Below are 142,975 nucleotides of genomic sequence, written 5' to 3' on the forward strand. Positions count from 1 at the left end.
GTCAGTCTGGACTACACAGGGAGATGTTGTCTTCCGGGGGACCCGTTTTCCACAGAAGCTGCAGTAAACCTTGGTAAAGTGGACTCATCATATACTCATGAAAGACATTTTGCGGGGACAGGGGACAGATTATTGAACTAATTGATTCTTGTTTCATTGATGAAAAAAAAAAAAAAATCCAAGAACCAGGGGTCAGAGAACCAGGGCCTGGCCTCCCATTCTGAGGACAGTGGTACCTGTGGAGGCCAAGTGTCCTGGCCCACCCTTTGGACATATAGAATGAGTGAGGGTGGCGAGAGGGAAACTTGTAGCTATCAGAAACATAACAGAAAAGTCCATGATACTTGTGAATCTGTCACTCAGTGCCTGGGCATCTAAACACATGAAATTTCATGTGTTTAGATGAGTGAGCAAAAATCTCGGGGCTGGGGAGAAGGCTCAACAGTTAAAGGCACTTGCTTGTGAAGTCTATTGGAATCTACTGGCCCAGGTTCAATTCCCCAGCCACCCATGTTGGACAGCAAAACTCTGTTGCATACACACACACACACACACACACACACACACACACACACAAATAAATATTTATTTTTAAAGGAGAGAGAAAGTCAACAACATGAACAATCAGTCTTCCAGAAGCTTCCTTTCCAGAGGGACACCGATTTGTTCTGTGCAAAACAAGAAATTAAGCTGGACGTGGTGGCACACGCTCTTAATCCCAACACTCCTAAGGCAGAGGTAGGAAGATTGCTATGAGTCTGAGGCCACCCTGAGATAACATAGTGAATTCCAGGTCAGCCTGGGCTAGAGCAAAACCTTACCTTCAAAAAAAAATAAATAAATAAATAAGATACACAATGAAAACCCAGCTCCATCTCATGTAATTGCCCAGATCCTTTACCCATGCGTCCCTCATAGTTTGCCTTCTGTGGTCTTCCTTCTCTTTTCTCTCTCTCTTTCTCCTGGTCCGAGGTCTATCCTTCCCTTCCTCCTCCAAGCATATGTCCTCTGGATGAGAAAGAAGAAGCCACCCTTGACAGGTCCACGCAGGCCACAGGTTAACAGTGAGAGAGACGGTCATGGGGTGGCGAGGCAGGACTGGAGAAACCAGAAGGGCCACTGTGTCAGCTCACAGCAGTTGACCCTTAGGAAAGTACTAGAGCCCATTACTCAAGTTCTCTACCACCTGAGGAGCTAAGAGGAGGGTGCTCCGCAGAGCCTGTCCATCCCTGATCTCAGCGCACACGGCTCCGCCTGCCACAGAGCACCGGGAGACTGAGGAGAGAAGGCCGGGGCAGGAGGCGGTGCCGGGCGTTCAGGGCCACCCAGGTCGCGTCGTTATCAAGAAGCCCTGGGTTAGACCTGCTTAAACTCCGGCAGACTTGGAGCTGTGGTCCGTGGTGAAGCTGCACTCCAGCTAGGAAAAGTGGACTCATCACATTCTCAAGGAATACAAGATACGGAGTGCCTGGGGTTTACATGTGTCTCATTCTGTCTGAGGAGACGCGGCCTGTCCTCAGGGAGCCCCAGTCTGAGAAGACACGGCCTGTCCTCAGGGAGCCCCAGTCTGAGGAGACGCGGCCTGTCCTCAGGGAGCCCCAGTCTGGGGAGACATGGCCTGTCCTCAGGGAGCCCCGGTCTGAGGAGACGCGGCCTGTCCTCAGGGAGCCCCAGTCTGGGGAGACGCGGCCTGTCCTCAGGGAGCCCCAGTCTGGGGAGACACGGCCTGTCCTCAGGGAGCCCCAGTCTGGGGAGACGCGGCCTGTCCTCAGGGAGCCCCAGTCTGGGGAGACGCGGCCTGTCCTCAGGGAGCCCCGGTCTGAGGAGACGCGGCCTGTCCTCAGGGAGCCCCAGTCTGAGGAGACGCGGCCTGTCCTCAGGGAGCCCCAGTCTGAGGAGACGCGGCCTGTCCTCAGGGAGCCCCGGTCTGAGGAGACGCGGCCTGTCCTCAGGGAGCCCCGGTCTGGGGAGACACGGCCTGTCCTCAGGGAGCCCCATTCTGAGGAGACACGGCCTGTCCTCAGGGAGCCCCATTCTGAGGAGACACGGCCTGTCCTCAGGGAGCCCCGGTCTGGGGAGACGCAGCCTGTCCTCAGGGAGCCCCGGTCTGGGGAGACACGGCCTGTCCTCAGGGAGCCCCATTCTGAGGAGACACGGCCTGTCCTCAGGGAGCCCCATTCTGAGGAGACACGGCCTGTCCTCAGGGAGCCCCGGTCTGGGGAGACGCGGCCTGTCCTCAGGGAGCCCCGGTCTGGGGAGACGCGGCCTGTCCTCAGGGAGCCCCAGTCTGGGGGAGACGCGGCCTGTCCTCAGGGAGCCCCGGTCTGGGGGAGACACGGCCTGTCCTCAGGGAGCCCCGGTCTGGGGAGACGCGGCCTGTCCTCAGGGAGCCCCAGTCTGAGGGATGCATGGTTTGTCCTCGGGGTCTCACTGGAGGAGGACACAGTGTGAGGTGGGGAGATGCCCCGCCTCTGCGTTTCTCTGTAGGAAGTCGCGCTGTGTTCTGCCGCTGATCTTTCACCTCTCTGTCCCCATCTGACTGCCCGTCTCTCACGCTTGTGCACGTGGAGAAACACGGCAACATCTACATACCGTATGCAGAGGGTATTGAACCTAGGGCCCCACGCCCTTAGTCATGTCCCCAGCCACTTTTTTGTTTTTTAACTTTCTGCTTTGGGACAACATCTTGCTAAATTGCTCAAGCTAGCCTTGAACTTCCCATCCTCTTGCCTTAGCCTCCGCAATGGTGGGATTGCAGTTGTGTGCACTACACCTATCTAGAAGGAACTCTTTTTATTTTCCTTCAGAAATGTTTTCCTTTTAAAGAATATTTTTATATATTTGCAAGCAGAGAGAGAGATAGAGAGAGAGAAGACAGTGAGGGAGAGAATGGTCATGCCTGGGCCTCCAGCTGCTGCAAGCAAACTCCAGATACGTGTGCCACTTTGTATACCTGGCTTTACATGGGTACTAGGGAAATGAACCAGGTATTAGGTTTTGCAAGCTAGTATCCTAACTACTACTGAGCCATCTGTTGATCCCTAGATGGAAATTTTCTTTTTTTTTTCTTTTTCTTTTTTTTTGGTTTTTCGAGGTAGGATCTCACTCGAGCCCAGGCTGACCTGGAATTCACTATGGAGTCTCAGGGTGGCCTTGAACTCATGGCAATCCTCCTACCTCTGCCTCCCAAGTGCTGAGTAGATGGAACTTTTCAATGCACACAAGACAAATCTCAATTAGTGCCAAAGGACACACCTAGTTTGAGCTCCAAGATCTTTGGATAGCCTTGAGCCTGTGTCAGGGCAGATCTTGAGTTCACTGTCAAGGGTGAGGCTGATTCACAGAATGCCTGAACTCAGCGGCTTTGAACCCCTTTGAGACCTCTGAGGCTCTGAGAACAAGAGCCCTTGGCACTGTTGGCTCATCCTCAGCTCCGTGGTATTGGGGATGGCATGAGAGGACGGCCCCTTCGAGCTGTTTCCTCTCAGATGCACGAGCTCCGATACCTGGCTGCCAACGAGGCATACCCAGAGGAAGGCGCACGTGAGAGACTTTTTTCTTTTTTTTTTTTTTTGAGGTAGGGTCTCACTCTGGCCCAGGCTGACCTGGAATTCACTATGGAGTCTCAGGGTGGCCTCGAACTCACGGCGATCCTCCTACCTCTGCCTCCTGAGTGCTGGGATTAAAGGCGCGCGCCGCCACGCCTGGCTGGGTGACTGGATACTTTAGAGAGATGGGTGTCATGGTAGCAGTTCACCTAACCACCCAGATGTCTAAACTACCCTGGGAAGGCCAGGCCGAGGAGCAGGAGGCCCAGGAAGAACAGAGGCCTGGGCATCCTAAGGAATATGCCCATTGCCCTTCTTCGGGTCTCTTGTTCACAGGTGGGGAAAAAGAGGATATAAACAGGAAGGGGCCTTACATGGGGTTCTAGCGCACTAACGTTCTGTCTTAAGGAAGGGGACATCCACTTTATTTATAACCATGGATTTAAAAAAAATTATTGTTTTGGCCATTTCAAGGTAAGGTCTCCCTCTAGCCCAGGCTCACCTTGAACTCACTCTGGAGTCCCAGGCTGGTCTCAAACTCACGGCCATCCTCCTACCTCTGCTACTAAAGGTGTGCACCACCACACCCGGTCTTATAACAATGGAAATCAAAGCCAGCGTTCTAGAACTAACAGCGTCCAGTGGAGGAAGGACAGAACCCCTCAGTGGCCTGGGGTGTACCGGACACTCAGTTGTTCTAGGACCTTTCCAGCCAGGACTAATTCTCTTCCCTGCAGTCCAGTGTATCTAACGCAAACTACAGAAGCTCAGTGGGGGCAGGCCAGCTACGAAGTCCTCCTGGGCCACCATGTGTGTGCATGGCTTTCCCTTAGCTCCGAAACAGCCCCGCTCTGCTCCCAGCAACACCAGGGAGGTGCCGGGCATGGGGGTCATGTGGCAAGGAAGCCGAGTTCTAGCTGCCCTGTGATGAATGTCCCCCGCCCAGCCCTGCCCGTGCACAGGTTGGGGTGGGGGGAGGCAGGCATCCAGGCCTGACGCAGAGCCTCTTGCCTCGGATTTTCCCCTGCTTGGACTGTGGCTCTGCCAGACTTCCTGTAAAGGCTCTGGCCAGTCTTGAGCAGTGGGGTGGGGGGAGGGGAAGGAGGTGCATGTGTACCCTAGGGTACCCTGCCTGTCTGGTGGGCAGGCAGGATGGTTAGTCAGAAATGGTAGAAGGGGGAGGAATAAGGATAAAGTTCAACTGCCTCCACCCTTTTCTCTTTTTTTTTTTTCCTTTTTATTTCTTTTTATTTTAGATATAGTGCTGTGCATGTGCGGGCAAGAGAGAATTGGCACACCAAGGCCTCAGCCAGTGGACTTGAACTCCAGTCGCTTGCACCACCCAGTGGGCATGGGCGACCTTGTACTTGCCTCACCTTTGTGCGTCTGGCCTGCGTGAGATCTGGAGGGTCAAACACGGGTCCTTAGCTTTCACAGGCGAGCGCCTTAACTGCCAAGCTATCTCTCCAAGCCCCCTTGTCTTTCTTTCTTGTATGTTGGTGTTTGTGGATGTGTGTGTGCATGGGCATATGTGTGTGTGGGTGCATGCAGCTGGAGGTTGATGTGGATGGTCCTGATCAGTCATTCTCACCGTATTCTTTTTTTTTAATATTTTTTGTTCATTTTTTATTTATTTATTTGAGAGCGACAGACACAGAGAGAAAGACAGGTAGAGGGAGAGAGAGAGAATGGGCGCGCCAGGGCTTCCAGCCTCTGCAAACGAACTCCAGACGCGTGCGCCCCCTTGTGCAACTGGCTAACGTGGGACCTGGGGAACCGAGCCTCGAACCGGGGTCCTTAGGCTTCACAGGCAAGCGCTTAACCGCTAAGCCATCTCTCCAGCCCTCTCACCGTATTCTTTGAGACAGGGTCTCTCGCTAACATAGAGCTCATCCAATGCCTCTAGACCAGCCAGTCAACAAGTCCCAGGAACTTCCTGTCTCCCCTCTGCCCTGGGCTCAGATTGCTGGTGCTGTGTCAGCACATCCAGCATTTCATGTGCATATTCCAGGGATTGAACTCAGATCCTCATACCTGCATGCCAAGCAGGAGGATCACCATGAGTTTGAGGCCACCCTGAGACTGTGCAGTGAATTCCAGGTCAGCCTGGGCTAGAGTGAGACCCTATCTCGAAAGTGAAAAGCAAGGAGCTAAGAACCAGCATTCACCCCCCTCTCTCTCTGCTTCCTGACTGTAGATGGAATGTGACCAGCTGCCCATGCTTCTGCCATCAGGCCTTCCTCCATCATGATGAAGATATAACCCCTTAAACCATGAGCCAAAATAAACCTTTTCTTCCTTGGGTACCTTTTATCAGATATTTCATCACAGCACTGAAAAGAGGAATACACAGGGGAACTTACAGGAAGATACCATCTGGCTTCATTCTCATGCAGGTCTGAGTAATTGGTTCCCAGTAAGGGGCCCATGGTTGTTGGAATGGATGGCCCACAATAGATCCAGGAGTTTTATTCAAGCTTGCAACTTGATGTCCCTGTGGGTGGATCCTCGGGTCCAGCCCAAAGGTGTGTTTGGGGGCCCGATCTGAATTCCAGCCAAAGATATGCAGAGTGCTCGAGTTCTGTCTGGTGCTGGTGGGAAGGGGGCCAGCTTCTCCTGCCATTATGGGACTTCCCCTGGATCTGTAAGCTTCAAATTAATCCCTTCCTCCCAGAACTGTGCCTGGTTTGGAGGTTCATCCCAGCAACGTGAAGCTGGCTGTGACTTTAAAAAAAAAAAGTTTATTTTTATTTATTTGAGAGTGACACAGAGAGAAAGAGGCAAATAGACAGAGAGAGTGGGCACACCAGGGCCTCCAGCCACTGCAAATGAACTCCGGATGTATGTGCTACCTTGTGCATCTGGCTTACATGGGTGCTGGGGAATCAAGCCTTGAACCAGGGTCCTTAGGCTTCATAGGCAAGTTTAACTGCTAAACCTCCAGCCCCTTGCTGCGACTTCTAACAGATACCTCTCATTTCCATATGGTTCAAGATGGTTGCTCTCACATTTCTACCCTTTTCCTTTGAGAGACATGATCCAGATATCATCCATGCCTTTTGCTCCTATCTCATTGGTCAAAACAGAGTCATATGATCCTACCTAGCTGCAAGAGAGTCTGAGATGCAGCTGAAAACTGAATTACTCTATCATAAGAAGAGTAGCTTGGGGGGAAAAAAATGTAGTTTGAGAGACTGGAGATGTAACTTAGCTGGCAGAGTGTTTACCTAGCACATACAAGGGCCTGGGTTCCATTCCCAGTACTGTTAAAAAAAAAACAATGTGGGAGCTTGGATAATGGGGTAAAACAGATAAGCTTTGCCTTACCACATGAGGTGCCTGAAGGTTTGAAGGTAAGAGTTGGAGCCAGGTCTCTCCATGCTTCCTCTCTTCGCTCTGAGCTTCCCTGGCTTTCTTTTCACTAAATTCCTGAGGTCCAGGCTCCACCCTGCTCCGGTCCTCCCCCAGTCCTGCTGACCTCAGGAAGAGGACCCAGCCCTTGGCCGCTTTGGTAGGATAAGGTTGCAGCAGCAGAAGGTGAGGTGAGCCAGGCGCTTGCCTCATCCCTCCTCACACTGCCTGCTGGGTTCCTGGAAGCTTCCTGGCAGGCTGGGTGAGAAGGCAGGTTCCCGCTCACCCCGCAGGAGCCCACCGGGCGGGTGGTGCCTGCTCCCACTCACGGCGAGGCCGGTGGGCGGTGAGCGGTGGGTGGCCAGGCCGTATAACTCATTCTCTGCTTCTGCACCGAGGCCAGGGTGGTCCCCCTTCCCCGCCAGGTAAACAGCTGGCAGAAGCAGCTAGAACAGCTTCGGAAATCTTTCCCACTAGATTGTCTGACCCCAGGATGGCCAAAAGCAACAGCAACAGATCCCGGGAGGTCGCGTCCCACCCATGGTCATCGGCGGCTCGGTCCCAGCCTGCTGTTGGCGGCAGCGCCTGCCCCGGGCCCCCACTCCTTACTCCTGCTTTCTCTAGAGGGATTCCGGGGTGTGGGTGAGGCAGAGGTTGCAGGAGAAGAGTGTTTCTCAACGTCCTCACTGACACAGCCTGGAATTCTGCTCGTGCGCCTGTGTGTGTGCATGATCGTGAGTGCATACATGTGCACATGTATGTCTGCATGTGGAGGGCAGAGATTGACACTGCGTGTCTTCCTCAATTGATCTCCACCATGTTTTTTTTTTAATATATATTTTTAAGGTAGGGGTTCACTCTAGTCTAGGCTGACCTGGAACTCAGTCTTCAGTCCCAGGCTGGACTCGAACTCACAGCTATCTTCCTACCTCAGCCTCCTGAGTGATGGGATTAAAGGCATGTGCCACCACTCCTGGCAATATATACATATACATATACATATACATATACATATACATATACATATACATATACATATACATATACATACACACACACACACACACACACATATATATATACTTTGTATGGTTTTTGAGGTAGGGTCTCACTCTGACTCAGGCTGGCCTGGAATTAACTATGTAGCCTCAGGGTAGCCTAGAACTAACGATGATCCTCCTACTTCAGCCTCCCGAGTGCTGGGACTATAGGAGTGTGCCACCATGCCCGGCTGCTTTATATTTTTTTATTGCAAGCAGAGATGAGAAGAGAGAGAAGAAAGAATAGAGTGCCTTGGTATTGTATATATGAAGGTACAATGATTGAGATGGGGAGGTAATATGATGGAGAATGGAATTTAAAAGGGAAAGTGCGGGGGCGGGGAGATATTACCATGGGATTTTTTTATAATTATGGAAAATGTTAATAAAATTTGTGAAAATAAAACAATAAATAAATAAAAAGGAAATAAAAAAGAATGGAGTGCCAGGGCCTCTTGCAACTGCAAATGAATTCCAGATACATGTGCCACTTTGTACATCTGGCTTGTTGTGGGTACTGGGGAATTGTACCCAGGCCATCATGCTTTGCAAACAAACACGCCTTTAATTGCTAATTCATCTCTCCAGCCCCCTCCACCTTGGTTTTTTTTAATGAGAGACATCAAGAGAGAGAGGGAGGGAGAGACTTAGCATGCCAGGGCCTCTAGCCACTGCAATAGGACTCCAGACACGTGCACCACTTAGTGCTCACGTGCAACCTTGTGCTTGCATCTCTTTGTGCGTCTGGTTTGCACAGGATCAGGAGAGTCAAACATGGGTCCTTAGGCTCTGCAGGCAAGTGCCTTAACTGCTAAGCCATCTCTCTAGCCCCACATTACTTTTTAAATTTTTTTAAAAAATTTGTTTGTAAGCAGAGAGAGAAAGTAAAGAGAGAGAAAGAGAAAGAAAATGGGCACATCAGGGCCTCTAGCCACTGCAAATGAACTCCAGTTGCATGTGCCACCTTGTGCATCTGGTTTTATGTGGGTCCTGGGGAATAGAACCTAGGTCATCAGGTCTTGTAGGCAAGCGCCGTAAGTGCTAAGCCATCTCTGCAGCCCTCCACCTTGTTCTGTGAGACAAGGTCTCTCGCTGGACCCGGAGCTCACCTATTGGGTTAGATTAGCTAGCCAGCAAGCCCCAGAGATCCTCCTGTCTCTGCATCTCTCTCACTGGGATTGCACGTATATGTCACCATGCCTGACTTTTTATGATACACCTGATGATGGTCTTCTTGCTGGCAGGGTCCCTAGATGGTGAGGGTATCACATGACGAGAAACAGGAAGCACGCATGTACGTATGTTTACAAGAGACCCAGCAAGGTGAGCTTCAGTTGCTAACCCTGTTGTCAAGACAACCTGCGAACCCGTTCACCGCACGAGCGGATTAGTCTGTGCATGAGAGAAGATGCTCATCATCTCTTGAAGGTCCCACCTGGTCCCACCTGTTTACTCTCCTTATTGGGAGATTAGATGCCAAGCTGAATTTAGAGGGGGCGGACCATAGCTTGAGGTGATCCACGAGATTCTGGGAGCTTACAAGAGGTTCACTTACTGCCCAGGTTGGGGATGGAGGGCGGTGATGAGAAGAAGGCCTCTCGCAGCTGTGGGGGCCTTCAATGGAGCGGCACTTGGAAATGCCAAACGCTTTTGAACAGGGCAAGGTGGTGCTGGAAAGGACTGGTTGGAAGTGGACAAGAAGGCAGCAATAGCTCAGATCTGAGTGTCCTTCCTTGTAGAGATGGACACTTTCCAACCACACCAGAAGAGCTGACTCTGGGAGACAGAGAAGAACACGGGTCCTCATGCCAAGCCCTGCATTTCCCATGACCTCCCCAACTCAGCGGCAAAGGTTTAGATCCTGCAGCAAAGTTGGGCATCTTCTTGGAAAGTTGGTTTAAGAGAAAAGGACTACTGACATGGGCGTTTAGGGGGGTCTTAAGGAAGAGTACACCTGCTACCAAGTCTTCTGGGCTCAGCCCTGCTCACGTGATCAGAACTTTTCTTGAAGATACCAGACAACTCAGGATCATTAGGTTTCGGAAGAGAGCTAGCTCTAGGAAAAGAGAACCCCAACTAAGCAAACTTGAAGAAATGTTGTTTGACAGACTTAGAGCCGAGGCCTGGTGGTGTACCCCAACACACAGGAGGCTGAGGTGAGAAGATTGCATGTTCCAGATTGGCTATGTTTATCAATTTGACAAGATTTAGAATCACCGTGGAAACAAATCTTCGGTCTGGTCTATGAGGAATTTTCCAAATTGTATTAGAGCAGGTGGGAGGACCCAGCCTAACCAGGGGTGAAACTATGCCATGGGCTACAGAAAAAGGAGAAAGGAAGCCCGGTGTGGTGGCGCATGCCTTTGACTGTCTTTGAGGTAGTCTCAGAAAAGTACTGGGATCTTTGAGATAAGAGTAAAAATCCTAGCCAGGCGTGGTATTGCACTCCTTTCTGTTTCTTTTTTTTTTTTTTAAATAATTTTTTTGGTTTTATTTTCATTTATTTATTTGCGAGCAACAGACAGAGAAAGAGGCAGATAGAGAGAGAGAATGGGCGTGCCAGGACCTCCAGCCACTGCAAACGAACTCCAGACGCGCGCACCCCCTTGTGCATCTGGCTAATGTGGGTCCCGGGGAATCAAGCCTCAAACCAGGGATTCACAGGCAAGTGCTTAACTGCTAAGCCATCTCTCCAGCCCCTAGTGCACTCCTTTAATCCCAGGAGACAGAGGTACGAGGATCGCTATGAGTTCAAGGCCATCCTGAGATTACATAGTGAATTCCAGGTCAGCCTGGACTAGAGTGAAACCCTATGTTGGAAAACCAATAGTAATAATAACAATAATAAATAAAAATAACAAAGAATAAAAGTCCTAGGCTAGGGAAATGGCTTATCAGTTAAGGCATTTGCCTGTGAAGCCTAAGGACCTCGGTTCGATTCCCCAGGACCTACTTAAGCCAGATGTTCGAGGGGGTGCATGTATCTGGAGTTTGTTTGCAGTGGATGAAGGCCCTGGTGTGCCCAGTCTTTCCCTCTCTCTATCTGCCTCTTTCTCTCTCTCTCTGAAATAAATAAATAATATTTTAAAAAGAATAAAAATCCTACATAGAAAAAAAACCAACCTTCACAGAATAAGAAAATTGGAAATTAAAAATATAGCAGCAGGGGCTGGGGAGATGGCTTAGTGGTTAAGGTGCTTGCCTGTGAAGCCTAAGGACACAGGTTCAACTCCCCAGTACCCATGTAAACATAAGGAAGCACATACAACTGGAGTTTGTTTGCAGTGGCTAGAAGCCCTGGCATATCCATTCTCTCCCTCTCCCCCCCTTTTTCTCTGCCCCCTTTCTCCCTCTCAAATAAAGAAATATATTAAAATATATTCTTATTTATTTATATGAGACAGAGAAAGATAGCAAGAAAGAGAGAGAGAGAGAGAGAGAGAGAATGAGAGAATGGGTATGCCAGGTGTCTCTAGCCACTGCAAAAGAACTCCAGATGCATATGCCCCCTTGTGCATCTGGCTTACATGTGTTCTGGGGAATCTAGGGTTAGGCTTTGCAAGCCAGTACCTTTTACCGCTGAGCCATCTATCTAGCCAAGTGGGAATTTATTTTTTAAGAACTCGATACTGCATTGAAAAGTGAAGTAAAAATAGGAAGAAAAAAACCTTAAAGAGTCCAAAGGATAAAGCCTCTGGAGACTGGTGTTCGGGAAAGGTGAGGCAGGCAGCTGTTGCCTTCCGGTAATAATATGAGTAGCATAATTTGACTTTCTGAATTTATGTCTCTATCACCTTGCCAAAAATAAAATTTGACTTTAAAAAAAAAAGAAGATAAAAAGAAAGTCCAGGTCATCCAGGGTAAGACAAAGTGACCACTCCAGAACCAGTGGTCATTCCAATGGCCACTGCCTGTCAGCTGCCTGCTTCAGCTCTGCCTCTCCGGATGGACGTGGCGGGGGGAGCCTTTTTGCCTTACCTCATGACTCATAGGCTCCCATTGTTCACACCGTCTACTCTCCCACCGCGGGGTGTTGTGTGTGTGTGTGGGGGGGGGTGTGCGCGTGTGCCCGCTGAGCTGGCGACGGGGCAGCGGGAACTTTCTTATTCTCTTTGTTGGCTAGCTACCCCACTCCCATCCCCTGGGGTACAGGCTTCCGTGCCAGGGACCGAGTGTCAGGCATGGGGCACTGAGTGCCAGGAAGGTGCAAAAACAATCTATCTTAAAATACCCCTTCCCAAGCCACTGTGGCAATTCAAGATCACGCGGTTGAGTGGTGCCTCTGAGACCAGCCTGTCAGTGTCTGTAAGATGTAAACATCCACACAGTGCAGTTTCAATGACGGGACTCAGGATGTCGGAGAACTGTAGGCAAGACACAAACTAAAGCGCACCTCGGGGCCCTTTGCGTATTCCTTGGGAGGGGCCAAGGACCCTTTGAATATGCTAGGCGCTAAGAACCCGCTTCACCCAGGGTCTCAGACCCAAGACCTACCAGGCCCCTGCTTGGTACCTATCTCACCATGTGCTATGATGTGATTCATACTGTCCTCTCCAAAATTCATGTTGAACCATACTCCCCAGGACGAAGGTATTAAGAGACGTGGCCTGTGAGAGATGATTAAGAAAGGGCTCATGCCGGGCATGGTGGCACATGCCTTTAATCCCAGCACTCAGGAGGCAGAGGTAGGAGGATCACTGTGAGTCTGAGGCCAGCCTGAGATTATATATGAATCCCAGGTCAGCCTGGACTAGACCCTACCTCCAGAAAACCAAATATATATACTTGAGAGAGACAAAGAGAAAGAACGGGACCACCAGAGCCTCCTTGCCATTGCAGACAAACTCACCACATGCACCGCCTTGTGTGTCTGGCTTTAGGTGGGTACTGAGGAATCAAACCCTGGGCCATCAGACTTTTCAAGCAAGCCTCTTTAACCACTGAGCATCTCAACAGCTCTCATACCTAGACTCTTCCCTCCACCCCCTTCCTGCCAAAGAGAATCTGATTTCATTGATGGGAGTCAGATCTGGATGGCACACTTAAAAGAAAAAATTTTAGCCGGGCATGGTGGCTCACACCTTTAATCCCAGCACTTGGGAGACAGAGGTAGGAGGATTGCAGTGAGTTCAAGGCAACCTTGAGACTACATAGTGAATTCCAGGTCAGCCTGGGCTAGAGTGAGACTCTACCTTGAAAAAAAAAAAAAGAATTTATTTATTTGAAAGAAGGGTGGGGGGAGAGAGAATGGGTACACCAGGGCCTCCAGCCACTGCAAATGAACTCCAGACCCATGAGCCATCTGTGCATCTGACTTATGTGGGTATTGGGGAATCAAACCTGGGTCTTTTGGCTTAACTGGCAATTGCCTTAGCTACTAAGCCATCTCTCCAGCCTTTGAGGGCACACTTTTAAATTTTACCCCCTCACCAGTGATTCTAATATGCAACCTGAGTTGAAGACTATTTAGTGAGAATATCGTCATTAGATCATCACAAATATTCATTCACTAAAATGAGGACCAGGACTGGAGGTATAGTTCAGTTAGTGAAGACACAAAGCCTCAGGCTCTATCTTCAGCACCATATAAACCTGGTGGGGTGGCATATGTCTATCATCCCTGCACTCAGGAAGTACAAGCAGAAGGACCAGAAGTTCAAGACTAACCCCAGCTATCTAGTGAATTTGATGTCAGCCAGGACTACAGGAGACCCTGTCTTAAGTAGGGAGGGTAGCTTGCTCAGTATAATCAAGGGACTCAGAATAAGATTCTATTTTGGGGCTGCAGTGAAGGCTTAATGGTTAAGGTACCTGCCTGCCAAGCTGAAGGATCCGGGTTCAATTCCCCAGTAACCCATGTGAGCCAGATGCACAAGGTGGTGCGTGTGTCTGGAGTTCATTTGCAGTGGCTGGAGGTCCCAGCATGCCCATTCTCTTTCTCACCTCTGCATGGTCTCCCATGCCTTTAATCCCAGTAATTGGGAGGCAGAGGTAGGATCACTGTGAGTTTGAGGCCGGCCTGAGGCCTGAATCCCAGGTCAGCCTGGGCTAGAGTGAGACCCTACCTAAAAAAAAAGAGAAGATTCTGATCTTTTTCTCCCTGTTTTCACCTTCTACGTCAGTGCAGACACAAACATGCATACATGCATGCACTCAGAAGAGAAGAATGGAGGAAAAAATCCAGTCAGAGACCTTTGCCCTGGGTCTGCTTGTCAAGTGTCTGGCCTAGAACCACATCCCATGACACCACCTAGGCTTGTGTGAGGAAGTAGATAACTTTCATACAAGAAAACTCCCTGGGGCTGGAGAGATGGCTAAGCAGTTAAGGTGCTTGTCTGTGAAGCCTAAGAACCCAGGTTTGATTCCCCAGGTCCCACGTAAGCCAGATATACAAGGTGGTGCATGCAAATGCACTTCCTTTGCAGTGGCTGGAGGCCCTGGTGCTCCAATTCTCTCTCTCTCATAGAAAAAGTTACCAAAAAAGGGGGGGGGGAATAGGGAATTTCTGGAAGGACCTAGCTTCCCTCTGCTGGTTTGCACCAGGAGCAATGGCCTTGGTGTCCGCTGAGTGTTTTGCTCAGCATTGGGATTGTTGTAAGACAATGGATGGCCTGAATCCAACCCCCATCAAGTCCTCATTTTGCTGTCAGGACTGGGGCTTTGCCGAGAGCTTCTCCCCTTCAACTATGCAATGAGATAGAAGGTGACACACTTCAGCCCAGAGCTCCAGCCAAGGGTGGGGATGTCCTCCCTTACCTGCTTCTACTTCATTACTTTCATTTATTTATTTGAGAGTAACAGACAGAGAGAGAAAGAAGCAGGTAGAGAGAGAAAATGGGCTTCCAGCCACTGCAAATGAACTCCAGTCTTGTGCGCCCCCTTGTGCATCTGGCTAGTGTGGGTCCTGGGGAATCGAGCCTCGAACCGGGGTCCTCAGGCTTCACAGGCAGGTGCTTAACCGCTAAGCCATCTCTCCAGCCCAACTTTAGACAAGGACCCAAGAGTGGCTGTGCATACACTTGGGGCAAGTAAATACATGTCGCCCAGTCACCCACTCACCACCTCACAGTCATCATTCACGGGCTTGGATCTCCCATCATGAATCAGCAATCGTCCGGACAGCCCTAGGGGATCCGAGTGACACCCGATGAGTTAGGTCCCCCCAGGACCCAGAGATGGCTCCCTTTTTTGTAGAGTGTGTGTGTGTGGGGGGGGGGAACCTTCCTGTGAGCCACCCACACAGCCCACACGGCCAGTCCAGAAGTCCAACGTCTGTGACACACCCTGCAAGTGTTTTGCAGCTGTGGGAAAGAGACGGCATTTGGTACCAGTGCTTGTCCATTTCCATGGTGTAAATACCCCTGCTGTGGCTGGTTTTAAGACTACCAAGAGGTCACAAAACATCAGTCAAGAAGAGAAAGATGGGGCTGGAGAGATGGCTCAGCAGTTAAGGCGCTTGCCTGCAAAGCCTAAGGACCCAGGTTCGATTCCCCAGGACCCCTGTAAGCCAGATGCACAAGGGGGCGCATGCATCTGGAGTTCATTTGCAATGGTTAGAAACCATGACACACCCACTGTCTCATTCACTTTCTTTCTCTCTCTCTCTCTTAAATAAATAAAATATTTAAAATATATATATATATTTTTTTTTTTAAAAGGCTGGGGGCATGGTGGTGTGTGCCTTTAATCTCAGCACCCGGGAGGCTGAGGTAGGAGGATTGCTGTGAATTCAAGGCCAGCCTGAGAATAATTCCAGGTCAGTCTGGGCTAGAGCAAGACCCTACCTCAAAAAAACAAGAAAAACAGCTGGGTGTGGCGGCGCACGCCTTTAATCCCTGCATTCGGGAGGCAGAGGCAGGAGGATCACTGTGAGTTCGAGGCCACCCTGAGAATGCAGAGTGAATTCTAGGTCAGCCTGAGCTAGAGTGAGACCCTAACTCGAAAACCCCCCAAAATAAAATAAAAATAAATTTAAAAAGAGAGAGAGAGAGAGAGAGGCAGTAGGTATCAGTTAAGTGTCTATGCCAAGGCAAATCTCCTTGAACACAAAGACAGAAAAAACATGGGGATAAAATAGAGCTGGGGGACCCCACCCTCCATCCACACCATCTCAGTGTGAGAATGCCTGAAGTTCTCGGGGGTCAGCATTATCCACACTTGAAAACTGAGGCCCAGAGGCATCATATAAGTTGCTCAAAGTCACACAGAATCAGAGTCTGGGTTCTGACCCGAGAACCTGGGCGACCTACCCTGTTTATTCATTCCTCTAGAAGCCAGCCGGGGCGAGACCCCAAAACCCGCCTGTTCGAGGACAAGGGCACCCAGAAACGGTGCCTTGGCCGCGGCTCCTCGCCCTTCCTCACACAGTCTGTAAAAGCAGTCAGGTGGATCCAGATACACAGCCCTGCCCAGCGGCGACTCCCCAGGAATCACCAGGGGATTTCTGGGCTCTCGGTGGGGAGACTGGTTCTAAAGCTCTGGGGAAAGGACCAGAGATACCCGGGTTCTGGGAACACGTTGCTGGGGAGCTCCAAGGTCAGGTCTGATCTGTTTCCAGAATCCCCAGCCAATTCATCCTGCCTGTGTTTCCATTGTTCGTTGAAATCCGTGTTTGCCTCCCTTTCAGGGAGACTTCCTCCTCATTCTCGGATTCCTTCACCTGCGGCTCTGGCCAGCTGAGTTGCTGGGTCTGAGCTGTTATCACCACACTCCAGTCATTCAGTTGACCTGTGTTTATTGAGTCTCTCAAAGGTTGCCTAGAACACCTGATGTTGGTGATTGAGGAAGAGGGAAAATGAGCAGTAATTACCACTCATGCTGTCTCTATTTCTCTGACCACTCAGACCTTCAACACTTTACTCCAGGGAAAAGATTCTGGCTCAGGGGCTACTTTTGTCAACTAACTCATGGGAGTAAATGGTTCACGTTTTAGAAATTTTACAAGCTCAAGTCACAGCTACTTAAAAAAGAAAAAAAAGTAAACTGTGGTAGAGGCAGAGCTGGCAGGATCGCTGTGAGTCTGAGGCCAGTCTGGGACTACAGAGTGAGTTCCAGGCCAGCCTGGGCTAGAGAGAGACCCTACCTTTAAAAAAGAAGGGGGGAACTGGAGAAATGACTTAGTGCTTAAGGCATTTGCCTGCAAAGCCTAAGGACCCCAGTTCAATTCCCCATGACCCACGTAAGCCAGATACACAAGGGGGCACATGCATCTGGAGTTTGTTTGCAGTGGCTAGAGGCCCTGGTATGCATCTTCTCTTTCTGTCTGCTTCTTCCTCTTTCTCTCTCTCTCAAATAAATCATTTTCTTTAACCAATAAAAAGAAAAAAAAAAATCTAGGCATGGTGGCGCACACCTTTAATCCTAGCACTCAGGAGGCAGAGGTAGGAGGATCGCCATGAGTTCAAGGCCACCCTGTGACTACATAGGGAATTGCAGGTTAGTTTGGACAAAAATAAAAACAAAAAAAAAAACAAAAAAAAACAGTCCATGTCTGGAAGCACCCTTACAAATGTTATTATGTGGCTAGATTGTCACAGACTGCCAACCTTATAGTGCTATTTACGTATAACAAAGAGGACAGGTCTCAAAGGAGATATATCTTCAATATCTTTACAAAAATAAACTTATCCGGGCTGGAGAGATGGCTTAGCGGTTAAGCACTTGCCTGTGAAGCCTAAGGACCCCGGTTCAAGGCTTGATTCCCCAGGACCCATGTTAGCCAGATGCATAAGGGGGCGACACATCTGAAGTTCGATTGCAGTGGCTGGAGGCCCGGGTGTGCCCATTTTCTCTCTCTCTGTCTCCCCCCCCTCCGTCAGTCGCTTTCAAATAAATAAACAAAAATTAAAAAAAAAAAAAGAATAAACTTATCCTTGATAGGAGAGAGAGAGGTCAGTGAGTCAAGCGCTTACTTTATACACATGAGGACCGGTGTCGAATCCCCAGTAACCAGGTAGAAATGCAGGGTGTGCTGGCATGCACCTATCTTCCCAGCTCTCGGGAGGCCGAGAAAGGTGGCTCCCTGTTGCATGTTGTCCAGCTAGCTTCACCTAATTTGCTGTGCTCTAGGCCAATGCCAGACTCTGCCTGAAAGGATGATGATTTCTGAGATGGTTCTCTGACCTCTGTTACCCATACACAGCTACCTGAACACACATGTACACCCACACGCATGAACATGCATAAATACATGCACATACACAAAAAAAATCCTAATGAAAAACTGAGGGACTAAGGTACGCTTGCCTGCAAAGCCTAATACCCAGGGTTCGAGTCCCCAGAACCCATGTAAAGTCAGATGCACAAGGTGGCACATGCATCTGGAGTTCATTTGTAGTGGCTAGAGGCCCTGGTGAACCCTTTCTCTCTCTCTCTCTCTCTGCTTGCAAATAAATGAAAATAAAAATATTTACAAAAAATGGGCTGGAGAGATGGCTTAGCGGTTAAGGTGCTTGCCTGTAAAGCCAAAGGACCTAGGTTTGATTCCCTAGAACCCACATAAGCCAGGTGTATAAGGTGGCACATGCCTCTAGAGTTCCTTTGCAGTGGCTGAAGGCCTTGGAGTGCCCATTCTCTATTTGCCACTCTCTCTCTCTCTCTCTCAAAAAAAAAAAAGAGGCCTAGAGGCAGATAGAGAATGGGCACACTAGGGCTTTCAGCTATTGTAAACACACTCCAGATGCATGCACCACCTTGTGCATCTGGCTTACATGGGTCCTGGGGAATTGAACCTGGGTCCTTTGGCTTCGAAGGCTAACATCTTAACCACTAAGCCACCTCTCCAGCACCTCGCCAATATGTTTTTTTTTTTTTAAATGAACAGCTGATCTTGCATAAGGAAAATCGCCTTGGTGAGCAGTTAAGAGCCTGGTGACGGCTAGCCTCAGCTGTCACTTACTGTGTCTGAGGACAGTTTTCTGTTACTGTCAGGGCAGTTGATATTCTTTGGGCCAAGAGATCCCACCCATGTCCCATTTCCATTTGATTACAGCTGTGTGATGGTGCCCAAGTGCCTCTTTACTTGCCCACTTCAGAACTTTCTCCAAAGCCCAGCAGTCATGTAGCTCAAAGCAAGCCCAGCCAAGTGCTTCTCTTAACTGTTGCTACGTAACAAACCATCCTTTTCAGTTTCCGTAGCATTCTGGTTATCAAGGTTGCCAAAGAAACCATCATTGAGTCTGTAGGTTACTGTGGCTTGGATGTAATATATATATATATACACACACATATATATATGTAGAGAGAGAGAGATAGTTTTTTTTTTAAATTTATTTATTTATTTTTATTTATTTACTTGAGAGTGACAGACAGAGAGAGAAAGAGGCAGAGAGAGAGAGAGAGAGAATGGATGCGCCAGGGCCTCCAGCCACTGCAAACGAACTCCAGATGCATGCATCACCTTATGCATCTGGCTTACGTGGGACCTGGGGAACTGAGCCTCGAACCGGGGTCCTTAGGCTTCACAGGCAAGCGCTTAACCGCTAAGCCATCTCTCCAGCCCCATAGTTTTGTTTTTTGAGGTAGGGTTTCACTCTAGCCCAGGCTGGCCTGGAATTCACTAGGTAGTCTCAGGATGGCTCACAGCAATCCTCCTACCTCTGCCTCCCAAGTGCTGTGATTAGACTATGTGTCACTATGCCCAGCAAAGAGAGAGAGAGAGAGAGAGAGAGAGAGAGAGAGAGAGAGAGAGAGAGAGAGAGAGAATGTGTGTGTGTGAGAGAGAGAGAGAGAGAGAATGGGTGGACCAGGGCCTTTAGCCACTGTGAACAAACTTCAGATGCATGTGCCACCTTGTGCATCTGGCTTTATGTAAATAGTGGGGAATCAAACCTTTGGTTTTGCAGGCAAGTGCCTTAACTGCCAAGCCATCTCTCCAGCTCTATAATTCGTTTTTATTTCTATTTTTTAGGGAGAGAGAGAGAGACAGACAGACAGACAGAGAGAGAGAATTGGCCTTAGCCACTGCCATTGAGCTCCAGTCGCTTGCGCCACCTAGTGGGCATGTGCTCTTGCCTCACCTTTGTGCGTCTGGCTTACGTGGGATCTGGAGAGTAGCACCTGGGTCCTTAGGCTCACGGGCCCTTTAACTGCTAAGCCATCTCTCCAGCCCTATTATGCATTTTTTATTATATGGATTTCTTATACTGTGACAGCATTTTCCCTAGAGCACCATGGTTTCCAGCCTTCCTAACACATGGGCTTAGAAGTGTCAGAAGCCACCTCCACCCTCTCTCTTTTGGTCAAAAGCAGCCCAGGAGGACTAGGATTGGATCTCAGTTCTAAAATACATACTTAGCTTGTGCAAGGCTCTGATTTCTATTCTTAGCGCTACAAAAACAAACAAAAAACATCCCGGGAGGCTAGAGGGATGGCTTAGTGGTTAAAGTGTTTGCCTGCAAAGCCAAAGGACCTAGGTTTGATTCCCCAGGACCCATGTAAGCCAGATGCACATGGTGGCGCATGCATCTGGAGGTCATTTGCAGCAGCTGAAGGTCCTAGTGCGCCCATTCTCTCTCTCTCTCTCCCTCTTTCTGTCTGTCAAATAAAACGTTCCAAGGCCAGGCCACATTCAAGGGGTTCCTCCTGCTTTGGCGGGGGATGGCCTGTTCACTTTGCAGACAAGACCCTCTTCTTTTATGGACATCTTCCTGTGAGAGGAAGTGGGGGGGGGGGCAATTCCCCTGAGGGACATTTTCAACCACCCACAGTGGGAACTCAGAGAGAAGTGCCTGAGGAATGTCCTATAGGGTCTTCTTGGGTGTTGTGGCAGATAGAGCCCCAGTTCCCCCTAAAGAACCTAGCTTAAAAGTATATCTTGGTAGGGTGTGGTGGCACATGCCGTTAATCCTAGCACTTGGGAGGCAGATTTAGGAGAATCGCTGTGCGTTCAGGGCCAGCCTGAAGCTACATAGTGATCGCTAGGTCAGCTTGGGCTAGAGCAAGACCCTATCTCAAAGGGGTGGGGGTGTGCTGGAGAGATGGCTTAGCGATTAAGGCACATGTCTGCGAAGCCTAAGGACCCAGGTTCAATTCTCCAGATCCCATGTAAGCTAGGTGCACATGGTGGCACCTGCATCTGGAGTTCATTTGCAGTGGCTAGAGACCCTGGCATGCCCATTTTCTCCCTCTCTCTGTCTCTAATAAATAAATTTTTTAAAAATCTAAAAAAAAAAAAAAAGGCTGGGAAAATTGCTTAGTGGTTAAGGCATTTGCATGCAAAGCCTAAGGACCCTGATTCGATTCCCCAGGACCCATGTAAACCAGATGCACAAGGGAGTGCATACATCTGGAGTTCGTTTGCAGTGGCTAGCAGCCCTAGTGCGCCAATTCTCTGTACCTGCCTCTTTCTCTCTCTCAAATAAATAAATGAATAGATAAAATATTTTTTTTAAAAGTACATCTTGAGCTGGAGGGATGGCTTAGTGGTTAAGGCATTTGCCTATAAAGCCAAAAGACCCACGTTTGATTCCCCAGTACCCATGTTAGCCAGATGCACAAGGGGGAACATGCATCTGGAGTTTGCAGTGGCTGGAGCCCCTGGTGCGCCCATTTTCTCTCTCTCCTTCTTTCTCTAATAAATAAATATTTTAAAAGTTTTTTTTTTTAAAGTATATCTCTAGGGCTGGAGAGGTGGCTTAGCGGTTAAACTCTTGCCTGTGAAGCCTAAGGACCCCGGTTAGAGGCTCGGTTCCCCAGGTCCCACGTTAGCCAGATGCACAAGGGGGCGCACGCGTCTGGAGTTCGTTTGCAGAGGCTGGAAGCCCTGGTGCGCCCATTCTCTCTCTCTCCCTCTATCTGTCTTTCTCTCTGTGTCTGTCACTCTCAAAATAAATAAATAAATAAAATTAAAAAAAAACAAGTATATCTCTATGACCTCTTCTCATCTCCATCTCCACCTCCCTTTCTACCACTTCTTTTTCTTTTTAAGATTTTATTTATTTATTTATGAGAGAAAAAGAGAGAATGAGCACTCCAGAGCCTCTAGCCAGTGCAAATGAACTCCAGATGCATGTGCCACCATGTGCAACTGGCTTACGTGGGACCTGGAAAATCGAACCCGAGTCCTTAAGCTTAATCGCTAAAGCCATCTCCCCAGCCCCTTTCCTGCCACTTCCGATGCCACCCGAGGTAAAACCAAGAGACCTGGCTTCATTTGCAACAGTCATTTCAGTTGGACTGTAAAATATTACACCTGGCTCCTGGGGCTGTTGGGCAACCCTACACAGGAAGGGTGTGAAAGGGCTCTCCAAAAGGGGGTGCTGGGCTGTGTGTGTAAAGGGGAGTGTATGTAGAGGTGTCCCAAGGAAGCCCTGGGATTCGCGAGCTGCAGGGACCCTGCTCCCTATCCTATGGGAATGGTGGGGTATGGAGACAAGGAAGGCTCTCCCTGAGGTGGGAAGAAATAATGCGCGCTGTGTCCCCATCCTGCCCTCCAGGCTCAGGTGACTTGGCATAAACTGAGGTGACTCACCAGGCCACCTCAACCTGCAACAAGGTTCCTCAAGATCATCCGCCTGGCTTTGCTGTGACTCGCCCTTGTGGAACAAGCTCCGGCCCCCTGATTTGTTCTTTGCCCCAGGAACAGAGGGACAGAACTGCCGATGGGAGGGGCGACACTCCAGGTCATTCACCCTGTGTTTGGCAAACATGGGGAAATCAGAGCCCTTCTCCAGACCTGGGGAGAGAACGTGCAGTCGCTCCGGGCCAGGGGCAGAGGCACCAGGGCCGGAGACAAGGAACTTGAGCAGGTCACTGTGGCTGGCCGAGGCGACACTCCACCGCGGAGGAAGGCTCTCTGCCTGGACTGGAGGAGGGCTGGCTTGTGGTCGTGGGAGGTTTCCCAGAGGAGCTATGTCCATAGACATAGGTCTGAGGAAAGAGAGAGGGAGAGGCGTGGGAGGAGAGGGCATCTGGGGGCACAGGAAATAGCCTATATGGAATGGCCAAGCCTAGAGAGGTGGGCAAAGGGATGGATAACACCCAAGAGAAAAAGCCCCTGAGATGTTTAAGACAGGAGAGAAAAGGGGATCAGGTTTGAGCAAAACTGACAAATCGTGCAGGTTGCTGCACAGACGCACACGGTGGCGCATGTGTCTGGAGTTCGTTTGCAATGGCTACAGACCCTGGTGTGCCCATTCTCTCTCTCTCTCTCTCTCTTTCTAATAAGTAAATGCATAAAAATATTTAGAGAGGACAAACTCCGGACAGGGCTCACATCTCACAGACACCTGGTTCCTGGGCCAATCATGCATGGATTTCAAAACTGGGAACATATTATCTCAAACAAGGAGTTGAGACCAAACCACAGGGAGCCTTTCTCCCCAAGGCAATCATTTCTGGAGCCCTCTTTCAGGGCAATGCCACCAAGCTTGCCTCCTGCTTCCTTGCCACTCCATCCCAAGCTTTCTCTCTCTCTTATTTATTTATTTATTTATTTATTTATTTATTTATTTTTGCTTTTTCGAGGTAGGTTCTCACTCTGGCCTAGGCTGATCTGGAATTCACTATGTAGTATCAGGGTAGCCTTGAACTCACAGTGATCCTCCTACATCTGCCTCCCCAGTGCTGGGATTAAAGGTGTGCGCCACCACATCTGGCTTTGTTTTTCTTTTTCTTTTTTTAAAAAAACATTTTATTTATCTATTTCATTTACTTACTTGAGACAGAAAGAGAGATAGAGAGTGAAAGTAGGTGCACCAGGGCCCCCAGGCACTGCAAATGAACTCCAGACGCATGAGCCACCATGTGCATCTGGCTTACGGGGGACCTGGAGAATCGAACCTAGGTACTTAGGATTCACAGGCATATGCCTTAACCACTAAGCCATCTCTCCAGCCCTCTTTCTTTCTTTTTGAGGTAGGGTTTTGCTCTAGCCCCAACTGATCTGAAATTCACTATGTAGTCTCAAACTGGCCTCAAACTCATAGCGATCCTCCTACCTCTGCCTCCAGAGTGCTGAGATTAAAACCATGTGCTACCGTATCCAGAGGAGAGAGAGAAAAAGAGAGAGGGTGGGGGGAGGCACACTAGGACATCTAGTCACTGCAAACAGACTCCAAACACCTGTGCCACCTTGTGCATCTGGCTTTATGTGGGTCCTGGGGAATCGAACTCCAGTTGTTAGGCTTTATAGGCAAGTGCCTTAACCACTAAGCCATCTCTCCAGCCCATTTTTTTTTAAATTTTTTTTTTAATTTATTTGAGAGCGACAGACACAGAGAGAAAGACAGATAGAGGGATAGAGAGAGAATGGACACGCCAGGGCTTCCAGCCTCTGCAAACGAACTCCAGACGCGTGCGCCCCCTTGTGCATCTGGCTAACGTGGGACCTGGGGAACCGAGCCTCGAACCGGGGTCCTTAGGCTTCACAGGCAAGCGCTTAACCGCTAAGCCATCTCTCCAGCCCTCCAGCCCATTTTTTAAAAAATTTTATTTGCCAGAAAAGAGAGTATGGGCAGGCCCTCTTGCTGCTGTAAATGAACTCCAGGTACTAATTCCACTTTGTGCATCTGACTTAAGTGGGTACTAGGGAATCAAACCTAATCTGGAAGACTTTGCAAGCAAGTACCTTTAACCAATAAGCTATCTCTCTAGCCCACAATTTATTTCTTTACTTATATATTTATTTACTTACTTCATGCTTGTACCATTTGCGCATCCAGCTTTACGTAGGTACAGGGGAACTGAACCCAGATCATTAGGCTTTGCAGGCAAGCGCCTTAACCGCAGAGCCATTTCTCCAACGCCATTGTTCTGTGGCCTCCTGCCTTCCCCTCGTACCATCTTGCGCTCAGGTCTGGTCTTCTAGATTTCTCTGGTCCACCCACCAGCCAGCCATCTTCCTCATTCCATCCTAATGGCTGGGCCACAGCTCCAAGACCTGGGCTGCCCGAATTTGAAGCCAGGGTTTCCACTTTTAAAACCTACCGACTTCATATGTGCGTACGTGTGGTGGTTTGATTCAGGGGTCCCCCATAAACTTAGGTGTTCTGGATGCTAGTTTCCCCAGCTGATGACAACTGGAAATTAATGCCTCCTGGAGGAGTGTATTGTTGGGGGCGGGCTTATGGGTGTCATTGCCAGTTTTTCCATGCCAATGTTTGGCACACTCTCCTGTTGCTATGGTCCACCTTATGTGGGCCAGGGGGTGATGTCCACCCACCCTCTGCTCATGCCATCGTTTTCCCTGCCATCGTGGAGCTTCCCCTCGAGCCTGTAAGCCAAAAAAAATCACCTTTTTCCTTCAAGCTGACCTTAGTTGGGTGATTTCTACAAGCAATGTGAACCTGACTGCGGCAGTGTGTAACGTATTTTGATCATCTTCACCCACATTCTTTCCCCTCCCCACTCCCACTAAACCCTGAACCCCAACTATCTCCATGCCGAGTCTGTGTGTCACACTCGGCTAAGAATTGCTTGCAAAGTACAGGTGGGGATTATTTATGTCCAACTTATCGGTGGCTACACCACGACTACCATCCCAGCAACTATCGTCAATAGCTACTCCAGGAGGGGTGGGTGTCTCAAGCAGCAACCCCCCCCCAACCTGTATCTTTTGTTGTTTTGAGAGGAGAGAAAGACTAAGAGAATGAGTGCACCAGAGCCTTCAGCCACTGGTAACGAACTGCAGACGTGTGCGCCCCCACCCTGGTGCGTACGTGCGACATTGCACGCCTGTGTCACTGTGCATCTGGCTTATCTGGTACCAGGAGATTCAAACATGGGTTCTTAGGCTTTGCAGGCAAGTACCTTAACTGCTAAGCCATCTCTCCAGCCCTGGTTTTTTTTTTAATATTAATTTTTATTTTATAACAGATTACTTTATCCCCTTGCCCCAGCGCTCATTACCCTGGAGACCCTCCGCAGTGGGTTATGGGATTCACTGTGCAGTCATGAAGGCCTCAGTCAGTCTCTGCGGGGCACCGGGGGACCGTACCTCAGGAGATTCCTACCCCCTCTTCCAGCAGGCCCCGTTTTTCCTCAGATTTGGTACAGCCTTTCTGTACCTCAGGCAAGCTGCCTGCTTCCTGCTCCAGACGCTGCCCAAAGGGTCAAGGGTGTTCCTTTGTGCTTTATTGAGTGCAAAGTCTTCAGAAAAGGAAACTGGTAAGGGATAGGCTTGTCACTGTCAGCCACCCCCCCCACACACACACACACACTTACTATTCTTCCACAATGATCTACCCAGCATCTCCTTTTACCCGCCTTTCTATTCCTCTCCCTTCCTGTCCACTCTATCCTCTTAACCTCTTTTATTTAGTTTTTTTCAAGGTAGGGTCTCACTTTAGCGGAGGCTGACCTGAAATTCCCTATGTAGTCTCAGGTGGCCTCAAACTCACAGCGATCCACCCCTCTACTTTTTATTTTATTTTCAGCCAGGAATGGTGGCGCGCGCTTTTATTCCCAGCACTCGGGAAGCAAAGGTAGGAGGATCTCTTGAGTTCAAGGCCAGCCTGAGACTACACTGTGAATTCCAGGTCAGCCCGGGATAGGGTGAGACCTTACCTCAAACCAACAAAAATTTATTTGTAAGCAGCGAGGGCACACCAGGGCTTCTTGCCATTGCCAAGAAATTCCAGATACATGTGCCACTTTGGGGCATCTGGCTTTACGTGGGCACTTGGGAATCCAACCTGGCCTTTCAGGCAAGCGAGCATCTTAACAGCTAAGCCATCTCTCCAGCATTCCTCTAGAGGTCAGCCTGTCCTGAGTCCTCCTTGCTCTGTCCTGTCCCCCAGATTCCCATAACCCCCCAGACCAACCCTGTGTTCCACGCTACCCTTCCTCCAGCCCCCCCCCCCCCCGACAGCACACACCAAGCTTGCCAGTTCATGTTTTATTGATAAAAAAAAAATGTTAAAATAAATTACATTTGCCATCCTTACCAGTATACGTGCACACAGTGGAATCACAGCGGCGGGAGACACTTTTCCCAGGACCCGGGCTGCTCCTCTCCCCCTCCCCCACCCAGGCCAGCTCTGGTTTTTCCGTAACTTCAGCAATCTGGCGGGGGGGGGGGGGAGGGCATGTAGGCGCACACCCTCGCTGGTGCCACACGAGTGGGGTTCTGGCTCTGTGTGCTCCACAGCCAAGCGTACACGGGTGGGGAAGGGGCCGAGGCAACAGGTTATCAGGTAGGTGGGGACCTTGTGCCTCCAGCCCCCCAACCCAGCATCCGGCCACCTGTGGGGGCGCCCCTCCCCACCTTCAGCCACCTGTCACCACTGGCCCCTCGCCAAGTCTGCATGGGGCCTTGGCTCATGACGTCATGCCATCCCCAAAGGCCCGGTGGCGCCGGATGCCCCGGGGAGGCATGAGAGCGCATGGCAGACAGCCCGCTCCCTGGGATCCTGCTCTGTGAACCACCGGCTCTCAGGCCAACGACAGACCCCACGTACAGAAACAGCAGTTCGTTGAACAAAATGACACAGACATCTCGAGGCAGAGTGGGCTGGTCGGAGGGTGAGCGACCCTGGAAGCCCAAGGGCTCTGACAGCGGCTGGTTGTCCCCCAACCCTCGGAAAACAAATATATCCACAGCCTGGGCACAACTTCACATTCCTTATTCTCCCCCAGCCCAAAGGCTTTTCTTTCTCGCACACATTCACGCACTCGCCGGCACACGCACCCACACCCACCGTACAGTAGCTGGAGAGAGTTCAATTCACAGTTTGGGCCTCACTCGGGGGCCAGCCCCCCTAGCGGAGGAGCAGGGGGCACAGCTGGGAGGGGTTACGAGGGAGTCCCGGGGCAGTGAGACGACATGGCAGGGTGGCACTGTGGGCACCCAGGCCAGGGCTGGGGCATGCACTTGTACCAGGAAGGGACCCGAGGGGTAGCCGTAGCCCATGCCCGGCCACCCCTCTCTTCTCCTCACACTCCCGGGACACAGGGAGCCCCGTGCCTGCCGTTGCTCCCACCGAGTCTGCGATGAGACGCGGCTCTGGGGTAAGGACAGGGCCGGTCACCATCTTCAGTTCCCCTGTTCCATTTCTTCATTCCCCTTCCCTCTTAGGCCTCCCGCCCTTACTGAGGTTGGCAGTCAAGACCTGACAGGCACAGCCATGCTGTGTGGATGGGCAGATGGGGTGCTGGGGCAGGGAGAGAGCCTGGCCCCCCCACCGTAGCTGTGCCTGCCGGGGACACTTCAGAACTCCGACAGGACGACCCTGGATCTTACGACGATCCTCCTTCCTGCTCCCGAAAGTGTCTAGCTCAGTGCCAGCCAGGCACAAAGCTCAATGCCAGCCAGGCACCCAGGAGTTGCGCTCAAATACTGGCGTTGTCAAATAGCGAGGCTCCCAGCCTCAGCTAACCGTGTGACATTCAATCAAAAAACAAACAAACAAAAAAGACAGGGGGCAGACCTATGAGATAGGCCTGGGCCCCCAGGGTCAGTGATAGATAGAGCCCACACGACTCTGAACATCAAATACACCTGCCAGGCAGGTGGGGGGGGGGCTCGTGGCCAAGGGTATCACTACGCTGCGGAGTGGAGGCCTGTCCCGAGCCTGTGCCAACCGACTGGAGGGGACAGAAAAAGAGAGGCTGGCCCCTGGCCCCCCACTCCCGGTTCCGGCGATGGCTCTCCCCAGGGTCTGGCCGTCACGGGACGCCCTGGGTTGGGGGGCGGCTGGGGGAAAGTCATCGGCGGTGGTGGGGTGGGGAGCCAGCCCGGCTCACGTGCCCCGGGGGCTGTCTGCCTTGCTGAAATCGTTGAGCAGTTGCTCGTAAGGCACGGACAGCTCCGACTCGGTGCTGGTGAAGGTGGACTCGTCCGACGACGGGAACTCGCCCATGTGCAGGGGCGCCTCGGCCGCGGGCCCCGCCTGGGGCTGCTCCTCGCCGGCCAGGTTGTCCTCCAGCGAGGACTTGGACGTGTCCTCGTCCGAGAGGCCGGTCTCCTCGTTCTCGAAGGTGATGTTGGCGTCCTGGAAGATGAGGGGGTGGTAGTCCAGGGCTTCCCACGGCTCACCCTCCTCGCTGATGCGATCCAGCTGGTTAATGAACACCTCCGAGGTCGGGGAGCTGTCGGCGAGGGGCGCCTGCACCCCAGCCTCCTCGCCGGGGGGTCTCGACACATGGCCTTTGCTCCTGAGAGTCTGGGAGACCTCTTCCAAGCTGGGCACTCGGTTCTTTGAGTAGACCACCAACGGGGCGAGGGATGTGGGGATGGCGGTCAGTCCACCCCCTTGAGGTGTCCCCAGCCCGGGTCCGGGTCCCGGGACCCTGTCCCCACCCCCGCTCGTCTTCATCGCCTTCTTTCCGATCTGCTTGATGAGGTCATTATAGGTCTCCTCCTTCTTAGACAGGAAGCCGAAGATGTTGACGTCCTTGGAGGCGGCGCTGCCGGCCACCTGCAGGGCCTTCCGAGAGTGTGGGGAGCCCTCGAAGGACTCCTTCCGCCGCCGCCGCCTCTTCTTGATGGCTTTGTGCACCTCCACAAACATGCTCACCTTCCAGTTCACGAAGAGGGACAGCCAGGCCAGCCCCAGGTAGATCCAGAGCTCCACAAAGTAGCGGTACAGGGCGTGGTAATTGGCGCTGGGGTTCACACCTGCGAGGGTCAGCAAGAAGCGCGTCAACAGCAATGGCCAAGCGACAGACACCGCACGTCGCACGCAGCGGTCGGCGGTGGCGTTCAGGGAAGGGGCTGTCTGAGGCCCTGCGTAAACCTCACCCAGCATCTTCCCGAGGGACTGGGGCCCCTGCCCTGTCCATCTCTGAGCCCCGTTGTCCTCAACTTCTGAAAAGTGGCCACTGGTGGGGTCAGGGGAGCCAAGGGGCTCCCAGAGGACTGTGAGGTAAATGACACACAGGCCAAGAAACAGCCCAGGGGCTGGAGGGATGGCTCAGAGGTTAAGGCACTGGCCTGCGAAGGCTAACGACCCGGGGTTCGATTCCCCAGTCCCCACGTAAATCCAGACGCGCAAAATGACGTGTGCATCTGGAGTTCGTTTACAGTGGCTGGAGGCCCTGGTGTGCCCAGTTTTTTTCCTTTCTCTCCCTCTCTCTGCTTGAAAATAAATAAATAAATGTTTAAATTTTAAAAAAAAAAAAAGAGAGAGAAACAGCTCATAGGTGCTTTTTCATCACACTTCTCTGCTCTGTCCAGCTGGTGGGTATCATAGTTCAGTAAAAATGGAGCAGACCGCTCCTCCCAAAGCAGCTCTTGGCAGTTAATGGTTGCTGGGGGAGGCGAGGGAGGCATGTTCTTCAGTGGTATAATCAGTGGGCCCATGCTTCATTCAGTAAATAATACCCTCACCCAGGCTTATGCAAGCAGCCCCAATTTAACTCTCTCTCTCTCTCTCACACACACACACACAAAGACATGAAAGTAAGAAGGGATTAGCCAGGAAGAAGAAGTGGGAAGGGGAGAAGCGAGGGTGTTGGAGGGTGAATATGATCAAATTACATTATATGTAAGTATAAGCAAAATACATGGACAAGTGAGACTGTCAAAAATATATAATCAAAAACCATGGGATGGAAACTCCGTGTCAGGGGTGCTGGCAGCCTCGGTGCTGGGGATAAACTCACTGGTTTACTATAAACGATGCTGGCGGTTGGGTCGTGATGACCCACGGAGCACTGACCTGCCTGGAAATATTCTGAGCTGTCTCTCCTCCTCCAAAGTGCGGCCCACCCTCGCCTCTGGGTAGCTTTTCCATTGGCCTGGATGGTTCTACCCAGTCTCCCGAGGCCTGCCCTTACCTGGTGTCACCCCATATCTCACACAGTTCTCCTACCTTTCAGGGTTACTTAAGACATCTTTCATGACGTCTTGTGTTGGAGAAATGGCTTAGTGGTTAAGGTGCCTGCCTGCAAAGCCAAAGGACCCAGGTTTGATTCCCCAGGACCCACGTAAACCAGATGCACAAGGTGGTGCATGCTTCTGGAATTTGCTATGACTGGAAGCCCTGGCGCACCCATTTCTCTCTCTCTCTCTCACTCCCTCCCTTCCCTTCCTCCCTCTACTCCCTGTCTCTCAAATAAATAAAAACATGTTTTAAAAATACAGACTTCTTTCATGACTTAAACTTAAAGCCATGTTGATCTATCTATACCTACCTTGCCCCACAACGGGAAGAACCTTGGAGAAGGGACTAAAAGAGGGTTCTGATTAGGGTCCCTCTGGACGGGGGGCAGAGGCTGTGACTTAAGAGGTCCTCTATCTGAAAGATGCTGTCACCCTTGCTTGAATCTCCTGACCATCAAAGCCTGAGCACTGCCCTTAGCCCTCCGCCCTCGGGAATTTGCATTGAGTGCTGTGTAGCGACTTATTATTATGACTACTTTTATCAGTTCTACAGATGGAAGACTGTCTCACTGGAGCTAAGAGGTATGGCTAAAAAGGGTTCCCTAACACCACAGGCTTCTCCTTCACTGGCCCTGGGCCTCAGGGACTGGACAATGGCAGGGTTATGCCTCTAAATTTATGTCCAGAGAGCAGGCAGGCCCCAGTGAGCCGGGGTCAGGGGTGTTCACACTGCTCCTTCCTGTGCCCTCCACTCACTCAGCTGCCCTCTCGCAGCATTCCTCACACAACGGGGCAGTGGTCTGCCCTCCCGCTGCCCTCCAGAGAAGCAGCTGGGATGAAGACCAGAGGGCCCTGGGGCAGAGGTGGAGGTTAACAGAGAGCGCGCTGGCCCGCAGGGAACAGGCCGTGGGTCGGCCGGGGTGTCAGGAGGATTAAGAACCAAGAGGTTGTGCAGGCCCCGGGCTCCTTGCCTGGGTGGGTGATGGGGGTGGATGGCAAAGGGGAGACAAAGAACCTCATTGCCTCTGGGGATTAAGCTGAGGAGGAGGAGGAGGAGGAGGAGTGCAGTTCCGAGGGGGCAGAGCAGCGTGGAAAAGGACTCCCTTGTCTGGGAGCTGCGTGCTGCAAGGACAAGGCCTGTGAGCCAACAGGCCAGGCCCCGCCAGCCCCCCGCTCTGTGAGGGATGCCAGGCTACTTTGCGGTGGGAGGGAGGTACCCCCGGCCCAGTTTGGAGGGGAGCCTCTCTAGAAATAGACCCAAATTGTTCAGGCAGGAAGGTGAACCCAAACAAATTGGGGGATCTGGGAAAGACAACAGGAGAGATCAGAGACTTAAAAAATCAAGAGAGGTGGGCTGGAGAGATGGCTTAGCGGTTAAGGCATTTGCCTGCGAAGCCAAAGGACCCACGTTCAATTCCCACATAAGCCAGATGCACAAGGGGCACATGAGTCTGGAGTTCACTCGCAGTGGCTGGAGGCCCTGGCGTGCCCATTCTCTCTCTTATCTGTCTCTCTTCGCTCTCTCTCTCTCTGCGTGCAAATAAATAAAACTAAATAATAAAAATATTTTTTTTAAAAATCAAGAGGGGAAAGCCGGGTGTGGTGGCACATGCCTTTAATCCCAGCACTCGGGGAGGCAGAGGTAGGAGGATCGCCGTGAGTTTGAGGCCAGCCTGAGACTACACAGTGAATTCCAGGTCAGCCTGGGCTAGAGCGAGACCCTACCTCCAAAACCAAAAGATAAAAAAACAAGAGAGGAGAGGAGGACGCCTCCCGGCAAAAGGTGGCCGTAATGGAACTGGACAACCAGGGACTCACCAGCCACGAAGTCCCCGAAGCCGATGGTGGAGATGGTGATGAAGGAGTAATAAAGGCCTTCGATGTAGTCCCACTCTTCCGTCACCATGAACACGAACGGCGGGATCACCAGGTGGACCAGGACGCCCCACACGATGAAGATGGCCGTACATGTGATCTGCGCCTTCCGCTGGTGAGGTGGAGGGAGAGCAAGTCAAGACAGGGACATCCATAAGACTGGACTGGCAGTAAGAGGGGCCAGCTGGGCACGGAGCCCAGAAGGTTCAATGCCCAGGAAAGAGGGGGGAGGAACACGCCTAATAAAACCAGAGCTGCCTGTCCCAACACTTCTTTTAAAGAGATATTTCATATGTGCCTACATGTTATATGACATTTCTTGGTAGCTATTTTAAAATTTCTTAGTGTTATTTATTTATTTTTTAATATTTTATTTTGCCTTTTTTTAAAAAAAAATTTATTTATTTATTTGAGAGCGACAGACACAGAGAGAAAGACAGATAGAGGGAGAGAGAGAGAGAGAATGGGCGCGCCAGAGCTTCCAGCCTCTGCAAATGAACTCCAGATGCGTGCGCCCCCTTGTGCATCTGGCTAACGTGGGACCTGGGGAACCGAGCCTTGAACCGGGGTCCTTAGGCTTCACAGGCAAGCGCTTAACCGCTAAGCCATCTCTCCAGCCCTATTTTACTTATTTATTTGATAGAGAAGGAGGGAGGGAGAGAGAGACAGTGGGCGCGCCAGGGCCTCCAGCCACTGCAAATGAACTCCAGACACATGCGCCCCCTTGTGTATCTGGCCAACGTGGGTCCTGGGGAATTGAACCTGGGTCCTTTGGCTTTGTAGGCAAGCACTTTAACCACTAAGCCATTCCCCTAGCCCTAATTTTTAATCTTTACATTTTACTTATTTATTTATTTGAGAGAAAGAGAGAGATACGCCAGAGCCTGTAGCCACTGCAGGTGATCTCTAGATGTGTATGCAACCTTGCACATCTGGCTTATGTGGGTACTTGGGAATTAAACCTGGGTCTCTGGGCTTCACAGGCAAGCACCTTCACTGCTAAGTCATCTCTTCAGCCCTAGTGTTATTTTACTATTATTATTATTATTTTACTTATTTGCAAGCAGAGAGAGAGGTAGAGAGAGAAAGTGTACGAGGGCCTCTAGCCCAGATGTATGCATCACTTTGTGCATCTGGCTACATGGGTACTGGGGAATCAAGTCTGGGTCCTTAGGTTTTTCAAACAAGTACCTTAACCACTAAATCATCTCTCCAGCCCTTCTGTTTTTAAATATTAGTTTGAGAGAGAGAGAATGAGCATAATGATTATGCCAGGGCTTCTTGCTGCTGTGAATGAACTCCAGATGCAGGCGCTACTTTGTGCATCCGGCTTTGCATGGATCCTGGGGAATCGAACCTGGACTGGCCGGTTTTGCAAGCAAGAGCCTTTAACTGCTCAGCCACCTCCCCCAAGACCCTGTGCATGTTGGGCGTGCGCCCTGCCACTGAGCTACAAACTTCCCCGGCATCGCCACCCTCCTGACCTTCCGTGGCCCGTCAGGCTCCATCTCCTGCCCCGACTCTGCTTCTAGACTTGGGGACTTACCAAGCTCACGCCTCTCCTGGTGAGGAACTGGCCCAGCCTCTTGGCACGTCCCCCGAAAAACTTGCCCAGGGCACTGATCCACGTCAGACACAATGGCACCCCGAAAAGGCCATAGAAGACACAGAAGAGGCGCCCAGCTGGGGTCTTGGGAGCCACGTTACCATAACCTGAGGAGGAAGGAAGACAGAGAGTTAAGGGTCAACGATAGGAGGAGTGGCAAATCCACACCACAGCCGGGCTCTGACCTACACCACCCCCCCCCACAGAGAGAGAGAGAGAGAGAGAGAGAGAGAGAGAGCGCAAGAGAGCACTTGTGGGAGGTCTACTCTCTAAGATCAACTGATCCTAGGCTATCTCTCTTAAGCACTCTCCAGCCACGATCCTTTACAAGCTAATCATGATGGAAAGGACTTTGATTCCCCCTTTGTGCTGGCACTGGGAGCCCTCCGCCGGCAAAGACCAAGCCCCCACCGTCGGCAGGTGCCCCACCGGTGCATACGGCTTGACAAATGCAACAAAGACAGCCACTCAGGGTCGACACCCCGAAGCGCTGTGGGGAACTGTCTCCGGGGATGGCCACTCTCGATCCCTGCTGTCCTGAGGCGATGGTGACTGCAAGGTGAAGTCTCTGGATCTAGGTTTCTGTACCTTGCTGGTCGCGGAACAGGGGAAGCGATGCAGGAAAAGCTGAATTGTAAGGAGCCTGCTGCCTTTCCCGCTGATCCTCTGGAAATGCTCATGTTGGGGCGTCTCCCTCCCAGAGCCTGGCTGCCATGCTCATGAAAGGGCCATGTGCGGAGGCCCCATGTTTTCATTCCCAGCCAAGATGGCAGGAGGCATCCTGAGAGTCAGGACCAGGTCACCATCTGACCGCTGCATGGTAGAGATGACACACCAGAACCACCAGCTAAGATGGCTTAGCGGTTAAGCGCTTGCCTGTGAAGCCTAAGGACCCCGGTTCAAGGCTTGATTCCCCAGGACCCACGTTAGCCAGATGCACAACGGGGCGCAAGCATCTGAGTTCGTTTGCAGTGGCTGGAAGCCCTGGCACATCCATTCTCCCTCTCCCTCTCCCTCTCTCTCTCTCTCTCTCTCTCTCTCTGTCTATAGCTTTCAAATAAATAAATAAAATAAACAAAAAAATTCAAAAAATAATAATTAAAAAAAGAGTGACTGGCATTTGAAGCCACTGATTTCTGGTGCAGTCAACAAGATTATAAAAATACATTTTAAAAAGGCATGTAGGGCTGGAGGGATGGCTTGGCAGTTAAGGTGCATGCCTGCGAAGCCTAAGGAGCCAGGTTCGATTCTCCAGGTCCCATGTAAGCCATATGCACATGTTGCTGCATGCGACTGGAGTTCGTGTGCAGTGGCTGGAAGCCCTGGTGCCCCCATTCTCTCTCTCTCTGTCCCTAGAAAATAAATAAATAAATAAAATAGATCTTTGAAAAAAAATAAGGCATGTACAGCAAGCAACCTGCCCAACTTCCTACACAGCTTTGGACATCAGGGAATTGTCACTGTGTCTGCCCAAAGAGTGTAAGAAACCATCCCATGGGCATGACCAGGGCCTACTATAGTCCTCCCTAATCAAAAGGACAGGTATCACTGATGGGTTTTTAAGATCCCCAACAAGACCGGATCCCGACAGCTGAACTCCTGCACAGCTCTGAGGGATGGAGGTAAGAAAGTGGATCTCCTGGGCTGGGGAGATGGCTTAGCAGTTAAGGTGCTTGCCTGCCATATGTAAGAACCCGGGCTTGATCGTCTAGGTCCCACGTAAGCCAGATGCACAAGGGGGCGCACGTGTCTGGAGTTTGTTTGCAGTGGCTGGAGTCCCTGGCGCGCCCATTCTCTCTCTCTCTCTCTCTCTCTCTCTCTGTCTCAAATGAATAAATAAGAGAGATAAATAAAATACAAAAAAAGAAAAAGAAAAGAAAGGAAAGGAAAAGAGAAAAAGAATAGAAGAGAAAAGGAAAGAACAGAAGAGAAGGCGGACCTCCCGAAGGGCTGAGGGACTCACCGATGGTGGTGATGACCGTGGCTGCGAAGATCATCGCGTTCGGCCAGTTCCAGTTGTTGAAGGTCTGGTTGCCTGTGATGGCCACGCCCTGGTCAGCGGCATCAGACACCACCTGAGGGGAGAGCAATAATGAAGACCAGAACCTGGGCTGTCCTTAGATGCTTTCTGAGAGAAGGTGAGAGGGAGCCAAGGTAGCTTTGTTAGGGAGTTGAGGGTGACTGAGCCCCAAAAGTAAAGGCAGGAATGTCTGCTCTTGCAGCCTCCACTTGGCCAGAGATCAGAGAAGCTGGCTTCTCCTTGCCTCTTACCTAACGGACTTCCCTAGATCTGCTTTTCCACAAATAACCTGAGCCCCTCCTGGGAGGGAGGTCACCTTTCTTAAATTTGGAATCAAATCCTGGGGCTGGAGGAATGGCTTAGCGGTTAAGGCGCTTGCCTGCAAAGCCAAAGGACCCAGGTTCGATTCCCTAGGACCCACGTAAGCCAGACGCACAAGGTGCGCATGCATCTGGAGTTCCTGTGCAGTAGCTGGAGGTCCTGGTGCACCCATTCTCTCTCTCTCTCCCCCCTCTGTCAACTAAATATAAATAAATAAATAAATATTTAAATCTAATCCTGGCATGGGGGGCTGGCCTATTCCTGGGCTGGCTCCTAGCCCAGACCAATCAGCCCTCACCCTGGCTCTCCAGAGGTGAAGTCTCCCCTTATAACAAGGTTATAAAAACCCTTACTGGGGACAAGCTCTTCCTTGGCGGCCCATTTATCACTCCTGAACCTGCAGGTTCTGGTAAAGTCTCTCTTCCTGACCTAGGTGGGCTGAGGGGAGGGGAGAGCCCCCTCGACCCCTCTTGACCCCCTCCTGCCCCTCCTTCTTTTCAAGTTTCTTCCAGGCCCACCACATGGGCTCTGAGACCACATGGGTGTATCAATTGTCCTTCCCTTTGTACTTCCCTAAATAAATAGAATAATTTAATCATTATCCTTCTCAGTTTGATTTGTCCAATCCTTTGGTTTAAACACAAACATGAACTCAGGGTTTGGGGTTCAAGGACTTTTCTAGACTCCCCATAGACCCCTGGATCAAACTCCTTAGAAGCGCTTTCATCCAGAGTGCTTGACCAGAATGGACAAAGCCCTCAGCTCAGTTCTTAGCGCCGTATAGAACCAAGTGTGGCGGCGCATGCCCGTAAACCGGGCACTCAGCCCTTGGGAGGCGGAGACAGGAAGCTCATTAGTTCAAGGTCAGCTTTGGCTACATAGTGAGCTGGAAACCAGTCTGGGTTACATGAGACCCTGATCCACAGTGTCCCCATCTAACCATCCCAATTCCGAGGCGGCCAAGGACTCTCACATGCCTTTTCCTTCACCAGGCTTTCCTTCCCTGTACCCTTTTTCTTTTTAATTATATATTTTATTTTAGAGAGAACGAGCATGAGAGAGAGAGAGGAAGAATTGGCACACCAGGGCCTCAGCCACTACTGTCGAACTCCAGATGCTTGCGCCACCTAGTGGGCATGTGTGACCTTGCGCTTGCCCACTTTTGTACGTCTGGCTTACCGGAGGAGGTGTGTTACTGGGGGTGGGTGTAGGGGTGTGGTAGCCAGCGCCCCCTTGCTAGAGTTAGGTTCACTCTCCTGGTGTTTTCCACCTGCTGTGGCAGAGGTGACGTCCAGCCTCTGCTCATGCCATGCCTTCCCCTGCCATCATGGAGCTTCCCCTTGACATTTTAAGCCAAAATACAAATTTTCCTCCCATCAGCTTTTGGTTGGGTGCTCTGTACCAGCAACGAGAAGGTAATATTTTGGGGTGGTTCAAAATTGTGCCCACAGAGCTTCCGGCAACTAAGGACAGTGGGCAGGGGAACTGTGGCATCGGCTCCAGGAATCCTGAGGTGTCAAACTTAGTTCCACCTTCCTTCCAGCCTTACCCCACTGCTGCAGTCAGGTTCACATTGCTGGTAGAAGTCACCCGACCAAGAGCAGCTTTTGGAAAAAAAGGATTTACTTTGGCTTAGAGCCTCGAGGGGAAGCTCCACGATGGCAGGGGAAAACAACTACATGAGCAGAGGGTGGACATCAGCCCCTGGACAACATCAGGTGGACCACAGCACCAAGAGAGTGTGCCAAACACTGGCAAGGGGACACTGCCTATAACACTCATAATCCTGTCCCCAACAATACACGGCCTCCAGGAGGTGTTAATTCCCAAATCTCCATCAGCTGGCAACCCAGCATTCACAACACCTGAGTTTATGGGGGACACCTGAATCAAACCACCACACCCACCCTTCAGTTTTTAGCTTTTACTCAGTTCCACCTACCATAAGAGGTTCTAAATCTGGGGTTCAAGTCCTGCCACTCGAGGATAGCCCCGGGATGACCTAGCCAGACAAGAGACCAGGCACTCAGCCAAACTGCCCATAAAACCCAAGCCAAGGCCAGCGGGAAAGAGAAGAGGGAGGGAGGCATGGAAACAGGGCGGAGGTGGGAAAACTGTATTTCTAAGCCACCCGGAGCATGACTGAGGTTTGGTGGGAAGAAGGGAACGGGTGGACGGTGCTGAAGGAATGCACGGTTTGCAGAGGCGGTGGAGCCCCGTGTAAATGGATCTACACACTCTGGGAAGAATTTTCCATGATGGCATGTTTGCCTGACACGCCATCAAACCACATGCTGTTTGCTGCCCTGTCTCCTCCGGCATTTCCCAAGCACGGGTGGGGGGGGTATGGAAAACAGGGGCATTTAGCCAGGGGGGCCCCTGTCCTCAGAAAGCTCATTCTTCCAGACAACTCACTTTATCACTGAGATAACCAGAAGACATTTAGATGCCAGCAGGCCACGAAACTCACAAGAACCATCCCACAGGCTGTTTCTTCAGTGCTGGGAATCAAACCCAGGATCTCACACATGCTGGGTGACCACTCGGGTCACTGAGTCACGTCCCAGCCCCTAAAGGCTTTGAAAAACCTCTCTGTCGGAAGCAGGAAAATGAGGAAATAGTAGGGTCCTGTGTGTCGACGAAAACCAGATGGCAGAGGGGACAGGACCATGCGGCTCCCCTCTGCCCCCATGTGCTGTCTCAGAGAGAGATCGCCAAGCAGACAGCCGAAAACAAAACAGATCCAACATATAAGATGGGCTGGGGATGGTACTTGAGTTGGTAGGGTGCTCACCTACCACTCATGGATTCTTGGGTTCGATCCCCACCCCGCTACCGCATAAATCATAAACTGGGTGTGTGGTGCCCGCCTGTGAATCCCAGCACTCACGAGATGAAGGCAGGAAGATGCCGAGTTTAAGGCCAGCCTGAGCTAGAGATCCTGTCTCACAACCAAAACACAGGGCTGGAGAGATGGCTTAGCGGTTAAGGCATTTGCCTGCAAAGTCAAAGGACCCTAGTTCGATTCCCCAGGACCCACATAAGCCAGATGCATAAGCCAGGTGGCACATGTGTCTAGACTTTGTTTGCAGTGGCTAGAGGCCCTGGTGTGCCCATTCTCTTTCTCTCTCTCTCTCAAATAAATGAATAACTAAATAAATAAAATGTGTAAAACAAAACACAATAAGCAAAAAAAAAAAAAAAAAACCCAGAAAAGAACACTACGAGCAAAATAAAAAATATACATATAGGAAAATCTTTAAGAGGAAACTGAATCACTGATCAAGGATGGCAGTGGGTCACACCACCTCTGTTTATCTCCATGGAATTATGGGCAATGAGAAGGATGTCCAGACAACATATCCTTATTTTTACAAAACCAACACAAACTAGCAAAACACTTGGGGAGCAAACATAAACTCTTTGCAATCTTGGTTTTTTTGTTTGTTTGTTTTGAGACAACATCTTGATATGCAGCCCAAGCTGGCTTTTTGTTTTGTTTTATTTTGTTTTTTAATTTTTTGGTTTTTTTCAAGGTAGGGTCTCACTCTGGCCCAGGCTGACCTGGAATTCTCTATGTTAGTCTCAGGGTGGTCTCGAACTCACAGTGATCCTCATACCTCTGCCTCCCGAGTGCTGGGATTAAAGGCATGCACCACCACACCCCGCTCCCAAGGGTGGGATTACAGGTGTACACTACCGTACTCAGCTTCTGAAGACTTCAGAATGGGGAGAAGTGAACGTCTGGAATCTTCATCAGAGAAGTAGACATGCTCAGTAAGGTGCATCGCCTGCTTCTATTTATTTTGTGCTCAAGGCAGTCTGCAGGGCAGACAGAGGGGCCTCAACTCAACGTGCACTTGAGGACAGGACAGAAAGGGAAGAGCCAGGGCCAGCAACAGCTAGGACCATGCAAAGGTAGCCAAACACCCTGGAACCATACTGGTCATTACCAAGCTGGACCAGGTCCTTCAAGGTCACGCCAATGGTCTTGTGTCTTCGGAGTTTGACTCAGAGGGCACAATCAGAACATCATCTTACCAATTCCCAAGGGCAGAGGACGCAGAATTAAAGATGAGCGTGATTAGCTGGGCTGTGGTGGCGCACGCCTTTAATCCCAGCACTTGGGAGGCAGAGGCAGGAGAACGTCTGTGAGTTCGAGACCAGCCTGAGACTGAATAGTGAATTCCAGGTCAGTCTCTCTTAGAGCGAGACCCTACCTCGAAAAACAAACAAACAAAAAAACAAAAACATGAGTGTGAAATGGGAGGATGGCATCCTATCGTAACAACAGGATTAGACTCGATCACCCAGATAGGAAACATGGGCCAAAATTAATAAGAAATTAGTGTCTTTTAAATTTTCAGGTCTTCACATTTGAATGGACCAGAGGAGAGAGTCCTGGGCCAGCTGACGAGAGTTCAACAAACACTGGCTGAAGATAAAAAGGAGATACAGTCTCAGGGCTCGATTCTGACCAGGGTGGGAAACAGTGAGTCCACTGTTCTCCAGGGACAGGCCGCATGTGACACATGACAGGCTGATCCACTCTGGATACCGAATTCCATGGGCTGTGTTAACCAATGTGACAAGGGCCAAAGTACAGGATGGCTTCTGTGGATAATTAGCTATTCTAGAACAGGCTGTCCCCGTGCAGTTACCAACTCTGGAAATGAGAAACAGTTAGGCCCGTGGTGAGTGCCCACCACGGAGCAGAGGAGACTGTGTACTGTGAATGGGGCAGGGGAGCATCTTATCGGGGAGCGGTGGTAGCTTCTGGAAAGGTCGAGAAACACTATCTGATGGAGGACATGATCATGGCAAGAGGGGCTGTGAGAGATGGCTTATCAGTTAAGGCGCTTGCCTGGAAAGCGTAAGGACCCAGGTTGGATTCCCCGGGACCCACCTAAAGCCAAATGCACACGGTGGTACATGCATCTGGAGTTCGTTTGCAGTGGCTAGAGACCCCGTGCCCATCTTTAGTTGCTCTCTCTCTCTCTGTCTCAAATAAATAAGTTGGTTTAAAAAACACAAACAGGGCTGGAAAGACGTGTTAGTGGCTAAAGTGTTTGCCAGCAAAGCCAAAGGACTCAGGTTCAATCCCCCAGTTCCCACATAAAGCCGGATGCACAAGGTACTGCATGCACTCGGAGTTCGTGGCAGTGGCTAGAGGCCCCGGCACACCCATTCTGTCTCTCTCTCTCACACACACATCTGCCTCCCTCGGTCAAGACATGGCTGTCTTCCTACAGGTTTCCATTCATGAATGATGAGGAGGAGGAGGACGCTGGCATGAATCGAGCAAGGGGCCAGAGATGTCAAACGTCCTGCAGGTCACAGGACAGCCCTATCTATGACGCCGTGCACCTCCCTGAGACACTAACTAGCTCACCAAAGGCCACCTGTGACTGAGAATCACTGGGACTCAACAGTCACCAGACACGGAACACTACAGAACAGGGTCCCCGGAGAGGGCGCTAAAGGCTGGGCTTCCTGCCCTTCGACCCACCTGCCATTGGTGTGCCCTCTGAGTGACAGCTCAGCATCTCCCCGAGTTGTCAGGGAGCCACAGACCATGTGTGCTTTACACTCATGACTTCCACTGTCTCTTCTGGGTCACCCCCAACAGGGGCATATACAGGAGTTGTCCTGGGGCTCCTCCACTGACTGGCCCCCGCCCCATGCTGCCTCCATCGGTCCCGAGCAGCTGGCCTGGGGGTCCACATGGCCCTGCCCTGAGAGGAAGATGACCCAAGTGCCACTTTTCACACACCTACCACCTTGCTGGCTCCTCCTGAGATTCTGCCAGGCACGTCTTGGCTCAGGCAGCCGAGATTCTGGCGAGACCACATGGCTGGAAGATCATAGCTGGGATTCCACAGGGTGAGGGGGGTTAGAGGCCTTTATCAGTCTCCCAGAACACCAGAACTGACCCAGGACTCAGGCCATCCCTGGGTCAAAGGAGGGTCACGGAGGAGGGATTGGGGGGGCTGCAGGCAAACACCCTGTTAGACAAGGCGTCTCGTTCTCGGGGTTAGGGAAACAGCTTTCATGGGAGGAGGTGGCCCGTTCACTCGCAGAATTCTTTAACTTGGCTCCTCAATTCATACGAGACAATATTTTCATTTTCCTTCCAGGCCTGAAGGGTGATGGAGAGAAAGCTGAGCTGGCAGAGGGTGCAGGCCAGGCTCCTGTTTGGGGATGGAGTGGAGTTCCCTTGCCTGTCACCTTCTTCATGAAGCCAACGTGATTTATTGAGGGCTTACTGTGTGCCAAGGACTGCTCAGCATTTATGGGCCTTTAGCTCATTTAATGAGGACAGAACCCTGCTGGGAAGACACTAATGTTTTCTTCTTCTTTTTTTTCCACTTTGCAAGTGGGGATCTGAAATATCCTGAGGTTACAAAGCTAAATGCAATCTGGGTCCTGGTCACCCTGATGCTGTCCCCTTTCCTGCAGAGGCCACAAGAGAGAGAGAGAGAGGCCTGTGCACACTTCCACCCTTTTCCCAGCTGAGAAAACACTGCTCTAAAAACCAGTCCGACGACTCCAACCCAGCCCTCCAGCAAGACCTCATCCAGGCTCCTACCAGGAGCTCCAGACACCAGCCGCTTGGACCGAACTTTCCAGGCAACCACTGTCCATCCACACGTGCTGGGTTCCTCGATAGACCCTCATCCCCTGGGGGAACCAAAGGCTTCCCAAGCAACGTCCCCTTCCTGAAGGAAAGTCCCCCTGACAGGTGAACAGAGCTGGGTCCTTGGGTCATGCCACCTGCGTTCATACACAATCAGGTAGCCAGGAGAAACTGAGACCAAGGTGTGAGCCTATTTGGGGGATCTCAGCTATCTGGTACCTATGCAGCAGCTCATCCTGGCCCTGCCTTGCACGGTGTGCAGAAACTCTCTCCTCTGGGTGGGGAGAAACCTCCATCCTGCCTTGTTGGAGCTGTGGACTGATGGTGAGTTCACACTTCTGTACTCAGCTGCCGGCCTCTGCCTCGATACTTCCTTCACTCTGCCTGTGCTCATGTGGTCCCTCGGGCCCGGAAATTGAAGCGGGCCTGATGCTTCTGTGCCAGAGGCTCTTTTTGCCTGGAGAAGAAACCACGGCCGTTGCTCTCGCCCAGCCTTTCCGGATTCCTGGCCTCCACGGCATAGGGGCTCGGTGGATATTTGACAAGAGCTGATCGCAGCGCTTCCAAACACAGCACAGCTCAACTGGGCGTGGTGGCGCCTGCCTTGACGACTTAGGAGGCAGAGATAGGAGGATCCCTGTGGGTTCAAGGCCAGCCTGGGAACTAGAGTGAGCTCCAGGTCAAGCTGAGCTAGAGTGAGACCCCACCTCAAACAAAACAAAACCCCACTTCGTTGCTGGGCGTGGTGGCGCACGCCTTTAATCTCAGCGCTTAGAAGGCAGAGGTAGGAGGATGGCGGTGAGTCCGAGGCCACCCTGAGACTCCATAGTGAATTCCAGGTCAGCCTGGGCAAGAGCGAGACCCTACCTCGAAAACAAAACAAAACAAACAAAAAAAGCCCCAGTTAGCTCACGGACTCACTAGGCACTTAAAGGAGGGGCAACTTTTTCGGACTCTCGCTCTAGTTGGGATGTTGGGATTGAACCCAGGCAGTCCGTGCAGAGAGGAACACAGGCAGGCCTGTCATTACACGTGAAGCACGGGGCTGGGGAGACGGCTCACTTGGTAAAAGCGCATGCCTCGCAGGCTTGGGTTGATTTCCGGAACTTCAGGGAAAACGCCAGGCATGGTGACGCGTACCTGTAACCCCAACAAAAGCGCTGGGACAAGTGGATCCTACAACTTCCTGGCCAGCCAGTCCAGCCTAACTGGTGAGCTCCATGGCAATGAACAACACTATCTCAAAAAACATAGACAGGACTGGAGAGATGCATGGCTTAGTGGTTAAGGCACTTGTCTGTGAAGCCTAAGGACCCATGTTCTACTCTCCAGATCCCACGTAAGCCAGAGGCACAAAGGTGAGGCAAGTGCAAGGTCGCACGTGCCCTCTAGGTGGCGCAAGCATCTGGCGTTCGATTACAGTGAAGTGAGGCCCTGGTGCGCCAATTCTCTCTCTAAAAATTAAAATAAAATAAAAGGTAGGTAGGTGCTGGTTGTGGTGGCACAAGCCTTTAATCCCAGACAAGGTAGGAGGATCCCTGTGAGTTTGAGGCCAGCTGGAGACTACAAAGTGAATTCTAGGTCATCCTGGGCTACAGCGAGAGCCTACCTCGAAAATTCAAAAAAGCAAGCATAGAATCCAAGGAACGACAACTGAGGTTGTCCTCTGATTTCCACACACACGTACACACAAGTGCTTGTGCATCTCTGCACACATAAACATGAAGGGAGGGAGGGAAGAGAGGAAAGGAGAAAAGGAAGGCACCGGGCTTGCACAAGAAAAAAAAAAGGCAGCCAGTCTTGGTGGTGCATGTCTTTGATCCCAGCACTTAGGAGGCTGAGGTAGGAGGATTGACATGAGTTCGAGGCCAGCCTGAGGTTAGAGTGAGTTCCAGGTCAGCCAGAGCTGGAGTGAATCCCGCCTGGAAAAAGAGTGTGGAGGGTGGGGGGAGAAGAGGCGAAGCCAGGTCTAGAACCCATGTTCCCAGGCAGAGCAAGGGACACGTGACGTGTCAGCAGGAACGACGAGGTGAGGGTGCAACGGCTACACGAAGGCAGGGAGGCCACCGCCTGGCGCTCAGTAGTGGTTCAGTACTTGCCAAATCAGAAACCGATCTTGAGGAGGGGGAGGGGGAGGGTGCACCCTGGCCTCAGCTCAACCCTGCAGGCCCTCAAGACCTCCCAGCATCGCTCCGTAGCTGTTTTTAAATAAACTCACTGGTGACACGGTGGGGGCCTTGTCTAGCAGAGGGCATGGTCGGGGGTCCACAGCTCAGGCGGTCCAGGGTCCACTTTCCCTTTGGGGGAGTGAGCACGGGGCCAGAAGGAATTCCAGGCATTTTCCTCCCGCCCTCTCCCTGGCCCAGGTGACTGGGGTGTGTGTGGGAGGGCAGCTGCAGTTCAGAACAAGGAACTGGCCGGGGCCCAATGGTGCCATCTCGCTCCCTGCACCAGGTAGGAGCCCAGCTCACCCAGGCCCTGCCTCACCCACGTCTTGGAGCAGATGCTGGATGGCGGCATGAAGGGCCACCCATGCCAAGTCACCCTGCAACCACGCTTGTTTCTGACTTTGTTCCTCTGCTTTTCAGACTTGCTCTAATACCTATGCGGACTCTTTCACCGCACTTTTAGAAGACAGAGGGACAAGGAAGTGCTACACACCTTTGGTGCCCTAGGATGCCAACACTGCATCCTCTCTTCTCTACCCCGTCCCCTGAGAGCCCCCAAGAGCCTTTCATCTCTCTGCCTAGTACTCTACAATACGAGGTCTAACTACAAACCCCATGCCGGAGCAGGCGACACCTCCCTAAAATTCCAATTTTCCGGGCTGGAGGGATGGCTTCGTGGTTAAGGCACTTTCCTGCAAAGCCTAAGGATCCAGGTTTGATTCTCTAGATCCCATGTAAGCCAGGCGCACATGATGGCATATGCATGTGGAGTTTGTTTGCAGTGGCTGGAGGCCCTAGTGTGCCCATTCTCTCTCTCTCCAATAAATAAATATATATATTTTTTAATTCCTATTTTCTCTCTCTCTCTCTCTCTCTCTCTCTCTCTCTCTCTGTGTATGTGTTTGGTTTTTCAAGGTAGGGTGTTGCTCTAGCCCAGGCTGACCTGGAATTCACCATGGAGACTCAGGGGTGGCTTTGAACTCACAGCGATCTGAACTCACAGCGATCCCCCTACCTCTGCCTCCCGAGCTCTGAGATTGAAGGCGTGCAGCGCCATGACAAGCAAACTGCTACTTTCCATTGCTATGAGCCACGATTTCAGGCTGCAGAGGAGGCCCTCCCTGTCTAACGCATGTTTGGTCCTTGAAGCGGTACGCCCGGTGCCCAGCCTCCGATGGTCACTCTGCCTAGGGAGGATGTAGTTAGCCAGAGCCCATCTCATGACGTCACAGGGAGGGCAGGTACAAAAACAGACCTCTCTCCCCCGCCGACACTCCCCATGGTGACCTTGCAACTAATGCTCACACCAAGCTAAACCTCCAGGCCCCAGAAACCACATAGCCCGTAAGACAGGGTGGGATGTGGGGGGGGGCAGCCACCTGCACCTTGTGTACACTTTCAAGATCTCTAGAGCACGGGCCCTGTGTCTGGGGAGGGAGACAGGTATTCTCAAAGACCGCCTGCTGCACGACAGAGAACTTGAAAAGCGGTGGACTCTACATATTTCTCGGAGCGAGAGCTGCCACGCTACGGCAGTGGTAACAGAGACGGCCGCTCAGTGAGTAACAGGCTGGCAGCGGACACCGTGGGGAGATGCCAGGCACTAGAGGGAGAGAAGATTCACGTGCCGGGCGGGATGAAGCAGACGGCATGAAATGCCACCGTGCTGCTCAAAACAGCGCTGCTACTTAAAATTCATGAATTACTTCTGGAATTTTCCCATTTCATACTTTCAGACTGCAGCTGACTTGTAGGTAATTGAAACAATGGAAAACGAAGCAGCAAATAAGGGGAAGATCACTATAGTGTGGCTTCTTTTTATTTTTTTGGGTTTTTGAGATAAGGTCTTGCTCGAGCTCAGGCTGACCTGGAATTTACTATGTAGTCTCAGGGTGGCCTCAAACTCACGGCGATCCTCCTCCTACCTCTGCCTCCTGAATGCTGGGATTAAAGGTGTGTACCACCATGTACGGCTCTAATGGTGGCTTTTTTTTAATAGCTTATATATTTATTTATTTGACAGAGAAAGAGGGAGAGAGAGAATGGGCGCGCCAGGGCCTCCAGCCACTGCAAACAAACTCCATATGCATGCGCCCCCTTGTGCATCTGGCTAACGTGAGTTCTGGGGACTCAAACCTGGGTCCTTTGGTTTTGCAGGCAAACGCCTTCACTGCTAAGCCATCCCTCCAGCCCAGTGGCTTCTTGATTAGGACGGCACATAGGTATCTGAGGGACAGGGCTCTAGCGGGATCCTACCTTCAGAGAAACAGTCTCTGGACCTGGACTGGGAACTTGGTGCTCAAAAACTGCCCTAGACAGCCAGCTGTGGTGGCCAACACCTTTAATCCCAGCACTTGGGAGGCAGAAATAGGAGGATCATTGTGAGTTCAAGGTGACCCTGAGCTAGAGCAAGACCCTACCACAGAAAAAAAAAGTCCCTGCTTATTTGTGTTTGTGTGTGTGCGCGTGCGTGCGTGCATATGTGTGTTGTGTGCGTGCGTGTGCGTGTGTAGGCCAGGGATAAACATAAAAAACCTCCCTTAATCATTTTTCACCCTATTCTTTGAGACACAGTCCTCTTTCTCTCTCACTGAAACTCATTGATTCACTAGACTAGTGAGCCAACGGGCCAGGGATTCCATGCCTCCACCACCGGTGTGCTGGCATTACTGTCTTGCAGCATTCTGTGGATAGCGAGGGTCCAAGCTCAGATCCTCCTACCTGCAGGACAGGTTCCTTTCTGAAGAATCCATCTCTCCAGACCTCTCCAGACCTAATATGTATATATCTAGATATCTCTGTGTGTGTGTATGATATAATAAATATCCTCAGCCAGTTTTCAAAGCTACTGCCCTTGACCGAGCAGATTTAAGGCCCCACCCATAAGTCAGCACCCCGTGTGTGTGGCTGCCCCTGCCCTTCCATCCACCTTTGGGATTCCCCCGCCTACTCTCCTGGGCCATCTCTCAGCAGACCGTGTGGAGCCCGGAGATACTGCTGGATCTCACGCTCACGGGGGGGGGGGGGGGGGGGGGGGGGGGTGAGTTGCAGCAGGCTTGTATCAAAAGGGAGCAAACTCGCGGCAGAAAGGTCTTGAGTTTCCGACGTTCACAGGCCTGCTGCGAACTCTGTCCTCACTTGGAAGGGACAAAGAAAACAAGGCAGGTGACCCCGTCTCCATTGTTCTCAGCCCGGGGTGGTCACCACCCGCACCTGGCAGCCAGCGCCACTCCCTTGACAGCCCAGCCCAGGGCAGGCTCTGCAGGGACTTGGCTGACCCCGGGGAAGGGCTCCGGAGAGGGGCTGGCGGGGTCTGAGCTCAGGATGATGAATGCCTCGGGAAGCCCCCGTGTCTGTGTGCGGACACAGGGGTGCTACAGGCCTCATCCTGGTCCTGCAGCGAAGGCTGCCTGCCCCGGAAATAGGAAAGCACCTCCTCCATCAAAAACACACGAACACATCATAGGGGACCCCCTGGAGTTCCACACCCCAAGTTCACCTTGCCTTGTCCTCTAAAGGACTCAGTGCAGGGGGGGGGTGGCTAGTGAGACTTAAGATAAGACATCCTTCATTCATTTGACCGCAGTCACCACCACGGCCCTCACCACAGAGGGCTGTGGCCCAAAACTCCTACTCTGCGCAGCCCTGTCTGGGGTGCTGGATCCCAGGGTTATCTAGCATTTCTCTGCCCTGACCAATGCCAACAGGCGTCTCCCCTGACTCATGGGGGTCAACAGTGAGCGTGAGGGTTTCTGCAAGGACCTCTCAGGCCTGCTGATGAGCTAGGTCACTGGATCAAGAGGCTTCCTTCCAAGGGCTGTTTAAGGGATCCAAGAGGGATTTGGCCCGTGGCCTGTCTTTTCCAGGCAACTCCCTCTGGCCCTAAGTACGCCTTCCTCCCTGCCAATAGCATGCTAGCCGTGGGGTCTTCTTCCTCTCCCCCAGGCAGGCGCCGGCCTCTCTCAGGCCAGTAACTCTTCCCCTACCATAGCCTCCCTCTGATACTCAAGACCCTGAAGGAAAACCGGGGTATCGCTACACCCCCCTCTTCCCATTTGTCGAGGAGGAGTCTCCAAAGAGGGCTGGTGGCTGAGGCTGCACAGTAAGCAAAAAAAATGGTAGAACTCAAGCCGGGCATGGTGGCGCACGCCTTTAATCCCAGCACTCGGGAGAAGAGGTAGGAGGATCGCTGTGAGTTCGAGGCCACCCTGAGACTCCATAGAGAATTCCAGGTCAGCCTGGGCTAAAGTGAGACCCTACCTCGAAAAAACCCCAAAAAAGAAAAAAATGGTAGAACTCACGGGAGACACCCCCTTTCCCGTAAACTCTCAGCGGAGGATCCTTTTCCACAGAATGACCCCGACCATCCAGTCCCTGCCCTGGGACCAGGCTGAGAAATGCCAATGAGAAGCAAGCGGGAGCACAGGCCCGGAGCACTCTAAGAGCTGTGTGGCCATACCCGCCACCCTAGTCTTTAGGGCAAGCGTATGCCAGGGCTTCCAACCCTCTTCTGCTCAGTCTGACCTAGTGGAGACACAGGCAGAGAGAGGGATCATGGGACGTCACCAGGCGCCCCCCATGTTTCTAAAAACAGCGCTCTGAGCGGGCCACAAAGGAGGTCACCACGCTGAAGTGCTGACTTACCGTGTCTCCATCCAGGGCAGACAACGGGCGGGAGAACGAGGCCATGGTCCCCCCCCCAAACAGCCCAGCATGCTCCTGTCACCCGAGGCCCACATCTGCACTTAGGGGTGCCCAAGCCCGGCTGGCCCAGGCCACTTCAGAACCAAGGCGTCCAGTTTGAAGCCCTCCCCTGTGGGCAACGCAAGGACAGAGGAAGCAAAGCTCCCAGGTTTGGTGGGAGGAAGATGCGCAGGGGCTCAGACCCCACATGCGGGTCCACCTGGATCACGTCGCCTTGTCACCGTGCCTACGGTCTCGCTGGGCTAGAATGTGGATTATGAGCAACGAATGCCCCGGACACTGGGCGTGCCGGAGCGGAGAGTGGTGCTTAGCCACGTGAATGAGGCTGCTTCATGTGCAGAACAGAGGTTCTGGGAGGGCACCTCCATTCTAAGAGTGCTCTGTATGACGTGGCCTCCTGCCACCTCTCCCTACCCTGAAGATCAGGGGCTGGGAGAGTCCTTCTGACTCAGTAGGTCTCCACTCCCTCTTTCCCCACGGCTCACACTGTCACATCGGTTAGGATGCATCTCGTCTGTCTCGTCCGGGAGGCCACCCTGCTCCAAGCAGTGCGTGTCTGCCTCCAACCAGCCCTCACTGCATTGCATCCACGGCTACCTGACATGCTGCTCAGCTAGGCATCTCCCCTAGGTAGGCCAGAGCTCTCTCTCTGAAGGCCAACTCACTCACCCTTTTTTTTTTAATTGTTTTTATTTATCCATTTTGGGAGATAAAGTGAGAGAGTGACTGCAAACGAACTCCAGATGCATGTGCAACCCTTATGCATCTGGCTTCCATGGGCACTGGGGAATGAAACCTGGCTCTTCAGGCTTGGCAGGCAAGCGTCTTAACCTCTAAGCCATCTCTGCAGCCCATCCGTCACCCTTTAACCCCACCACAGAACCTAGCACCAGCTACAGCTCCGTACTGGCCAATGAATGGGGGTCTCCAGTGATACCTGCCGGCCGGGTTGTGACACGTGAGTTCTTGTGCCACCCTGCCAGGCGCGGGCACAGTTCAGGGATGAGGAGCATTCCCAAGGCCCCTTCCCAGAAAACTCTTTAGAGTCAGCTTCCAGTAGAAGTTAGAGCCAGATACCAGAGGAAGGAGACTAGGCGGGAAGAGGCGAGTCTGGCCCGAGTGAGGGATGCCCAAAGTGGTTGAAGTCCAACGGCTGAGGATCTTGGGTCTTCCAGAGCATCACCCTGCCCCTGGGCTCCCCCAGCACGAGGAAGAAAGAACACCAAAGCCTCCAATACCAGTAGCTGCCTGTTGCGCTGGGCACAACCCCCCCCCCTCCCGCCGCCTTGGGTCACCTCCTCCCTCCCGGGTAGATGGTCTACTTCTAATCTTTGCCACACTCCTCTCCCTCCAGGTTACACCCGCCCTTAGAGGGGTTACGGCTGACCCTGTTCCTCTGTGTCCTTCAGAATGTCCCACAGAGCCTAGCAAACTCTCTTATCGGGAGCCTCCTCTCTTAGCTTGTGGCTGGTGGCTTGGGTAAATGAGTAACTAGCTTAACTACCCACTCTCAAGGGCTAGGGGTTATGATGATAAGGGATGATGCAGCCTTCCTATTTGTTAAGATTTATTTAAGATGACCAAGTGGTTAAACTATAAACTTCTTCACTAATTAAAATGGGAAAGCTAGCCGCGCGTGGTGGCGCACGCCTTTAATCCCAGCACTCGGGAGGCAGAGGGTGGAGGATCGCCATGAGTTCGAGGCCACCCTGAGATGACATAGTGAATTCCAGATCAGCCTGGGATAGAGTGAGACCTATTTAAAAAAAAAAAAAAAAAAAAAAAAAAAAAAAACAACAAAGAACAGAAAAGCCAAGATAGTTATGAGGTTGAGGTATTAATCCCATGGAATTGCCTCTCTGCCAGATGATTACAAACTTCCCCCACCTATCCAAACCAGCTCCTGCAGGAGCTGTTGGAGGGGCTGTTCTCATGCACTTGGGCCCCAAGCATGATCTTTTCCCCATCCTTCACAGGGACCCCTGCAGCCCCCTTCCAAGCCCCGAAACACCTGTCATGAAATCCCTCCTTATTTTCTGTCTTGAACCTAAATCCCAGCCCCTCCCACCACCACCCAGCAAGGCTGCTGCGGTCCAAGCCCATTTCCTCCGCTCTAGTCTCCGGCTGGAGACAAACAGCAGCTGGCCTCCATCCTCTCTGGAATAAATTGTACAAGAAACTACCGGTAACCCAGCACGGGCATCTCGCCATGGACAGCGTTGGCATGATTGGTACTGTGCCCGATGGGGGAGCTTATTGCTCAGGTTTCCAAACCCCCACGCTCAACCCAGAAAAAGACAGGCACAATCAGTATCAACACTATGATACCCTAGCCGGGCGTGGGGGCGCATGCCTTTCAGCCCAGCACTTGGGGGAGCAGAGGTAGGAGGACTGCTATGAGTTCAAGGCCAGCCTGAGACTATTCTATAGTGAATTCCAGGTCAGCCTGGGCTGGAGTGAGATCCTACTTCAAGGAAAAAAAGAAAAGAAAAAACAAAAACAAACAAACAAAAAACTATGACACCCAAAGACTCTGGGCAAAATGCAAGGGACGTTTAGTCGGCTCTGAGCTATAGACTTCCCCTCTCAGATCCCAGACCACGGCAGCTATACCAGGGGAACTGGACACAGGAGCCCCTATTTAGGGGATGTGGTACAAAAAGGATCCTCAGTGTGGTTAACAGTGGCCTGTGCCACTCACCACCCAGGTATTGCAGAAAGCAGAGGGGCCACCCAGCATAGCGGGCTCGGCTCTTCTACCCCGGCCTGGGCACAGTTCTCTGCCCACCGCCACCTCCCACCCTGGCGAGGTGGAGGATGTGACCAGGTTGTTAAGAAACACACAGCCGCTTTGTACTGAGAGTATGGAAAAATACAGCCAAGGCTCTCCTAGACAGAGACTGGGTTGAGGTGAGGTTTGCAGTGAAAAGTGGGGGCTGGAGGAGCCTCCTAACCTGGGGCCCAGGACCAGGGACAGGCCAGGCCAACAGGAAATGGAAACTCTCTTTCTGGCATAACGCGAGGACCTTGATGGAGGCAGAGGCCCATTGCAAAACACAGGGGCCGGAAGCAAGAAGGATCCTGCCTCGGGCATTCACCTGTCTTCTCTCACCCTCATCAAGAGCTGGGGCTTTAAAAAGATTTTTTTTTTTTAATTTAAATTTATTTCTGAAGCCGGGCATGGTGGCGCACGCCTTTAATCCCAGCACTCGGGAGGCAGTGGTAGGAAGATCGCCATGAGTTTGAGGCCACCCTGAGACTACATAGTGAATTCCAGGTCAGCCTGGGCCAGAATGAGACCCTACCTCGATTAACCAAAGAGGAAAAAAATTATGTGTGTGTGTGTGTGTGTGTGTGCGCACGCACGCACGCACACACACACACACACACACACACACACACACACACACACAGGGAGGAGAGGAGACAAGAAGGTTTCTTGCTGCAAACAAATGTCTGTCCAGCTTTACATGGGCGTTGGGGAATTGAACCCAGGTCAGCAGGCTTGGCAGGCAAGCACCTTTAAGCACTGAGCCACCACCCTAGCTACCCCACCCTACATACCTTTGTTTTCACAGGGTCTCATGTAGTCCAGGCTGGCCATGCATTTATCACCCTCTTGCCTCAGCCTCTCCAGGGCTGGGATTACAAGAGGGAGCCACTGAGCCCAGCACTTGGAAGGCTGAGGCAGGAGGGTCTCAAGTCTGAAGCCAGGCAGAGAGAGACACTTCTTAATCCTGAGTGTGGGGTGGGGGGCAGGGAGCAGCTCTGGATGTGATCACGGGAGGCTGAACGAGAAAGCGAATGCCAACTGGCTCCCCAAACACCTAAGGGTCACGCAGGGGACACACCACCAGCTTTCTCCCGTGGCTGCTCCGGGGACTTCCTGCAAACAACACAATTTCCCATCGGTGGCAGGAGGGAACTTTCCTGGAATTGGCAGCGGGGTTCTTTCAGCTCCCCTCAAGTCATTTGAAACCTGGGCCACAGAGTGCCAACAAACTGCTGAAGCAGGGAACTGAAAGATATCGCCTGCCCTCTTCGGGCAGGTTAAGATGAGACACCTGGTCCCCGCCTCCCCCCCCCCCCCCCCCCCCCCCCCCCGCCACCACCAGGGAGAACTGGGAGACCAGACGGCAAGATGAGCAAACGCGATGGTTTCTTGGCCTTCACTCTCCCCAGGGGGCTCTGGGCCACTCTCCTCTCAGGACAATCGAAGATATATATAGTTGAACCAGCCTGCTACAAATAATGCCACATATGACTGAGCACCAACACCCCACCTATGTTCTGGGCGATGACTCAACCCATTGAACCCAGAGAAGACGAGAGCAGCGCCAGTTGACTTTTGGCTGCGCCACGGCATGTGCCCAGCACTGGGCCAAACAAAAGGAGGACAGGCCACAGCCTGTCCAGGAAGAGCTGCGGCCCAACAACCAACAAGAGCCGGGCAGGCAGGTGGAAGGGTTACGTAAAAGCAGCAGCATGACAAGCGGGCAACACCAACACTGAGGCAGGACAGCCCTGGGCTCACACCAGGCCCCTCTCAAGTCCAAGCAATATGGCAGGAAGCAAGAAGCTCAGACAGGTAGGGAAACCGAGGAAGGCATCCAAGCAGGGTGGTGCTTAATGACCGTCCGAGCACGCAGGAGGCTCATGCCGGGAGGATCAGCAGTTTGAGGCCAGCCTAGGCTGTATCACAAGAACTTATCAAGAACAGCAACAAAAAACAGTAATAAGGCTAGGGTGTGGTGGCACATGCCTTTAATCCCAGCACCTGGGAAGCAGAATCACTGTAAGTTCAAGGGCACCCTGAGACTACATAGTGAATTCCAGGTTAGCCTGGGCTAGAGGGAGACCCTATCTTGAAAACCAACAGACAAACACACAGAAAAACAGGAATAAAGCAGGATTAAAGGGTCTGGAGAGCTGGCTTAACAGTTAAGGTGCTTGTCTGCAGAGCCTAAGGACCCAGGTTCTATTCCCCAGTACCCCCCACAAAGACAGATGCACAAAGTGGCGCATACATCTGAAGTTTGTTTGCAGCAGCTAGACCTGGCTCCCCATTCATTCCCTCTCTTCTTGCAAATAAAATAAAAAGTGGGCTGGAGAGATGGCTTAGTGGTTAAGGCATTTGCCTGCAGAGCCTAAGGACCCAGGTTCAGTTCCCCAGGACCCACGTAAGCCAGATGCACAAGGAACACATACACCTGGAGTTTGTTTGCAGTGGCTGGAGGCCCTGGAGTGCTCGCTCTCTCCCTCTCTCTCAAAATAAATAAATTTTAAAAGAAATATAAATTTTTTTAAAAGAGACAATAAACAAAACACTTGTAAAGTAGGATTTTTTAAAACACTCTTCCAGGCATATCCTCTATCAACTCTTAAAATCTAAGCCTTCCATTTCTCTACCCCCAGCCTGGGGTTATCTCACCTTGGGGTGAGCCCAGCAGGAACCCTTGCTTACTCCGCGGCTGCCAGCTCTCCCTCCTGGAGCAGGAGCAGGAGTGTACGATGGCTGGCTCACAATGGCATGGCACTACCAGGCTCAGGAATGCAGTACCCCCGTGGCTTGAGTATGATGTGATTACTCCTAAAGGCTCACGGGCTAGAATTTAATCCCTACTGTGAGGCGCTAAATGGGTCAAAAATTTAATCTGACCGTGGAGTCCAGAGCCGGGGCCTTTGGGAGGGGATTAAGATTACATAAAGTCAGGCTAGAAAAATGGCTTAGCGGTTAAGGCACTTGCCTGCAGAAGCCGAGGGACCCCGGTTTGATTCCCCAGGACCCAAATAAGCCAGATGCACAAGGGGGCACATGCATCTGGAGTTTGTTTTGCAGCGGCCAGAGGCCCTGGCATGCCCATTCTCTTTCTCTCTATCTGCCCCTTCCCCTCTCTCTCAAATAAATAAACAAAATATTTAAAAATATATTTATTTGACAGAGAGAGAAAGAAAGAGAGAGAGAGAGAGAGAGAGAGAGAGAGAGAATGGGCATGCCAGGGCCTCTGGCCATTGCAAATGAACTCCAGATGCATGTGCCACCTTGTGCACCTAGCTTATGTGGGTCCTGGGGAATCAAACCTTGGTCCTTTGGCTTTGCAGATAAATGCCTTAATCACTAAGCCATTCCTCCAGCTCAAATAAAATATTTTTTAAAAAATATTTAAAGCCGGCACTCGAGAGACGGAGGTAGGAGGATCACTGTGAGTTTGAGGCCACCTTGAGATTACATAGTGAATTCCAGGTCAGGCTGGATTAGAGTGAAGCCTTATCTTGAAATACCAAAAAGATTGCCTAAAGTCATGAGGGGAGGGGTCCCTATATGTGACTCTTGGCAACTTTCGGGGGGGGGGGAGGCGGACACATGAACACACACTCATGCTCCATCTCTCAAGATGTACTGCCTCATAGCAACTCAATGCTACCAGCCAGAAGGGCCCTCAGCCTTGCAGTAGAGCTATAGGCCAAAATAAACCTCTTTTTTTTTTGCACCTCACCCAGTCACCTGTGGTGTTATCAGTGACAGAAAACAGACCATATACTGTCCAACAGAATACTGAGAAGAAATACCCGTGCAGTCTGTGTGGTTGGTTACTGAGCACTTGGAATGTGGGTCAGTGCTTGCACAATACAATTTGAGCTTTATTCATTTTCGTTTAAATAGCTGCGATCCTTAGCAGAATCATACTAAGAAGTCACAACAGGGCTTTAGAGATGACTTAGCAGTTAAGGCACTTGCCTGCAAAGCCAAAGGACCCAGGTTCAACTTCCCAGGACCCACGTAAGCCAGATGCATAAGGTGGCACATGCGTCTGGAGTTTGTTTGCAGTGGCTGGAGGCCCTGGCATGCCCATTCTCATTCTCTCTCTCTCTCTCGCCTCTTTGAAATGAATAAATAAAAATAAAATATATAAAAAAAAGAAGTAACACAGGGCTGGAGAGACAGCTTAGAGGTTAAGATGCTTGCCTGAGAAGCCTAAGGACCCCGGTTCAATTCCCGAGTGCCCACATAAGCCAGATGCACATGGTGGCGCATGCATCTGGTGAGGTGTGCCTCCCTTAGACCCTCAGGCTGAACCACACCTCGGTGGCAAATGTTGCCTACATTCCTAGTTCTTGTTAATTTCAAACACAGAGCAATGGTCACGCTTGTCCACAAGCCCCGAGAAGCCTTCCCCTGCGGGGGACAATGACCAACTCTGGGCAGAGCTGGCTGGCTGGTTGCATAAGGGACGTCCACACGTGTCCTTCTTGGCCGGTATCAGGCCAGTGGGTGTCTAATCTCAGACCTCTTAGTCTGCAGCCCAGCTGTTCCCTCCAGGCTCCATCCAAGACTGGGCTTCAAAAGTGCCCATGGCACTGCTGCCCAGCAGGTTACATTGTTCTAGAAAGTTACTTGTCACCACCATGCATTTGCTGCCCAGAGGTTACGCTCCAGTGCCTAGTCTCCGGGACAGCAATTCTACTAGTGGGCGATGACTTGAAGAGATTCAGGTTTGCAGAAGTTCCGTTAAAGCCGGCCGTGGTGGCGCACGCCTTTAATCCCAGCACTCAGGATGCAGAGGTAGGAGGATCATCGTGAGTTCAAGGCCAGCCTGAGACTAACATAGTGAATTCCAGGTCAGTAAATTCCTGAGCTACACAGTAAGACCCTACCTTGAAAGACAAACAAACAAAAGAAGCTAGTGTTGCAAGCAGAAAACAGCATATGCATGTATTTTATCCCTGAACGAAATCAAGTTTTTGTTATAAACGCAATACAACCACATTACAGAATATGTGAGTGGCAGGAAGGAGAAAAAAAAAAAAATCCGATAATGATCCTGCCTCCCCATCTTGGCTCTGCCTGGCTTCTGTTTGCAAATTGAATTTCTGTGATCGGGTGCTTGGAGAACAAAAGCAGACTTATCCTCCTCACCCCATCCCGACTACCGCTTGGTTTTTGTTGTTGTTGTTGTTTGAGGTAGGGTCTAGCCCAAGCTGACCTGGAGTTCCCTATGTAGTCTCAGGGTGGCTTCAAACTCACTGCCATCCTCCTACCTCTGCCTCCTGAGTGCTGGGATAAGAGGCGTGCGCCACCATGGCTGGCTCAGCTCTTTCTTTCTTTTTTTCTTTCTTTCTTGTTTTATTTATTTGTAAGGAGAGAGAGACAATGGGCCCGCCAGGGCCTCCAGCCACTGTAAACGAACTCCAGATTCACTGTGCACTTGGCTTTACGTGGGTACTGGGGAATCGAATCAGGGTGCTAGGCTTTGCAGGTACGCGCCTTAACGGCTGAGCCGTCTCTCCATCTTGTTTTTGTATAACCTCAAGTGTGGCTCACACCTCAGACCCATGTTGGAAACCACCAAGCGGAAACCACCCCCAGGAGGCTTGAGGGTGCATCAGGGCCCTGGGCCAACGTCTAGGGAGTCACCTATGCTAAGGGCTGCAGCTCCCTGACGGGGTCCGTAAGTGTAGCTTAAATGGAGCAGAACCGCAGGGCCCAGGCGTGTGGGAGTGAGGCTAGTTGGGAAACAGGCTCCAGGAAGCTTACTGATAGGAAATTTAAGATATGTACACAATGAAAGGCTAGAGAGCCAATGCTCAGTGCTTTACATCCACACACACATCCACACACACAGCCAAGATTGTAGGTACACACCTCTAGTCCCAGCACTTTCAAGACACTGAGGTAGGAGGATCATCATGAGTTCAAGGCCAGCCTGAGCTATAGAGTACCTTGCAGGTCAACCTGGGCTACAGTGAGACCCTGCCTCGAACCCCCCCCCACAAAAATTGGTATAAAGAAAGACCCCCAAATAAACAGACAGAGTAAGGACCTGGTAATAAAAGCCCCAAGGCTTTTTTATTTATTTATTTTTAGTTGTTCAAGGTAGGTCCTTACCCTGGTCCAGGCTGACCTGGAATTCACTATGGAGTCTCGGGGTGGCCTCGAACTCACGGCCATCCTCCCACCTCTGCCTCCCAAGTGCTGGGATTAAAGGCATGCTCTCCAAGGCATTTTTAAGGCAGACTGTCAAAACTGACACCCATGAATCCACACCCCTCCCCCGTGGGCTTGGCAGCCATGCGAACCTTCTAGAACGGAACCCATGACACTGAGGTGTCCTGCCTCTGCCCGAGAAAAGACGGAGCCTGCCGGACCCACTCCTAAAGGAGGTGCTAACACACTTCAGCAGCAGCCTATGGACTGGCCACGCAGCAGAGAGTGTGCCGAGCCAGGGGTACAGCACAGAGCGGGGGGCGGGGGGGAAGAGGGGGCGTAGGAGTGTGGTCCGCCCCAGGAGCGCACTGGTTGGGTGGGGGTGGGGGGAGAGCCCGGCTAGGCAGATCTCCCAGGGCTCACCAGGGACCATCTTCCAGATTGGATGTGGGCCATTGAAGTTTGCCAAAGTAGGGCTGGGAAAGGTGCTGCCCCCCCGGGAGAGAGGCCAAGAAGATGAATACAGCTTCCTGGCTCAGAGCGCTCATTAATAATTACCCTTCTCAGGGGTGGGTGCTGGGTTTAGGATGCAATAGGGCATACGCTGTGGAGAGGCGTGTGAAGGAATGTGGACAAGACAAACCCCAAAGCAGTATGCTGATGAGAGCGGCTCAAAGGAAGGTAACCCCCAGATCAGGCATCAGGGGAACCCCCCCTACCAGCCTCAGCCTACAGCTACTTTCCTACTGGAAGAAGCAAATGCCCTTACAATATGCCACATCTCCACTTGGTGCTTAACGCATGCCTCAGTGCCACCCTGCCCCCCACACAGTTAAGTCCTCACTTCAAAGGAAGGCGGGCGGTCCGTAGCGATCCTCTCCATCCCCACAACCCTGTAGATCCTATTCCACGTGTAACTGGCCTCAGTAAGTTCTTGGCTCAGAGACGTGCAATGACTTCGGCCTAGTGACACAGCACATAGCCTGAGCCCCCTGGCTGCCTTCGGGTGCCCCCCCCCCCCCGCATCATACAACACAGGTGAGTCCAATTCACTGAGCCAGTCATTCGAATGGCTACACGGAACAGTCCGGAGCCTGGGAGAGGGGATGAGGGTATGGGAAAGCCATTAATCAGGACACCCTCCCTTTTCCTGCTACCATGGCTATGCTGACAAGACACTCCTGCCCCAGCCTGCCCCACTCAGCCCGCTCAGCACTTCTGCCCTTGGCAGCTCTGGAGGGGGCAGGGAGGCCGGGAGTGGAAGGGCACCCTTCCAAAACCAACGCTGTCAGGATGCATTCCACGGCCCAGGGGACACGAGTTCTCCTTGAACGGCAGTGACGGGGAGGTACGGGACTGACATCCATTCAACTCCGGGGCCTGTGGACAGGTGCTCACTTCCTGCATAGGGGCGAGGGCACAAGGAGCAGAGGGAGAAAGCGCCCGCGGTGCACACAAAAGGCACCCAGGGGTGGGTGGGGAATCAACATCTATGAATCTCTTCTGCCCCACCCAGTCTGTCCCTCAGCAAGCTACCTGTCCCTAGTCAGGTGGTATGTGGGTGACATGTGAACCCCAGTAGGAAGGCTAAAGCCAGAATCCCATCAAGGAGCCAACCGTAGGGGACCTAAGTGGTGGGGGGTGGAGGGGGGGGGTTTAACTGACATCAAGATGGAGGTCACAGCTAAGAGACAAGTATAACTCCAGTCCCGCAGGAACTGAAGGTCAGGGGCCCCTTAGGGACACAGTTCACAGCCCCAGCTCTGAGCTGTGACACCCACTTACATAACCTGAGTTTTCCTACTTTATAACTTGAAGCTCAAAAATGGCCAAAAAAACAAAACCACCTAGATAAGATCGGTGTGGTCAGGAAATGGCGGCGCTCTGGTATCAGAACTCCCAAGGCTACGCAGAGGCGCGCTCGGCACTTCCTTGGGGCCAGAAGCAATTCGGGGAGCACCATCTCAAGAGAGCTGGGGAGACAGCTCAAATTGGTAGAGCACTTGACCTGCACGCAGGAAGCTCTGGGTTCGATCCCCAGCACTGAGTAAACCAGGCATGGTGACTCATTCCTGTAGTTCCAGCACTCCGGAGATAGGGGCAGAAGAAGGAGTTCAAGGTCATCTTTAGCTCGAGATCCGAAGATACAAGATACACAGCAAGCTCTGTACTCGGGAGGCCCGGGTGCGCGGTGCCGCTAAAGGTGTGATCCTAAGTTATGTAAGCCCCTGCCTGACCTGATGGCCTGGTGTGCAATTAGAGTCCTTATCTCATACCATTCATTACCGCTCTCTGTGTGCCTCTCCTGGCCACCCCTCCTCCCTCAAAGCCATCTGTTATCAGTGGACAGAAAGCTCAAGGTCTTGGTAAAAAGAAACAAAAAAACAAAAAAATGGAAACTTGCCCTAAGTGTACAGGGCCTCAGAAGGCCTCTCTCTCCCCTCCCCTGGGAGGTGGCCTCTGAGTCCCCCAACTGCGCTAAGAACCGATAGGATCCACAGAGGGAGGTGGTCAAACCGCTTGGCCACTGGAGGGCTCTGGCTCAGAGGGAGGAGACACGGGGCTGAGCTTTCCACTTTGCAGATCGTGATCCGATCACCAGATCCGTACCTGGTTAATCCATTAGCAGGTGTGGCAGTCACCTTGGCCTGACTGACCTGTCCTTTGAGGCAGCTGTTCCAAAGAAGCCTTCTCTTCCTTAATTTACCCCACCAGCTCCAACTGGTCCTGGACTGCGTTTCTCCCACCCCTGGTGAGCAGAGTGGTCCTGGACAAGTTGTATAACCTCCTCCCCCCCCCCCACCAAACACACACACACAAAACTCTGGGCCCTGGCTCCAGGACGCTGGAGAAATAACCACTAAAGCCCCTTTTCCACCTTACATTTTAGCTTTTGCTGCCAGAAGAGGTACCCTCAACAGGAGTCACTTCCTATAGCCTCCAAAATGACCTAGAGATAACCAGCCAACAGCTTCTGGGGTGCAGACCCCGGGAAGGCAGGAAAGAAGAGGAGCAAAAGGCCGCTGGTCACACACAGGAGTCTTTCTGTCCCAGACCACCCGCTCCCCCACGGCCACCCCCAGCTTCCCACCATTCCAACAGTTGTCTTTTCTTCCACAGCCTTCAGATCACCGGGTGGGGTGCACTGGGGCGGTTACAACAGGGGGCAGGCCTGATGGCGAAGTGTAAGCAGAAGTGTCCTGCACCCCAAAATGCCACCAACAACTCTGTGACTTAAAGGTAATTTTAAGACGGTTTAGAAAAGAGCTGAGAAAGAGTTCTATAAACAAGAGCCCAGGGCTGGGGTGATTAAGTGCTTGCCTGGTAAGCATGAGGATCTGAGTTTGATTCCCCAGTACCAACCAAATAAACGGCCAGGTGTGGTGGGGTGCACCCTGGGAGGCAGAGAGAGACAGATCCCTGGGGCTTACTGGGCAGCTCCAAGGACAATGACAGACCCTTTCTCACAGGAGACAGAGAGCGCCCCTACTGACAATAGCCTCTGGCCTACTCATCAAACAAGCACACATGCATTACATGCACATACACATACATTTAAAAAAGAGGGTCGGTTGGGAGCTGGAGAGATGGCTTAGCGGTTAAGGAGCTTGTCTGCAAAACCTAAAGACCCAGGTTTAATTCCCCAGGACCCACGTTAGCCAGATGCACATGGTGGCGCGTGAGTCTGGAGTTCGTTTGCAGTGGCTGGAGGTCCTGGTGCATCCATTCTCTATTTGCCTCTCCTCTCTCTCTCAAATAATTTTTTTTTTTGGGGGGGTTTCAAGGTAGGATCTCACTATAGCCCAGGCTGACCTGGAATTCACTATGGTATCTCAGGGTGGCCTCGAACTCACGGCGATCCTCCTACCTACCTCTGCCTCCCAAGTGCTGGGATTAAAGGCGTGCGCCACCACGCCCGTTTTCAAATAAATAAAATATTTTAAATGTATATTTTTAAAAAGAGGGTTGGTGAGGGCTAGAGAGATGGCTCACTAGTTAAGGTATTTGCCTGCGAAGCTTAACAACCCACTGGAGTTTGATTCCCCAGTAGGCACATCTGGAGTTCGTCTGCAATGGCTGGAGGCCCTGATGTGCCCACTTTCCCTTCTTTCCTCTCTCTACTTGCAAATAAATTAAAAAAAAAATTTTCTTTTAAGGGCTGGAAGATAGCTCAGTGGTTAATGCATTTGCCATGTAAGCCTGACTACCTGAATTGGAAAAATCCCCAGGCCCCATGGGAAAGCTGGAAGCAATGGAGGACTTCCGTAATCCTGGCATGCGGAGGGTGGAGATGGACGGTAGAGGAGACAGGAGAAATTCTCAGAAGCTTACAGGCCAGTCAACCTGGCAAACACATCACCATGAACAAGGAGAAGATCTTGGGCTGGAGAGATGGCGTAGCGGTTAAGCGCTTGCCTGTGAAGTTCGAGGCTCGGTTCCCCAGGTCCCACGTTAGCCAGATGCACAAGGGGGCGCACGCGTCTGGAGTTCGTTTGCAGAGGCTGGAAGCCCTGGCGCGCCCATTCTCTCTCTCTCCCTCTACCTGTCTTTCTCTCTGTGTCTGTCGCTCTCAAATAAATAAATAAAAAATTAAAAAAAAAAAAACCAAGGAGAAGATCTTGCCTCAAACAAAGTGGGAGGCAAGGACGACTGGGAAATCGGTCCTCCGACCTCCTCACGTGCGTTTGTTCGGGCGTGTTTGCCCACACTCACACACCTGAGCGTGGATAATGAACGAAGAAAGGCTCACGGCACTGCGGGACTAACCTGAACTTGGCTCCGCTCTAGGCAGCTCTGCCACCAGCTAAGTCTCTCCTAGCCAGGCCTCGGCTCCCCATCCAACAAGCGGGACCGCGTGCATCTGGTTCCCTGATCCTCCCTAAGAACCAGGCCTCCAGAGGGGGGGGGGGCTATGAAAGTGCCAAGCAGATGGTTCTGCACAAAGCCCGAACCTGTAAGTCCCTCAGAGGGCCGGGTGGGGGTCACTGGGGTGCTAGAGACAACACCCTGCAAATACTTCGGCTCCCTCCGGCAGGGTGGGCCCAGGGGTGGGAAACCTCAGTGCAGCCTGTGGTCTGGGTCTGGTCACGCCATAGGAGCCACCAGCCAGGAAGCTGTCTCCTCCCGTGTAAACAGCACCGTGACCTGCCCCAGCCCCTCCTTTCAAGAGTATGAAGATTAAACAAGGACACCAGCATGCATGCACGAGAGTGGCCCACCCCAGCTGCTCCACGTTGGCTTTCCCCACAACACACCCGGAAATGCAGGCTGGGGAGATGGCTTCGTAGTTAAGGCGCTTGCCTGCGAAGCCTAAGGATCCGAGGTTCAATTCTCCAGGTCCCACGTAAGCCAGATGCACGAGGCGACACTTGCATCTGGAGTTCGTTTGCAATGGCTAGAGGCCCTTGCACAACGATTCTGTGTGTGTGTGTGTGTGTGTGTGTTTCTAATAAATATTAAAAATAAAAAGTGCCTGAAGGCCTACGTTCAACTCCCCAGTATTATCCACATAAAGCTAGAGGGAAAAGTGGTACGTGTGCCTGAAAGCTTGTTTGCACAAGAGGGCATGATATGCACACGCACGCGCACACACACGCAAATAAATATGTATTTTAAAGTACTTTTTATTTTTATTTATTTATTTATGGGGGGGGAGGGCGGAATTGACATGCTTGGATCCCTTGCTGCTTGCAAATGAACTTCAGATGCATGTACCATTTTGTGCATCTGGCTTTATGTGGGCACTAGGGAATTGAACCCAGGCTGCGAGGTTTTGCAAGCAAGTGTTTGCAACCACTGAGCCATCTCTCCAGTTCTTAAGGTCTCTCCGTTTCCTAATATTTCAATGCATGAAGAGCTCATTCTCAGGGCAATATTCTCAGGGGTCTGAACACACAGTGTCTAAGTGTTTGGTCAGTAAGACATGCTCGGCCAGCGACTCCTACCTGCTGCACGCCGTGGCCGGGCTATTTGCTCTCCTGAGTTTCTTGAAAGTAGAAGCTTCTTAAGCTTGCTCTTGTCTTAGCACCCCGCTGGGGAACGAGGACCAGACTTGCAAACCGCAAGCATGCCGCCAAGTGCTATCTGGACCTCCTGCATCCCAGGGAAGGAGTTAACAACATGAGCAATGGGGGTGATGGGGCAGGGGCAACCCTGGAGATAACAGACCCAGACAGGACAGGGAACGCTGTTTATACTGCTCATTCCCACCCGAGGGGGGTGGGCAGCGGGGAGCTGAGGCCACACTGCTGAGCTTCAAGGTGGAGTTTCTCACCATCATTGTGAACCCCATGAGGTGAGGTACCTAGGTGCTCACAAGAACTCGGGTTAAATCCCAGGGGGTGAGAGGCGGAGGCAGGAGAGTCAGGAAGTTAGCTCAAGGCCATCCTTGGGTATAGGAGACCAGTAACAGAAAAAGAAAGAAAGACAGAGAGAGAGTCAAAGAGGGAGGGAGGAAGGAAGGAAGGAAGGGGAGAGAGAGAGAGAAGCTGGGCAGAGAGTTTCTTGCCTTTAGTTCCAGCATTTGGGAGGCTGAGGCACAGAATTACCATGAGTTCAATGTCAGCCTAAGCTACAGAGTGAGTCCCAGGACAGTGGGTCGAGAGAGTGATACTGTGTCTGAGAAACAAAACCCGAGCCGGGCGTGGTGGCACACGTGTTTAACCCCAGCATTTGGGAGGCAGAGGTAGGAGGATTGCTGTGAGTTCCCTGAGATTACATAGTACATTCAAGTCAGCCTGGACTAAAGTGAGACACCTACCTTGGGGGGAGGGGGGAGGGAACAGGCTGGAGGAATGGCTTAATGGTTAAGGCATTTGCCTGCAAAGCCAAAGGACCTAGATTCAATTCTCCAGAACTCATGCAAGCCAGATGCACATGGCACATGCATTTGGAGTTTGTTTGCAGGGGCTGGATGCCCTGGCATGCCCATTTCCTCTCTCTCCCCCTCTTTCCTTCTCTCTCTCAAATAAATAAAACAACCCCAAAGATGGATGGATGGCTGGATAGATGGATGGACAGACGGACGGAAGGACAGACAGACGGAAGGACAGACAGACAGATCCCCAGGGGAGTGTGAATGTCTGTTCTTGCCTGGCATAGATAATGCACATTCTCACTCATATGGAAGCTTGGGCTGGAGAGATGGCTTAATGATTAAGGCACTTGCCTCAGGACCCAAGTAGACCAGACGAACAAGGTGGCTTCTGCATCTGGAGTTCATGTGCAGTGGCTAGAGGCCCTGCCAACCCCCCACCCCATCTGCCTCTTTCTCTTTCTCTCTCGAATAAATACTTTCCTCTCGCTGCGCATGGTGGTGCATGCCTTTAATCCCAGCACTCCAGGTGGCAGAAGTAGAAGGATTGCTGTGAGTTGGAGACCACCCTGAGACCACATAGTGAATTCCAGGTTAGCCTGAGCTACAGTGAGACCCTACCTGGAAAAACCAATCAATAAATCAATCAAGGAAAGGCACTCCAAACTTTTTCAGAGAATGGCTAAGTATGGGAGATAAAGGCTGGCCAGGGTCACACACCGACATGTGCACAAGACCAAGACCCAGGTTATATGTAGACACCTTTTGTCTACATAATGGCTCAAATGAGGGTTTCTCAACCCCAACCCCAACCCCAAGTTCAGGGTCTGCACGGACAAATGAAGGAGCCCTGCGGTACATACTTCTCTGGGGGTGGCTGACAAGTTTCCCTGGCGGGCCACAGAGCCAGCTTCCAACCTGCACGATTGAACCAAGCTGGTCCTGCTACCAAGTGTCCTGTGTAACTTCTCTCCCCAAGGAGGAACGAGCATCCCCCTTGTAGGAAGGATTACAGTGGGTGTTGGGAATGGTGTGTGTGTGAGAGAGAGAGAGAGAGACAGAGACAACAGCCAGAAGTACAGAGTGCTGCCTAAATGTTCCAAGAGGAACCCTAAATATTTAGCTGGAGGAGAGGAAAAGAATGCATATTGCAAAGACAGGTCAAAGAGGCCACCAAGGTCTCTGACAGGGCAGTGCTGTCTCCCCACAGGGAGGACCACCATCTAGGGAGGATACTCTCTCGGGAGACCATCTGGACCCAAGGATCCTCCAAGAGGAAAGGTTTAACCAAGGTGTGGGAATGGAAGGGAGGAGTCATACTTTCAGGTGTTGACTTAAAAAAAAAAAAACAAACCCTTTTAGGAAGCAATCTGTGGTCTTAATGTGCCAGAAATAGAAAATGGTGAGTAATTCTATGAGGAGGAACTTGGCGGGTTTTACAACCCTCCCTTGCCACGGTCTCCAGATTAGGAGTTCGGCGCGTAGTAGATGCCCACCGACGATTACTTATGCCACCCTCTGAATGCACTAGGCGCTTGGACACAGGGCCTACGCATGAGGTCAAATACTGCAGTACTGTCCCACCTCATGAATGAGGGGACTTGCTCAAGATCACACCAGTCAGCACCCTGACGGTCTAGCCCAATACACCCTAAGCTTCTGAGAACACCACACATGCCCATCACTGTCCCACCTCTAAGCCTTGTTCCCTGTTTCTTCCAACCTTCAATGCAGCCTAATGTAGAACAGGAAAGTTCTGGGCGGGGGGGAGGACTGGGTGGCCATCAGCCTCATGTTCCTAACTGTGAGGTCTTGGACAAGCTATTTAATCTCTGTCTTTATATTAATTACTTTTCTTTTTAAAAAAGAACAGTAATTTTTTTAAATTTTTATTTATTTATTTATAAGCAAAGAAAGAAGAGAGACAGGCTGAGAGAATCGGCACATCAGGGCCTCAGCCACTGCAAACAAACTCCACATGCAGGTGCCACTTTGTGCATCTGGCTTCATGTGGGTACTGGGGAATCAAACCTGGGAACTCTGGCTTTGCAGGCAAGTACCTTAACTGCTGAGCTATCTCTCCACCCCTTATTACTTTTCTTGTTGCTATGATAAGACACCTGATCAAAGTGTGGCTTACAGCTCGAGGGTATACAGTTCACATGGCAGAGAGGGTGTGGGCATGCTGGTCTTCCAAACTCCCACCAGGATGGGCCATTAAGCTCTGCCTACAGCATGCTAGGGTTTCCCTAGCCTGCAGCTCCAAACTCTTCCATGTTCCTTCCACACAAACCTACATTAAGCCTACAAACCACATGATCAGGGTTATTATCAACAGTAACACCTGGGCTGGAGAGATGGCTTAGCAGTTAAGGCATTTGCCTGCAAAGCCAAAGGACTCATGTTCAATTCCCTAGGACCCACGTTAGCCAGATGCACAAGGGGGCCGCACGTATCTGGAGTTCGTCTGCAGTGGCTGGAGGCCGGCTGGTGTGCCAGTTCTCTCTCTCTCTTTCTCTGTCAAATCAATCAATAAATAAAAAAAAAATATTTTTTTTGAAAAGGAGATCTATTAAAAGAAAAAAGGAAAAAAAAAAAAAAAACAGTTAACACCTAACGCCAGTTTTCTGTATTAGTTACTTTTTCCTTGCCGTGACAAAACACCTGATATAAGCCACTGAAGGAAGAATGGATTTCTTTGGCTCTTGGTTCGAGGGTCCCGCCCAGCATGTGTCAGGAACACCACGGCATCAGGAGTATGATGCAACTGGTCTCCTTGCACCCACGGTCAGGAAAGAGAGAGATATCCCCACACTCTGAGTCGGACTTCCCTGCTCTTCCAAACCTTTATGTAGGGCTCAAAGTTAAGGGTGCTTGCTTTCATAGCCTATGACTGGGGTTCAATTCACCAGCACCAACATAACATCTGGTGGGCATCCACAGGGGCAAAAGGCCTGACACACATGTTTCCAAGGTGATTCTAAATAAAGTCATGTTGACAATGATGATTCACCGCAACAGTTTATTCTGGCCATGGTACTTAACAACAAAAGACGGTAGTATAAAAACTCAAAGGGGCACAAAAAACGCCGGCGGGAGAGGGCTATGATCAGAGTTCACTGTATACATGTATGGAAATTGTCAATACAACGCCTAAAAATAAAAATACCCAGCCGGGCATGGTGGCGCACACCTTTCATCCAGGCACTCAGGAGGCAGAGGCAGGAGGATCGCTGTTGAGTTTGAGGCCACCCTGAGACTGCATAGTGAATTCCAGCTCAGCCTGAGCTATAGTGAGACCCTTAGAAAAACCAGAAAATAAAATAAAATGAATTAAAAATAAGTAAATAAATAAAAATACTCAAGAAGATGATGTTCAACAGCAGATCATCCAGCTCGTGGCCAAGGGATGTACTTAATAACAGCTGGTGTCACCCTTATCCCTGCCCTCACCTGCCAGCCCTAGACGCCCCCCCCCCCCCGCCACACACACACATCCCCGGTTCTGCCATGACTCAGGAACAAGCCCAGAGCTCAGTCTGCAGGGATTGGAACTCAGTCCTCTACCTCCCTGGATAAGCTAGGCAAATGGAAGAGCAGTCACTCTAGCCCACAGGCCTAAAGATGCAGGAAATGTGCCAGCCCAGACCTGACACTGTAAGGGTTCAAGAATGCTCACAAGTCGGCTGGCACACACTCACAGCAGTCTGCTTTCAGTCTAGGAGCAAAATCCATCTCTTTCATGATACCCACTCGGCCAGGCTTGGTGGCGTGGTGGCACACGCCTTTACTCCTAGCACTCGGGAGGCAGAGGTAGAAGGATCATTGTGAGTTTGAGGCCAGCCTGAGACTTCACAGTGAAGTCCAGGTCAGCCTAGGCTAGAGTGAGACCCTACCTCAAAAAAAAAAATTGTGTAATGTCAATCTCTGAACAGTTCCTTATTTTTACCTGCAGATCAGGGGTTTCCTGAGGACAGAGCTTGGGTTTTGTTCACAGCCTGGTCCCCCAGAGAGGGGGATCCATCTACAGGCCTCCGGAAATTGGAACTGAATCCTCCAGGGCCCTATGACCCCATGTTGGCCCGTCCAGCCTGCACCATCTGCTACCCATCACTCAACACTTCCGCCAGTATTTCCCTCATTTCACCACCAAGGTCCAATTTCCTTTCCTTAGCAAGACTGGGCTCAAGGGCTCAAGACCCTCCAGTTTCTGAGGCTTCCCCACCCAGAAATGTTGACAAGCCAGGCAGGGCCCCTCTGGACTCCCACCCAGGATTCCTAGGGGTTGGGGACTGGGGTCACGCCTCAGAAAACAGCCTTCAGACAGCGATGGGGGAACTGGGCACCCCACCCCTGCTTTTCCATGGACCTTCATAGGGGCTCACGGCAGGAAGAGAGATAGATACGCTAACTGAAAGATGGGGTAAAGGAAAGGGCCAAAGACTACAGGCTTTCTGAGAAAAGCCACACTCCATTACATCAGAAGTTCAAAGGAGAGAGGAGGCGTTCTTATCAGAACATTCAGGAGGCCAAGGGCTCAACCCACAGGAATCTAATTTAGGTTAGAATATTCCACTGCTTTTTAAGTTGTAGATGGCTGTGAAGAAAGAAGGAACTTTTCTGTAATGTTTTCCACTCCCTTACTTGAAAATTGCAAAAATCTGATGGAGTTCAAATTCCTTGGCTAAACTGAGACGGCCTGTCATCTGACCCTCACCTCCCTGGCCTGTGGCTGCAGCCCAACAGGACCATCATGCAAAGTTACACCTCCCTGGGGGTTATGGGCAAAAAGGAGACACCATCCTCCCCCCACACCCCGACTTTCCTAGTTCTTTAAACAATGCAGTTGAGGGTTGGGATTGCGGCTCAGTGACACAGCGCTTGTCTGACACGTGCCAGGCTCTGGGTTCTATTCCTAGCGCAGCAAAAAATAGAAAACAAACAAATTTAGTTGGTATATATCCAGACATTAGATTGCCATATTATATGGCTGGGCTATTTTTTTTTTTTTTTGTTAGTAGAACATCAATCCACACTGTTTTCCAATGGCTGTGCCATTTTACAACCAGAAGACAAATACTGTATAATGCAACCTATATGGTAGATCCGCAGTATCAAATTCATTAAAAAAAAAAAAAATGCTGGGCTCAGTGGTGCTCGCCTTTAATCCCAGCACTAGGGGAGGCAGAGGTAGGTGGATCGCCGTGAGTTCAAGGCCACCCTGAGACTCCACAGTGAATTCCAAGTCAGCCTGGACTAGAGTGAGACCCTACCTCGAAAAATCAAAAAAATATATATAATAAATGAACTGTTGCCGGGCATGGTGGCACACACCTTTAATCCCAGCACTCGGGAGGCAGAGGTAGGAGGATCGCCGAGAGTTTGGGGCCACCCTGAAACTCCATAGTGAATTCCAGGTCAGCCTGGACCAGAGTTGAGACCCTACCTCAAAAAAACAAAACAAACAAACAAACAAAAACCAGAAAGTAGAATAGTGAGGCTACAGAGATGGCTCTGTGGTTAAAGGCAAAGCTGTCGATTCCCCAGGACCCATGTAAAGCCAGGTGCACAAAGTGGTGCCTGTGCCTGGAGCTTATTTGCAGCTTCAGAAGGCCCTCCCTGGCCTGCCCATTCTCCCTCCCTCCCTCCCTCTCTTTCTCTCAACTAAATAAATAAATTAATTTTTTAAAAAAAACAAGCTGGGCTGGGCTGGAGAGATGGCTGAGCGGTTAAGCGCTTGCCTGTGAAGCCTAAGGACCCTGGTTCGAGGCTCGGTTCCCCAGGTCCCACGTTAGCCAGATGCACAAGGGGGCGCATGTGTCTGGAATTCGTTTGTAGTGGCTGGAAGCCCTGGCGCACCCATTCTCTCTCTCTCTCTCTGCCTTTTTCTCTCTCTGCCTGTCACTCTCAAATAAATAAATAAAAATAACAAAATAATAATAATAAATAACCAAAAAAAACAGCTGGGGGGCTGGGCATAGTGGCACACCCCTTTAGTCCCAGCACTAGGGAGGCAGAGGGAGGAGGATTGGAGTCTCTTACCATCTGTGCACAACAGGCTAGCTGGTCTAAAGTTTCAGTATTCTTGGGCCTCTACCTACCTCCCATCTCACCAGAGGAGCACCGGGATTGCAAACGCATGCTGCCGCGTTGTGTCCACGCGGGTTCTGGATATCTAAACCCAGGGTGCTCGGGCTTGTGTAAACAAGCGCTTTACCTACTGAACTGTCATCACCCCAGCCCACATTTTAAAAAATATTTTATTTATTTATTTGAGAGAGAAAAAGAGGCAGATAAGAGAGAGAGAGAAAATGGGTGCCAGGGCCTCCAGCCATTGCGAACAAACTCCAGACGCGTGTGACACTTTGTGTACTTGGCTTACGTGGGTCCTGGGGAATCAAACCCAAGGTCCTCTGGATTCGTAGGCAAGCGCTTTAGTTTAATCGCCAAGCTATCTCTCCAGCCTGCTTTCTTTTTTCCTTTGGTTTTCCAAGGTAAGGGTCTCACTCTAGCCCAGGCTGACCTGAAATTCACTATGTAGTCTCAGGGTGACCTCGAACTCACAGCGATCCTCCGACCTCTGCCTCCCTAGTGCTGGGATTAAAGGTATGTGCCACCATGCCCAGCAGACCTATTTTCTATAATACTACTTTTAAAAATTCAGAGCAAGGGATGCAACTCAGTGGTCAGCACATTCTTAGCATGAATGAGGGCCTGGTCTAGTCCCAGCATCAACAGACTTAGAAAAGTTTTCCTGATTCTTTGCAATGCCATTTCAAAGCCCACTAAGTCCGTGCACAGACCACCCCATTATAGAGCATCTAGGAGTATCCATCCTGAGTGCGTTGAGCATGCCTACTCCGAAAATCCAGAAGGTTCTAAAATACAAAGCCTCTTATATTTTAGATGTCAACAAGATGTCACAAGTGGAAAATGATACCCCTGACCTCACAGATTGAATCAAAACACAGGTGCGTTAAAAAAAAAAACACAATAACAGTGTATAAAATTATTTCCAGGCTGCAGGTATATGTTGTACATGAAACTAGTGAATTTCATCTAGACTTGCGCCTCATTCCTTATATATGCCTATACTCTGGAATCTGTAAAAACCCACATTTCTTTTTCTTTTGTTCTGGTTTTTTTTAAAAAATATTTTATTTTGATTTATTTATTTGTTTGAGAGAGGGAAAGAGGGAGGGAGGGAGGGAGGGAGGGAGGGAGAGAGAGAGAGAGAGAGAGAGAGAGAGAGAGGGAGAGAATGGGTGCACCACTGCAAACGAACTCCAGATGCATGCTCCACCTTGTGCATCTGGCTTATGTGGGTCCTGGGGAATTGAACCGAGGTCCTTCGACTTCACAAGCAATCATCTTAACCACTAAGCCATCTCTCCAGCCCTAGTTTTTGGCTTTTTGAGGTAAGGTCTTGTTCTATGGGCCTAGAACTCACTGTGTAGTCTAAGGCTGGCCTTGAACTCACAGAGATTCCACCTACCTCTGCCTCCTGAGTGCTGGAATTAAAGGCATATGCCACCATGCCCTGCAAAAAGCTCCCATTTCTGATCCCAAGCATTCTGGACAGAGCAAATGCCACCTAGAGTGGCCCTAATCTCTTGGCAGAGAATATACTATGGGCTAAGCAAGCTCTGAGGTGGCATCAGGGGCCACCCCAGCACCATCAGGTACACTGCTCATGGCGACTACGCGAAGTGTCCCTGCTTAGGATAACATGTCCTCTGTCCGTGTCCGTGACCATGTCCCACCAGCTTTGGGAAGGACACAAGAAACAACAGAAGGAAACATCTACTGGAATGTTTTCCAGTATCATCTGACCTTACTTCTCCCTGGGTCAGCCCAGTTCTGCCCCATCAGTTCTTATACCCAAAGCATCTCACCTGACTCTCTTAGGGGGTTCTGTCTCAGGACCCCAGACCCTCTCCTCCCTAAAACTATGTGTCCCTCCCCCCAATTCCTGCAACACAACCACACACAGCGTTCAGAAGCTGAGCCCAATCTGACAGCAAACAGCCAAGTTCAAGATGAAAGCCTTTTGGCCCGAGGTCAGGGCCAGCCAAGCACAGCATCCAAAACCAGGGGAATTGTGTTTCTTTTAAACAGCAGACTATAAATAGGGCAAAACCCCAGGAAAATACTTAAGACTCACAATCACCACCCAGCAGCCCCCTCCTTTAAACCTCCTCCGCCCCACTAAAACCTTTCAACACTGGCAAATTTCTACCCTTGACGATTTCCCTCTCCCTTCGCACGGTGCCATATCCAACATTGTCTAATCATCCTAAGGGCTTTACTAAAATGCTCAAAACAATTTAATGAACCTTCACTTTAACTGGTAAAACTGTAAACCAGCCCTTAACTTGGAGAATATCTTTTTTTTGGGGTTTGGTTTTTGGCTGCTTCCAACTCTGAAAGTAACATAAAGAGCCATCAGAAAAGGGTCTCTTTCTTCTAGTTCCTCTCAGAAATCCAACTTACCCACTTTGCACCTCTACAGTCTTGGGCTGTGAGAATTCAGCCGAAGCCAGAGCATCAAAAGCTCTATTGTGTTCCTTTGACTTACAAAGGCGGTTAAGCGGACCAGTGAGTTTTACAATTTCCACCAAGGCTTGAAACAAAGGGGGTGTTCATATTAACCCTCAGTTCTCCAAAACTGAGCGAGGTGAGCTTTTTCTCCATTAAAAAAAAAAAAATCCAATGTGCCTCATTTTAGGCAGTTTAGTCAAATATTCATTATCACAGATTCCATGGTATTTTGTTTTGTTTTGTTTAATTTGGGGAAGGATTGGTATAAGTGACAGAATGTCAGAACTTCAAAACCGGGGTTGGCTTTATTCCTGTTGAACGTGAAAATGGAAAGAGGGACTGGGCAGAAAACTCAGCTGCTAACATGCTTGGGAGGACCTGAGTTCGATCCTCGGAGCTCCAGGAACCAAGCCAGGCATAGTGCGGTCTGCCTGTAACCCCAGAGCTGGGGGAAGTTGACGCAGGAGGCTCCCTGGGGCGCAGTGGCTAGCCGGTCTAGCCCAGTTGCTGAACTCTGGGCCACTGAGAGTCCCTGTTTCAAAACAGTGGACATTGCCTGGCATGGTGGCACACGCCTTTAATCCCAGCACTTGGGAGGCAGAGGTAGGAGGACCTCCGTGAGTTTGAGGCCACCCTGAGACTACAGAGTAAATTCCAAGTTAGCCTGAGCTAGAGCGAGTCCCTACCTTGAAAAGTTAAAAAAAAAAAAAAGTGGACATTGTCTTAAGCACCCGAAATTGTCCTCTGACCTCCACATGCACACACATACATATGCAGCCCCCAACACACACACTGTAACACACACAGGAAGGAAAATGAATGGATGCCCACATGGAAAACTCTAGAATATGATGCTCAGTGGCACGCGCCTACCTCTCACATGGGTTCCATCCTTAGCGCTGCGAAATCACAAACAAACAAACAAAAGCAAACTTCAATGTCTGGGAGGGAAGGAGGGTGAGTGCGTGGGACTCAGAAGTTTTTTCCAGAATAAGATAGCTATGTGAGCAGTCCAGGAAATCCCACAGTTTAGTCCGTGGTGCTGGCGCAGAGGGTGGGTACCCCAGCCCCAAGAGACGGGGGACTCTCCCATTCACAGCAACAAACCCAGGGTTAGAAGGGCGTGGTGGTACACACCCTTAATCCCAGCTCTGGGGAAGGGGGCACAAGGAGGAGGACCGCCGTACGTTTGAGGCCACCCTGAGACGACACAGTAAATTTCAGGTCAGCCTGGGCTGGAGCAACACTCTACCTCGAAAAACAACAACAAAAAAGCATCCGAGTGTCCCTCCCTATTCTAGGAAAACGTTCTCTCCTCCCTTCTATTCCCAGCAGGACGCACACCTCATGAACAGGTCTTTGAGGATCACTCTATCACTTTGAGGATCATCACTGTCTTGTTTAGCTTTCTTTCCCCGCAGCTCCAAGTTTTGCCCGGTGCCTGGCACACAGTGGGCTCTGAATAAACCCTAACCCTCACTGCCCTCACCCACGGGGTGGTCTTCCAGAATAAATGATAAGTGCCCATCACATCTTCAGAGGGTCTTTCTGTACCAGGCTCCCTCAAAGCCTTCCTGTTAATTACTGCAAAGGGAGAACTTGGAGATGAGCTGCCATTCCAATAATTCAACTGAATCCTTTAGTTTTTTTTTTTTTTTTTTTTTTCGGGGGGAGGCTTCCAGAAGGAGCTGTGCAGAGGAGTAAACCAAGACAACACGTCAGAGATGCAAGCAGTGCTGACAACCCCACAGTGCCCAAAGTCTGTCCCAGAGGAAGTAGAAACAGAATTTCCCAGCAGGCCAGAGGCTAGCTGAATTGATTTCCCCAGCTCACTACTTAGGGTTACAATGTCACAGCTTCCCAGGTCCTGGTGGTGGAGGGGTTGGGACAGGCAGGACACTGGCTCCTGAACCTGAGTCTTTAACGGCCACTTTAACCTCTCTGGGCGTCAGTTTCCTTATCTCAACATATAAGTCACTATAAAAGGTACCTGAAGTCACGCAGGTAAGGTATTTGGCAGGACGCCTCGGTCAATGAGCGCTCAATAAACGCTAGCAGTGGACGACCTACTTGCTTTCAACACATACCTCGCCTGCCGTTAACAGGCTCGATGGGAAGGCGGCCAAGCCAGGTGGCAATACCAGCCTGTACCCACCTATAAAAATGAGACTCATTCCACCCAAAGGGCCCAACAGAGTAGGGGCTAAATTCCCTTTGTGGAGTAGGAAAGAATAAAAAAATGGGGGGGGGACTGATGGCACATATCTTTAACCCCAGCTTTCTGAAGGCAGAGGTAGGAGAATGGATGTGAGTTCAAGGCCAGCCTGAGACTACATAGTGAATTCCAGGTCAGCCTGGGCTGGAGAGAGACCAAAAAAAAAAGAAAGAAAGAAGGAAAAGAAAAAGAAGGCTCAGAGAGTGACCAAAAAGCTGGTGGAACCAATGGGCACAGTGGCACTGCTGTGTAACCCCAGGCTTTGGGAGGCTGAGCCATTTAAGTCCATGAGTTGAGTTGAAAGTCAGCCTGGGCTACATGAGACCCTGTCTCGCAAACTAGCGGGGTGTGGGAATGCACGCCTTTCACCTCAGCACTTGGGAGGCAGAAGGAGAATTGAGGTGAGTTCGAGGCCAGCCTGGAACTACACTGTGAGTTACAGGTCAGCTGGGCTAGAGTGGGACCCTACCTTGAAAACAACAAGAACCCAATAACAAAAAAAAATTATCATTAGCGGTCTAGGGAGATGGCTCAGTAATTAAAGGTGCTTGCTTGCAAAGCCTGTCAGCCCAAGTTTGATTCCCCAGTACCTACATAAAGCCAGAGGCAAAAAAGTAACTACTCTCACTTTTGGTCGAGAACCTTCTCTTTGCAGATGGCAATGACCTTGGGATGACTCAGAAGGCATCATAGTGCTGGGAAGAAGTGACAGGAGTGCTCAACACTGAAATATCTCTATCACAGCTTCCAAGGCTCAGGGTCCATTGTGGAAGAGGTGGCAGAAAGAATGTAAGAGCCAAAGGAAGGGTAGGATTCCTTACAATGTGCTCCCCACAGACAAAAAATGGCCTGATATCCATGACCTCACAGTGCCTGGCACTACCTACACAAGACCATCATAAGAGGAGGAAAAGATTATGACATAAAAATAAAAGACAGAGTGATTGAGAGGGGGAGGGGATATGATGGGAGAATGGAGTTTCAAAGGGGAAAGCAGGGGGGAGGGAGGGTATTAGCATGGGATATTGTTTCTAATCATGGGAGTTAATAAAAAAAAGTAACGCATGCATCTGGAGTTTGTTTGTAGCAGCAACAGGCCCTGACCCACCTATTCTTTCTCTCTTTCTCTGCTCATAAATAAATAAATAAAAATTAACATTAGGTTGGGCTGGAGAGACGGCTTAGTGGTTAAGACACTTGCCTGCAAAGCCAAAGGACCCAGGTTCAATTCCCCAGGACCCACGGAAGCCAAATATATGAAATGACACATGTGTCTCGAGTTCATTTGCAGTGGCTGGAGGCCCTGGCTCACCCATTCCTCTCACTCTTTTCTCTCTCTATCAAATAAATAAAATTAACATTTTTTTTTAAATTAACGTTAAGGCTAGAGAGTGCTTGCCTAGCATGCATGAAGCCTTGGGTTCCTTCCCCAGCACTACCTTTATGGGGAGTGGTGGCGTATGTCTGTAATCCCAGCATTTGAGAGGTGAAGGCAGGAAGATCATAAGTTCAAGGTCACTTTCCACTACCTACCTACCTAGTGAGTCAGAGGCCAGCCTGGGTTACATGACATCCTATCTCAAAAAATAAAAACAGGGGACTGGAGAAATGGCTTAGTGGTTAAGGCGTTTGCCTGCAAAGCCAAAGGACCCAAGTTCAGTTCCCCGGGACCCACATAAGTCAGATGCACAAGGGGGTGCACACATCTGCAGTTTTGTTTGCAGCAGCTGGAGGCCCTGGCATGCCCATTCTCTCTCTCTCTCCCTGCCTACTTCTCTCTCTCTCTCAAAAAATAGAGAAAAATAAAAAAAATAAAAACAGGGACTGGAGAGATGGCTTAGCAGTTAAGGCACTTGCCTGCGAAGCCTAAGGACCCAGGTTTCGATTCCCCAGTACCCATGTAAGCCAGATGCACGAGGTGGTACATGCATCTGGAATTCATTTTCAGTGGCTAGGGGCCCTGGCACACCCATTTCTCTCTCTCACATACACACAAACACAAATAAATAACAGGGTTGGAGAGATGGCTCGGTAAAGCCTGTAGGCCCTGGGTTCAATTCCCCAGGACCACATAAAGCCAGACACACAAAGTAGCATATACATTTGGAGTGGCAAGAGACCCCCGCACACACATATACTCTCTTTCTCTGTATCAAATAAATAAATCAATGGTTTTTCAAAAATAATAGTAATAAGGCCGGGCATGGTGGTGCATGCCTTTAATCCCAGCAATGGGGAGGCAGAGGTAGGAGGATCGCCGTGAGTTCAAGGCCACCCTGAGACTCCATAGTGAATTCCAGGTCAGCCTGGGCTACAGTGAAAAACAAAATAATAATAATAATAATAATAGAGCCACCTCTTGAGTGTTTGAGGCCGTTCTAAAGCGGGAAGGAGTGCAGACACGTGGTCCTGGGCTGGTGAGGGCTGAGCACAAGCGATTGAAAACCAGCCTGCACATCAACCACAGCGTGGGCTAGGGAGGAAATGCCTGATAACTTCTGGACGATTTCTAAAGAAAGGTGTTTTACAAGTGCCCTTTCTCATGCATTTGACAAAGCCGCTTACAGTTTCCAGCAAACTCCAGACCGCAGCCACCCCCCCCCCAAGAAGCATGCCTACCTAGGCTCCCACCTCAGGAATGCTGGTCCTAGCTTCTTCGTGAGCCACTCAGAACCAGCTAAGACCCACTACCTCAGGTGGAAAAATACCCAAGCAGCCAGATGGGGAGAAGATTCTGGCGTTTTTCTTTCTTTCTTTTTTTTTTTTTTTTTGTCTTTCGTTAAACCAATTTCCTGAGGCCTCAGGCGGTGCCCCAAGTCACTGATCAAAAAGCCAACCGAAGCAGATTTCTGTAGATTAAAACTGAATCTTGCAAATGCTTCCACTGGTCCTTTTTCAGTTCTTGGGTTTTTCCTACGAAGGGAGGGGACTTGCCCAGTGGAGGTTAGTTTGAGGATCCTTTTTATTTTTTTAGGGCTGGGATGGGGGACAAGACTGTCCATTGTTCAAGAAGGTTATCTATGAAAGTCTCCTAATCACATGGCCTCCCTGCCCAAATCCTTTTTCCAAAAGTTACCTGCCTTCTTTGGGGTGAATGGGGAAATAACAGAACAGGCTTAATCGGCACCTCAATATAAAGGGATTTTTTTGTTGTTGTTGTTTCAACACTTTAAGAAAGTTAGCTAAGTGTAACACCTAGCCCAGCCATCACCACCACCAGCAGCTGCACCCGGCTGGACCCCCTCCCCCTTCCCTTCTTGTGTTTTGAAGTTTATCTTCCCACATTCAGCCTTGAATTCTTTCCTTCCTTCCTTCCCCTTATAGCCGCCGAGGAGCCAGAGCGAGGGAAGCACACTCCAAGGGCAGTTCCAGGCCATACCGTCGTCCTCGGGCCCTCCTCCCCTCCTCTAAACAAAGCCTCCAGGCAAACTAAACAGACTCATTTTGTTTCCTCCAAGGAAATCATAAATCGATTCTCCCGTCCCCTCGGCACACTCAAGAAAGACGGCAGGCACCGAGAAGGTACCAGACCCTCCTGGGACTACGGGGCAGAGACACCCACCCGGCATCCTCGGATGCTCACCTCCGCCAGCATCACTTCCCACCTACGCACCCCAACCCCCCAACCCTGCCCCGGAAACTGTACCCGGGCCCCAGGGGCGGGAGATGCTTCTGAAACTGGAGCCAAGTTTAAAGCTCCCATTCTACAGGCCTCTCGAGGCCAATTCTCTTCAGTCTCCAGGATCCCTAGGGTACCTACTTCATTGCACATCTGTGTGAATGTCTGAAACCTAGAGACTTAAGGAAAAATAAAAAAAAAAAAAAAAAAAGGAGGCACCACCAGAAAGATAGACGTAGACCTTCTCTATGCTTTAAACTTTACATGTATCTGGGGCAGGAAAAGGACTCAAAGTTGGTTCCCATTTGACACACAGCAAAAAACAAAGTTCGAAAATAAAGAGACACTACCGAACAGGTGGAAAGGACTGGGGAGCTATTGTAAATTAAGCGTGGTTCCTTATCAGATCTGCAATGTCTTAGACAATCTACCCACTCCACCCTAAGGCTCGTGCTACAATGGGGAGGGAGGCCATTAACTGGAGCTAAAAAGGGGGTGGATGATGGCCCAGGCAGCCCAGAGGAGTCTCAAGAATCAGGTATGGAAGGGACCTCCGTCCCCAAGTTGACTCAAGGCCCCAGCTGGGATGGTCAGCCAAGTTTATCCCAGTGAGGTCAATGCCATCCTTTGGGCGTGTGCTGTAGCAGATAAAGGGCTCCAAGGGTAAGTCGGAGGAAACAAACCCTCATCCACTCCCGCTGGCACACAACTCTCCTCCCTCCCCCCAAAAAGACAAGACCCCCGGGGTTTTGCCTTCCACTTGTGCAACCTGGTGCTTTAAGCAAACTTTAACTCCAAGCCCCAGAGGGATGTCTCCTTCATCCATCCCGCCAACTCAGGCCTGCACGGAAGCCCCCTGATTCCTACTTTCTCCACGGGTGGCTGGCTGTGGGGCAGGGGGAGCATAGATTTTGTTCATGCTGGAGGCTGGTGGGGGGGAGGGGGGAATCCTTCCCACAGCTCCGGGTTCCAGGTTCAGAAGAAAAAGCCAGGCAGGCGCGGTTAGTTAGTTAGTGGCCCTGGAGCAGGAGGTGGAGACGCAAAAGGGGTGGCACCTAGGCTCGACTCCCGGACTCCGGGAGCGTCTCCAAGGAAAGATAAACGTCTTTATCCGCCCTACAGGCTCCCTCCAACAAGGGAGGCACCCACACCGAGCCACCGCCGGCCAGGCTCACCCGGGAGTCAACCCCAAGTTCTCTAGGGACACACTGGGGGTTCCACCGACTCTCTCTGCGCATGGGAAACGGACCTCCGTGTCCCTGAGCAACTACAACAACAAAAAAACCCATGCAAAAAGGACACTTGAAGGGACATGCCCCCACACACACACCGCTCTGGCATTGGAGCTATGAGGTCATCAGACACTGGGGGGGGGGGGAGAATCTCCGTGTCTCTGGGTGAGCAAACTGCCACCTTATGGGACACGGTCCCCTGCCATCCCCCCTCCAAAACCTCTCATTATTGGGGCTGTGATGTCATCAGACACTATGGGGCTGGGGAGAGGGAGGGAGACTCGTGGCAGGTGTAGATGGAGTGTGGGGGGTGCGGAAGGGTGGAGGACGTAGGCGCAGCTCACCTGCAGGATCTTGTCCAGTCCCTCCTGGCCCAGGCACGGGAACTCCTTGAGCAGATGCAGCTTTTGCGTGGTGTAGTTTTTCTTGGCCTCTTTCCAGTGCGGTTCCTCCAGCACTTCGAAGATCGCCGCCCCGATGGCCAGGTAGAAGATGATAGCCGAGGTGAGCAGAGGACCCCGGTCCACCATGGCTCCGCGGTGGTGCCTTCCAAGGAGCAAACGTCCCCCCGAGTCCCAGCAGCAGCTCCCGGTCCAGCTGTTTGAATTTGGAGCTCCGCATGCGCAGTACCCACCGCAGTCCACTACCAACACCCCCCCCACACACACACACACACTCCCACACACACACACACCAACAATGAAAAAAAAAACAAAACCCAGCTCAGCACAGCTCCCCGGACCAAAAGAAAAAAAAAGTAGAAAAAGACAATAATAATAACAGTAATAATGTTTTAAAGTTGTCTGCTTTGAGCTCCGGGAACTGCCTTGGATCACGCTCCACGCGGACCGAGGTGAGCACACACACACAGACACATACACACCCCCCCCCGCAAGGGGTCTGTCTCCCCTCAATGTCCTCGAGGATGCAAAGAGCTGGGGACAATTTCCGACCGGCTCCGGGGGAGTTGGGGGGGGGGGACACACGTGCGCACGCTGCTCCGCGCGCGACAAGTCTGGCGCGCCCGCCTCCGCCGGGCTCTTTAACCAGCGCTCAGCCCGCCCGCGCCAGTCCCGGGCCGCTGGGGGCGGAGCCTCGCGATGGCCACGCCCCCTCCCGACGGCCACGCCCCCGCCCCGAAACCCCGCCCGGCGGCTCTGGCGCGGGGGTGGGGGGAGAGTAACAGCGAGGAAAAGGCGCGCTTGCAGAGCTCGGCGCCCCGCGGGGCCTCGGGGTGGGGTTTTTTTTTGGGGGGGGTGGTGAGGGTGGTAGTGGGAGTCGCGTTAGTTAGGAGCCTTGGTTTAGTTAGGTGAAAATAATAATCGTGGTGCACCTTCTGAGTGAGGTCAGAAATTGCGAGGGGGGGAAAATAGAAAGCTTGGGCTAGAGCGAGACTCTACCTCGGAAAACACACACAGAGACGAAAGAGAAAGGAAAGAAAGAAAGAGAGGGAGAGGGAGGGAAACTGATTGCCGTTGTTCAGTTTTCATGGACTGTTCCCCTTCCAAGTAAGCTTGATTCTCAAGTCTCTTCCTGGGGCTCACACGCTGAAGGTCGAGCCTCGAGAAAGGGATTTAATTGTAGGAGACGTCAACGATCAGTCCAACCAAAAATGGGTGCAGGATCCCCATCCAGTCTTTCTATTGTCTCCTCCCCCACCCCCAATCTGGAGAAAAGCAGACAGACAGACAGCTGCACTCATACCGCAAAAGATCTCTTCCTCACTCCCAAGCCTATTTACTATTGCAATCTGGGGCCGAGGAGACTGCTCAGTGGTTAAAGGAGCTTGCTTGCAAAGCCAGCTGGCGGGAGTTTGACTCCCCAGTAGTCACCATAAAGCCACATGCCCAATGTGGTGGGGGCATGCGTCTGAAATTTGTGGCAAGAGGCCCTAGCACACCCATTTACTCTTTTCTCTCTTTTTAAAGTATGAAATAAAGCTGTACCGGGCATGGTGGCACAACACCTTTAATCTCAACACTTGGGGGGCAGAGGTAGGATTGCTGTGAGTTCAAGGTCACCCTGAGAGTACAGAGTGAATTCCAGGTCAGCCTGGTCTAGAGTAAGACCCTAGCTCCAGAAACAAACAAATAAATAAAACCAAAACTAAAATAAAGCAGATAAAATAGCAGGGCATGGTGGTGCACACCTTTTAATTCCAGCATTTAGGAGGCACAGGTGAGAAGATCGCTGTGAGTTTGGGGCCAGCCTGAGACTACATGGTGAAATTCTAGGTCAGCCTGGGCTAGAGTGAGCCTCTGTCTCAGAAAAACAAAAATAAAATAAAACTGCAATCTTCTAGATGCCAATCCCCTGCCTACATACACCCCAGACACAGCCCCATCACCACCGCTGAAATGTCGTTACCTTAGCGTTGCTGGGACAGAACAGTAGCTGATGGGAAGAAAGGCTTTATTTTGGCTTACAGTCTCTAGGGGAAATTTCAACGTGGAGGGAGGTCATGGTTAGCATAGAGTCTGCTGTCACTCCTTGCCACAGCGGGTGGAAAGCAGCAGCCAGAGACTGAGCTGAACTCTGGCAAGAGGGAGCTGGCTATAACGAAGTCCACTCCCAGCAACACACCTCCTACAGCAAGGTGCCACCCCCCAAACTGCCACCAGCTGGGGACCAAGCATTCAGAACCCACGAGTTTATGGGGAACATCTCATTCAAACCACCACGCGCGCACACACATGCATAAACAAACATGCAAAATAAAACAGCTTGTTAGGTCGTGAAACTAAAATAAGAAGAGAGGCCCTTGGGCTGGAGAGATGGCTTAGCAGCCCCACTTTCTCACAAAGGGGATGAGCTACACCCACAGAGAGGGCCCCTCCACCCCCCGCCCTCCCCCCAACCGAAGCCTGCTCTGTATAGTCGGCTGAAGGCTAGAGAGGCCACATTAGGAATGTTGGATTAGAAGTTGGAAGTCAGCATGTGTGAGAAAAGAGACATGTATTCAGAGTGGACATGGGAGCCCCGCGGCTGGAGAGTGAGCTTTCTCCTGAAGCAGAGCTAAGGTGAGCTGTGCCTGGGTGTAGCCTGAGGGGACAGGCACAAGGACAGAGAGCCACGAAGCCTGCATTTTCCCTGCTTCCTGCTGGGGCCTCCAGGCCTCTTCCTTCTCACAACCATAAAGAACTGGAAACAGGGCTGGAGAGATGGCTTAGCAGTTAAGGCACTTGTGGGCAAAGTCAATGGACCCTCCCCCCTCCCCACCCCCCCCCCCCCGCCCAAGGACCTATGTAAAGCCAGATGTGCAAGGTGGTACATGCGTCTGGAGTTCGTTTGCAGTGGTTACAAGGCCCCGGTGCACCCATTCTCTCTATCTGCCCCTTTCTCTATCTCTCTAAATAAATCAATAAAACATTAAAAATCAAATAAACAGGGACCAGAACGGTGGCTTAGCAGTTAAGGCGCTTGCCTGCGAAGCCTAAGGACCCTGGTTCGATTCTCCAGGTCCCACATAAGCCAGATGCACAAGGTGGCTGCATGCATCTGAAGTTCGTTTGCAGTGGCTGGAGCCCTGGCATGCCCATTCTCTCTCCGTCTCTCTCTCTCTCTCTCTCTCTCTCTCTCTCTCTGCCTCTAATAAATAAATAAAAACAAAATCTTTTTTAAAAATCAAGTAAATAAAAAGGAACTGGAAATATCTACACACCAAGATCAAGCAGTCAGTCACTTATTGATCAATGCCATGAACATCTTCCTAGCTGTTCGGCTCCAGTGGGATTTGGAGATCCACAGATAACCTAGTCTTATAAAGAAAAGGGCAGAGCTTTGGAAGGCGCAGTGCATAGGACTCTGGCCTCTGCTGCGCCCTCCCCTCTCCCCCTTTCCCCCGCCCCACAGAGGCTCAAGATAGTCGGGGCCCTATTGGTAGAACAGGGTGCCAGCTTGCAGGGCTTCCGTTTCCATGCTGGGAAGTGGGTCTGATGACAGGCCCTCGATGGTGCTTGCAAAGTGTAGTCTGCCTGGGGTTGACAGACACTCAGAAAAAGGTAGCAAGGTAAGCTGGGTGTGTTTGGACAAATGCACCCACTCCTTCATAGCAGAGGTTTATTGGGTGTTTACTACATAACAGCCCCAATGCATAGGGCTGTCACGGGACAAAATGCATTACCCACCTCTCCCGCTGACATTTCAGTACTGGTGGTAGGTCGGGTGTGTGGGACATACGGGTGGGGAGGCTGGAGGTTGCAATTAAAATTTTTTGTTTGTTTATTTTTATTTTATTTATTTGAGAGCAACAGACAGAGAAAGAGGCCGATAGAGAGAGGGAGAAAGAGAGAATGGGCGCACCAGGGCCTCCAGCCACTGCAAACGAACTGCAGATGCGTGTGCTCCCTCGTGCATCTGGCTAACGTGGGTCCTGGGGAATCGAGTCTCAAACTGGGGTCCTTATGTTTCACAGGCAAGCGCTTAACCGCTAAGCCATCTCTCCAGCCCTGGAGGTTGCGGTTTTAAATGGGTTTAGGAGTACATATTTGTACGTGCGGACGGACAACTGCAGGTGTCATTCCTCGGGAACGAAGTCTACCTTGTCCACCTGTTATTTTCCCCTTGAGATGGGGTTTCTCGTTGGCTTGGAACTTGCCAAGTAGGCAAGATTGGCTGGCTAATGAGTCCCAGGGATCTGTCTGTCTGTCTTCCCGGGACAAGGATTCCAATTGCTTATCAACATGTCTGACATTTTTTACAAGCACTGTACCCGGTGAGCTATCTCCCAAGCCGCTGAACTGGTTTGCATTTCAAAGCTCTCTCTGGCCTCTGCTTCATGTGTACTCTGTCTCCTAGTCTTGGGATTAAAGACATGAGCCATCATGTCCGGCCTGTTTCTTTCTCACTCCCCCTGTGTCCTCTTTGCTCTCTGCCTCTGCTTCCCGTAGCTCCACCAAGCACCTTTCTGTTTGTGCCCCAAATGCCTTAGCTCTCCCTCCTGCCTCTCTCCATCTCCCCTCCCCCAACCTCACCTGCTTCTCCAAAAGACCAGAAGCACACAACTGCCCTGACATTAACGTAAGCTGTGTCTGCTCCCCACACAGCAGGGCGCCCTGTTGTGATGATCCCATCACAGGCTGAAGACCTTGAAAAAAAATTGGGGGCTGGAGAGATGGCTTAGTGGTGAAGGGGTTTGCTTGCAAAGCGCAAGGAAGAACCCAGGTTCAGTTCCCCAATACCCATGGAAAGCCAGATGCACAAGGTGGTACAAGCTTCTGGAGTTTGTTTGCAGTGGCTGGAGGCTCTGGTGCACCCATTCTCATTCTCTCTCTCAAATAAATAAATAAATAAAGTATTTGTTTTTCTTTTTGATATTCAAGGTAGGATTTTGCTCTAGGCCAGGCTGACCTGGAATTCACTACATAGTCCTAGGCTGGCCTCAAACTCACAGCAGTCCTGTGAGTTCCTCTCCTACCTCTGCCTCCCAAGTGCTGGGATTAAAGGCATGTGCCACCACACCCAGCTAAATAAATTTTTTTTTAAAAAATCTTTGAATGCCTAAACCCCATGATCATCAAGGATGGAAAAGGAAAAATTTTGTATTAGGGGATGGGATGATGATTTGTGTTTTTACATTTTGGAGGGGGGAGCTTTTTGAGGTGGGAGGGCAGGTAGAGTTTGTTTTATGGGTATTTTTGTTTGTTTGTCTGTTTGTTTTTTGGTTTTTTAAGGTACAGTCTCACTCTAGTCCAGGCTGACCTGGAATTCACTATGTAGTCTCAGGATGGCCTCGAACTCATAGCAGTCCTCCTACCTCTGCCTCCTGAGTGCTGGGATTAAAGACATGCACCACCGTGCCCTGCCTTGTTTTCTGGTTTTTCTTTTTTTCTTTTTTTTTTTTTTTTGCTTGTCTCATGTTGCTCAGGCTAGCCTCAAACTCGCCATGAAGATGAGGTTGATGTTGAGCTCCTGATCCTCACGGTTCTGCTTTCTGGAATGCCCAAATTATAGGTACATACCACCATGTCTAGTTTCGTGCAATGCTGGGGATGGAACCCAGGGCTATGTGTCTCTCTGTTAGACAATCACTCTACTAATGGAAATGTATATCCTCAGACCTGACAGACAGATAAATTCATTCTATTAGTCCATGTGTATTTCTCCTTGTGCTCATTTTTTCAAAAAATATTTATTTATGAGAGAGCAAGAAAGAGGCAGGGAGAGAGAGAAAAAAAAAATGGGCATGCCAGGGCCTCTAGCCACTGCAAAGGAACTCCAGATGCCTGTTCCACCTTGTGCATCTGGCTTATGTGGGTCCTGAGGAATCGAACCTGGGTGCTTTGATTTTGCAGACACGTGCCTTAGCTGCTAAATCGTCTCTCCAGCCCTTTTTATGCTCATTTCTTATGGCCAGTTATCATTTCAGAGTTTCCTCTTCTGAAAACCTCTCAGCTCTGACTATGGATTTGAGTCTCGCTCAGCAGCAGCCGACGCGAGGTGCCTGCGTCCACCTGAAGGCAGCAGCAGAGTGGACAGCTGTGCTGCCCAAGGTCATGCCACAAAAGGATCCACACCCAGTTTTGTTTCTTCCTCATTTCAATTAGGTGAATGGATTATTCTCTTGGTAAAACAAACACTGGATAATCCTTTCATAACAAGACAGCACTATTACGGTTCTCCAAGTGCGATTCTGCTTACCATGGGGTCACCTCACCAAGCCCATTGCCATGAGCCCACTGAGGCTGAATACATCTCAAAATGCACGCCAAACACCTAACCTCCCCATCATCAGATTTTTTTTCAAATTTTTTTATTAACAACTTCCATAATTGTAAAAAATATCCCATGCTAATACCCTCCCTCCCCCCACTTTCCCCTTTTCAACTCCAGTCTCCATCATATCCCCTCCCCCTCTCGATCAATCTCTCTTTTATTTGATGTCATGATCATGATCTTTTCTTCCTAGTATGATGGTCTTGTGTAGGTAGTGTCAGGCACTGAGAGGTCATGGATATCCAGGCCATTTCGTGTCTGGGGGGAGCACGTTGTAAGGAGTCCTACCCTTCCTTTGGCTCTTACATTCTTTCTGCCAACTCTTCTGCAATGGACCCTGAGCCTTGGAGGGTGTGATAGCGATATTACAGTGCTGAGCACTCCTGTCACTTCTTTCCAGCACCACCACATCATCAGATTTTAGCACCACAGTCCACATAGAGGCGGGTCTGTGGTTTCCCCTTTCCATCACTGTGGTCAACTGGGAGCTGTAGCTAGCTTGCCTGGGAGAAAAATTTCCTTCTTCTTCTTCTTCTTCTTTTTCATTTTTTGAGGTAGGGTCTCACTCTAGCTCAGGCTGACCTGGAATTCACTATATAGTCTCAGGGTGGCCTCGAACTCACAGCGATCCTCCTACCTCTGCCTCCCAAGTGCTGGGATTAAAGATGTGCACCCCTGTGCCTGGAAAATTTTCTTTTACCTGTTTGTTTTTCAAGGTAGAGTCTCGCTCTATTCCAGGCTGATCTGGAATTCACTATGTATGTCTCAGACTGGCCTCAAACTCATAGCAATCCTACCTAGGCCACCAAAGTGCTGGGATTAAGGGCATGCACCACTCCACCTGGCTGCATATGCCACTTTGTGCATGTGGCTTTATGTGGGTACTGGGACTCAAACCCAGGCCTTCAGGCTTTGCAAGCAAATATCTTTAACCACTGAGCAATCCCACCAGCCCCCAAATCAACATTTGTCATATAGTTCCTACTAGATGCATACCACTTTACCATCATAAAGGAAACACACACACACACACAAACACACACACACATACACACACACACAACAACCAACTAACAAGTAACGATTGTAAGTCAGAGAACACATATTTCTGCTGTTTAGGAGTATTTCTATTTCAATTTCCTTTAAAGATCAAGTCTGAACAAAGGAAGTATGTAAAAACCATAAAGAACATAACATATTTCGATAACATGATCACTTAAAACCCTTATTAAAAAGTCAGGCATGAGCTGGGCATGGTGGTACATGAGGGAAATACACTTAGCAAGAGGCTAAGAGAGCCAGACATGGTGGCACACGCCTTTAATCCCAGCACTCAGGAGGCAGAGGCAGGAGGATCCGCTGAACACTTGAGCAGCCTGAGACCACATGGTAAATTCCAGGTGAACCTGAGCTAGAGTGAGACCCTACCTTGAAAAACAAAAAACAAAACAAAACAAAACTCCTCAAGTCAGGGGCTGGAGAGATGGCTCAGTGGTTAAGATGTTTGTTTGCAAAGCCTAAGGCCCTGGGTTTGATTCCCCAGGACCCACGTAAAGCCAGATGCACAAAGTGGCACATGTGTCTGGAGTTCATTTGCAATGGCTAGAGGCCCTGGTGTGTCCATTCTCTTTCGATCTATCTGCCTCTTTCTCTTTTTTCCCCTCTCTCAAATAAATAAAATAAAATAAAATGTCAGAAAAGTGGAACTTGGAAATTCCATGAAAGACCTATGAAGTTACTAGAACGAGCTGAGCATCAAGGAGAGCAGCGTGGCTGTGGGGCAATAATCAAATTAGCTAAGCATTGTCCTGGCAGGATTTCAGCTTCTCTTAATAGCTGAGCTCCATGCCCTTTGCTCTGAGAACCAGCTAAGCTATTATCGACCAGGGCCAAGCGTGGATTTGGAATGATCGTTGTTTGAAGATTTCAGCTAGATCTTTGTGCCCATTCCCAAGTCTTTTCATTAACCCGTGAAGATTGGCATTTCATTGCGGTTTGGTAAGGCTGAAACTTTCTATAGGCAGGAAAAACAAATTAGTAACATGAAGCCTGTCCCACTGCAACCTGACCAGTTCAGAGGTCACCCAAAGCTATTCCCCAAACTGGTCAATTTTAGAGTCATAAAGCAGAGGGTGACTTATGAGCCTTGCCCCTCAGTCCTTTTCTCCCCAAAGATCACTGATGGCTGACATCCTACCATTTGAGTCATTTCTTTGGGTTAAACATTGCCTTCTTCCCTAAGACCTCTTTTCAAACCCACATTAAGACATGGAAATTTTACTTCTGTATTTTGTTGATTTTGGTCAGCACTTTGTGAACCCATGAACCATTTTCTCTGGGAGAAAAAAAAAATGTGCTGGGGCTTGGGAGATGGCTCAGCAGTTAAAGGTGCTTGGTCTGCAAGCGTGCTGACCAGCAGTTAATCCCCAGCATGCACGTCAAGCCAGGCACAAAGAAGCAGTTGCACCCATAATCTCACTATGCTTACAGCCATGGAAAGTGGTGTCGGGAGACTCTCAAAAGCTCAAAGGCCACATAGTCTGGCCTTCCCAGAAGCAAAGAAAACAAGAGACCCTGTTTCCAACAAGGTAAGGCTGGAGAGATGGCTTAGCAGTTAAAGGTGCTTGCTTGCAAAGCTTGCTGACCAGGGTTTGATTTCCCAGGTACCCACAAAACCAGGCGCACAAAGTGGGGCTGGCATCTGTACCTGGAGTTCATTTGTAGCAGCAAGAGGCCCTGGTCAACACACATGCTCATACTCTCTATCTCTCCCCCGTCTTGTTTTTTTTTTTATTATTCATCAACCTTTTCTTTATTAATTAGTTTTGTACTCAGCGAATACAGTCAATTCGGTACCATTATTAGGCTCATCCATTACCTACCCCTCCCCATTGGCCCCTCATTGTTGAGGTATATGGTTTTTATTTTTATTTTTTATTTATTTATTTATTTTTTTCATTTATTTATTTGAGAGCGACAGACACAGAGAGAAAGACAGAGGGAGAGAGAGAATGGGCGCGCCAGGGCTTCGAGCCTCTGCAACCGAACTCCCGATGCATGCGCCCCCTCGTGCATCTGGCTAACGTGGGACCTGGGGAACCGAGCCTCGAACCGGGGTCCTTAGGCTTCACAGGCAAGCGCTTAACCGCTAGGCCATCTCTCCAGCCCTATTTTTATTTTTTTGAGGTAGGGTCTCACTGTAGCCCAGGCTGACCAGGAACTCACTCACTCTCTGTAGACCCAGGCTGGCCTCCAACTCACAGCGACCCACCTACCTCTGCCTCCTGAGTGCTAGGATTAAAGGCATGCGCCATCATGCCAGGCCTCTGTCTGTCTTTTTCCCCCTCTCTCAAATAAGTAAATAAATAAGGATGGAGAGATGGCTTAGCAGTTAAGGCGCTTGCCTGCAAAGCTTAAGGACCCAGGTTAGATTCCCCAGGACCCATGTAAGCCAGATGCACAAGGTGGAGTATGTGTCTGGAGTTCATTTGTAGTGGCTGGAGGCCCTAGCATGCCCATTCTCTCTCTCTCAAATAAATAAAATCACATAAAACTATTCAAGTAGATAAATTTTAAAAAGAAACCAGGTGAAAGGAGAGAACCAACATGGCAAGATTGCCTTCTGACCTCCGCACACATGCCTTGATGTGTACACACCATACGCACATATCAAACATACACACACAATAAAAAAAAAATGTGCCTTTAGCTGGGTGTGGTGGCGCACACCTTTAATCCCAGCACTCAGGAGGCAGAGGTAGGAGGAGCACCGTGAGTTTGAGGCCACCCTGAGACTCCATAGTGAATTCCAGGTCAGCCTGGGCTAGAGTGAGACCCTACTTTGGAAAACCAAAAAAAAAAAAAAAAGAAGTGACTGTGCACATATGCACTTAAATCTTTATACAGTTTCTGATGTTCCTAGAATGAACCTCCTTTACCCCCTGCAGACCCCTGCAAGGTGAGTCCTGGCTCGAAGACTCTTCAGACATGTTGGCATGGAGAGGATGTTGACATGGTGCTCCTGCAGGCTGGACTCCAAGGAGAGAAAGATGAAATGCCAGGTGTGAGGAGACATGCACCGAGGCAAATGGAAATGGCCACAGATTTGTGTCTTGCCCCAAGAAGTTTGTTTTTTTTTTTTTTTTTGAGCGTGTGTGTACAGTATGCATCATGTGTGATGCGATAGTCTTTGGTATACACACATATGTCTGTAGATGCATGCACTCCATGTGTCTATGTGTGGAGGCCAGAGAGGAGCTTCTGGTGCCCTCCTCCATGGCTCATGTGGACACTTGCTTGAGATGGAAACCTCTCACTCCACTCCAAGCTGTTCCTTATTTTCTCCAGTCAGTGAGCCCTAGCAAGTCCCAGTCTCGGCCCCTCGCAAATTATGGTTATAGACATGTGTCTCCACGACAAGCTTTAAAAACATTATTTATTTGAGAGAGAGAAAGAGGCAGATAAATAGAGGGAGAGAGAGAGAGAGAGAGAGAATGGGCATGCCACTGCAAATGAACTCCAGATGCATATGCCACCTTGCACCTCTGGCTTTACGTGAGTACTGGGGAATTGAACCTGGGTCCTTAGGTTTCGCAGGCAAGCACTATATCTGAGAGAAAGAGAGAGGAAGAGACAGAGAGAATGGGCGCGCCAGGGCCTCCAGCCACTGCAAACGAACTCCAGGCGCATGTGCCCCCTTGTGCATTTGGCTTATGAGGGGCCTGAGGAATTGAACCAGGACCTTAGGCTTTGCAGGCAAATGCCTTAACCACTAAGCCATCTCCCCAGCCTGCTGTGGCCAGCTTTTACATAGGTGCTTTGTGGGCTGTTTGCAGAAGGCAGTCCCCCTCTAGAATTTGGTGTGAATGGGTATTTGTTTCTCCCCCTCTGTGGAGCCCTCTGCTCCCCTCTGTGCCTCTCCCCCAGCTTGCCTCCTCACCCCCACCACCCCTGGTTGCCTCATTGAGTCCCAATATCCAACACCTACAGCATCAGCATCTGGCTCAGTGTGAGCTGCTCCCAAGAGGGATGAAAGACATAAAGATCTTAGAGACAATTGGCCAAGTGTTCACCAAATGGACAAGGGCTTAAGGACTGGCTGGGAGGGGGGGCGGAGGAGGGAGGAGGGCGAAGAGGGTGCCAAGGGGAAGAAGGAACTGGGATTCCTGGAATTTCTGCCTCCCACACCAATGTCCAAGAGGGAGCCCAGCAATAAACAGAACTTGGCACCCACAGGACTTTGTCCCTAGTCTTGGAACACGTGAAAACCCTAGAGAAGTGATCTTTATTAGTCAGGAGTAGCTGCCTACCAGGGAAATTTCCTAGGACGGTGGAGAACTGTGTACGCTGGAGGCAGCAGACAGAAAAGGATCCAGGGCCACTGAGGTCCCTTACTAGACAAAAGTCCTTCCTGAGCAGTGCTCGGTGGTGCACGCCTTTAATCCCAGCACTCAGGAAGCAGAGGTATGAAGATTGCTGTGAGTTCGAGGCCACCCTGAGACTACATAGTGAATTCCAGGTCAGCCTGGGCTAGAGTGAGATCCTACCTCCAAAAAAAAGTCCTTCTTGGATGAAGGAGGAGATGCTGAGCCCACCTTAGAATGCAGCCTGCTCACCCCTCCTCCCGGTATCAGAGAACCATGTACCCATGATGCCCTAATGCCCTGGAGTGACTGGCAGTGCCCACCCACACCTCCCACAGAAGAGAGACAAGCAGACTTTATATGACCCTAAGGGAAGGACCTCACACCACTTTAGATCCAGCAAGGGAATAGTCAATAAGCTCTCCTTTGCAAAACTCCTGACTTCAAGGATGTGGCCTCTCCCTGATATATACAAATAAATAAAAATATTGCTAAAAATATTTCTAGCTGAGTGTGGTGCATGCCTTTAATCCCAGCACTCGGGAGGTAGAGGTAGGAGGAACGCTGTGAGTTCAAGGCCAGCCTGAGACTACAGAATGAATCCCAGGTCAGCCTGGAATGAAGCGAGACCCTACCTTGAAAAAAAACAAAAGCAAAATTATTTTTTCTAGGAACCAGGCATGTACACACAGTACTTGTCTATAATTCCAGCGCTTAGGAGGTAGAGGCCGAAGGATCAGGAGTTCAAGGTCAACCTCAGCTACACAGTGAGTCTCAATAAAATAAAAAACAGGGCTGGAGAGATGGGTTAGCAGTTAAGGCACTTGCCTGCAAAGCCTAAGGACCTGGGTTCATTTCCCAGATCCCACATAAGCCAGACAAGGTGGCGCATGCGTTTGGAGTTTGTTTGAAGTGGCTGATGGTCCTGACATACCTATTCTCTCTCTCTCTCTCTCTCAAATAAATAAATAATATATCTTTAAAACAAAAACAAAAATAAAAAACCCTCAACAAACTAAGACTGCTCAAAGATATATACATCTATGAAAATGTCACAGGAAACCCACTGTTTTGTAAGTAGCTTACAATAACAATAAAGAAGAAAAGTATGACTTTATATAACTCATAAATATCTCACACTATAATAATGTAAAACTAAAAGTGGTAGCTAACATCTTTTTTTTTCCAAACAGATCACTAAGAGAACAGGCTTGAAGTCTTGCTGTAAGTAAATGATAAGTATGTGAGGTAATGTGTATGCTAATTGCCTGCATTTAGCCATTCCACAATGTACACATATTTCACAACAGTATATTGTTATACTATAAATATGCCTAAATTGGTCAATTAAAAGAATAAAAAGCAGAGCCGGGCGTGGTGGCGCATGCCTTTAACCCCAGCACTCAGGAGGCAGAGGGAGGAGGATCACCGTGAGTTCAAGGCCACCCTGAGACACCATAGTGAATCCCAGGCTGATCAGCCTGGGCTAGAGGGAGACCCTACCTCGAAAAAAGTAAAATAAAAAGTCCTCTTTGCAGCCCGTTCATCACTCATGTACTTCCAGCTTCTGGCGAGTTCCCTCATCTTGGCCCGACTTGGTTAGAGAACCCCTTCACCCCCACTTCCCATGTGAGCTTTTTACCCCCTCCTGCCCTTCATATGTCAGAGCTCTTTGCACTTTCTTTTCTTTCCTGTTTTTCTCTTTATGATTTTTTCTGGGCCCACCACGTGGGATTTCAGACCATGTGGGTGTATTCATTTTCCTTCCCTTGGTTCTGTACTGCCCTCAATAAATACAATAGATTAATAATTAAAAAAAGAAAAACCAATAAAATATTCACAAGTCAACTAATGAAAAGCAAGAAGAAAAATCAGTAGTGTTTAAAAAAAATAAAATTTAGCCGGGCGTGGTGGCGCACGCCTTTAATCCCAGCACTCGGGAGGCAGAGGTAGGAGGATCGCCGTGAGTTCGAGGCCAGCCTGAGACTCCATAGTGAATTCCAGGTCAGTCTGGGCCAGAGTGAGACCCTACCTCGAAAAACCAAAAAAATAAAAAATAAAATAAATAATAAAATAAAATAAAATTTGCCAGGCATGGTGGCACACACCTTCAATCCCAGCATTTGAGAGGCAGAAGTAGGAGGCTCTCTGTGAATCCCTGAGACTCCATAGTGAATTCCAGGTCAGCCTGGCCTAGAGTGAGACCCTACCTCGGAAAAGAAAATGCATGTGTTTCTTCATTCAGCTCTTCATTTCACTTACTCTGGTTTTGTTTAATGGGGTCTTTTTTTTTTTTTTTTTTTTTTTGAGTCAGGGATCATAGGCATGAGATACCATGTTCCCTTCCCTTTCTCTCTCTTAGCACTTAACCTTGCGTTCCTGATTCTCCTCCCTCCATCTCCCAAGAGTGGGGATTTTAGGCCTGTACACCAGGCCTGGCTACCAGCTGGCTTTTTCTTTTTTCCTTTTCATATTTTATTTATTTATGAGAGAGAAAGAGGCAGAGAGAAAGAGAAAGCGAGACAGAGAGAGAATGGGCGCTCCAGGGCCTCCAGCCACTTGCACATGACCTCCAGACACATGTGCCACCTGTGCATCTGGCTTTACATGGGTACCAGGGAAGCAAGTCATTAAGCTCTGAAGACAAGTGCCCTAGCCACTGAGTCATTTCTCCAGACCCTCTTTATCTCAGTAAAGACAAAGTTCAGGTAATTTTTTAAATTATTTTATTTTTATTTATTTATTTGCAAGCAGAGAGAGAAGGAAGGGGTAGAGAGAAGAGGGACAGAGAGAATGGGCATGCCAGGGCCTCCGGCTGTTCAAACAAACTCCAAAATCCTGTACCACTTTGTGCATCAGCCTTTACATGGGTACTGGGGAATCGAACCCAAGCCATCAGGCTTTGTAAACAAGCCCCTTAACTGCTGAGCTATTTCTCCAGCCACCACCACCCCACCCCAGCAGGCTTTTTAAAATTTATTTATTTGACAGAGAGAAAGAGAGAGAGCATAGCTTAGCCAGGGCTTCCAGCCACTGCAAACAAACTCCAGACATGTGTGCCGTCTTGTGCATCTGGCTAACATGGGTTCCTGGGGAATCAAACCTGGGTCCTTTGGCTTAGCAGGCAAATAAATGCTTTAATCGCTAAGCCATCCCTCCAGCACCCCAGCAGGCTTTTTTATTTTTTATTTTATTTTATTTATTTATTTATTTGAGAGCGACAGACACAGAGAGAAAGACAGATAGAGGGAGAGAGAGAATGGGCACGCCAGGGCTTCCAGCCTCTGCAAAGGAACTCCAGACGCGTGCGCCCCCTTGTGCATCTGGCTAACATGGGACCTGGGGAACCGAGCCTCGAACCGGAGTCCTTAGGCTTCACAGGCAAGCGCTTAACCGCTAAGCCATCTCTCCAGCCCCTTTTTTATTTTTTAAAAGAGAAAATTGCTCTTGCTTCACCTTGGGGAACAAGTCTAGAGAGTAGTGGGGGACAAGAGATCAAGAAACTCAGGTATCACCAAGACAGAGCCGGGGAGAGGCCAGCCACGTGGTAACGGCTGTCCTCTCCCAAAGGAACCACCTTGCCCAGCTCCTGAGCCCGCGCTGCCAAGAGCAAGAGCCATGGTGGAGAGCTTGTCACTGAGACAAGCGTGCCAGTGGAGCTAGGGGTGAGACAGGAACCGGGGAAGACAGGACTGGCCCTCTGGACAGAGCGCTGGCCCCCGAAACAGTCAATTACACAGGCTGAGTCACAGCCCAGGCCAAAGCTTAAGAAAACAAACAGGAACATGGAGGGAGGCAGACGGGCTAGAAATGGATGATTCGGCATAGCAAGAGTCACCGGCTGGGGCTAATTGAGTTGTCTCTCAGCTCACACAGAGGCTGCGGTCACTTGTCATTCAGGATGCGTCCTCGCTCCGCGGTGGGCAGGTGAGTCAGTGGGAACAGGGATTGGATTAACAGAGATTCAGTCGCACCGCAGCTGTGACCAGAGGGCAGGGTGTGCCTGTGAGGCAAACCTTCCTTCTCACTTGGGCAGCCTGGGTCCCAGACACCCTGTTTATCCCAGATGCCTTCCACTGCACCCCACATCTCTCCATTTGGGGCTATGACTTTGGGTGATAGCCCATGGCCACGTCCAAGGTTGTTTTTGTTTCAAAATGTTCCTTCCACAGAAGCATATTCAGTGCCTAAGAACTTGTTGCTTTTTTTTTTTTTTTTTTGGTATTTTCTAAGTAGGGTCTTAGTCTAGCCAAGGCTGACCTGGCACTGATTTTATATCCCCAGGATAGCCTCGAACTCACAGTGGTCCTCCTACCTCTGCCTCCCCAGTGCTGGAATTAAAGGCATGAGCCGCCATGCCCGGTTTACCTGTTGCAAAATTTTCACTCCTTTTTAGTATTGAGGGTTAGAGAGCGTCTTGACAGAGAGAGCGGTGCAATTTGGAATAGTCTAAAACAGGGGACGGGTCCTTTTTTGTTGTTGTTTTGTTTTGTTTTTCAAGGTAGGGTCTCAATCTAGCCCAGGCTGACCTGAAATTCACTATGTAGTCTCAGGGTGGCCTCGAACTCACAGCGATCCTCCTACCTCCCGAGTGCTGGGATTAAAGGCACATGCCACCACACCTGGCTATTTTTTCCTTCCTTTCTCCCTCTCTCCCTTCTTTCCTCCTTTCATTTGGTATCTGTGTGCACATGTGTGTGAGTGTGTGGTATGTGTAGTATGTGCACATGTGTGTGTGTGTGTGTGTGTGGATGCACACATCTCCCTGGCACCTCTACAGAGGTCAGAGGAGACTATCGGGCGTCCGCTCCTGTCACTCACCCGCTTTATTTCCTTGAAACCGTGTCTCTTTCTAAACCCAGAGCTGGTATCATTGGCCAGACTAGCTGAGCAAGGAGGCCTGGCTCTGACTCTGCAGTCTCTGCCTGGGCTGGGTTATGAGGACGTGTGGACATGCCTAGCTGTTTACAGGGGTGCTGGGGGAATCAAACTCAGGCTGGCTCAAGCCTTGAATGCTTGAGTGTTTTTATCCACGGAGCCAGATCCTCAGCTTCTTCCTCCATTAGGGGGGACGTGTAGCCCAATACAGGGTCTCAAGTAGCCCAGGATGGTCTTGAACATACTCCTTAGCTGAGAATACCTTGCACTTCTGATCCTCCTGCCTCCACCACCTGAATGCCGGGATTCAAAGTGTGCTGGAGATTGAACGCAGGGCTCCATGCATGCTTCACAAGCATTCTGTCAGCTGCTCTACATCCCAGCACCAGCCCCTACTTCTTTTTAAAGTTAGCATACAAAGTAGTAGGTTTCATTAAGGCATTTCCTTCCTTTCTTTCTCCCTCCTTCCCTCCTTTCTTCCTTTCCTTTCCTTTCCTTTCCTTTCCTTTCCTTTCCTTTCCTTTCCTTTCCTTTCCTTTCCTTTCCTTTCCTTTCCTTTCCTTTCCTTTCCTTTCCTTTCCTTTCCTTTCCTTTCCTTTCCTTTCCTTTCCTTTCCTTTCCTTTCCTTTCCTTTCCTTTCCCTGGTAGTCCAGGTTGACCTAGAATTCAATATGTGGTCTCAGGTTGTCCTCAAACTCACCACAATCCTCCTACCTCTGCCTCCCGAGTGCTGGGATTAAAGGTGTGTCCCACCATGCCCAGCATAAATATTTTTATTTATTTATTCGCAAGTAGAGAGACAGAGAGGAATTAGACAAAGACAGAGGGCCTCTAGCCACTGCAAATGAATTCCTCATGCATGCACCGTTTTGTGCATCTGGCTTTACATGAGCACCGGGGAATCAAACCATGGTCATTAGGCTTTGTAGGCAATTGCCTTAACTGCTAAGCCATTTCTCCAGCCCAACTCAACAGATATTTTGTTTTAAAGATTTTTTTTGTTTATTTTTACTTATTATTTGAGAGTGACACACACACACACACACACACACAGAAAGAGAGGAGAGAGAATGGGCACACCAGGGCCTCCCACCGCTGAAAATGAACTCCAGATACATGTGTGACCTTGTGCATCTGGCTAATATGGGTCCTGGGGAATCAAGCCTTGAACCGGGGTCCTTAGGCTTCACAGGCAAGCGCTTAACCACTAAGCCATGTCTCCAGCCCCTCAGTAGGTTTTCTATAAGCAGCAATGGCATCTGCAAATCACTGTTTGCAGAGGCTTTAGGAACACTCACGGGCTCTGCAAGTAAACAGCTATGTATTTTAAAAAATGTTTTATTTATTTATTTGGAAGAGAGGCAGAGAGAAAGAGAGAGAGAGAAAATGGGTGCACCAGGTCCTCTAATCACTGCAAATGAACTCCAGATGCACGGGCCACTCTATGCATCTGGCTTTTATGTGGGTACTTGGGACTTGAACCCAGGCCGTCATGCTTTGCAAGCAAGCACCTTTAACCCCTGAGACATCTCTCTAGTCCCAGCTGTGTATTTTAACATGTAAATTCATGGTTTTAAAACAATTACAAACTCTAGGCTCTGCAAACACAAATGCCTCCCGTAAACTATGGAGTCTGTGAACAGCTATAGGCTTTGCAAAAAAAAAAGTCGCAATCCTCCCCCGACCCCCCAGATACCTGCCCTTTGCAAGCAGGTCCTACACATAGCTAGTCTCTGAGGAGAGCTGGGCAATAAAAACACAATCCTAAACTGGGTGTGGTGGTGCATGCCTTTAAGCCCAGCACTTGGGAGGCAGAGGTGGAAAGATCTCTGTGAAATTCGAGGCCACCCTGAGACTACATAGTGAATTCCAGGTCAGCATGGGCTAGAATGAGACCCTACCTCAAAACAAAACAAAGAGCTAAAAAGAAAAACACAATCCTCTTATTATAGGTGCAAACTCAAGGAGGCTATTAGAGCTCTTTGGAAACTGATCCTCATTTATTCTGTCCACAAGCAAATATATAAAGGTGGGAAGGGGTGGGAAAAAGACAAGTAAATGTTGCAAGTAAAGAATTTCATGGGGCTGGAGGGATGCCTTAGCGGTTAAGGCCTTTGCCTGAAAAGGCAAAGAATCCTGGTTCAATTCTCCAGGACCCACATGTGGAGCCTTGGAAGAGGATGTGGACAGATAAAATTAAATCAGCAGCGTGGTGTGGCGGCAACACCTTTAATCCCAGCACTAAGGAGGCTGAGGTAGCAAGGTCACTGTGAGTTTGAGGCCAGCCTGAGAGTACGTAGTGAATTCCAAGTCAACCTAGGCTAGAGCAAGACTCTACCTCGAAAAACAAAACAACCAAATGGCCGTATATTAACACTACTCTCACTTTTGGTAAGCTTCTCTCTTCAGATGGCAGTGACCTCTGGGATGACTCAAAAGGCACCATAGTGGTGAGAAGAAGTGACAGAGGAGTGATCAGCACTGAAACATCTCTATCACACCTTCCAAGGTTTAGAGTCCATTGCCAAAGAGGTGGCAGAAATAATGTAAGAGCCAAAGGAAGGGTAGGACTCCTTACAATGTCTTCTTCCAGACACAAAATGGCCTGGATATCCATGACCTCACAGTGCCTGGCACTACCTACACAAGATACACATAATAGGAGGAAAAGATGATGGCATCAAAACAAAAGAGAGACTGACTGAGAGGGGGAGGGGATACGATGGAGAGTGGAGCTGTGAAGGGGAAAGTGGGAGGAGGGAATTGTGTCGTCTACGATTATGAAGTCGTCAATAAAACGAAACCAGCAGTCACTCAGGGAGCCATTTTCAGGTGTCAGCATGGTGCCAGACACAATGGTCCCTGAGGATTTGTGGAAATCCCAACAGCCCTGGGCCTTTTGGCCATTCTGAATACCTGCATACAGCTCAGATTTATTTCTTCCTGAGTCATGTTTACTGTGGACTTGGCTAATGCCCTGGATTAGCTGCTGCCATAAAAGCCATTATGACCTACTGAGGACTGTAGGAAAGGTGATTGACACCTCTGCTAAGGAAGCTGGCATCAGGCCCAGGACAGTCTTTATAAGAACAGAGGCACTTTAAGTGCGAAGAGTGGATCAGAGTGTATGCATGGGGAGGAGGGCTGGAGAGACTGCTCAGTGGTTAGGGCACTTGCCTGCGATGCTTAAAGACCGGGGTTTGATTCCCCAGTGCCCATGTAAATAAAGCCCCGTGCTCAAAGTGGCACATACGTCTGGAGTTTGCTTGTGGTGGCTGGAGGACCTGGAGCGCCCATTCTCTCTGTCTCTCTCTGCTTGGAAATAAACAAATAAATATTTTTTTTTTTAAAGGAACTGTATACATTACACTAACTCAGTACATGATCCCTACATGCTCCTGTGCGCTCTTGTATGTCCTTGAAAGCATAAGAAACATGGCAGATGCTGTCTGGCTGAAAGTATATACTATGCTCACCAAACTGCCCAGTAAACACTTCTCTTAATGTTCCTACCCATATATTAATGCTACTCTCACTTTTGGTTAGAGAAGCTTCTCTTCTCAGATGGCAGTGACCTTGGGATGACTCAGAAGGCACCATGGTGCTGAGAAGAAGTGACAGAGGAGTGCTCAGCACTGAAATATCTCTATCACACCTTCTAAGGCTCAGGGTCCATTGTGGAAGAGGTGGCAGAAAGAATGTAAGAGCCAAAGGAAGGGTAGAACTCCTTACAACGTGCTCCCCCAGACACAAAATGGCCTGGATATCCATGTCCTCACAGTGCCTGACACTACCTACACAAGACCATCATAATAGGAGGAAAAGGTCATGACATCAAAATAAAAGAGACTGATTAAGAGGGGGAGGGGATATGATGGAGAGTGGAGTTTCAAAGGGGAAAGTAGGGGGAGGGAGGAAATTACCATGGGTTTTTGTCTACAATTATGGAAGTTGTCAATAAAAAAAGTAAATTAGAAACAAAAAGAAACATGTCAGAAATACGGAAGCCTTGTTGCTACTTGACTGGCACATAGCTGTCCTTCCCAATAGAGCTACAAGGGCGAAGATCTTTTGTTGTTGTTTCTGAGGTAGGGTCTCCCAGTAGCCCAAGCTGACCTAGAATTCACGATGTCGTCTCAGGGTGGCCTTGAACTCATGCAGATCCACCTACCTCTGCCTCTCAAGTGCTAGAATTAAAGGGTGCGCCACCACACGTGGCAATTTATTGATTTTTGAGCTCAGATTGGCCTACAACTCACTAGTAGCCAGGGGCGTCCTTGAACTCCCGATCCTCCTTGCCTCCACGTCCCAAGTGCTGAGATCACTGGAGTGCTGATACCATACGCGGTCCCTCTCTGTTAATATAACAGGCATTTATTAAGCCTCTACTGGATGCCACCCGCAGTGCTACGAGCTAGATGTATACTTTGAGAGCAAAACAGACGAGATACTAAAGTCAGGCAAGGTGGCACATTCCTGTCATCCTGGAAGACTGAGGCAGGAGGAATGGTGAGTTTGAGGTCTAACTGGATTACATAACGAAATCCAGTCTGCGGCGGGGGGTGAGGGGGGCCTAGCAAAGTAAACAAATGGCAGATGGCTTCACCATTGGGCTAAAGAGATGGCTTAGCTATTAAGGCGCTTGCTTGCAAAGCCAAAGGACCCAGGTTCAACTCCCCGGGACCCACGTAAGCCAGAAGCACAAGGTGATACATGCATCTGGAGTTTGCTGGTGTGCCCATTCTCTCTCTCTCTTAAATAAATAAATGGGGGAAAAAAAATGTCTAAAAAGATATATCTGAACCGGGTGTGGTGGCGCACGCCTTTAATCCCAGCACTCGGGAGGCAGAGGTAGGAGGATCACAATTGAGTTCGAGGCCACCCTTGAGAATACAGAGTGAATTCCAGGTCAGCCTGAGCTAGAGTGAGACCCTACCTCGAAAAAAAACCAAAAAACCAAAAAAAGATCTATCTGCCTCTCTCAACTAAATAAACAAATAAATATTTTAAAAAAAGGAAATAAAAGGAAGGAATTAACAAGAAAACGCCCACTGTGTTTTCTGTGAACAGGTATCCTCTGGTTGTCCTGCAAGGCTCCAGGAGCGGTAGAATTTAAAAGATTACCCGTTCACTGTCTAAGGTCCGACCTTGCCCATTTGAGACCCCCAAACCCCTGGTTATGGCATGGAATTGTACGTGACCCAACCCCGCCGTGACCGACCGAACGACTTGGGGTTTGCTCGATCCCCTCTCCAAATGGAAGCGCCTGGAGGCCCTCGGCGTTGGTGGGAGCCCTCGGCCAGGAAGCGAGCTTGTTTGAGCCCGAAGCCCGGCGTGGACGTTCCCAGGGTCCGCGCAGGGAGGTCGCCGAGGCTCGGCTCTGTGTAAACAGACGGCGGCGCTGGCACCCGCGATAAGGAGGGAAGAGCTGTGAAACCCCCAGCTCAGCCTTTCTCCGTGTTTGCTCAGGTGCGGCCCCTCCCCGGCGATGGCACCAAGTGCAGCTCTTGTCCCGGGGTAGGGAGGGGTTAAGCTGGGGCTGGGGCTGGGGGCGGGCGGCGGGTCGCGGAAAATAAGCCAGCGCGCACGGCGACGGGGCAAGTCCTGGGCAAGCACGGGCTCCCGAGCAATCCTCCTGCTTTCAGCGCAGCGTGCCAGCGCGCCCCGCCCCGCCCCGCCGCCGCAAAGACCCGGGGACTCTGGGCTTGGTGGCACCAGCCTTGCAGCTCGGCCCCAGGAGTAGGAGGATCTGTTGGTGTGAGGCTACAGAGTGAGGTCTAGGTCAGCCTGGGCTGGAGTGAGACCCTACCTCGAAAAACAAAACAAAAAACAAAAAAACAAAAAAAAAAAGAAGGAGAAGAAAAGAAATTGAAAAAAGAGTAAATGGAAGGAAGGAAGGAAAAAGAAATGCACCTTTTTTTTTTTTTTTTTTTTTGGTCTTTCAAGGTAGGGTCTCACTCTAGCCGACGCTGACCTGGAATTCACTATGTAGTTTCAGTGTGGCCTCGAAATCACTGCGATCCTTCTACCTCTGCCTTCGGGGTGCTGGGATTAAAGGCGTGCACCACCGCACCCGGCTCTTCTTTTTTTTCAAATTTTTACTTATGAATTTATTACAGAGAGATGAAGAGAGGGGGGGGGAGAGAATAGGTGTGCCAGGGCCTCTAGTCCCTGCAAATAAACTCCAGACGCATGCACCACCATGTCCATCGGGCTTATGTGGGTTCTAAGGAATTGAACCTGGGTCCTTAGGCTTCGGAGGCAATGTCATAACTGCCAAGTCATATCTCCAGCCCTTACTCTTCCTTTTGGAGACAGGGTTTGACTATAGCCCATGCTGACCTGGACCTCACTATGTAGCCCAGGTTAGCCTTAAAATCATGAAGATCCTCCTACCTCTACTTCATGAGTACTGGGATTACAGGCATGAGATACCATGTCCCCTGTCTATCTTCTCTCTCTCTCTCTGTCCCTCTCTCTCTCTCTGTCTGAGATAAGGCCCCTCTATGTATCCCAAGCTGGCTTTGAATTCATGAATCTCTTGCCTCAGTTTCCACTGAGCTATGATGATAGATGTGTACCGGCACATCCCCCCTTCTTAAAAATTATTTTGTAAATCATTTATTTTGAAATCCTCTCAAACTTCCAGAAGCATTGCAAGAACAGCACAAAGATCTCTCACATCCCCTTCACCCAGATTCTGTAGCATTTCACCACATTTTGCTTTAGAGGCCTCTCTGTATAGACACACACTCATCTTTCTCTGAATTTGAGGAATGCAGACCATGATGCTTATCCATATGAAAGAACTGGCTTTTGGTATAACACGACTGTTTGGTCACAGGTTGTCTGCTGTCCCAACAATGTCTTCTTTTTCTCTTGTGGTTGCAATGCTTGGGTGTCGTTTAAGTGTGTCTCCAGGGATTCATGTGTTGAAATCTAATCATTGTGAAGTATTAAAGAATGGATACTAATCAGACTATGGTGTTTAGAGGTGAGGCTTTTGGGAGGTAATTAGGAATAGATAAGGTCATCATACAGAATGCCCATTACTAAATATTAGTGGCTTTATAAAAAGAGAAAATTGGGCTGGAGAGATGGCTAAGTGGTTAAGGCACTTGTTTGCATAGCCTGATGGCCTGGGTTGGATTCCCCAGTACACATGGAGAGCCAGATACATAGAGTGGCACATGCATTTAGAGTTTGTTTGCAGCAGCTGGAGGCCCTAGAGTGCTCATATTCTCTCTGTCTCTCTCAAATAAATAAAAGTAAATAAAATAAAAATAACACAATTTAAAAAATCCTAGCTCTTAGGCCGGGTGTGGTGTTACATGCCTTTAATCTCAGCACTTGGGAGGCAGAGAGAGGAGGATCACCATGAGTTCGAGGCCACTCTGAGACTCCATAGTGAATTCCAGGTCAGCCTGGGCTAGAGCGAGACCCTACCTCAGAAAAACAAACAAGCAAATAAAACCAAAACAAACAAACAAAAAAATCCTAGCTCTAGGAAGACAGAGGCAAGAGGATTGCTGTGAGTTCAAGGCTAACCTAAGACTACGTAGTGAATTCCAGGTCAGCTTGAACTAGAGTAAGACCTTACTTCAAAAACAAAAAAATTAAAAAAAAAAAAAAGCCACTTCTGGTGGAACATGCCTTTATTCCCAGCACTTGAGAGGCAGAGGTAAGAGAATCCCCGAGAGTTCAAGGTTGCCCTGAGACTACATAGTGAATTCCAGGTCAGCATGAGCTAGAGTGAGACCCTACCTTGAACCCCCCCCCTCCAAAAATACACACACACACACACACACACACACACTGAGTAGCCTTGGGGCCTTGGCTTTCAGCAAGAAAGCCATCACCTATAGCCCCTCATCCTTGGATGAGAGCTTTCAGTCAAGATTAATTTCGTTTCATTATAATGTTTCCCAATCTTAGGTGTTTTGTTGTCGTAACAGAATGTGGGCCAATATGGTGGCTCAGGATGGACTGCGGGACATGCATTATATTGAATTTCCATTTCATTCATCTCCTTCCACCTGGACCAGGTTCTCTGTCTTTCTCTGCACCCTTAGCAGCCCTGCGGTCTTCAGCTTTGACTCTCAACCTGGCTTCAGCTGGCATGTCCTCATGATGAGGCCCAGACCTGAATGTATTCTTTAGTTTATTATTATTATTATTATTTATTTATTAGAGAGACAGGACCTTCAGCTGCTGCAAACAAACTCCAGATGCGTGCGCCACCTTGTGCCTGGCTTATGTGGCTCTTGGGGAATAGAACCTGGGTCCTTTGGCTCTGCAGGCAAGCGCCTTAACCACTAAACCATCTCTCCAATGCTCTGCATTTATTCTTGGCAGTTACTACTCTAGGGGGGATCCTGGACCTTCATCCCCCAGTCAAGCTGGTGTCCGTTCAGCTTCCGCATGGAAAAGTCACCATCTCTTCCTTGTCACTAATGAATGTTTGGAGGGATGCTATCTTGAGATCTTGCCAACATCCTGCCCCTCACTGAACCTCTGTCTAGCAGGTTTTCACCTCTACTGACAACTGATTCAGACACTCTTCCTATGATGGGTACCAGTGTGTGTGTGGGGGTTCTATTTCTTCTACCATTTATTTCTTGGTGGTTTACTACAAGGGAACTCTCCCTCTCTTGCACTTGTTTGCACATTTGTAGCAGTAGGAGTGTGAACATGCATGCATGCAGGCCTGCTTTGATTTAATTGGTTGAGGGCTGGAGAGATGGCTTAGTGGTTAAGGCACCGTGAAGCCTAAGGACCGAGGTTGGATTCCCCAGGACCCACGTAAGCCAGATGCACAAGGTGCCGCAGGTGTCTGGAGTTCATTTGCAGTGAGTGGCTAGATGCCCTGGCATGCCCATTCTCCTTCTCTCTTTCTTTCTCTCTCTCTCTCTCTCTCTCAAACAAACAAATAAGTAATTTAATTGGCTCAAATCCATTGTTATTGGTCTGGACTGTCCCCACAAAAGCTCCTGTGTTGGAACAGTTGGTCCTCGGCTGGTGGCACTGTTTTGGAAGACGGGGGTCTAGCTGGCTGTGAACACCACTGTGGGGCAGGCCTTTGTGTGACAGCTGGTGACAGGAACGCCAGGCTTGGAGTTCCAAAGGTGATTCTGTCAAGTAGGTGGGCTCATCAATATGGACTCTACCAATAACGAGAAGAAACTAGATATACATGCTGTTGCAGTCATGTTTGCATTGCTTGTGGAGATCACCTGACCAAGATCGGCTGTTTGGGGAAAATTTTTTTTAAAAAGTTTATTTTGGCTTATAGACTCAAGGGGAAGCTCCACAAAGGCAGGGGGGAAATGATGGCATGAGCAGAGGGTGGACGTCATCCCCTGGCCAACATAAGGTGGACAATAGCAACAGGAGAGTGTGCCAAACACCAGCAAGAGGACACTGGCTATAACACCCGTAAGCCCGCCCCCAACAATACACCGCCTCCAGGAGGCATTAATTTCCAATTGCCATCAGCTGGGGAGACCAGCATTCAGAACACCTAAGTTGATAGGGGACACCTGAATCAAACTGCAATACATGCATTTATCCCATCACCCCCATACCTAGCTACTTTCTTTTTTTCTGTGACTTTGTTTTTTTGAGGTAGGATCTTGTTCCAAGTGTTCCTTACCTAGTGCTTGGATTAGATGCATGTGCTATCATGCCTGGCCCTAGCTACTTTTCTCTCTCTCACTCTTTCTGTGTGTGTGTTTTGAAGTAGAGTCTCACTCTAGCCCATGCTGACCTGGAATTAACTATGTAGTCTCAGGGTGGCCTCGAACTCATGACGATCCTCCTACCTCTGCCTCCCGAGTGCTGGGATTAAAGGTGTGCACCACCGCGCCGGGCCCTAGCTACTTTCATATTCATCTTTGTAAATACATGTGAAACTGAGTTCTTACCCACACTTCTGAGCCCCACCTCAAACCTCCATGCCCCTTCCCAGCCTTGTCCGTGGACAGAGTCACCGCTGATGATGACGACCTTAGCTCTCCTTGTCCTCCCTGTGTTTGTTTATTTGCTCAGCCAAGTCACCCTCTTCTGCCCTCGAAACCCCAACACCAGTGTTCCGGCAGCATGCTCGCTCACCTGTCCTCAAGACCTCACTTCTCGGCTGCCCCAGGGTGGGGAGGGAGGAAGGAGAGCTCAAATGGACACTGGTAATTTCATCTTGCCCTCAGGCGTGGTAAAAGACAGTTAACAAAGAACCCAGGCCCAGACGATCCTCTAAAACACAAGTTTCTATTGTACGAGCTTTGCCAGGGAGACAGCGTGACCCGGGGTCTCCTCTCCATCTACACAGCTGCACCCGGCTTGGATCTGGTCAGTGCAGCCGTAGGCACAAACACCCCTGAACACACAGCTTTCTGTTCTAAATCTGTACTTTCTTCTTTCTAAAACGTATTATTTTCAAGCAGAGAGAGAGGGGTGGGGGGAGAGGAAGGGAAAGAATGGGCATGCCAGGGCCTCCAGCCACTGCAAACTCCAGATGTATGCGCCATGATCTGCAACTGGCTAACATGGGAGACCTGGAGAATCGAACGTGGGTCCTTAGGCTTCGCAGGCAAGCGCCTTAACTGCTAAGCCATCTCTCCAGGCCCCGGCTCATTTTTCTTTTAAAAAGTGATTTTATTTATTTATTTACTTAGAGACACAGAGAGAGGCAGATAGAGAAAGAGAGAGAGACAGGTGTGCCAGGGCCTCCAGCCACTGCAAATGCCACTTTGTGCCACTGGCTTTATGTGGATACTGGGGAATTGAACCTGGGTCCTTTGATTTTGCTGACGAGTGCCTTAACTGCTAAGCTATCTGCCCAGCCCTCACACTCGTCTTTGTTGCTCGTGAGGCTCCTGGCACAGGAGCAGTTTGCCCTTGGTCCCAATGAGTCAGTCTAGGAGCAGAAGGTGCAAGGTGCCCAGTCTTGTCTCACCACAGGATCCACTCCATACAATCACGCCCTGCGGAGCTCAGGGAACGGGGCAGAAAGGGCCAGAGGATAGGGAGGGGCGTTTGGAACTCTCTCCTGCATTCCTAACCGCACTGTGGATATTTTCTCCCCCAACAAGACCAAGAGACCTGCACAGTGCTGGGCCCATCAATATATGTTGTCATGGATGATGGAGGAAGGGACAAAATAAAAAAGATAAGAAAATAGAAGAGGCACTAGTTGCTGGATATGATGGCACAGGCCTTCGATCCAAGCATTCAGGGAGGCAGAGGTGGGAGGATTGCTGTGAGTTCAAGGCCACCCTGAGACTACAAAATGAATTCCAGATCAGCCTGGGCTAGAGCAAGACCCTTTTTTGGAAAAAAAAAAACAAAAAACCAAAAACAAAACAAAACAAAAAAAAACAAAACAAAATAACAAAAAAAGAGGGACAAGTTGGAAAGAAGGGTTCAGTGGGAGAGGACAAAAGAAGATAATGGGGGATGGAGAGATGGCTTAGTGGTTAAGTGCTTGCCTGTGAAGCCTAAGGACCCCGGTTTGAGGCTCAATTCCCCAGGTCCCACGTTAGCCAGATGCACAAGGGGGCACATATGTCTGGAGTTCGTTTGCAGTGGCTGGAGGTCCTGGTGCACTCATTCTCTCTCTATCTCTGCCTCTTACTCTCTCTGTCGCTCTCAAATAAGTAAATAAAAATAAACAAAACAAAAATATTTTTAAAAGAAGATAATGGGAGGAGCCTACTCAAAATATTTTATGTACATGTATGGAAATTGCTAATAAAAAAGTAAAGGGCTGGAGAGATGGCTTAGCAGTTAAGGCACTTGCCTGCAAAGACTAAGGACCTAGGTTTGATTCCCCATTACTCATATAAGCCATATGCACAAGGTGGCACATGCATCTGGAGTTTGTTTGCAGTGGCCAAAAGCCCTGGGGCACCCAGGACCCATTCTCTCTCCCTCTCTCTCTTCTTTCTCTTTCTCTCCCTCTCAAATAAATAAATAATTTTAAAAATTCTATTTTTATTTGTTTATGTGAGGGGGGGCACAGATAGAGAGAGGGAGACAATGGGCATCCCAGGGCCTTCAGACACATGTACCACCTTGTGCGTCTGGCTTAACCAGTAAGCCATCTCTTTAGTCTACTTTCTTGTTTTCTTGAGTAGGGTCTCACTCTAGCCCAGGCTGACCTGTAATTTACTATGTAGCCTCAGGCTAGCCTCTAATTCACAGTGATCCTCCTACCTCTGCTGAGATATGCCACCAAACCTAACCTTTTTTAACTTTAAAATTATTTATTTATTTATTTGAGAGCGACAGACCGAGAAAGAGGCAGAGAGAGAGAGAGAGAATGGGTGTGCCAGGGCTTCCAGCCACTGCAAACAAACTCCAGACGCATGCACCCCTTGTGCATCTGGCTAATGTGGGTCCTGGGGAATCGAGCCTCAAACTGGGGTCCTTAGGCTTCACAGGCAAGCACTTAGCCGCTAAGCCATCTCTCCAGCCCCAAAATAGAATATTTTTTTTAAAAGCTAGAAAAGATTCTGAGGGCTGGAGAGATGGCTTAGTGGTTAAAACGTTTGCTTGCAAAGCCAAAGGATCCCAGTTTGATTCTCCAGGACCCACGTAAGCCATATGCACAAGGTGGCACATGCATCTGGAGTTCATTCGAAGTGGCTGGAGGCCCTGGCACATCTATTCTCTTCCTCTCTCTCTCTTTCAAATAAACAAATAAGTAAGTAAGTAAATAAATTCTTAAAAATATTCTGAATTAACAACAAACTTTTATTGTCAATTTTTGTCCATGTGTATCATGTATTTTGATTATAAGCCCCTTCCATTACCTTTGATTGACCCCTTTCCCCCAATCCCTTCTTCTTCCCAACTAGTCCCTTTTCCACCACCCACAATGACATGTTGATGGGCCCAGTATTGTGCAGATCTTGCGCATGTTAATGACAGCCTCCAGGAGGTCATTAAAGCAACAACCACTTCGTGTTCCAAAGCACTCCTCCCCTACCCTCGGGCTTTCACATTCTTTCCAACCCCTCTGCTGCAAAGCTCCCTGAACCTTGGATGGTATGACCGAGATGTCTCATTTAGTGCCCAAAACTCAACTGTCACTTATTCTTAGTACGTTGGTGAGCTGAGTCTCCCCAGGCGTCATTGCCAATTGCAAAACATAGCTTCTCTAACCAGAGGTGAGAGCAGCCCTAATTCATGGTCATAAACATAAATATTTAGAGGGCAATTTGATGAGTACAACACACCCATTTAGCTAAACAACGCAGTTACTTCCCCTCTAGGGTCTGTGATCTTCCTAAAATCTTAGGCTTTTTTTTGTTTTTGGTTTTTCTGAGGTAGGGTCTCACTGTAGTCCAGACTAGCCTGGAATTCACTAAGTAGTCTCAGGCTGGCATTGAACTAAAGGCCATCCTCCTACCTCTGCCTCCCAAGTGCTGGGATTAAAGGCGTGCGCCACCACACCAGCTGTTTTAGGCTTTTGAGTAGGTTTTCAATGCTTGGCATGAATTCTCTCCTATGTAGAGGGTCTCCGATCCAAAGATTAGTTGGTTACTCCCATATTCATTGTGCTGGTTTGATTCAGGTGTCCCCCATAAACTCAGGTGTTCTGAATGCCAGTCTCCCCAGCTGATGGCAATTGGGAATTAAGGCCTCCTGGAGGCAGTCTGTTGTTGGGGGCGGGTTTATGGGTGTTATAGCCCGTGTCCCCATGCCGGTGTTTGGCACACTCTCCTGTTGCTCTGGTCCACCTTATGTGGCCAGGGGGTGATGTCCACCCTCTGCTCATGCCGTCGTTTTCCCCTGCCATCGTGGAGCGAGCGTCCCCTCGAGGCTGTAAGCCAAAATAAACCTTGTTTTCTCTCCAAGCTGCTATTCATTGGGTGATTTCTACCAGCAATGCGAACCTGGCTGCGACAATTGTCATGTCACTATTACGCCAGCTGTCTCATCTCGCCCGGCTGGTCAGTTCTGCAGTTTCTGTGTAGCAGGGTGGCTGCTGGGTAAGACTGTAGATAACCCTTCTCCTGCAGCAACCTGCACGCACTTTCCAGCACTGTGACGGCTCCCAGCAGACAGGAAACGGCTAGCTCAGGTCCGTCCACCTTGATTTCTCAGTGTCCTGCAATGGAAGCATGTGGTGTCCTCAGCCACAGGCCCTCACACCTAAGATACTTCATGTTTGCTTGTGCATTTTTAAAAAAATTTTATTTATTTATTTGACAGCAACAGAGAGAAAGAGGGAGAGAGAATGGGCGCGCCAGGGCTTCCAGCCACTGCAAAAGAACTCCAGACACGTGCGCCCCCTTGTTCATCTGGCTAACGTGGGTCCTGGGGAATCGAGCCTCAACCTGGGGTCCTTAGGCTTCACAGACAAGCGCTTAAGCACTAAGCCATCTCTCCAGCCCCATTTTTTTTCTTTATTTGAGGTGGGGTCTCACTCTAGCCCAGGCTGACCTGGAATTCAGTATGTAGTCTCTGGGTGGCCTCGAACTCATGGCGATCCTCCTACCTCTGCCTGCTGAGTGCTGGGATTAAAGGCGTGCACCACCACACCTGGCCAATGCTTCATTTTTATCACAAAGAAATGACACATCATTGGGAAGATATACAAGGACTGGGGGTGTAGCTTAGTGGTAGAGTGCATGCTTAACGTGTGTGAGGCCCTGCTGGGTGGTTCAATTCCAAGCATCGAACCTCAAACTGGGGTCACCAAAAGACAATTTAAAACCAAGCAAAAAAAAAATGATTATGTAATAAAAACATTTTCATGTATGTGTAAAGGCCACTTGGGATTCCATTATTTGTAATATTTATACATCTATTAAAATTAACTGGGCTGGAGGGATGGCTTAGCAGTTAAGGCATTTGTCTGCAAAGCCAAAGGACCCAGGTTCTATTTCCCAAGACCCACATAAGCCAGATGCACAAGGGGGCGCATACATCTGGAGTTTGTTTGCAGTTGCTGGAGCCCTGGCGCACCCATTCTCTCTCTCCCTCTCTTTTACTCTGTCAAATAAATAAATAAAAATAAAAATTATCATAATAAATATAAAGATGACAGTGTGCTAATTGCCCAATTTGTCACTGGCTGAGTAGATCTGTGTCTGATATAGAAAGGAAATCATGGGTGAACTAGTTATGGAGTAAAAGAAAAGTGAAAGTTGATTATAGAAAAGAAATACAGGGGCTAGAGAGATGGCTCAGTGGTTAAGGTGCTTGCCTGCATAGCCTTAATGACTTGGGTTCGATTCTCAGTACCCATGTAAAGCTAGACGCCGAAAGTGGTGTATTCGGGCTCAGCATGGTGGTTTATGCCTTTAATCCCAGCAGAATTAGGAGGATTGTTGTGAGTTCAAGGCCACCCTGAGACTCCATAGTGAATTCCAGGTCAGCCTGGACTGAAGGGAGGCTCTACCTCAAAAAACAAAAAGAGATGCATATGCACCTGGAGTTCATTTGCAGTGGCTAGAGGCTCTGGCATCCCCATATTCCCTCATTCATTCATTCTCTCTGTACGTGTCTCTACTTGCAAATAAATAAAAATTAAAAAGTCAGGGGTGGTGGCACATGCCTTTAATTCCAGCACTCTGAGGACCTCTGTGAATTCAAGGCCATCCCGAGGCTACATAGTGAATTCCAGGTCACATTTTGCTTTTGAGACAGGGTCTGATGTATCTTAGGCTGGTCTTGAACTCACCTTGAATTGTTCATCCTTTTGCTTCTACCTCACAAGTGCTGGGATTATAGGCATGTGCCAACACCCAACACATCCACCTTCTACAATGTGGGTGGCACTGCCCCCCACAGGCTGGGGTCTTAGTGTTTTATTTATTTATTTTGATTTTTCGAGGTAGGGTCTCACTCTAGCCCAGGCTGACCTGGAATTCACTATGGAGTCTCAGGGTGGCCTCGAACTCATGGCGATCCTCCTACCTCTGCCTCCCGAGTGCTGGGATTAAAGGCGCGGGCCACCACTCCCGGCTGGGTCTTGGTATTTTTATGTCATGGGCATCACTGATCCTCAGGTCCTCTTTCACTTACCAGTCTCTGGTGTACACTTCTTTCCCAACCTTCTGCTGGTACAGAAGAGGCCGTCAGACTCGTTCCTGGGCAGGCAAGGGGGCAGCACCATAATTTCCATCATCATCTTCTTCCTTCTCCACTGAGGACCACATTTCCCCAGACCTTTTCAAATGCCACCTTCTCCAAGAAGCCCTTCTAAATCGGCTGAGCCTTAATCTTCAGCACTAGGGCCGTACTGGTGTGTGTGTGTGTGTGTGTGTGTGTGTGTGTGTGCATGTACGCGTGCACTTGTGGTGTATATGGTTGGGGATTGAACCCAGGTCCTTGAGCATGCTAGGCAAGTGCTGTACCACTGTATGATATGCCCAGTATTTTCTTTTTGAGAGATCTTAACAAGTTACCCAGCTGGCCATGAACTTGTGACCCTCTGCCTCAGCATCTTGAGCAGTCAGGATTACATGGATTCCAGGCTCACTTTATGTTGTGGATTTTTAGTGTTCAGTTTGTGGCATTCCATCTGCAGTGTGGGACATCCATCAACACTATTCCCCCCAAGTTTTCATCACCCTAAACAGAAACTCTACCCCAAAAGCCCCCAACCTACCCAGCAACCTTTTCTCTACTTTCTGTTTCTGTGAGATTGATGGTTCTGGTTATTTCCTCTGAGTGGAATCATACAGGATTTGTCATTTCCTGTCTGGTCGCCTACACGGAGCCCTGTTTTCAAGGTTCAGCCATGTGTGGCAATGAATCATCATGTCTTTTCATGGCTGGACGCTGTTCCATCCCATGGACATCGCATTCTGTTTACCGGTCTGCGGATGGACACTCGAGTTGCCTCCTCCTTTCTGCTGCTATGAGTAACGGATGGATGTCTGTGAATGAACGGGTTTGGGTCTCTGCTCTGGGTCATACGTTGGGTACCGGGGATCAAACCTTGGGCTCCCAGCAACACGTCCATGCCCAGAGACACAGGCTTTGAAAGATAAACTCATGACTTGACTTGCTTTTATTTCTTATTTTATTTTATTAATTTGCTTTTTTGGTTTCTCCGAGGTAGGGTTTCACTCTGGCCCAGGCTGGCCTCAAACTCACAGTGATCCTCCTACCTTGGCCTCCTCAGTGCTGGATTATAGGTGTCCGACGCCATGCATGGCTTTGCATTGTTTTTAGGTCACTCCTTGTGTCAGTTGGATCTTTGAGGCTAAAATTTGTGTTTTATTTCTTTATTTATTTGCTGTTTTGAGACAGAGTCTTGATATACTAGCCCTCATGTTTGTAATTATCTTGTCTCAGTCTCCTAGGCAATGGGATGACAGGCATGAACCACCACACCCAGCTTAAAGGGCAATACTTTAAGTTTCTGGTATGCCCTGAGTATTGTACTGCCCAGCAGCCCCGGTATCTATAGCTTCAGAGTATGACATTTAGGCAGAGAGGGAGGGCTGGCATGTTTGTCACAGGGCTTGTCCAGGGCCAAAGGTGACATCTGGTGCTGTTTCTAAGAAGCGTTGAGGAAGGCCTGAGGGAGGTGGAACAGGGCATCCGAAGCCCTGGGACGGGCACCTCCTCCTCCATCTTTTCTTTCATCTTCCATCTTGATTTGGTTCTAAAGCAAGACAGAAATGTTCAAAATTTTTTTATATATTTTATTTATTTATTTGAGAGAGAGAGAGAGAGAGAGAGAATGGACACACCAGGGCATCCAGCCACTGCAAACAAACTCCAGACACATGCACCACCTTGATCATCTGGCTTTACGTGGGCCCTGGGGAATCAAACCTGGGTCTTTTGGCTTTGCAGACAAGTGCCTTAATGGATAAGCCATCTCTCCAGCCTGTTCCAAGGTTTTTGTTTGTTTGTTTTAGAGGTAGCGTCTCGCTCTAGCCCAGGCTGACCTGGCACTCGCTATGTCCCACGCTGGCCTGGAACTCACAGCGATCGTCTTAACTTTAACCTCCCGAGTGCTGGGATTAAAGGCGTGTGCCACCGCGCCCAGCTCTCACCTGGTCTTAAGATGGCCGTCTTTATTTTTGTGGTTTTGTTCGGAGATGATCTTGCTATGTTTGTATCAACTCCTGGCGATCCTTCTGCCTCAGACAACAGGTGTGGACCACCATACCCGGTACCATATGCATCTGTCATAAAAAATATTTCTAGGTTCTGGAGAGATGGTTCAGTGGTTAAGGGTGCTTAGTGACGGCCTGAGTTCAATTCCCCAGTATCCACATAAGCCAGGTACACAAGGTGGTGAATGCATCGAGAGTTTGTTCATAGTAGCAGGAGGCCCTGGTATGTCTATTCTCTCTCTCTCTCTCTCTCTGCTTGTAAATAAAGAAACAAAAATTAACAAACTTAATAAATTATTTGCAAACAGAGAAAGAAAAGGAGAAAAGAAGGAGAGAAAGAAAGAGACTAGGCATGATGCTAGGGTCTCTTTTGCTACTGCAAACAAACTCCAGGAGCATTCTCACTTTGTGCACATGGCTTTACGTGGGTACTGGGGAATTGACCCTGGGCAGGCAGGCTTTGCAAACAAGCACCTTGAACCACAGAGCCGTCTCCCCAGCCCCCATATGCCTCTTGAAGATGGCTCTGTCAGAGCATAAAGATTTGCGCCCATTCTCTTACCCAGCAGTGCAATGGCCAATGGGTGGAGATTCCACATTTCCCTTACCTGTGGAATTTAGGTTGATTCCAACCATGCGCTAATCTTTACAAGCTTACGTGAACAACCTCATGCAGGTGCCTCTTTGCACATCTGTGTTTGTGACCTAGAGGACAAAGTTCGCTTCATGAGGTGGCTGGGTCCAGGAGGATGTGAACTCCTGAGTCTGACTATCATGGGGAGCCGCTTGGCATGCAGGTGGCGCTTTACTGATAAATGATCAGCTGGTCTGAACGGTGCCCTTAGGACGCAGGGTTGGAGATACGGAGTGACTCACAAGGAAACTCCATCCAGGCTGGCTTTGAACAGCCCTCAGCTCTTCAAGGCCGTGTTCCCAGCGCTGGAGCAGCATCTAGACATCCTCCTGGGGCTGAGAAGACAGCTCAGTGGCTAACGTGCTTGCCTCACAAACACGAGGACTTGAGTTCGATGGCCAAACTCACATAAAGATGCCAGGCATGGTGCCACAGGCCTATAATGCCAGCACTGGGAGATGGAAGCAGCCAGATCCCTGGGGTTCGTTGGCCAGCCAGTCTAGTTTAATGGGCGAGCTTCAGGCCAATGAGAGACCCTGTCTCAGAAAAGGTGAAGAGGAGCCGGGCGTGGTGGCTCACGCCTTTAATCCCAGCACTCAGGAGGCAGAGGTAAGAGGATTGCCGTGAGTTCGAGGCCACCCAGAGACTACATAGTGGATTCCAGGTCAGCCTGGGCTATAGTAAGACCCTACCTTGAAAAAGAAAGGAGGAAAGAAAAAGTAGGTGAATATTGCTGGAGGGATAGCTTAGTGGTTAAAGTGCTTGCCTGCAAAGCCGAAGGACCCAGGTTAGATTCCATAGGACCCACATAAAGCCAGATGCACAAGGTGGTGTGTGTGCATTTGGACTTTGTTTACAGTGGCTAGAGGTCATGGCGGGTCCATTCTCTTTCTCTCTTTATCTACCGCTTTATCTCTCTCTCTCAAAGAAATAAAAATAAAATATTAAAAAAAATAGTCACAAATAAAAGATAACTAGTGGGGTTGGAGAGATGACTCAGTGGTTAAAGGCACCTGCTTGAAAAGCCTGCTGGCCTCAGATGGCCCAGGTTTGATTCCTCAGTATGAACATAAAACCAGATGCACAAGGTGGCGCATGTTTCTGGAGTTTCTTCACAGTGGCAAGAGGCCCTGGCATGCCCATACTCACTCTCTCGCACACTCACTCTCTTTTCTACCCTTCCTTTCTCTGTGCTTGCAAATAAGTGAATAAAAACTTTTATTTATTTTTTAAAAATATTTTTATTTATTTATTTGAGAGAGAGAAAGAAGCACAGAGAGAATGGGGCATCAGAGCTTCCAGCTGTTGCAAACAAAACTCCAGACACATGATCTACCTTGTGCATCTGGCTTACATGGGCCCTGGGGAATCGAACCTGGTTCCTTTGGCTTTGCAGGCAAACATCATAACCACTAAGCCATCTCTCCAGCTCCCCCCCTCTTTTTTTTAGGAAGCGCCTCGCTCTAGCCCAGGCTGACCTGAAATTTACAATGTTGTCTCAGGCTGGCCTGGAACTCACAGTGATCCTCCTACTTCAGCCTCCTGAGTGCTGGGATCAAAGGACTGTGCCACCATGCCCGCTTCATTACTAATATCTTACTTATTTATTTGTTTTTTTTTTTTCAAGGTAGGATATCACTCTAGCCCAGGCTGACCTGGAATTCACTATGTAGACTCAGGGTGGCCTTGAACTCACAGTGGTGCTCCTACCTCTGCCTCCCAAGTTCTGGGATTAAAAGCATGCACAGCATCATGGTGCTGGGAAGAAGTGACCGGAGTGTTCAGTACTGCAGTATCTCTATCACACCTTCCAAGGCTCAGGGTCCATTGCAGAAGAGGTGGTGGATAGAATGTAAGAGCCAAAGGAAGGGTAGGACCCCTTCCAACGTGCTCCTCCAGACACAAAATGGCCTGGATATCCATGACCTCACAGTGCCTGACACTACCTACACAAGACCATCATAAGAGGAGGAAACGAGAGACTGATTGAGAGGGGGAGGAGATATGATGGAGAATAGAGTTTCAAAGGGGAAAGCAGGGGTGGGAGAGGGAGGGCATTACCATGGGATATTGTTTACAATCATGGAAGTTGTTAATAAAAATAAATAAATAAATTTTTAAAAAGCGTGCACAACCATACCCTGCTAATATTATTTCTTAAAGGTGAATAGGATACTCTATAGCCAGCCATCCTCCACCACAGTTCCAGAGGGGTACATCCCAACTTACCTGAGTGAGGGGAGGAAACAGAGCCTCCGGCAAAGATAAGGGTATCCAGCATACTGAGTAGTGGTCCCAGGGGGCAGGAGTAGCGGAACCAGAAAAGAGAGACAAAAATAAAAAAAGGCTGGATATGGGCTGGAGAGATGGCTCAATGATTAGGGTGTTTGCCTGTGAAGTGTAAGGATCCGGGGTTTGATTTCTCCAGTACCCACATCAATCCAGACGCACAGGTGGCACATGCGTCTGGAGTTCATTTGCAGTGGCTGGAGACCTTGGCATGCCCATTCTCTCTTTGCCTCTTCTTCTTCTCTCTCTCTCTCTCTCTCAAATAAATAAATAAATATTAAATATTTAAAAGAGGTGTACATTTTTTTTTTAATTTATTTATTTGAGAGCAACAGACGCAGAGAGAAAGACAGGTAGAGGGAGAGAGAGAGAATGGGCGCGCCAGGGCTTCCAGCCTCTGCAAACGAACTCCAGACGCGTGCGCCCCCTTGTGCATCTGGCTAACGTGGGACCTGGGGAACCGAGCCTCGAACCGGGGTCCTTAGGCTTCACAGGCAAGCACTTAACCGCTAAGCCATCTCTCCAGCCCAAGAGGTGTACATTTTATAAAAAAAAGGAAGAAAAATATGTATATAACTTATGGACCTGAGGTCACTATTGTAGACTGAGACCTCCTCCTGAGAAGCACACAGAATGTTCCCTGGAATAGTTGACACACAAAAGTAGAGGATGGAGCACCTCTCCAAAACATGGTCTCCCAACTGAAGGTGGCCCTGGAAATGTACGCGAAACCCACCCCTGCCAGCCATGTGGGGCACCGTGCTGGCTTCTGGGATGCAAGGTCACATGCTGAGGAGAAAGCACTCCCCTTGAGGATGGGGGGCTCTGGGCTCATCTGTGGCTGCCCATCATGCCTTGGGCTGAAATGAGACACAATGCGGGGGACCAGGTCACCTGCTCCGGTATCAGAGGATGACCATGCCCAGGAGGAGGGCCAGCTCATCACTGATCACCCCAAAGGCTTCTAGAAGGGAGGTGAAGCAGAAACTGAGGATCCAGGATTGTAAGGCCTATTGTTTGGTCCCAGATGAAACGGTGGAAAGGAATCTCCCCTTTTTGCTCAGGACCCATCGATTATGGTGTCTCATCTGTGAATACATGGACTGCTCCCATTCCAAGCCCAGTGCTGCCCAGACAAGATATGGGATGTTCTTGGGAGTGGTGGCGCATGCCTTTAATCCCAGCACTCTGGAGGCAGAGGTAGGACGATTGCTGTGAGTTCGAGGCCACCCTGAGACTACATAGTGAATTCCAGGTCAGCCTGGGCTAGAGTAAGACTCTACCTCAAAAAACAAAACAAAACAAAACAAAAAATTCCACATATAATAACATATCAAAGATGTTATTTTATTTATCTTTTAAAATTTGAGAGAGAGAGAGAAGAGAATGAGGACGCCAGAGCCTCTAACCACTGCAGATGAACTCCAGATGCAAGCGCCATGTGCATCTGGCTTACGTGGGTACTGCGGAATAGAACCTCGGTCCTTTTCATCTCTCCAGTCCCCACGTTGTTTATTCTAAACCAAGTGTCTTGTCACTCCCTTTGTTCTAACAGTGTAATTGTACGGGAGGGAGAGACGGTAGAAGCGGACTGTCAACTAGCAGCTTCAGGCTAGGGTTAAAAGCCCACCTGTTCCCAAGTAACTTGTCTCAGATTCAGGGCTACACTTCCCAGCCTCCAAGAGAAGTAAAGGGTGACATGGGGTCGCTGGTGGCATCTACGAAGTCCTCCTAGCTGACAGCAGCCACTGAGGGGAGAGTGGACCTTGGACCTGTTTAGGTGTCTACTTCCAGGAGTCAGTGGGGTTGACCCCTCCTATTTTCACTATCTAACATTTAGGTGATGGGGGGGGGTATTTTTGATTTTCAGAGCTCGGTGGTTCTCAGGAAGAGAGAATGAGGTGGCTTGGGAAGACAGGGGCCTTTGGGTGCCCCTGGTGGGAGGTGGTTGGGTGAGGGGAGGGTTGGCAGTGGAAAAGGGATGGGGTCAGGCAGCTGGAAACGAGGGTCCTTACTCAGGGTGTCTCACTGCTCCTTTATTTATTTATTTTTATGAAAGAGAGAGAGCAAGAATGAGAGAGAATGGGCACACCAGGTCCTCTACATTGCAATAGAATTCCAGACCTTGTGTGCCTGGCTAATGTGGTTTCTGGGGAGTCAAATCTGGGTCCTTAGGCTTTGCAGGCAAGCATCTTAACTGCTAAACCATCTCTCCAGCCTTGTTATGTCTTTCTTTCTTTCTTTCTTCCTTCCTTCCTTCTTTCCTTCCTTCCTTCCTTCCTTTTTTTCCTTTTTGTTGTTTTTGAGTCAGGGTCTTGCTCTAGCCCAGGCTGGCCTAGAATTCACTATGTAGTCTCAGGGTGGCCTCGAACTCACAGCGATCCTCCTACCTCTGCCTCCCGAGGGCTGGGATTAAAGGCGTGCGCCACCATGCCTGGCTATGTTATGTCTTTTTAAAATATTTTTTTATTTATCCATTTGCAAGCAGAAAGAGAGACAAACAGAGAGAATGAGAATTAGAATGGAGTCCAGGCCCTCCAGTTGCTGCAAACAAACTCCAGATGCATGCGTTACCTTGTGCATCTGGCTTACACGGGTACTGGGGAGTCGAACCTGGGCCTTAACCCACCAAGCCATGTCTGCAGGCCCTCCCTGTTCTCTCTTGTTCAGAATGGCTCAGAGTAGGGCTCTTGAGTCAAGGCCTTGCTAGCCAGACCCGGAAGCGGGACAGAGCTGGGTGGGGAGGGGACCTCCTGCTTCTCAGGTTTCGGCTCTCTGTCTGTACTTCTTGTCCTTGCCCATCAAGTTCTCTTCATCCCAACCCCGCAAAGAACCATTCTGTACCTCCATCCACAGCGCTTAACCATTTACCAGAGCTGGTCAAGTGGGGTGGCGCAGCCTCAGCTCCGTCAGGCATGGGTGAGCCCTGAGGATCACGTGTGGCCCGTGGAGCAGAAAGTCTATGAAGGGCTCAGATCCCCCGGGGGACTCCGCCCACTGCTGCCCCTTCCCAGTCTCTCCACCCACCCTTCATTCTGAGGCTTTTCTCCAACTTTTGGCTTTTTGTTTTGTTTTGTTTTTTGAAGTAGGGTCTCACTCTAGCCCAGGCTGGCCTGGAATTCACCACATAGTCTCAGGGTGGCCTCGAACTCACAGTGATCCTCCTGCCTCTGCCTCCCGAGTGAGTGCTGGGATTCAAGGCATGCGCCGCCAAGCCCGGCTTTTGCTCTGTTTTCAGACAGGATCTCATCATGTTTCTGCGGCTCTGTGAGTCTCAGTCTGGCCTCCAACTATCGTGATCTTTCTTCCTGCACTTCCCAAGCGCTTGAGGTGCAGACCTGGGCCACCATGCCCAGCTTCTGTGACACCTTGATCACAAAAGTCCCACATGGAGGAGGAAGGGAAGCTTGGAGCTGTTAGACACACAGCCAGCCACCTCTGACTGACAGAGCTTGCAGATCATTCATCTGCGTGTGGCCTTATACAAATGAGATAAACCTCCTTGGGCCTCAGTGCCCTTATCTGGAGAGTAGTACTTATTAGTGGACAGACAGACTGACAGATACCAAAAGCTTTGAAAGGCTCAAAAGAGATGTTGGGCTGGAGAGAGGGCTTAGTGGTTAAGGCCTGCAAAGCCTAAGGACCCAGGTTCGATTCCCCAGGACCCATGTAAGCCAGATGCACAAGGTGGCGCATGTGCCTGGAGTTCATCTGTGGTGGCTGTGGGCCCTGGTGCACCCATTCTCTCTCTTTCTATATGCCTCTTTCTATCTCTTTCTCAAATACATAAAAATAGGTAACTAAAATAAAAATAAATAAATTTTTACAAAGAGAGTTCAACTATTGTCACTTTTTTACATGTGTATGTGTGTGGTATGCATGTGTGTGTGCATGTTCAGATGTGTGTGGGTGCACATGTGTGTGCAGGTACATGTGAACATGTGTACACATGTGTATGGAAGCCAGAGGTTAATGTTGGGGTTTTCCTCTATTACTCTCCACCTTATTTTGGAGACAGGGGCCTCTCAGTGAACCCAGAGCTCATCAGTTTGGCCACACAAGCTGGCCCACAAGCCTCATGGATCGTCCTGTCTCCATCTCCCCAGCTCTGGGATAACAGGAGCGTATGGCCATGCCAAGTATTTGACGTGGGTGCTAAGGACTCTACCTCAGGCCTTTATCATTGTACAGTGAGCATTTTGCTAACTTAGCCTTTTCCCAAGCCCTGAGATCTTCAGCTTTTACACATTGATACAGGGAATATCTACCCAGGAAATCTTTCTCTAGGGGCTGGAGAGATGGCTCAGCAGTTAAGGCACTTGCCTGCAAAGCCTAATGACTCAGGTTCAACTCCCCAGTACCTACATAAATCTGGATGCCCAAAGTGGTACATACGTCTGGAGTTCATTTGTAGTGGCCGGAGGCCCCTGGCATACCCATATTCTCTCTTTTTCTCAAATGGATAAATAAAATATTTTAAAATTATTTTTATTTATTTGTAAGGAGAGAGAGAGAGAGAGAATGAGAGCAAATGGGTGCTCCAGGGCTTCCAGCCACTGCAATCAAACTCCAGACACATGCACCACTTTGTGCTTCTGACTTTACATTTCTGTCAGAGTCACCACTGTCCTGGCAAGCACTCATGTGGCTCTAGAGAAAAGTTGGTAAAATTTGGCTTAATTCACTTTTGAGACACCAATACGGGGAAGGGGCTCAAGATGCAAACGATTCTGAACAGGAGCAAACAGGACTGGCTGGCTCCAGGTGAATGGGCGTTTGTTGTTTCTGCAACTGCGGCCAAGCTGTTCTTCTGCAGGTTTGTTCCAAGGCTCAAGATGGACAGAAAGAGCCAAGAGCTGCCAGCGGCGCTTACTGACCGTGTCAAATGGCATGCCAGGGCTAGCTGCAGTACGCAGTTCTGCCACTGCCAGTGAAGCCCGGACGTTTATCAAGTCTTCAGGTCATTTTGAATTTCTTTTTCCTGTGAATCATCTGTTCATGTCCTTTGCTTACTTCTTTTTCTTTTCCTTCCTTCCTTCCTTCCTTCCTTCCTTCCTTCCTTCCTTCCTTCCTTCCTTCCTTCCTTTTCTTCTTCTTTTTTTTTTTTAAGTTAGGGTCTCACTCTAGCCCAGGCTGACCTGGAATTCACTCTGTCGTCTCAGGCCGGTCTCCTTCTGCCTCTGCCTCCCGAGTGCTGAAATTACAGGAATGCGCCTCCATGTCCAGCTCTCTTTTTCTTTTTTTTTTTGTTGAGGTAGGGTCTCACTTTAGCCCAGCTTAACCTGGAAATCACTCTGTAGCCCCAGGCTGGCCTCAAACTCACAGAGCTCCTTCTGCTTCTGCCTCCCAGGTGCTGGGATTCAAGGCATGTGACACCACACCTGGCCTTACTTCTTTTTCTATAGAAAATTAGTCTTTTTTGTTATTCATTTACAGGAACTCTTTATATATTAGGGACATTGGCTACACCTTTCTTTTTTAAAAAAATATTTTTTGTTTATTTTTATTTATTTATTTGAGAGCAACAGAGAGAGAAGAAGGCAGATAGAGAGAGAGCATGGACACGCCAGGGCCTCCAGCCACTGCAAATGAACTCCAGACGCATGTGCCCCCTTGTGCATCTGGCTAACGTGGGACCTGGGGAATTGAGCCTCGAACCGGGGTCCTTAAGCTTCACAAGCAAGTGCTTAACTGCTAAGCCATCTCTCCAGCCATTTCTACATCTTTCTATTAGTCGCAATTATTTTTCCAAGTTTGTTGTTTGTTTATTTTTGTTTATGGTAATTTTTATTATGTAGAAACTTCAAACTACAAAAAAATAAAGATCTGTACCTTACTTGCCAGGCATGGTGGTGATGCACACCTTTAATCCCAACACTCAGGAGGCAGAAGTAGAAGGATTGCTATGAGTTCTAGGCCAATTTGGGACTACAAAGTGAGTTCCAGGTCAGTCTAGGGAAGAGTGAGACTCTACTTTGAAAACCAAATAAATGAAAAAAAAAAAAAAACAAAAAACAAAACAAGAAGAAAGAAACTTTAAAATATTTGATTGCAGTTGAATTTATCCAACTTTCTTGATTTTATGTTATAATTAGAAACTTCATGGTTTAAAAAAATAGTCATTAAAATTTTTAAGCAACTGAGGCCCAGGTTCAATTCACCAGTTCCCACATAAGCCAGATGTACATTTTGGCACATACACATACACCTGGACTTCATTTGCAGGGGCTAAAGGCCCTGGTGTGCCTGTTCTCTCTCATTCTCTCTCTCTCCTTGCAAATAAATAAATAAAATATTAATTATTATTATTATTTTTTGGCTTTTTGAGGTTAGGGTCTCACTCTAGCTCAGGCTGACCTGGAATTCACTATGTAGTCTCAGGGTGGCCTTGAACTCACAATGATCCATCTACCTCTGCCTTCCAAGTGCTGGGATTAAAGGCATGTGCCACCACGCCCAGCTTATTTTTATTACTATTATTATTAGTAGTATTTTCAAGACATTATTGATTCAGGTTTGGAGTCTTCGAGGAATTTGATCTTCATAAAGATCCAAGAGACCCCTCCGTGCCCAGGCCCATGAACCTCCAATTCTGGGTCCTTGTCCAAGTTATTGAATCACTGAAAATGCAAACTCAGAGGAGGGTAAATTATGAACTATGTGATTTAGGAAGAATTGGGATTAAGAGGAAAAACGAGCAGGAAAGTCCAACCCAATAGAAATTCTATTGGAAGGTGGAGGGGAGAGAGAGATCTCTCTGACACAGGGAGTCAGAGAGGTGAAAGGGCCGGGCAGGAAGTGCTTCCAAATGTGTTTCAGGCCCAATTATTTGAAGCGGATATCCAGTTAGAATGAGCCTTGGGGCTGGAGTGATGGCTTAGCAGTTAAGGAGCTTGCTTGCAAAGCCTAACGTCCTAGGTTTAATTCCCCAGTACCCATGTAAAGCCAGGTGCACAAAATGACACATGCATCTGGAGTTCATTTGCAGTGGCAGGAGGCCCTAGCTTGTCTATTCTCTCTCTCTCTCTCTCTCTTTGCAAAATTACACTCATTGCCAGACGTGTAAGGGACCTAATTGATTGGTGGACTTTAGAGGCTGACTCAGGAGTGCAAGCTCACAGATGTACTAACCTCAAGAAGAAGCAAGATGCTGCCGCTGAGGGAGTTTTAGGAGGCTGTAGCTTGTAGCTGTGTTGGCTGAGACTGAATCAGACTGGAGTTCTAGTCTCTCCAGGATCTTCGTGTCCTTTTAGGCCTTTGTCTCTGACTGACCACATACAAAAATGAAAATGAGGGCTGGAGAGATGGCTTAGCGGTTAAGCGCTTGCCTGTGAAGCCTAAGGACCCCGGTTCGAGGCTCGGTTCCCCAGGTCCCACGTTAGCCAGATGCACAAGGGGGCGCACGCATCTGGAGTTCGTTTGCAGAGGCTGGAAGCCCTGGCGTGCCCATTCTCTCTCTCTCCCTCTATCTGTCTTTCTCTCTGTGTCTGTCGCTCTCAAATAAATAAATAAAAAATTTTAAAAAAAAAAAGAAAATGAAAGCTACCCTGCTCCTAATCCTTATCAGTGGGTGTGTGCTGCCACACTAGATCAGGCACCTTGCATGTTGTACCCCTTTCAGACTGTGCCAGGAAAGAGGGGAGTAGGTGCTGAGGAACCTGTGCTCTGACAGCCTCCTTTGGTGCCCGGCAGCCTTCTGGAGTCTGATGTTGGGTTCTAGAGCCTTCTGTGAGCTGTGCTGTCCTGAAGAGCGGTGCCTTCATCCCCGGTTCCCAGAGGGCTGGAGTTAGGGAGATCCTCTGGAATTCAAGCTGCCACGCTGCATCCTTCTGAGGCTAGCAGCATGCTCCCAAGCTCTTATATTTTTTAAAAAATACATATTTTTATTTAGCTATTGACTAGAGGGAAAGAATGGGCCACACCAGGGCCTCTAGCCATTGCAGACAAACTCCAGATGTACGTGCCACCTTGTGCATTTGGCTTATGTGGGTTCTGGGGAGTCAAACCTGAGTCCTTAGGCTTCACAGGCAAGTGCCTTAACCTCTAAGCCATCTCTCCGACCCTCTTATGTTTTTGTTCAGTGTATAAATTTTGGGTTTTGTTTTCTTTTCTCTCTGCTCTTACAATCTTTCTGCCCCCTCTTCTGCAATGTTCATGAGCCTTGGCATGTGTGTTTTAAGTCTACTTTGGTATTAAGCTCTCCGCAACTTCTGGGTATGTCTGTATTTCTTAACAAAGAACAAACACCTTCTTTTGGTTTATCCCTCCCCCAGTATGGCTGCCAACCCTCTAATTTGGGTGGTGGTAGTGGGGTTTAGGAAGCCTTGACAAGTGGGCACGGGCGAGGAGGGCCCAGTGTCTCCTGTTTAATCTGTAACGGAGCCTCAGCAGATGTAAAGCTTTTTTTTTTTTTTCTTTTTTCCTGAGGCAGGGTCTCACTGTAGCCCAGTCTGACCTGGAATTCACTATGGAGTCTCAGGGCGGCCTCGAACTCACGGCAATCCTCCTACCTCTGCCTCCTGAGTGCTGGGACTAAAGGTGTGTGCCACCATACCTGGCTAGGGCATTTTTGTTTTGAAAGTGAGAGTTAAGGCAGACAGAGCACCCAGATGGTGCTAACTCCCCAATACCAGTGCTTCAGCCACTTCTGGTTGGCTCTGGTTAATGGTACTCTCAGTCATGGGAGGGGGTAGGCCAGGGTCTGTCTCTGCTTATGCCCTAGATGTGGGCTCCCCCAAACTGAATAAGTAGGTGGTAGGAGGTACCCTTGGGTTAGAACTGCCCATCATTCTTAGAGTGAAGGTAGGCTGTGGAGGAGCAAGGTATGAAGGGTGGAAAGTTCTAGAAGGGAAGGAGAAAGGGATCAACATCCCCAGCCCATGAACACTCATCAGCTGCCTCCCCTTCTTCCTTGTCCTCTGTCACCCCTGGCTTCTGGCTCTTCTTAACCAGCCAGTCTTTCCAGATTGTCGGCAGGCAGTTGGTGCCACACCTTGGTTCTAAGTCTCGTTGGAATTTATGGATGTGGTTAGCTTATGTTTACTTCTTGGCCTTTGCTGTTTTGCACTCCCTGAGGCATGCTGGAATCCCTCAACCCCACAGGACCTCTCTTCCCTCACCCTACCCCATAACTGTTAGCATTCGGACATTTGTATAAAAGTTAAGAGTAAGGGGCTGGAGAGACAGCTTAGCGGTTAAGGCACATGCCTGTGAAGCCTAAGGACCCAAGTTTGATTCTCCAGGTCCCATGTAAGCCAGGTAGATGCACATGGTGGCGCATGCATCTGGAGTTCGTTTGCAGTGGCTGGAGGCCCTGGAGCGCCCTTCCTCACTCTCTCCCTTTCTCTGTGTCTAAAAAAAAACAGAAAGTTAAGAATAGGGCCAGGCACTGTTGTGCACATCTTTAATCCCAGCACTTTGGGAGGCAGAGGTAGGAGGATCACCATGAGTTCGAGGCTGCTCCAAGAGACTAGCGAGTGAATTTCAGGTATTTCAGGTCAGCCTGGGTTACAGTGAGACCTTACCTCAAAAAGCCAAAAAAAAAAAAAAAAAAAAAAAAAAGTGTGGGGCTTGGGAGATGGCTTATTTTGGGAGATGGCTCATTGGACAACGTGCTTGCACCCAGCACCCATGGAAAAAGCTGGGTGCTCCGAAAGGTACCCAGCCATACCAAAAGGGTGAGACAGAAGAATCCACCCGAAGCTGGAGGGGCAGCTAGCTGGATGCACATCAGCAGTGGACAATGGGAGAGCCTGCCTCAAAGATGGAAGGGGAGGGCTGAACCAGGTGCTGTCCTCTGACCTCCATTGGCCCCTGCACAATTGCACTCACACACGTCAAGCAAGGCAGCCGTGGTGGATCTTGCCTTGAATCGCCCCACTCGGTAGGCTGAAGTAGGAAGGTCACTTTGGCTGCGGAGTGAGTTCTAGGTCAGCTTGGGCTAGAGTAAGACACTGACTCAAAAAAAACAAAACAGCCGGGCGTGGTGGTGCACGCCTTTAATCCCAGCACTCGGGAGGCAGAGGTAGGAGGATTGCCATGAGTTCAAGGTCACCCTGAGATGACAGAGTTAATTCCAGGTCAGCCTGGACCAGAGTGAGACCCTACCTTGAAAAACCAAAAAAAAAAAAAAAAAACAAAAAAAAAACACCCAAATAATCAACAACTAACCAACCAAACAAACAAACAAAATCAAGGGTGAGGGCCAGGTGGAGTGTGTTTCTCTTAGGAGTCAGAGGTTTCATGGAAATAAAGCAAAACCACTCAAGAAGGCACCTGAAAAATCCAAGGCTTTCACTCCAAGTTTTTGGAAGTGAAAACCAATGCCACTTGGTTGTGTTTTAAAATGCTTAAATGCCAAGGGCATAAAGATCACAGAATGAAAATTTATTGCCTCCCCCAGCTCAGGCCTTGAACTCTCAAGTCCCCCCTGCTCCCCCCCCCCCACTGCCTGTCACCCTCGGCCCATGTGTGCAATGGGGAACATGTATGTTCATGTGCACTCAAGCTTTCTCTTTTATTAAAAATCTTTTTTAAAAAAATGGGCCAGGCATGGTGGCACATGCCTTTAATCCCAGTACTCAGGAGGTAGAAATAGGAAGATCACTGTGAGTTCGAGGCCACCCTGAGACTACACAGTGAATTCCAGGTCAGCCTGAGCTAGAGTGAGAGCCTGCCTCAAAAAATACAAAACAGGGCTGGAGAGATGGCTTAGCAGTTAAGCGCTTACCTGTGAAGCCTAAGGACCCCGGTTTGAGGCTTGGTTCCCCAGGTCCCACGTTAGCCAGATGCACAAGGGGGCGCACGCATCTGGAGTTCATTTGCAGAGGCTGGAAGCCCTGGTGCACCCATTCTCTCTCTCCCCCTATCTGTCTTTCTCTCTGTGTCTGTCGCTCTCAAATAAATAAATAAAAATTTTTAAAAAATACAAAACAAAACACCAGCACAATATGGAGTGCAGCCATTGGGTCAAACTGCCTGACAATATCTTTGAAGGTGAACACTTGGATGTCCAGGGACTGGGTAATCCCTTGCCTAGGTCTCATCCACGAGGAATGCATGTGGCTCACCACGAGGTTGTTCCAAATTCTCACGCGCGTCCAAGTGCAGTAGCCGGGCACCGGGAGCGCCCACGCACTAGCCAGGGATGGGAGGATGAGTCACAGTGCACAGGAGATATTATACAGCCTTGAGAAGACAGCTGTAGCCGGCCGTGGGTGGGTGCACGGGCCAGTGATCTCAGCTTTCTCGAGTCTGAAGCCGGAGGACTTCCAATTCCGGGAGAGCCCGGGCTACGTTGTGAAGTGCTATCTCAAAAGCAAGCAAATAGTCAATCCCCACCAAAAGAGAGAGAGAAAGAGAGAAGAGAAACTGCTGTGCACAGCAATATGAAATTATCTCAAAAACACATCGTTAGGGCTAGAAAGACGGCTCAGTGGTTAAGGCACTTGCCTGAAAAGCCTGATCACTCAGTTTAAATCCCCCAGGATCCACATAAAACCAGATGCACGAGGTGGCTTATGCCTTGGGAGTTCTTTTGAAGTGGCTGGAGGCCCTGATGCGCCCATTCTTTATCTCTCTCTTTGCACCTCCATCTCATAAATAAATAAATAATAAATAAATAAAATAAAGGCTGGAGAGATGGCTTAGTGGTTAAGCGCTTGCCTGTGAAGCCTAAGGACCCCAGTTTGAGGCTCAATTTCCCAGGACCCACATTAGCCAGTTGCACAAGGGGGCACACGCATCTGGAGTTCGTCTGCAGTAGCTGAAGGCCCTGGCGCACCCATTCTCTCTCTCTCTATGTGCCTCTTTCTCTTCCCCTTCCTCTGGCTCTTAATATTCTTTCCACCACCTCTTCCACAATGGGCCTTGTTCCCTGTGCCTTGGAGTGGGGCGTGAAGATGTCTCAACGCTGAGCACCCGATAGTCACTTATCCTCAGCACTTCGATGAGCTTTGAGTCTCTCCAGTAGACACTGCCATCTGCAAAAAGAAGCTTTTAGCCGGGCGTGGTGGCGCACGCCTTTAATCCCAGCACTTGGGAGGCAGAGGTAGGAGGATCAGCCATGAGTTCGAGGCCATCCTGAGACTCCATGGTGAATTCCAGGTCAGCCTGGGCTACAGTGAGACCCTACCTCGAAAAACCAAAAAAAAAAAAAAAAAAAAAAAAAAAAAAGAAGCGTTTATGACCACAGGTGAAAGCAGCACTGAAGTATGGGCATCAACTTGAGCATTTAGAGGGCTATTTGGTGGGCACAACATATCCACTTTGCCGAACAACAGTAGTAGCCTGCTCCTTAGGATATGCTGGTCTTCAGGACATCAAAAACAAGGATGGGGGCTGAAGAGATGGTTCAGTGGTTAAGTCACTTGCCTGTGAAGCCTAAGGACCCAGGTTTGATTCCCCAGGACACATGTAAGCCAGATGCACAAGGTGGCGCATGCATCTGGAGTTTGTTTGCAATGGCTAGAGGCCCTGGTGCACCCATTCTCTCTCTCTCTCTCTTTCTCTCTCCAGTAAATAAATAAATAAATACATAAAAAGAAAACGAAGATGGGGTGTGGCATCAAGGCAGAGAGGAATGGCTGGACAGCAGCCTTTCACTTGGCCTGAGCTGGGCCTAGGTAATGAACAGAGCAGTTCGGAGTCAAAGGCCTCCTGTTTATGGGTGGAGAGATGGCTTAAAGGTTAAGGTGCTTGCCTGCAAAGCCTAAGGACCCAGATTCAGTTCCCCAGTACCTACATAAAGCCAGATGCACAAAGTGGCACATGCATCCGGAATTCATTTGCAGTGGCTGGAAGCCCTGGTGCACCTATTCTCTCTTTCTCTCTCTCTTTGTTCAAGGTCGGGTCTCACTCTAGCTCAGGCTGACCTGAAATTCACTCTGTAGTCTCAGGGTGGCCTTGAACTCACAGTGACCCTCCTATCTCTGCCTCCCAAGTGCTGGGATGAAAGGCGTGCGCCACCACACCTGGCTTCTCTCTCTGTTACATAAATAAATTACATATATATGTGTTTAAAGTCCCCTGTTTCATACGACAGCAACCAGCACACCTTCTGAAGCCAAGACCTGCTCCGGCATCTTCAGGGTGTGAGATGCAGGAAAACTGACCTCTGCTCTCATGGAATGCACCATCATAGGAGAACGCTGTGGCACGGATGACCAGCTATCATGTTACATGATGTGTGCCAGGCATGCCAGCGGGAGGAATATGCCCGCGTCACTCGCCGAAGCCCAGAGAAGGAAGCAAGTATCTGACGTGAGCTGGGGAGATGGCAGCAGAAGCTTGTCTTGGAGGGCAGCCAGGAGCTAGGAGATTGGCACAGGCATTGCAAAGGGATGCAAAGCTTCAGAGGTGGGAAAGGGCAGAGTGCCCTGAGGAGTGGCATTTTCCTCCCTAGAGTATGGCATTTGTGTCACAGCACTGGGGACGTAGCCTAGGAACCGAGGATCCCCGCCTGCCATCTTTGACGCTGTGTGTTCCATCCGCATAAAATAAGACACAAAACCAGACAAGGAAACACAAGGCTGAAGTTCTGGAGCTCGGGCTGGGACTTCCTTGGCAGAGCGCTTGCCTAGCACGCGTATAGCCCTGGGTTTGATCCCCTGGTACCTTATAAACTAGGTGCGGTGGGCTGGGCTTGTAAGATCAGCGCTTAGGAGGTGGGGCCCGGAGGATCAGAAGTTCAACGTCATCCTTGTCTTTATAGGAGATTTGAGGCCAGCTTGGGCTTCGTGAGAACTTAGCTCAACAACCAAAACTGGGCTGGAGAGATGGCTCAGCAGTTAGATGCTCGCCTGCAAAGCCAAGAGACCCAGGTTCGATTCCCCAACACCCACATAAGCCAGATGCACAAAGTGATGCATGTGTCTGGAGTTCATTTGCAGTGGTTGGAGGCCCTGGCTCGCCCATTCTCTCCCTCTCTCTCTCTCTCTCTCTCTCTCTCTCTCTCTCTCTGCCTCCTTTTTTCTCTCTCTCTCAAATAACTAAATAAAAATAAAATTAAAAAAAGTCAAAAATGTCCAAAGCCTTGGGCTGGAGAGATAGGTCAGTGGTTAAGGTGCTTGCCTATAAAGCCTAAGGACCCAGGTTTGATTCCCTGGTACCCACATAAGCCAGATGCACAAGGTGGCACATGTGTCTGGAGTTCATTTGCAGTGGCTGGAGGCCCTGGCACATCCATTCTTGCTCTCCGTTTCTCTCTCTGACTCTCTCTCTCTCTCTCCTTGCAAATATATAAATAAAAATAAGACAAATCAAAGGCTGATGTTCTGTAAAGGGGCAACATGGTCTCCAGATCCCAGGCAAGGGATTCAGATGGGGAGGAAGACAAAGAGAGCTTCCAAATGCCTCTCTACCTCTTACTCAGCCGAATACCTTGCATGTGGTACCTGCGTAATGGGTGGGTGGCCCTGGACTTCCCAACTCTCAATCCTCTTCCCTCTCCTCGCCCTGGCTCCGTCAGGCGTTCTTCACGGTTAATTTTCTCTCTCACACTCGCTCGTCCTCAAGGAAGCAGAAAGTTTTCCTTGCTGGCCCAGAGCCCAGTCACCCAGCCCGGGATTGCATGAGCTTACATCACTGTCCCCTGCTCCCTAGTCATCCGTGTGTGGCCAGACTCGGTTTGGCCACCCTGACTCACTTTCCCTTTCTTACCCTTGGAATGAGTGCCTGCCACAGCACCCCCAACCTCTCTCCTTTGCTTCCTGCATCAGCTCCATGTGGCTGGGGTGCACCTTCAAACCAGGCACAGTCTGCGGGAGGAACAGGATTTAGTGAAACTTCCAGATCCAGGAGGAGCTCCGTCATGGCACCAGAAGCCGGCCCCCTTTCGCAGGTCCACGCAGAGAGAGATGCCACCGCCGGAACCACGAGCAAGCACGCTCCAGGAACCCCGGGCAGAGCTCCAGCACTCTGCACACCTTTCGGCTGGAATTCCAGATGCACCCCTCAAACACACTTTAGGGCTGGACTCCAGGATCCACCCACAGTGACACCTCCTCCAACCAGAGCTCTATCTCTAAGTTACAAGCTTTCATGAACTCCTGAATCTATTGGGGGACAGCCATTCAAACTACCATGCTGTGGTACTGGGAATGGAGCCCAGGGCGGTGCTCAGGCTGGGGTAAACTCCGCATCACAGGGCTCCACGCCTGGTCCCACAGACCCTCTTTCATCGTCTGCAGTTTCTTCTTCTTCTTTTAAAAATATATTTCTAGGGCTGGAGAGATGGCTTAGTGGTTAAGCGCTTGCCTGTGAAGCCTAAGGACCCCAGTTCAAGGCTCGGTTCCCCAGGTCCCACGTTAGCCAGATGCACAAGGGGACGCACGCGTCTGGAGTTCGTTTGCAGAGGCTGGAGGCCCTGGCGCGCCCATTCTCTCTCTCTCCCTCTATCTGTCTTTCTCTCTGTGTCTGTCGCTCTCAAATAAATAATAAACAAAAATATTTAAAAAATTTAAAAATATATTTCTAAAAATTTATTTATTTGAGAGAGAAAAAGGCAGAGAGAGAGAGAGAGAGACAGATGGGTGAGCCAAGGCCTCCTGCCAGTGCAAGCAGGCTTCAGATGCATGTGCCACCTTGTGTATCTGGCTTTATGTGGGTCCTGGGTCATTGAACCTGGGTCCTTTGGCTTTGCAGGCAAGGGCCTTAACCGCTTGGCCATCTCTCCAGCCCATCCGCAGCTTCTTTAAAAGTCTTCTCCATCCTTCAGGAAGCCCTTGATTCTGCATGAGATGCGAACCACACGCTTGCTCCCCCACAAGGCCATACAGAATATTTGGTCTGCTCTACGCAGGCCTGTCACGACCCTCGCCCCAACTCTGTTGCTCCCCATGGGGGTGGGGGGGCTGCGTAGGGAGCACCGAGGGGCAGATCCCTTCCCTGTCACCTTGAGCCTGAACACACAGGTGGCTGACTCTGGGACAGGACAGTGTGACTCCCTTCACGAGGCTGACTGGGAACCTAAAATAAGTAAATAAATAAATAAAATTTTAAGAAAATGTGGAGCTAGGTGTGGTGGCTCATACCTTATATCCCAGCACTCAGGAGGCTGTGAGTTCAAGGCCAGCTGGAGACTGCGTAGTGAATTCCAGGTCAGCCTGGGCTCGAGGGAGATCCGACCTTGGGGAAAAAAAGATAAAAAAAGTGGAGTCAGTGGATGGTGTCAGTGTCGGAGGCTGGCTTTCTGGGGACTGCCTGAAGTGCCTTGAATGGACAAGGTGTGGACCAAGGCTGTCCCTTCTGGCTCGTTTTGGTATGGTGACTCTGGCTGAGGACTTAGCCTCTGTGTCTGCAGCGCCCAGCAGGAAGCTGGCCAGCTCCTTGGGAGACAGCCAGGGGTAGAGTGAAGCGCATAGGGGACGCCTGATCCAGGCCTGGAGCCGGCCTTGGGCTGCGTCTGCAGGCGTGCTGGGAGGCAGGAACCCAGGCTTGTTCGCGTAGAGCCGGGGTTTGGTTCTGGCCAGGCTGTACCCTAAAGGGCGCAAACCTGTGAAGAGTTGGGCCTGGGTGCACTTGGAAGATCGAGAAAAAGAGAGCTCTTCAGAATCTCACATAGTTCAGACTGGCCTTCAATTCAGTATGTAGCTGAGAATGATCTAGAAATTCTTTTTTAAAATTTTCATTTACTTATTCATTTTGGGGGGCTGGGGAGAGCGGGTATGCCAGGGCCTCTAGCCAAAGCAAACAAACTCCAGATGTTAGGCACCACCTTGTGCATCTGGCTTATGTGGGGACTGGGGAATTGATCCTGGGTCCTTAGGTTTATGCAGGCAAGCTCTGTATCCACTAAGCCATCTCTCCAGCCCCTGATCTTGAAATCCTTATCCTCCTGCCTCTACCTCCCCAGGGCTGGAATTATGGGAGTGCACTAACATGCTTGGTGGTGGGTTAGCCACTGGGCCTTGATCTCAGAGCTTCAAATCTGCTAAGCGGTCAGGTCACTGTACACACTGAGCCACATCCCCAGCCCGAGATTGTGAATTTAGGACAATGTGGTCCTAGGAGACGGGGAGCTGTGGGTGACAACTTTGCCCAGGCTATGAAATACGCACGTGTCCATGCAGTGCCGAGGACATGGGAGGACACAAAGTTTTAGCCATAGTTGGCTCCCTCAGGGAATAAAATAAGGTGTGTTTAAATTTCTCCTGTCTCTGTTTCATCAGTCTGTTTTCTCTGGCTTTGTTTCTGTGGCTTGACTTGGCAGGTGGATGGAGAAGGGGGAAGGATAAAGCCAGCAGAGGTCAATGAAAACTGAAAAAGTTCAGGGGCTGTGCAGATGGCTCAGGGCGTAAACTTCTTAGTTCACACGCATGAGGACCTGAGTTCAGATCCCCAGAACCCAAGGGAAAGCTGAGCGTGGGGCTGGAGAGACGGCTCAGCGGTTAAGGCACTTGCCTGCAAAACCCAAAGACCCGTGTTCGATTCCCCAGACCCATGCAAAACCAGGTGCACAATGTGGTACATGCATCTGGAGTTTGTTTGCAGTGGCTAGAGGCCCTGGTGCGCCCATTGTCTTTCTCCCTCTTCTCTCGTTATAAATAAATAAATAAATAAATAAATAAATAAATAAATAAATAAGCCCAACAAGCAAGAGCCAGAGGGACACCAACGCTCCTTACCTGCCTGTCTGTGTTGGAGCCCAGGAGGCACAAGAGCCATGTCAGATCCATTTATTTTTCTCTTTCCTTCAATGCAGGGAAGAAGCCAGAAGATGGGCTCCCATCTGGCCCCCCAAGGCTGCCCTCAGTGCACTGAAGGCTCAGAGGGTCCCATGGGACAGACCTCTGCAGTCTAACTCCAGGAGGGCCTGCCTCAACACAGGAAGAGGAAGTGATAATCTGACCACACTCGGGTTTGGCACTCAACTCTCTCCTGGGCGCTCTTCCTGCCTCCAGACAAATCTCTTTGTTCTCCATTGCCAAAGATCTTTAATGCCTGTCCTGGGCCCAAACCTTTCTTTAGTGAGTGAGAGCAAAAGAGGAAGATGAGAGAGAAGAGAGAGAGAGAGAGAGAGAGAGAAAGAGAATGCACATGCCAGGGCTTCTAGTCTATACAAATGGACTCCAGACACATGCACCACCTTGTGCATCTGGCTTTACATGGGTACTGGGGAATAGAACACAGGTCCTTGGGCTTTGTAGGCAAGCACCTTAACCATCTCTCCAGCTTCCCCAAACCTTTACACAGTCCCAAGTTGTCCTTTCTCATTACCAACTTCTCCTTCTCTTCCTTCTTCTCCTCCTCCTCCTTGTTCTTTTCAGGTATGGTCTCACTCTAGCCCAGGCTGACTTGAAATTCACTATGTAGTCCCTGGCTGGCCTTGAACTCACAGGGATCCACCTCCCTTGCCTCCTGGGATTAAAGGTGTGTGCTTCCACACTTGGCTTTTTTTTTTTTTTAGACAAGACTAGCTATGTAGCCCATTTTGGCTTTGAACCTGTGATCCCCTTTCCTCAGCCTCCTGAGTGCGAGGTCCCAATTTTTTTTAAATCATGTGACAACACACTTTCCCCTTCATTATCTTATCAGAGTTTTATTCTTATCTTGTGGGTAAGAAGCCCTACAGTCAGGTTTGCCTTTCAAAGCTGGGTGTAGGTAAGTCTCCTCCCTGTAGCCTTTTCCGGACTCTGGGGACTAGACAGCCTCTGTGTCCCACAGTCACTCCTGAAGTTGGTCATGTTCCACCTCCCAGTTTTCCTCCGGGGCTCAGACCCCTCATTGTCTCTTTGGGGCCCCAGGGCCTGGCATGAAGTAGGGCCTCTAGACCTCCAAGATTGTTCTGGAAATATCAATTCAGCTTCCGTGGGCGACCTGCCATCTGGACTCTTTTGTCTTCCATTGCACTAACCTACCTGCCGTCCTTCAGCAGGGGCCTGAATCGTAGCCTCTAAGGATGTTGTCCCACAGGCCAGATCCAGGAGGAAGGCTTGGGCACGCTTTTGAAAGGCTGTTACCACTTCCCAGTGCCTTACCCAGAGCCAAATCTCATCTTCTTATTGATTTATTTGCAAGGAGAGAGAGAGAAGACTGATAGAATGGGCAGGCCAGAGCCTCTGCAATCAAACTCCAGATGCATGGGTCACTTTGTATATGTGGCTTTACATGGGAACTGGAGACTCAAACCCAGATCTTTAGGCTTCGCAGGCAAGCGCCTTAACCGTTGAGCCATTTCAGGTGGCCAGGCAAAAGAATGATTCTGCAGAAACTCTGATGGCCAGACAGACGGTTCTGCCCCAACCCCAGACACTTACAGCCATGGCATAATTTGTCAAGACGGTCCTGTTTCTGTGCCCAACCTTTGACCCTTGGAGGGCTAAGGGGTGCAGCAGTGGCTGTGTCTTAGGTGGCAAGGACTCGGAATGGGGTCATCTCAGCTGCTGGCTGGGACACGTAGGCAAGCCCCTGTCCCTGTTGGGCCCTGATGTCTTTATCCTATAAACCAGGGGCAATAATAATCATGACCCTCTTGGGTTATAAGAAGTGTAGTGACCAGGTAGAGTGACCAGTAATGCTATTTTAAAGAATAATATTTTATTTACATATTACACACACACACACACACACACACAGACAATGGGTACACCAGGGCCTCTAGCAATGTAAACCAATTCCAAACGTATGCTCTACCTCGTGTATCTGGCTTCACATGGGTACAGGGGAATTGAACCTGGGTCCTTTGACACTGCAGACAAGTGCCTTAATCACTAAACCATCTCTTCAGCCCAAAGTCAGAGGGAAAAGCTGGTTGGGATCCTTCTGAGGTATCCCATGCCTGGACACCAGCCACAAGCGAGCCCAGGGCTGCCCCTTTCAGGAGAGCCACACTCACCCCTGCAGGCCTGGCCCAAGCGTCCTGGGAGCTTATGCAAGAGCTAGGATGGGTAGCCAGGTAGTCCAGGGTGGCAAAGCTCAGCTTCCCCTGGGCTGCAGAGGCTGCTAGCACTGGCCAGGTTTTCTGGTGATGAAATGTGGCCATCCTGGGTGGATCCTGTCAGTCATTGCTATGCCTGCCCTACCCCGCCCCACCCCGCAGGAGAAGTACAGAACAGCGTGTCTCCTCTCCCTCTGGGCTTCAGCCTGGCCCAGAGCACAAGGTCCAGGGGCAAGGGTGGAGGTCAGGCAAAGGGAGGGGGACAGCCGGGATTGCTCCTGACCAGCTTGTTTCCAAGGCCTTTTTTTTTTTGTTGAGGTAAGGTCTCACTCTAGCTCCAGCTGACCTGGAATTCACTATGTAGTCTCAGGGTGGCCTCGAACTTGTGGTGATCCTCCTACCTCTGAGCCAGGATTAAAGGCGTGCGCCACCATGCTCAGCTGCTGCTGGTGTCTTGCAGGGACGTCCTGCTTTTGTGTTCCTGAGGAATGGCATGGGGGTGGGGTCCCCCTTTGCCACCCAGCAGTATGCTGTTCTCCTACCTTCTGGTTCTGCCGATCCTGGAAACTTGGGTTTTGGTACCTCTGCTCCCTCCCTTCCTTTTCGTTGTTGATTTTCTTTGTTCTGTTCTGTTTTGTTTTTGAAAGCGGAGGCTCGCCCTAGCCCAGGCTGACCTGGAATTCACTCTGTAGTCTCAGGCTGGTCTCAAACTCACAGCGATCCTCCCACCTCAGTCTCCCTCCGTGCTGGGATCCTCATCGCTGGGATTAAAGGTGTGTGCCACCATGCCTAGCCCCTGTCCTGTTTTCTTAAGAGCCAGGTGCATTCTGCTGCAGGTAACACCCATTCTGAAGCTGCAGGGTCCAGGTAGGAACAAAAGCAATAAAACAAGCACAAACATCTTGGTACCAGCACTTGAGAGGCAGAGGTAGGAGGATCCCTGAGTTCAAGGACAGCCTGGGACTAGAGAGTGAGCTCCAGGTCGGCCTGAGTGAGACCCTGCCTTGACACAAAACAAAACATCTCTTAAAAAAACAAAGTTCTAAAATATCCCAAAGGAGGGAGGTAGCAGCAAGTACTCAGAGCAGGACAGACAGAATGGGTTGACAGCTCTGAAGTGGCGAGCTGTGGCTGACCAGCGTAGAATGTGGCACAGGAACGGGGAGGGAAAGACGTCCTAGGTTGGGTCCTGCATAAGCCACAGCACGTGACAACTGCAGGCCCTGACGTAGCCTAGCCTAGCAAGAACTGCCGCCCCCCACTGCCCTGTCCCTTTCGATTTGCATCCGGGGCTCAGTCAAGAGCTGTGATTTTCCTATGGCTGAGTCACCCAGAGAAAGACAATAAAAGAGGTGATTAAAAGTGTTTCAGTGCCTGGGATTTCCCACCTGTGTTTACAGGAATCCAGTGTAAAGACACAGAAGTGCCTGTGGTAAGTGAGGTGAGAGCCTTGACTGGGACTGAAGGAAACCTCTCCTCACGGAACAAAGGTCCCTAGAGCCCAGCTATGTTCACCCTGTCAGACTGGGGCTCCCTGAGGACAGGCCGCGTCTCCTCAGACTGGGGCTCCCTGAGGACAGGCCGTGTCTCCCTCAGACTGGGGCTCCCTGAGGACAGGCCGCGTGTCCCCCAGACTGAGGCTCCCTGAGGACAGGCTGCGTCTCCTCAGACTGGGGCTCCCTGAGGACAGGCCGCGTCTCCTCAGACTGGGGCTCCCTGAGGACAGGCCGCGTCTCCTCAGACTGGGGCTCCCTGAGGACAGGCCGTGTCTCCTCACACTGGGGCTCCCTGAGGAGAGGGTCCATCTCTCCTTCGCTGTCCCAAGTCCACCATTGCCAAGGGACACTGGGTGCTTCTGCAGTGTTGTGGAGCTCCTGCCTGGCGTAGAGCACAGGCCTGGCTTCCCTGCTGTGTTTGTCCTTGTACCTGGAAAGACAACAGTTCACAATGTTCCCCATTTCTCTCCTGTGTAGTCCCCTCTTTCCTGGTCTCCTTTTCTTAGCCAGACCACCTGACTGACCACCCCTTGCCTCTGGCCCTCACCAGCATCTCACCCGTGTCCACCCCAGGCTGCCATGTGTTTCCTCGTTTTAAATAGAACCACTAGTCCTCACAGACTAGGGGGCAAAGGTGGCCGGTCTGGGCAGGCAAAGCTGGATCGGTACAGACGGGCCCACACAAGGTCTGGCAGTTCCCCTCCATCTGCCCTTTTGCTGACTAAAGTCCAGTGGGCCTGTTTCTGGCCCAGCGGGAGCCAAGGGCCACAGGGGGTTGGCTTGTCCTGCAACTGAAGGAAGAGATAACAGAGAGGATTCTGGGAGCAGGGGCCATTCCAGCAGAGGTCATTACCAGTCAGCCTCTGGGGTCACTGCCCCTGGGCAGCGTCGAGGTGACGTCTGCATGCCAGCGTTTCTTTGACACACCAGCGTCTGTGCACAGAGCCGCCCTTGAGACGGCAGGCTTGAAAAGCCCTGCATTTTTCTCCAACTTTCCCATCAAAGTCGTACCCCACACGGGCCAGACCACATCCCCCCCCCATAAGAACTGGGCTCCAGGAATTCAGCTCAAAATCCCTGTGGGGCCAGGACATGGTGGCGCACGCCTTTATCCCAGCACTCGGGAGGCAGAGGTAGGAGGATCACCTTGAGTTCGAGGCCACCCTGAGACTACATAGTGAATTCCAGGTCAGCCTGGGCTAGAGTGAGACCCTACCTTGAAAAACCAAAAAAAAAAAAAAAAAAAAAAAAATCCCTACGGGGATTGAAAATCTATACATCAATTTTGCATTTTCTTCCGTCATACTGTTTTCGTATAGTAATGAAAGATAAAGAATAAACTATTAGAAAATAACATTTTCTTCTCATTCATTGAGTCAAATAGCTGCTCAGTGAGGCTCCTTCCTTCTTTCCTCTCTTGTTCTCTCCTCCCCTCCTCTCTTTTCCTTTGCTTTCCCGACAGGGTAGCCCAGACTGACCATAAACTCTTTTTGTAGCTGAGGATGACCTTGAAATCTATTTTTTTTAATGTTTTTATTGGGGCTGGAGAGATGGCTCAGTGGTTAAGGCACTTGCCTACAAAGCCTAATGACACAAGTTAGATTCTCCAGCACCCTCGTAAAGCCAGACGCACAAAGTGGTGCATGTGTCTGGAGTTCACTGACAGCTGCTGGAGGCTCTGCATGCCCATTCATTCTCTTTCTTCTTGAAAATAAATAAATATATATATATATAAAGTTTTTATTTATGAGAGAGAGAGAGAGAAAGTACTGGTGCACCAGGGCCCCTTACAGCTGCACACGAACTCTAGGTGCCTGTGCCGCTTTGTGTGTCTGGCTTTACGTGTATGCTAGGGAATCAAACCCTCGAGTACAGGCTTTGCAAGCAAGTGCCTTTAACTGCTGAGCCTTCTCTATAGCCCTAGACCTTAACGTTTCGATCGTGCTAACGCTTCCTGACGAGTACTGGGTAACAAGTGTACGCCGCCATTCCTAGCCTTCAGCAGGGCTCTTTTCCCTTCCTTCTTGCCTTTCTCGTCCATCCTTTCTTTTTTTTTTAATTAAAAAAATTTTTATTTATTAGAATCACAGAAAGAGAGGGAGAGAGAGAAAGTGAGAGTGAGAATGGGTGCTCCAGGGCTTCCAGTCACTGCAAATGAACTCCATACGCATGCATCCCCTTGTGCATCTGGCTAACATGGGTCCTGGGGAATTGAACCTGGGTCCTTTGGCTTTGCAGGCAAGTGCCTTAGCCACTCAGCCAT

The 142,975-nt window shown here is 49.9% G+C and overlaps 1 protein-coding gene across 1 annotated transcript; it reads right to left on the reverse strand.

The window, feature by feature from the left end:
- Positions 1–26,759: 26,759 nt before the first annotated feature.
- Kcnk5 (potassium two pore domain channel subfamily K member 5) lies at positions 26,760–82,077 on the reverse strand. The gene is made up of 5 exons (XM_045157489.1): positions 81,724–82,077; positions 36,146–36,257; positions 34,123–34,289; positions 32,520–32,688; positions 26,760–29,495 (listed from the first exon to the last, which is right to left on the reverse strand). Exons 1-5 carry the CDS (start codon positions 81,907–81,909, stop codon positions 28,618–28,620), a joined length of 1,512 nt encoding a protein of 503 aa, XP_045013424.1. The 5' UTR covers positions 81,910–82,077; the 3' UTR covers positions 26,760–28,617.
- Between the last annotated feature and the right edge of the window lie 60,898 nt (positions 82,078–142,975).

Source organism: Jaculus jaculus, chromosome 8 (genome assembly GCF_020740685.1).
Source record: "Jaculus jaculus isolate mJacJac1 chromosome 8, mJacJac1.mat.Y.cur, whole genome shotgun sequence".
Classification (NCBI taxonomy): domain Eukaryota; kingdom Metazoa; phylum Chordata; class Mammalia; order Rodentia; family Dipodidae; genus Jaculus; species Jaculus jaculus.

Excerpts from the sequence above, each read along its gene's own strand:
- Kcnk5 (XM_045157489.1), bottom strand. The coding sequence starts at position 81,909 with ATGGTGGACCGGGGTCCTCTGCTCACCTCGGCTATCATCTTCTACCTG. Across the intron at positions 32,689-34,122 it reads CCAGGAGAGGCGTGAGCTTG|CGGAAGGCGCAGATCACATG; the intron begins GTAAGTCCCCAA and ends CCACCTCACCAG. Across the intron at positions 29,496-32,519 it reads CTTCGGGGACTTCGTGGCTG|GTGTGAACCCCAGCGCCAAT; the intron begins GTGAGTCCCTGG and ends TGACCCTCGCAG.